This window comes from Coregonus lavaretus, assembly GCF_964263955.1.
Source record: "Coregonus lavaretus genome assembly, chromosome: 15".
Lineage (NCBI taxonomy): Eukaryota > Metazoa > Chordata > Actinopteri > Salmoniformes > Salmonidae > Coregonus > Coregonus lavaretus.
This window is the reverse complement of record NC_140002.1, coordinates 35,625,261-35,769,439: the sequence shown is the minus strand read 5'-3', so window position 1 is coordinate 35,769,439 and position 144,179 is coordinate 35,625,261. Positions and strand designations below refer to the sequence as shown.

Genomic DNA, 144,179 nt, shown 5'->3' with positions numbered 1-144,179 from the left:
CATTTTGACCCCACGGGGTGAGATCTTGCGTGGAGCCCCAGATCGAGGGAGATTATCAGTGGTCATGTATGTCTTCCATTTCCTAATAATTTCTCCCACAGTTGATTTCTTCAAACCAAGCTGCTTACCTATTGCAGATTCAGTCTTCCCAGCCTGGTGCAGGTCTACAATTTTGTTTCTGGTGTCCTTTGACAGCTCTTTGGTCTTGGTCATAGTGGAGTTTGGAGTGTGACTGTTTGAGGTTGTGGACAGGTGTCTTTTATACTGATAACAAGTTCAAACAGGTGCCATTAATACAGGTAACGAGTGGAGGACAGAGGAGCCTCTTAAAGAAGAAGTTACAGGTCTGTGAGAGCCAGAAATCTTGCTTGTTTGTAGGTGACCAAATACTTATTTTCCACCATAATTTGCAAATAAATTCATTAAAAATCCTACAATGTGATTTTCTGGAGAAAAAAAATCTCAATTTGTCTGTCATAGTTGACGTGTACCTATGATGAAAATTACAGGCCTCTCTCATCTTTTTAAGTGGGAGAACTTGCACAATTGGTGGCTGACTAAATACTTTTTCCCCCCACTGTATATACTGAGATCATGTGACAGATCATGTGACACTTAGATTGCACACAGGTGGACTTTATTTAACTAATTATGTGACTTCTGAAGGTAATTGGTTGCACCAGATCTTATTTAGGGGCTTCATAGCAAAGGAATGCATATGCATGCACCACTGTTCCGTAATTTATTTTTTTGAATTATTTTAAACAAGCTATTTTTTAAATTTCACTTCACCAATTTGAACTATTTTGTGTATGTCCATTACATGAAATCCAAATAAAAATCCATTTAAATTACAGGTTGTAATGCAACAAAATAGGAAAAATGCCAAGGGGATGAATACTTTTGCAAGGTACTGTACAGGCCAGTTGACTTCTCTCAGGGTGACTTAGTCAATAGAGGAAGGAAATGGTGTCCAGAAGGGTATCCTACGAATCACTTTTGAGGAGTTAGCGAGGTGACTTTGGGCAACTCTTAGTTCAACTTGGGATAACCAGTCATATGACTGTGGCTCAGCTTTTAGACAGGCAACGAATCCTTCAGAACTAACCTGCTCTGGGGCAGGCTTACTCAGAGCTAACTCCATTTATCCTGAATGAAGTGAGCCACGACTTGAGGACAAATGAAACCAGATTCCCTCCCTCTTGCAAAGATTGCATCACCATCCTTTTCATTTGAGGAAGAAGACTGATTAAATATTTTATGAATCAAATGTTTTGTTGTGTGTTAATTATTATTTATTTATTTTAAATACCTATCACATTATTTAGAAATGACAGAATGCATTTGAAACTTAATGGACAGTAAAACTTTTGTATGAAAAATAAAATGATTATTAATATACAATTATTTTATTGATAGGAGTGGGGAAAAAGGTGCTCATGCATTGATAAGGACACCAAAGACTCCATTAACGATAAGTAATACAAATAAAGACGGCACTTCTAAAAGCCTATTTCACACCATAGCCTGCTGAATTTGCAAGATAACTTTTCCTTCATTTTATATTTCGGCCCATGGATTGATGTTTCAGCATTGTCTCAATAAAGAGTTCAGCGGTCGACTAGCCACGTGCGACATGCACGCGCATTTACAAGCCTGCTAGAGGTAGTGGCAGGCGGATTAGCAATATCCACCGTCATAGTACAGATGAAGCCTGACCTGGAATGTGAAGCTAACTGAAGCTGGTTATCTTTAGAAAACCCTGAGTAGATCTAGCTTGCTTCGTAGGATACCCCTCTGGTATACACTGAGTGTACAGAACATTAGGAACGCCTTCCTAATATTGAGTTGCACCCCCTTTTGCCCTCAGAACAGCCTCAATTCATCGGGGCATGGACTCTACAAGGTGCCGAAAGCATTCCACAGGGATGCAGGCCCATGTTGACTCCAAAACTTCCCACAGTTGTGTCAAGTTGGCTGGATGTCCTTTGGGTGGTGGATCATTCTTGATACACACTGGAAACTGTTGAGCGTGAAAAACCCAGCAGTGATGCAGTTCTTGACAAAAACCGGTGCACCTGGCACCTACTACCATACCCCATTCAAAGGCACAAATCTATTGTCTTGCCCATTCACCTTCCGAATGGCACACATACACAATTCATGTCTCAATTATCTCAAGGCTTAAAAATAATTTTTTAACCTGTCTCCTCTTCATCTACACTGATTTTCACTGATCATGTTTCACCTTGATTCACCTAGTCAGTCTATGTCATGGAAAGAGCAGGTGTCAAATCAAATCAGATCAAATTGTATTTATCACGTGCCGAATACAACTGGTGTAGATTTTACAGTGAAATACTTGCTTACGAACATTTCCCAACAACGCAGAGTAAAAAAACACAAAAACAAAAAACAATTGTGTCACTAACACAAGAAGAATACATTAAAATACACAAGAATAAAGCTACAGTGAGGGAAAAAAGTATTTGATCCCCTGCTGATTTTGTACATTTGCCCACTGACAAAGAAATGATCAGTCTATAATTTTAATGGTAGGTTTATTTGAACAGTGAGAGACAGAATAACAACAACAAAATCCAGAAAAACGCATGTCAAAAATGTTATAAATTGATTTGCATTTTAATGAGGGAAATAAGTATTTGACCCCTCTGCAAAACATGACTTAGTACTTGGTGGCAAAACCCTTATTGGCAATCACAGAGGTCAGACCTTTCTTGTAGTTGGCCACCAGGTTTGCACACATCTCAGGAGGGATTTTGTCCCACTCCTCTTTGCAGATCTTCTCCAAGTCATTAAGGTTTCGAGGCTGACGTTTGGCAACTCGAACCTTCAGCTCCCTCCACAGATGTTCTATGGGATTAAGGTCTGGAGACTGGCTAGGCCACTCCAGGACCTTAATGTGCTTCTTCTTGAGCTACACCTTTGTTGCCTTGGCTGTGTGTTTTGGGTCATTGTCATGCTGGAATACCCATCCACAACCCATTTTCAATGCCCTGGCTGAGGGAAGGAGGTTCTCACCCAAGATTTGACGGTACATGGCCCCGTCCATTGTCCCTTTGATGTGGTGAAGTTGTCCTGTCCCCTTAGCAGAAAAACACCCCCAAAGCATAATGTTTCCACCTCCATGTTTGACGGTGGGGATGGTGTTCTTGGGGTCATAGGCAGCATTCCTCCTCCTCCAAACATGGCGAGTTGAGTTGATGCAGAAGAGCTTGATTTTGGTCTCATCTGACCACAACACTTTCACCCAGTTCTCCTCTGAATCATTCAGATGTTCATTGGCAAACTTCAGACGGGCCTGTATATGTGCTTTCTTGAGCAGGGGGACCTTGCGGGCGCTGCAGGATTTCAGTCCTTCACGGCTTAGTGTGTTAACAATTGTTTTCTTGGTGACTATGGTCCCAGCTGCCTTGAGATCATTGACAAGATCCTCCCGTGTAGTTCTGGGCTGATTCCTCACCGTTCTCATGATCATTGCAACTCCACGAGTTGAGATCTTGCATTGGAGCCCCAGGCCGAGGGAGATTGACAGTTTCTTCCATTTGCGAATAATCGCACCAACTGTTGTCATCTTCTCACCAAGCTGCTTGGCGATGGTCTTGTAGCCCATTCCAGCCTTGTGTAGGTCTGCAATCTTGTCCCTGACATCCTTGGAGAGCTCTTTGGTCTTGGCCATGGTGGAAAGTTTGGAATCTGATTGATTGATCGCTTCTGTGGACAGGTGTCTTTTATACAGGTAACAAGGTGAGATTAGGAGCACTCCCTTTTAGAGTGTGCTCCTAATCTCAGCTCATTACCTGTATAAAAGACACCTGGGAGCCAGAAATCTTTCTGATTGAGAGGGGGTCAAATACTTATTTCCCTCATTAAAATGAAAATCAATTTATAACATTTTTGACATGCGTTTTTCTGTTTTTTGTTGTTGTTATTCTGTCTCTCACTGTTCAAATAACCCTACCATTAAAATTATAGACTGATCATTTCTTTGTCAGTGGGCAAACGCACAAAATCAGCAGGGGATCAAATACTTTTTTCCCTCACTGTATATACTGGGAGTACCAGTACCAGATCAATGTGCAGAGGTATGAGGTACTTGAGGTAGATATGTACATGAAGGCAGTGTAAAGTGACTAGGCATCAGGATATATAATAATAGAGTCAAATAAAGAACAGAGTAGCAGCACCAAATGATGAGTGTAAAAGTGTTTGTGTTATGTGCGTGTGTGTGTATGTGTATGTTTGAATTTGTGAGGGATTTGTGTGGGAGTGACAGTGTAGTGTGTGTGAGTGAGTGTGTATATAAAGTCTAGTGAGTGTATGAGATAGGGTCAGTGCAGATAGTTTGGCTACCATTAATTGACTATTTAGCAGTCTGGCTAATTAGCAGGGGTAGAAGACTGTTGGTCCTAGAGCCAATGCTCCGGTACCGTTTGCCAGAAAGTAGTAGAGTGAACAGTCTATGACTTGGGTGGCTAGAGTCTTTGGCAACATTTCGGGCCTTCCCTGATGGCAGGGAGCTCGGCCCCAGTGATGTTCTGGGCTGTCCGCACCACCCTTAGTAGCGCTTTGCGTGTTCATAATGTTTTGTACATTCAGTGTACATCACAGCGGTACAGTATTAACATTCAGTCTGCCCATGGAAGAACATAAATAACTTACTTAAGCTCTTGATTGTTTCTCTGTATTGAACACTGTTTTTCAGAGATGAAGGTTCTTACCTCTCCAAACCTGTCCAGCGGTAACCCAGCATCGTCATCTAATTAAAGCTTCTGTACTACTTCAGTTTTTAGCTTGATTGGCAGAGGAGATCTTGGATTTAACATAATGGGCTTTGCCAGACTACAGAGAGCTTAGCTACAAACAAGGATGTCCGGAGCTCTTTGTCGTCTCTCTTTATCCAAATAATCATCTTGTGCAGCCCTGTTCCCTTGTAGGAGTATGTCATTCAGCAAGGCAATGCCTCTAATCCCTGCTAATCTGTATTTATCAAGTAAACACTTAATCTGTATTGACCATAGTCTGAGAGGGGAGCTGCAAGTGGCCAGATGAGTCCCTCTCTGGGGGATTTGACGACTTTTGTTATCTGCAGATTTACAGTCGCTTTTCGGTGGTAATCCTGAGATTCCCCCCACCCCCCTTCACTCTATATGTACACCTGCAAAGACATCATCCCACCAAGCTGTTTGCGTCACTTAAATGTACATTAATGTGGCTCACTGGCTGTCTTTCTGCCCAGGTTCCTGTGATGGGAAGAGTGGGATAAGTTGGCCACCTGATCACAGGACAGCCACTGAGATCCATTCTGATTTAACAAGATAAGAGGATAGAGAGAGTTTTGTTGATGCTGAGAACGTTATGTATATGTTTTTAAATAACATTCTTAGAGTGTTCTCTGAATGTTACCAAAGTTTTCTTGTGGTTTTTGTGGAAGGTTTTCTTCACATTCTGACAACGGAATGTATGTTTTTGCAACCTGGACTCAGGGGTAGACGTAACATAGGAAAAGTAAAACCGAGACACTCCAATTAGTATGATATGTCACGTTTGGTATGGTAAGTATTAATTTGTGGATGTCCATCATCCATTTCGTATGATATGTCACGAATTGCAATTTGTTGTGGCTAACGTTAGCTAGGTGGCTAGGTGGCTAATGCTAACGTTAGCTAGGCTAGGGGTTAGGGTTAGGGGTTAACGTTAGGGCTATGGTTAGGGTTAGGAGTTAGGTTAAAGGGTTAAGGTTAGGGTTAGGGGAAGGATTAGCTAACATGCTAAGTAGTTGTAAAGGAGCTAAAAAGTAGTAAGTAGTTGCAAAGTTGCTAATTAGCTATGGGTGGGCGCGTAATGTGCCCACCCATCCACCCCGACTAACCAACCTACTTTAGTTTTTGCCTTAAGTAACCTTCTGTCTTATGCAACCATACCAAACATAACAAATCATACTAATTTGAGTGTCCCAGATTCACATTTACTATGTTACGTCTAGTCTATGAGACTAGGTTGGTTTTTAAATAACATTCTTAGAACATTTTCTGAACTACTACTGGACACTTCCAGGCCTCAGCAGAGGAATGAGAGAAATACCCTGCAGGTCGGGTCATGCCGTAAAGGTGATGCCTACTCTCTCCACCTGCCAGGAGTTGAGCCGTCAGGCTTTTGTTCAAGAGTGTGTTTGTGAAATAAGCTCTGTGAGAGCACACAGCGGCATAAGAGGCCGTCTAGACATCTCACCTCGCCCTGTTCCATCACTCATCACTTCAAAGAACCAGCAGGAATGGGTTCAGCACGTAGCGTCCAGGGGCAATGTGTGTGTATGTGTATTTCTGTGTGTGTGTACGTCTGTTTGTGTGTGTGTGTTTGCATGTGTGCGTGCGTGTGACTGTGTAAGGAGTAGTGACGGATGGGGGTGAGGCCCGAGAAGGGTGGTCAGACACCCTCAGATACCCTTAGTGTAAGGACCCTGAGTGTGTTTTGACAAGAGTCCCCACCGTCCGGCCACTTAAAGGGATGAAAAGAGGGGCCCTTCAACACGGCCAGAGGGTTTGGCGTGTGTCTCCCTCGATTAGGCCCTTTGACGCCAGTGCTGAAGAGGGGAATCCAAACAAACACCATCAGATTGCCATCACACAGTCAGGAAGGGTGTAGCTGTATTACAGGGGGGTCTGCTAGGGCTGAATGCAGACAATGAGTGGCCAACACCTCCCCTTCCTTCCCCTAACTCTTCAACATAACCCTGTTCCAAATAGCCAATGCATCTGATAAAGCGGTTTAATTTGTGTTTAGGAGTATAGAATATGTTTGAGTGCATGTGTATGTCACTTCATATATGGGAGTGTGTGTGAATGTCTGTGAGTGTTTGGTGTATGAAGACGCCTCCTATCTGTCAGATGATGCTGACAGGGAGAGGGGCTCCATATCTCTTGCTCTTATCAGGCAGCAACACCAAACATGCTCGGGAATGTGGAGAAACAAGAGATGTCTCAGACAGTCTTCAGATATGGAGTAAAGTACCATGTCTGCAACAGTAACGCTTCTTTCGTACTTTGCGTGTGAGTGTGTCTGAGTGTGTGTGTTAAAGAGATGGAACACTGGCAGAATGCAGGGCGCCTGAGGTGCCAGACTCATACCCTCTCCTTGATAGAGCTGATAGCTGTCTGACAGAGCACATTGATGAGAGAGGGGATATCCATGGATGGAAGACAAACACATCCCTCTAGTTTTTATTTACATTTGGTTGAGTTGTCAACTAATGTGAATTCAACGTGAAATCAACAAAAAATGTCACCATGTCATTGGATTTAGGTTAAAAGTTAGGTGAAAAAAATACAAAATGCCCTTACGTTGATGATTTTTAGCAAATCAAATCAGTTTTCCATGTTGATTCAACATCATCACATTGATTGAAATGTGTGTAGAAATGAAGTGGTGACAACAATGTTGATTCAACCTGTTTTTGCCAAGTGGGATGTTATAGTTTCCACTCCCAGATCAACCCTTCATGCCAGCCTAACAGGAAATGGGGGCTCTCGGTTTGAGCCTGCCCCCGTCCTGGAGCATTTAGGTCTCACCCCCCTTCTCCCCATCTACATGTATCCATCAGTCCCAGTAATGTAACATGGCATCTACAAACACCACGCCTGCAGATTACCATGCCCCCCCCCCCCCCCCCCCCACATCCCCCGTCCCTGTCCTCCAACCTCCACTTCTCTCCACTGTCTGGTGTGTCTGGCCCCATCTTGTTAAGGAAGTAGCCTAACACTGATAATGAGGCTCTGTGACAGAGTTCTTCCATTGACAACCTCTGACATCTTGCTCTGGGCAGTGAGTAGAAAACTGCAGTGACGTCACATACCAGCAGCAGGTATTTTCCTGCCATCTTTGTGTCTGGGTGTAAATGAGCTGAAAGAGGTTGGTCAGCCTAATGATTAATTCCCCTGACTCTGTTTTTCTCTGTTTAACCACAAACAGAATAGTATGAAGTCAGTCCACTCCCCTGTTTTCTTTAACACACTCCAATTGTTTTTACCTCACACCAGCTTAATTGGGATTTAGGATATAATTCCTGAGCAAATATAGTAGCCCAAAACAGTTAGGTTTTATGTGTTATTACACCTATAGCACTTCACAGACACTCCTGATTAATAGGGTTTGCTTCACCTTCACCAATCATATTTAGATACTTAACAAACAAATGTAAAAGACACTGGATGTATTTAAGTATTTGTATTAAGGTCAGATCTGTTGAATGTATTGACAGAGCAGGTAAACCAACAGAAAGCTTTATAGGGAGGGAACAGGGCTTTATACACAATGGTATGCAACATGCTACAGTCTATGGTAATACGTCATGGTAAATGATACAACAGGTATTAGTTTGACCATTACGCATGCATGTTTTCTCAATTAATCTCCTATCCTTATTCGATTATGTTACTGAACCTCTTCTAAAAGTTTCAAAATAAAAACTGTGTCGCAGACAGTACTTTCTCTTTTCTGTCTGAAACCAGAGTGAGCCCACATCCCATTCACACAGCAATTACAGAATGTTTCTTTGTAGCTCAGCCAGAGCAGTCAGCCAGTAATCATTTTTGTCCTGTGATTAGCTACCTGTTGAAAGTAGCTTTCCCTTATCCCCTGTGCAGGCTCTGGTTGGGCTCTACTGTTCTACAGAGAGATACTAATGATCCATGGATCCCCTTGGGAGGGGCAGCAGCTCATGGACCCTCATAACAACTGTCTTTTGGTGAAGTTATGTGTTGAACAGGAGCAGGGTAAACATTGACATAGAGGAGAGGAGAATCAGGCGGCAGAGGAAGGAGAGAGTCTGTAGTCTCTAGTGATGAACGAGGCTCAGGACATTTCTCAAAGTGTACAGAGTCAGGGTGAGGTAAGAACATCCACACTGACATCTACTGGCTAGACACACACACACACACACACACTGTTATCGTTCGACTACAACCATCTCTCACCTACTAAAGGTGAGGCACTCAGATTCTCATGTCCTCTGGTTTTGACTAAGGGCCTTGTTTTGTGGTGGGAGAGAGCCTCCCTTGAATCAACAATCCAAACCCCAGAGTCATGATAGAACTCTAAAAGTATGCCCAACAGTTAGGGCATATTCAGGCAGAAGAGAGTTGAAGCAACAAAATTAACTTACTAGCTAAGTTAACTGAATGCTAACGTCAGCCAACGTTAGCTGAACCATTGCTAGATTGCTTTTTTCGGCCTACATAGCGTGTTGAAGTTACTTTAGAACAAACCGTGCTTAATTTCAGCAATATCATGCAAATCATTACATGAAATTGTGACTGAAAAGGTTTTTCATTCACTGAGTTGCTGCTAGCATTCCTGCTTGTTCTGACATTCCATTATGACATCAATTGGCTTTTACTGCAATTTCAGGTAAAAACTCAATAAAACAAGTCTCTAATATAAGGAAGATGCCTATACATTTCAGCTGTTTCAAAACAATTGCTCTGCTATTAAGAATTTTACTGTAGGAGCATTTGGCTCAACGAGACAATTCTGTTTACATCCGACGGCTCGTAGGGGGATGACCCTCGAAGAAGGCACGCCCACGACCTTCGGAGGTGGCGTAGGAGACATGACCAGTTCATAGTTTACATTACAGTAAAAGGTCTAGCCGGGGGTATGTTCTCAAAATCTCTAGGCAATCTCTCGTAGCAAGAACAGGCCCTTAGTTTTGTTCCATCCAAAGTGAGAAAACACATCAACAGAGCCAGGCAGAGAGCCCTGTCTGGACACACTGAACTAACTCTGTCCCTCCCAAACAAAGCTCTACAAAGCCTCCCACACAGGCCTCCCTGGTTCCCGCCAGCACAGTGACACTTAAAAGTGTTTCAGAGGCTGCTGAGGGAACATCAGTCTTTCCCTGACACAAAGGCTTCAGAAAAATGTAAATATGGTACAAATCATGGAGCACATTAGAGCCATTTAATCAGCGGGCTTACAGGGAGAGGCCCTCTCCGTGGTACTGACTTTGGAGCCGTGGCTAGTTGTCTGTGCATTGGCTCTGTCAAAGCATCAGCCCACGGCTGGGAGAGGAACCAGAGTGTCATGTTTGTTTTTGAGGTGTTCTCCTGTTTCCTGTGTGCCGCTCGTATTGTCCATGTGGGTTGTGGCTATTGTCTACTGGTGCTATAACCCACGGAGAAGCATGCATGTGTGAGTCAGCCTGGATCCCTGGGTCCATCCGGTAGTGCTGTTTCTTTCTAGGTCTCCACCTACACAGACTCTCCCCTGGCCCATTCACTCACAGGCCGTAATCCCTCGTCTGACAGGACACACAAAAACAGCCAAGCCAAGCTCTTTTCAGGATCTAAGTACCTTTTATCCCCATACCAACTAATTGAAGTTTTATGTTCTGTTTAAGTGTGCTTTTCAGGTTCAACAGCAAATAGATGTATTTTGACTTGTAGATTATTTTCATAAGAACTGGTAAACATCTGTCTATTCCATTTGTAGTGATATTATGGTATTGATGTGAAAAGGTGTAATGAAAACAAAAATCGATTGACGAATACAAAATATCAAATTCAACAGAGAAAGTGAAACAAAGGTAATTCATGACACAATCTGTAAAACAACTTTCACAAAAATATGTTGTCTGTGTGTGTGTGTGTGTGTGTGTGTGTGTGTGTGTGTGTGTGTGTGTGTGTGTGTGTGTGTGTGTGTGTGTGTGTGTGTGTGTGTGTGTGTTGTGTGTGTGTGTGTGTGTGTGCGTGTGTGTGTGTGTGTGCATTTGTGTGTGCACTTGCAGATTTTGTCTCAACATGCAGGCTTGCACATTAAAGTCCATGTCTGTCAGCAGGCTTCATTATTCCAAAGCCAACCTCAGTGGCTATTGGAGGCCCTTCTCATCTCCAGAATAGTTGCAGCTCTGCATGTTTTGACACATCACGTTTCAGCACTTCCAATATTTACACAGTCATGGACCACCCAGGGAATCTGCCTTTGTTGCTTTATCTGAAATATCATTGAGTGATTTGGACTTACACATTTTTTCTCACTGTTGGCCTTCATATGACACTCTTTCCTTGAGGAAAGGGAGGGTGTCATGATCCCTCTATTATGGACATGACAATCTCCCCTACTTTGTGTGTGCCACCATCAGTCCTCCCATGATCAGCATTCCACTCTCATCACACTGGATGTGAGGACAGATGTCCTTATGATTGGTCTGATCCACTCCTCCTTTGACCCAATTCACATTATCTCAGTAGCTAAAAGCAAACTGTGGAAGCAGTTGTTTCAGTCCTGTCCCTCCCCCAAGCTCACTCAGTGTTGGGAGTTTGAATCATCCATGGGTAGTTTATGGTTTATGGGTTTAGAAGAGTGGGAGGGGAATAGAAAGACAAATATTCAGCACATACTGTAATTACAAGTGGGAGGCACATATGTACTCAGCTGAACTATGTCATGTTGTTATCATTTAGACCAGGGGTGTCAAACTCATTTTGCCCGCAGGCTGCATTCAGTCTTCACTGAGGTCCAGAGGGCTGCGCTTAAAATGTATTATATTTCCTTGTGTCAAAATTTCCACACAAAAAAATCCTCTATCCATCACTTTTGGAAAGTTCAATGCTCCCTGACTGTCTAGCTTTCATTTCGATGACTGTTAGCAAGCTGGACACAGTGAAGAGACAGGTTCATTATAATTTCTACACAGTTTCGATTTGGCTTTAGTCATTTCAATGTCGATTGAGATCGTTATTTTTATTTTTTTTACCCAAACCACCCGCGGGCCAGATTGAATGGCTTCGATGGCCGGATCTGGCCCGCAGGCCGTATGTTTGACACCCCTGGTTTAGATCCTCATATTGGTCTTAGAGGTCACATAGCTCATTTGAGTACACACTCCAGTGCCTCCAGCAGGAGCAAAGCCAAGCCGAACAGCATCAGGCTCAGTGTTTTTGGGTTGGTGTCAAGTCTGTTTACACAACCAAGGAGTCTCCTTTCACAACCACCTCACACTGTACATACTTGCAAAGTGGCATCATTCACAGCTTTGGAGACCACAGCCACATCACCCACACCTTTTGTAATCAATATGGATCTATACTTTACACATTTAAAATTATGTAAGACGTGGGGTGAAAGAAATGCAAGAAACTACACCCAACCATTCATGATAAAATTAGATAAAGTCTATTAAAATCATAAATGCCCCAATGCATCAGAGATGGTGCTTGTTATTGATCCAACCCTACGCCTAGACATCTGTCCCTTAAGGACAGACTCCTACCCCCATTATTGTGTCATTAATGCTGAAAAAAGTCCCCAAATGTGACCCCATTCTAAAGCCTGCTACTGAACTGCCAATGTATTACTATTAAATGGAGATGGTAGATGTACCAGAGACCAGCAAACTGAGCACATACACAGTCAGGGAAAAATAGCACAAATAAGCTTGTCAGACAAATAAAACCGACTCAAGCATCCTGGGGGTCAAGCAGAAACACACACTGACTCTCCTGCTGGCTAATGCCTCTCAGAACCAAGATGATCTTATTAAGAGATTTGCACAAATAAGTTACAGACCAGAGGAAACTTTGAAGATCTTATGAAATGTCAGATGCTGATTATATGGATAATCACTGGCAAACCCTACTAAGAAGCTCCACATAGCTCCAATGTCTGGCACTAAGCCATTACCTGTCAACAACTTTACTGATCAACAACTTTAGCTCACTGTACTGTACTGTAAACTAGGGGGATTGAGGATGAACTGAGCCCATCTCTTAATGCCACTTCCATAAAAGTAGAGGAATCTTAAAAATGTGCACAAATATGTTTTTTGGTAAAACAACTCATAAAACGAATTGATCATTTATTCAGATTATGACATCTTATCATTGTCATCGACATCACCATCGACATCACCATCAAGTTGTTTTCAAGCAATTGGTGGCTTATTTGAGTATGAACAACTTATTCAAAAAATGTCAGTCGGGCTTCCGCTTACTTCACAGCACGGAAACTGCTTTATTGAAAGTCAGTAATGACCTTCTGTTGGCTACCGATGAATGCTCTATTCTAGTTATTTTGGATCTCAATGCCACGTTTGATACTGTTGATCATAACATCCTTGTTGACCGGCAGGGTGGAAATCTCTGGCATTGCCATCGACTGGTTGAGGTCATATCTACAGTGCATTCAGAAAGTATTCAGACCCCTCGACTTTTTCCACATTTTGTTACGTGACAGCCTTATTCTAAAGTGGATTCAGTATTTTTTCCCCTCATCAATCTACACACAATACCCATAATGACAACGTGAAAACAGTTTTTTTGAAATTATTGCAAATGTATAAAATAACTTAAACAGAAATACCTTATTTACATAAGTATTGCTATAAGACTCGAAATTGAGCTCAGGTACATCCTGTTTTCATTGATCATCCTTGAAATGTTTCTACAACTTCATTGGAGTCCACCTGTGGTAAATTTAATTGAGTGGACATGATTTGGAAAGGCACACACCTGTCTATATAAAGTCCCACAGCTGACAGTGCATGTCAAAGCAAAAACGAAGCCATGAGGTCAAAGGAATTGTCAGTAGAGCTCGGAGACAGGATTGTGTCGAGGCACAGATCTGGGGATGGGTACCAAAAAATGTCTGCAGCATTGATGGTCCCCAAGAACACAGTGGCCTCCATCATTCTTAAATGGAAGAAGTTTGGAATCACCAAGACTCTTCCTAGAGCTGGCCGTCTGGCCAAACTGAGCAATCGGGGGAGAAGGGCCTTGGTCAGGGAGGTGACCAAGAACCCGATGGTCACTCTGACAGCGCTCCAGAGTTCCACTGTGGAGATAGGAGAACCTTCCAGAAGGACAACCATCTCTGCAACACTCCACCAATCAGGCCTTTATGGTAGAGTGGCCAGACGGAAGCCACTCCTCAGTAAAAGGCACATGACAGACCACTTGAAGTTTGCCAAAAGGCACCTAAAGGACTCAGAACATGTGAAACAAGATTCACTGGTCTGATGTAACCAAGATTGAACTCTTCGGCCTGAATGCCAAGCATCACATCTGGAGGAAACCTGGCACCATCCTTACGGTGAAGCATGGTGGTGGCAGTATCACGCTGTGGGGATGTTTTTCAGCGGCAGGGACTGGGAGACTAGTCAGGATTGAGGGAAAGATGAACGGGGCAAAGTACAGAGAGATCCTTAATGAAAACCTGCTTCAGAGTGCTCAGGACCTCAGACTGGGGGCGAAGGTTCACCTTCCAACAGGACAACGACCCTAAGCACACAGCCAAGACAACGCAGGAGTGGCTTCGGGACAAGTATCTGAATGTCCTTGAGTGGCCCAACCAGAGCCCGGACTTGAACATCTCTGGAGAGACCTGAAAATAGCTGTGCAGTGATGCTCCCCATCCAACCTGACAGAGCTTGAGAGGATCTGCAGAGAAGAATGGGAGAAACTCCCCAAATACTGGTGTGCCAAGCTTGTAGCGTCATACCCAAGAAGACTTGAGGCTGTAATCGCTGCCAAAAGGTGCTTCAACAAAGTAAAAAAACATTTTTTTTTGTCATTATGTGGTATTGTGTGTAGATTGATGAGGGGAAAAAAACAATTTTATAAATGTTAGAATAAGGCTGTAACGTAACAAAATGTAGAAAAAGTAAAATGGTCTGAATACTTTCTGAATGCATTGTATGTGGCAGACATTCCTCAGTGAGCATGGATGGTTCAGTATCGTCCCCAGTAACTATTCACTATGGTATCCCTCAGGGGTCAATTCTGGGCCCCGTCCTTTTTTCCCTGTACATACTTCCCCTTGGTGACATCATCAGCAATCATAATATTCAGTTTCGCTGCTATATGGTTGACACACAGCTTTATTTACCAGTCAGCCCCAGTGACAAAGCTAGCGTAGCTACCCTTCACAAATGTCTTGCTGACATCAAATGTTGGATGTCTGACAATTTTTTCCAGCTTAATGATAAGAAATCAGAGGTTGTTTTGTTTGGCCACCACCTTGCTATTTTTTTCAGTCACTGATCTGGAGAAAGTTATACATACTTTTATTTCCTCACGCCTAGATTACTGTAACTCTTTGTATACATGTCTCAGTCAGAAATCACTTTATCGTCTACAGTTAGTTCAAAATGCTGCAGATCGGCTTTTAACGGGCACCAGAAAATGTAACCATATCACGCCTATTTTAGCTTCTCTACACTGGTTACCGGTCACTTTTAGACTAGATTTAAAAATTGTATTAATCATGTTTAAGGCTTTTTTAAGGCCCATCCTATATCTCTGATCTTTTATCTCCCTACGAGCCAGGACGCAGACTGAGATCCTCTGGCACGGCACTTCAGCAGAGGTAGGGGAGCCAGCAGGCCAGAGGTGGATGAACGCAATGCCCTCGTTTGGGTGTAGGGACTGATCAGAGCCTGAACATCTCATTACAAAATCATGGGCATTAATATGGAGTTGGTCCCCCCTTTAATGCTATAACAGCCTCCACTCTTCTGGGAAGGCTTTCCACTACATGTTGGAACATTGCTGCGGGGACTTGCTTCCATTCAGCCACAAGAGCATTAGTGAGGTCGAGGACTAATGTTGGGCGATTCGGCCTGGCTCGCAGTCGGCGTTCCAAATCATCCCAAAGGTATTTGATGGGGTTGAGGTCAGGACTCTGTGCTTCTTCCACACCGATTCTGACAAACCATTTCTGTATGGACCTCACTTTGTGCACGGGGGCATTGTCATGCTGAAACAGGAAAGAGCCTTCCACAAACTGTTGCCACAAAGTTGGAAGCACAGAATGTCATTGAATGCTGTAGCGTTAAGATTTCCCATCACTGGAACTAAGGGGCCTAGCTCGAACCCTGAAAATCAGCCCAGACCATTATTCCTCCTCCACCAAACTTTACAGTTGGCACTATGCATTGGGACAGGTAGCATTCTCCTGGCATCCGCCAATCCCAGATTAGTCCGTCGGACTGCCAGATGGTGAAGTGTGATTCATCACTTCAGAGAACGCGTTTCCACTGCTCCAGAGTCCAATGGCGGTGAGCTTAACATCACTCCAGCCGATGCTTGGCATTGCGCATGGTGATCTTAGGCTTGTGTGCGGCTGCTTGGCCATGGAAAACATTTCATGAAGCTCCTGACGAACAGTTCTTGTGCTGATGTTGCTTCCAGAGGCAGTTTGGAACTCGGTAGTGAGTGTTGCAACAGAGGACAGACGATTTTTACGCACTACGCTCTTCAGCCCTTGGCGGTCCCATTCTGTGAGCTTGTGTGGCCTACCACTTCGTGGCTGAGCCGTTGTTGCTCCTAGACATTTCCACTTCACAATAACAGCACTTACAGTTGACCGGGGCAGCTCTAGCAGGACAGAAATTTGGCGAACTGACCTGTTGGAAAGGTGGCATCCTATGATGGTGCCATGTTGAAAGTCACTGAGCTTTTCAGTACAAGCCATCCTACTGCCAATGTTTTTCTATGGAGATTGCATGGCTGTGTGCTCGATTTGATACATCTGTCATTAACGAGTGTGGCTGAAATAGCCAAATTCTCTAATTTGAAGGGGTGTCCACATACCTTTGGCCATGTAGTGTATTATCCCCTAATCTGGTCTCATCTTCTATGTGACAGAAAGAGATATCTCAGAAAAAAGCTACCAAAATGTGAACAAGACATTTATTACAAACAGATTCACAATTGACGCACAATACGTTCAACTTAGAACATAGTATTCCCTGATTGTTTTGAAGTTTTGGTATCCCATCTTTCTGTATCTGCTTGTAAATGTTTTAAAGAAATAGATTCCCACCTGGCAAAAACTGGTAACGTAGTTTCCATGTCATTTCAAACAAAACATCTGTGTGATGACGTTGAATCAACATGGAAAACTTTCGATTTGCAATAAGTCATCAATAAGTCATCAACGTAAGGGAATTTAGTATTTTTTTCACCCAACTTTTAACCTAAATCCAATGTCATGGTGAAAGGTTGTGTTGATATCACATTGAATTCACATTAGTTGACAACTCAACCAAATGTAAATCAAAAATAGACGTTGAACTGACATCTGTGCTCAGTAGGTAGCTAGCTAGATGCCAGGATGGACTACATCTAATTCTCAGGCTGTGAAACGTGTATCGTAGCTAAATCATCCAATACGATTAAAGTACATGTCGGATAAACAATGTCAACAGACCTGATGGAAATGGAAAATTAGTAGGTAAACTTTCCAAATGTCGACAAAACAAAATGCGCTAGACAAGGTGGGATCTTTTTCAGTCAGTAAAATTAATTATGCAAGAAATGTATATAATAAACATCATATTGAAGTAAACTTGGAGTCACGAGATGATATGTTGTGTATTTTTTGTACTGTCTGATTTTGCCATTTTGTAAGTGTAGAGGCTTATTTAAACTGGAATTGTGACAACGTTTAGATTTTCCTACCCAGTCAGTTGGGGAGAGCTAAGGGGACTAATTTATTAGGTGCTGGTTCACTCTGAAATCACAGAGTTGACTTGTAGTATTAATGATAATTAATTTCAGCACAGTTCAGAACACAGTTTAGATGTGACATGGGTTAGACACTTGATATGCATTTTATTTTATTGACAGGTTCTATGTAACCATGTGTTGACCACAGGGTGTACATGTGTGTCTGCTGTCCAGAGTCTCTCACTCATTGCCTCATCACCTGGGAGCTAACACCTCTTTAGTTACCAGCAACTAAGGAATTCCAGTCCCCTTGGATAACTCCAACAAAGGATAAATACCAGGCCTACATAGCAACAAAACCACATGCAACTGAAATGCAACTATTCCTTCCAATTGTTAATTGACTGTTCAGAATCTACAGAATATAAAGATCTATTGGGCTGAATTAAGAAGTGTCGTTAAATTATTTGCAATATATCAACATTGCTCCCTCATCACACAAGCACACAAAGGTATGCACACCAACAGAATAAAGAATGTTTCTTCAAACAGTCATGCATTGATAGAAAAAGTAAAAACAACTACATTAATGTGAGCCATATTCTGCTAGTGCAAAAAAATATAACCACTCAAATGTATAAACTGATTTATAGACAGTCTAAGATTAACTAATACAGCCTTAGATCTTGGGTTATGATAGGCAGGTTTGAAAGGATTATAAACATTGCTTTTCAATGGAATTTACCTCAACCCTGGTGGTGGTAGTAGTATTATTGATTTATCACCACAAGTATCCTGAATACACAATGTAGAGACCAGGTCAGTCTTGTCAATGAGAAATTACCAAATCAGACAGTACAAAACACAATGAATTCACAATAGCTGTCTTTATTGTAATTTGCATTGCATACAATTGACACATTGAAAACCTAGTCGCCCTCTTTATTCACTGTGTGGTCCTAGAGCCTCAAGCAGGGGAGACACAGAAAGAGAAAAGAGGGGGGTTAGTGAGAGCATGCCTAAGACCACAGTACACCAGTGCACTGGTCGAGAATAATAAATAGTGTTGCTGTGGACACTGGATAATCGGACTTTCCAATGGCACGCACGCACATACACACACACATGTTTGACCTGGCTGTGATGCTGTATTTGTTACTTTTCTTAGTCAATTATCAAATGAAATCCAATTTTATTTGTCACATACAACAGGTGTAGACCTTACAATGAAATGCTTACTTACAAGCCCTTAACCAAGAATGCAGTTTTAAGAAAAATAAGTGTTAAGTAAAAAATATATAAGTTAAAAATAACAAATAATTAAAGAGCAGCAGTAAAATAACAGTAGCGAGGCTATATACAGGGGGTACCGGTACAGAGTGAATGTGCGGGGGCACAGGTTAGTCAAGGTATTTTAGGTAATATGTACATGTAGGTAGAGTTAAAGTGACTATGCATTGATAATAAACAGAGAGTAGCAGCAGCGCAAAAGACGGGGGGGGGGGGGGGGGGCAATGCAAATAGTATGGGTAGCCATTTGATTATCTGTTCAGGAGTCTTATGGCTTGGTGGTAGAAGCTGTTAAGAAGCCTTTTGGACCTAGACTTAGCGCTCCGGTACCGCTTGACGTGTGGTAGCAGAGAGAACAGTCTATGACTAAGGTGGCTGGAGTCTCAGAAAATATATTTTGATTTGTTTAACACTTTTGGTTACTACTTGATTCCATCTGTGTTATTTCATAGTTCTGATGTCTTCACTATTATTCTACAATGTAGAAAATAGTAAAAATAAAGAAACCCTGGAATGAGTAGGTGTGTCCAAACTTTTGACTGGTACTTTATATATCTATATCTCACCATCCCCCATCACCCCTTCCCACTACTTTGGCCCTAACAGATCCTACACCAGGCAGTTGGCCTGTGGGGCTGGAACCTCTTCTCTCAAAACCCCCTGTAGTTCTTCTGTACTAAAATATCTGACACCCAAAAACTTTTCTGCTGCTGCTACTACCAATTTAATCTTCTGGGATTTCCTTTCCATCTGTGCAGTACAATTAATGACCATAGCAATACACGCCAAGTAGCCAACCTTACTAAAGCACAAACTGTTCGGGTGATTCTGTAATGGCCTACTACAGGGATCTTCTCAGGCTCCCTCACCCTTTGCCCACAATCCTCACTGCCTCAACATATGACACTTTCTGCAGTGCTCTCTCACCTTGGAAACTTCAACCTGTCTCACTATCACAGGACATTTCTGATCCCCAGCAACATGGCCACCTCCACAATTGAAACACCACTTTTTCCACCGAAACTACACACTCACATGCCCTCCTGCACACTTCTCACACCTCCTACACACTTTGCAACATGACCATAAACTTGGAACCTGAAACACCGTAGTGGGTTCAGAACAAAAGCTCTCATGGGATAACTTATAAACCCTAGCATGACTTTATCAGGCAAACACTCAGAAGGACAGACCGGGTCTCCTTAGTCTTGCGCTCACCACTGGGTCTGCGTCGCACCAAACTGAGTGCATCACAGACACCGGGGATGGTCAAACTTCACTCGATCCACCTCAACACTCAACGGTACCCCAGTTATCACTCCTTTCAGCGGCACTCTGCTCTGGAGAGCAAAGCAGGACACATCTCTTGTCCTGAGTCGCAAAACGTGTAAGGCCCTAACCCTCTGGGCAGCAGACACAAAAAAATTATCACAAGTCCATTTCTGGATACTTTGACCAAATTCATAAAACTAAATTCCTTCTTTACCCAGCCTGATACCACAAATTGATCGACCAAAAGGTATTGATCCACTTTCTCCACGAATCGTACTCCCACTGGGCCATGGTCATCTCTGGCATTTTTCTGATCTTTGGGTTGAGGCTCGGAAGCCTTCCCCTCACCTGTCGACGTAGGTTCTTCTTCTTCACTTTTGTCAGGTTCAATTTCTGAGAGTTCACTATCCGTCGACTGCTCAGGGTTTTCAGGAGCATAACATGTAATTATCTCTCCTGTAATTGACTCAAAGGAGAAAGTACTTGGCTTTGCAACTGCCTGCACAACACCCTGGCAAACTAGTGCTTTAAGCTTAGATGTCTATAACTTCATCAGTGATTATGGGTCATGCAGGTGTGTTCATTTACATTTCAGTCATTTAGCAGACGCTCTTATCCAGAGCGACTTACAGTTAGAGCATACATTATTTTATCGAACCCACAACCCTGGCGTTGCAAACGCCATGCTCTACCAACTGAGCTACATCCCCTGCCGGCCATTCCCTCCCCTACCCTGGACGACGCTGGGCCAATTGTGCGCGCCGCCCCATGGGTCTCCCGGTCGCGGCCGGCTACGACAGAGCCTGGATTCGAACCAGGATCTCTAGTGGCACAGCTAGCACTGCGATGCAGTGCCTTAGACCACTGCACCACTCAAAGTGTTAACACTTTGTTTGGTGCTATCATGATAGGAAAGTGACAGTCATGAACAGACAGACATGCGGTGAGGTAGAGAGAGAGAGAGAGTGAGAGAGGACACAAACCAACAGGTAAGATAGTCAGAAGTGCCTCCAAGCCCAGAGAGTTCATAGACTGATTATCTGTCATAGTGTGAATCAATCTGAATTATCATATATGATCTCTGATTAAATTATAACACATGCAAATAATTTAAGCTGCTAACTTTATTCTGCGGAGTGGAGATTGATTAATTTCATTTTGACCTTTCATGCCTCCCTTTTTTAAATTAAAATAGTTTTTAACTGTGTGTGTTGATGGTTATAGTATAACAACGGTATTATAAGTTGAAAGTATTATATTAAGCTTCAAACCATACAGTACATGGAGCAGCAGTAGTAACAACCTGACATAGGAGAAATGAGACAAATACTAGGAAATTAATAAAACTACTGGTTGTTTAATTGAATATATCCACGTTAACAGTCACACTGGTTTTCAGTACAGTATGACTGGCCATGGCCCTAAGACTGATTGGACTAAACAAGAGAAATGCAAGGCCCCCCTTAGCCTTGTGAATTTGCCCATTTCTAAGTTAAGATTTGTCTGCCATTTAAAAACTGTTCCTATGTCTGCCTCATTCTGCTTGCTTAAACCAGATCCTACAGAACCTGTCACTTTCCACCATGTGACATTTCCACTAAGGCCAGCAGGACAAGGGCAAGAAAGGGAAGTAGAAAAATTGTAAAAATTCCATTTGCTTGTTGTCCTCAGGGTCTTTATGCAAATATGTTGGGCTATCCCTGTCTTTCAGAACAGCATTGCCACTAGCACCCTGATGCCTGTAGGTTTCCATTCCTAAGGTTCTGACCTTTCAATGTATTGTTTTGTGGTTGAACAAAGCCTCCAGAGACCCAGAGATCCCCATCAGAGCTGTAACCAAGGTTTTCCTCTCTCACCTGAGTTTACTCCATGTCTCACCCAGCGCACTGACAGATAATCTATTTTATAAGATGGGGATAGGGCCCACATATAACATGTTTCACACAGCATTGCCTGACACAGAAAGGCCTGCGGTGGAAGTCCATTCTGATGGACAAAGAAGAGGAGTGACCAGGTAGATGGTTATAGGACTGAGCAGGACTTGTAGGCGTTCGGCACAAACAGTCCCTTGACAGAAAGAAACGTGAACATCTGCCAGTTTTCTGCCATTGCCCTTCATTTGAGTTTTGGCACACTGGTTTGTAAATTGACAGGTGATAAGTTCACAGATATCCCACCTGACAGGCTGTGAGGGACAAGGAAAGGAATGACCCTTTGAACAGGTACACAAGGACCCAATGAAGGCTGCTCCAGGCCATGGCAGGTACCTCATGGTGGCGGGTCACGTCGCTCTGGATGTAGAGACCCAACTCTAACACACACTCTGAGAGGCCAGTCAGCCTAACACACACTGACAGCTGTCATATGGTACATGGCATCATTAACACACAGACCACTAGATCTATGTCATCTTCCTTACAAGTCCCCCCAAAACCAACATGTGTACAGCAGGAGAGAGCCCCAAATTCATCATGACACACTTCCATCCTGAACAGGAGAGAATGAATCCTATTGAGGTTATTGCCAGGAGCAGAGGTGCCAGTCACTCAGTCCAAGAGAAAACATGTCATAAAAGGCCACTAGTTTCCTGATGAGATCTCATCTGTCTCTGTGACACCAGCAGGGACAGGGCGTTGAGAGGGGGGGATGGAGGGATAGAGTTGTCAAAGGAAAAGGCCAGTAGCTCAAGGGGTTGTTGTCATTTAGATCCAATCGCAATCCAGTGCCCAATCCAACCTGACAGGTTGCATATGTTAAAAAGTCAATATTCGCTACCAGCCAAAGATCCCCAAAAATAACAAAACCACAAGCTGGAAGGGAATAGCTTAAATGTCATTAGACGTGCTGTTTTTTTTCTCTCTGTCTTTTGTTAATCTTACCTGTTCATCCATGAAAACATACAATTAGCCATGAGGCATGTTTGGTGGCCGAGCGTTGGACTATGTGTGGGTCAGTCTGCCCTGGGCCATCGGCAGCCATCTTGTGTCTGTCTCAGAGATTTCAGCATGCTCTATCTGGGTGTCTGTTTGGGCTGAGCGGTTGCAACAGCTGAGGCTCTGATATACTAAGGCCCATCTGAGTCTGGTTCACCAACTCTGCATCTAAACATGTGTGTTGAAAGTAAAACCATCTCAAACTTATTAAAGAGACTATTACAAATAAGTAGCCTCTTTTTACATTATGTGCATTTAGCATTTGCTTTTATCAGATGTATGTTTCTTCTGAATGTGTAGCCTATATAGTGTATGTCCCCAGAGCTGTGACCTCTGTGTGTTTGTGCCTCAGCTGCAGTACCATGTCCCTGTGACACACAGCAGGCCAGGCCACTGTTAGTGTCACTGACCTGTCACTCACCCTGGAAGGACAACCAGGTCATCAAATGTGGGATACAACCCTCACTTTGCTTGTGATAAGAAAATGGTCATGTGCATGAGGAATATGGACTTACTGAGAATATAGATATTGGATGTAGTGAGGAAAAGCCTTTACTGGTGACATAATCCCTATTGAGCGCTTGTGTACTGTGGTATGTCTTGTCAAATCATAACAGAGGACCTTAACCCCCTGACCCTTGGCTGGGCTTGGCACCATTATTGTGACAGAGTAAGAATAATTTGTCTGGAGACTGTTAGCACAGGACACAGGGTACAGAAAACTGTCAATAACAGTTGTGACATTTGAGCCATGGGGAGGGAGTGACAACGGCCAGGGACACATGGCCCCTTTCAACCCCCTTCCCCCCCCACCCTCTCTTCCTCCATCCCACCCTCTCTTCCTTGGTGCTGGATACTCAGAGGGACCAGGAACAAGCTACAAAATTCAGATATAATGCAGCATGAGTCCCCTTCCCCATGTCCATCCGAGTGGAAGGGAGGAAGATCAAAGCCTGTCACTCTGTACAAGTCTGGTTGTCAAGGTGAATGTCTAGGAAGTGTCAATCATCTGGCCTTATCCCCACGGTGACAGAGGCAGTCAGGAGAGCCCTTGACATTCTCTGACAGGTAGGCTGAAAAAAACAACACCAAATTATGGCCAAAATCATTTAAAAGGTCAGTTTGCTCTTTGCAGAAGGATATGCAAAAATGTTTACTTTATTATGCTACACAAGAGATGCAGACATTTTTGTTCTTATGTAGTCAAAAGCCTGGTTGCATTTTACGTATCTGTAATAACAAAGTATATACTCTATTTGATATACTATTTGTGAAATACCAATCTGATATACTTTCAGGTATGGCTCCGCTAGCGCCTCCTTTAGTCTAGCAAACTGAAGTATATGTCACGATCGTCTAGGAGTGAAGGAGACCAAAGCGCAGCGCGTTGAACGAACATGACTTTAATTGAAAAAGCACCGAAATACAAAACAAAAGACGACTCGTGAAGTCCACAGTACAACGACTGAAACACGGAACAATAACCCACAATGCCCACAAGAAAACATACAGAATAAATATGGCTCCCAATCAGAGATAACGAGCCGACAGCTGACACTCGTTACCTCCGATTGGGAGTCAATGACCAAACCTAGAAACACACACAACAGAACTACCAACATAGAAAATACCCAAAACCCAACAAAACACAATACACCCTGGCTCAAATACAAAAGTCCCGGAGCCAGAGTGTTACAGTACCCCCCCCTAAAGGTGCGCACTCCGGGCGCACCAGCATACAGTCTCGGGGAGGGTCTGGGTGGGCGTCTGTCCACGGTGGCGGTTCTGGCCCTGGTCGTGGTCCCCACCCCACCTTAGTCACCACCCGCTTCCCTAGCCTCCTCCACATGACCACCCTCCAACTTACTCCACCTGGATTTAGGGGCAGCACCGGGCTAAGGGACAGCACCTGGCTAAGGGGCGGATCCTGGCTGGCTGGCTCTGGCGGATCCTGGCTGGACGGCTCATGGCAGGCTGAAGGATCTGGCTGCTCATGGCTGGCTGACGGATCTGGCTGCTCATGGCTGGCTGACGGATCTGGCTGCTCATGGCTGGCCGACGGATCTGGCTGCTCATGGCTGGCCGACGGATCTGGCTGCTCATGGCTGGCCGACGGATCTGGCTGCTCATGGCTGGCGGAAGGCTCTGGCTGATCCTGTCTGGCGGAAGGCTCTGGCTGATCCTGTCTGGCAGAAGGCTCTGGCTGATCCTGTCTGGCAGAAGGCTCTGGCTGATCCTGTCTGGCAGAAGGCTCTGGCTGATCCTGTCTGGCGGAAGGCTCTGGCTGATCCTGTCTGGCAGAAGGCTCTGGCTGATCCTGTCTGGCAGAAGGCTCTGGCTGATCCTGTCTGGCAGAAGGCTCTGGCTGATCCTGTCTGGCGGAAGGCTCTAGCGGCTCTGGTCTGGCGGACGGCTCTGATGGCTCATGGCAGACGGGCGGCTTTGCAGGCTTTAGGCAGACGGGCAGTTCAGGCGGCGTTGGGCAGACGGACAGTTCAGGCCCCGTTGGGCAGACGGCAGACTCTGGCCGTCTGAGGCGCACCGTAGGCCTGGTGCGTGGTGCCGGAACTGGAGGTACCGGGCTGAGGACACGCATCTCAGGGCTAGTGCGGGGAGAAGCAACAGGGCATGCTTGGCCCTGGGGACGCACCGTAGGCCTGATGCGTGGTGCCGGAACTGGAGGTACCGGGCTGAGGACACGCATCTCAGGGCTAGTGCGGGGAGAAGCAACAGGGCCTGCTGGACCCTGGGGACGCACATAAGGCCTAGTGCGGAGAGCAGGAACAGGCCGGGCTGGGCTGGCGACGCGCACCGTATCTCTGGTGCGAGAGGCCGGAACAGGCCGGGCCGGGCTGGCGAAGCGCACCGTATCCCCGGTGCGTGGAGTAGGAACAGGCCGGGCTGGGCTGGCGACGCGCACCGTACACTTAGTGCGAGGGGCCGGAACAGGCCGTACCGTACTGGGGACACACACTACTGGCTGTACCTCGGGATTAGGAACGGGCCGGACCGGACTGGTTACACACCCCAGTACCTCTCGCCGTGCCTCTACACCTTCCTTCCCTGCCTTTCCCAGTCGCCCCCTTAACCTGGTAGCCTCCTGAATCCGTCCCTTCTCTGCCTCCGTCAGCCCCCTTAACCTGGTAGCCTTCTGAATCTGCCTTGTGGCAGCCTCCTGCTGCTCAGTCGCCCAAGCCATGTGCCCCCCCCCAAAAACTTTTTGGGGTTGCCTCTCGTCCTTCCGACGATGGCCCTGCCGATGCCGTTGCTCCTCTCGCCGTCGCCTCTCCACCGTCTCGTTCCATGGTCGGCGATCCATACCATCCAGGATCTCCTCCCAAGTCCAGGACCCTTTACCGTCCAACAGTTCCATCCATGTCCAGACCCTTTGCTCCTGGACGCGCTGCTTGGTCCCTTTATGGTGGGTTATTCTGTCACGATCGTCTAGGAGTGAAGGAGACCAAAGCGCAGCGCGTTGAACGAACATGACTTTAATTGAAAAAGCACCGAAATACAAAACAAAAGACGACTCGTGAAGTCCACAGTACAACGACTGAAACACGGAACAATAACCCACAATGCCCACAAGAAAACATACAGAATAAATATGGCTCCCAATCAGAGATAACGAGCCGACAGCTGACACTCGTTACCTCCGATTGGGAGTCAATGACCAAACCTAGAAACACACACAACAGAACTACCAACATAGAAAATACCCAAAACCCAACAAAACACAATACACCCTGGCTCAAATACAAAAGTCCCGGAGCCAGAGTGTTACAGTATATTACTGCCTGATGCTGGAAGTACTGAGGCGGTGACAGTCTGATTATCTGCACCGGCAGGCAGGGAATTATGATTGAATGCAATGTTCTTGTTGGAGGTTACATTTTAATGCAAAAAAAAAATTTAAGGTAAAAAAGAGCTTATGATTACAATAACATTTATTCATAAATTAAATGGAAGAATTTGGAACTACATCCTTCCCAACATTATTTTTCAATCTGTTTTCTGACTTCTCTGTCACACCCTGGCTCTGGGGACTCTATATGTTGAGCCAGGGTGTGTAGATTCTATGTGTTCTTGTTCTATGTCGGTATTCTAGAGTTGTGTTTTCTATGTTGGCCAGTATGGTTCTCAATCAGAGGCAACGAGTATCAGCTGTTGCTTGTTGTCTCTGATTGGGAGCCATACTTAAGCAGCCAGTTTACCCACAGTAGTTGTGGGATCTTGTTCCTTTTGGTTTGTTCCGTGTTGGTTGTGTTTGACCTAGGATGTCACGTTATCGTTTGTTGTTTTGTTCGTGTTATCACTTTGGATAATAAAGTATGTTTGCCTTCAACGCTGCGCCTTGGTCTACTCCGTTCAACGATCGTGACAGAAGATCCCACCATACCAGGACCAAGCAGCATGTCCAGGAGCAGGCAGCCTGGACGTGGGAGCAGATCATGGATGGGCAGGGGTCCTGGACCTGGGAGGAAATCCAGGCCGGGATGGATCGGCGTCCATGGAAGGAGACGGTGGAGGCGCGGCGGAGAGAGGAGCAACGGCGTCAACAGTGTCGTCGTCGGACGGACGAGAGGCAACCCCAAAACATTTTTAGGGGGGGGCACACGGCATGGGCGACGGGGCAGCAGGAGGCAGCTACAGGGCGTATTGGGAGGTTAGGTGAGGAGGCCACCAGGTTAAGGGGGCTATTGGTCCAGAGGGAGCTGGAGTTAGTGGTTCAGAGCTGCTGGAGGCGATAAGGGAGAAGGTGAGAGTAGAGGCACGGCGAGAGGAACTGTGTAGGCAGCTGAGGGAGCGGAGGGTTATGAAGAAACCCAGTCCCGCTCCTCACACCAAGCAAGTGGTGTGCGTCACCAGTCCGGTCCGGCCCGTTCCTGCTCCCCGCACTAAGTTGATGGTGCGCGTCGCCAGCCCGGCCCGGCCTGTTACTGCTCCCCGCACCAAGCTAATGGTGCGCGTCGCCAGCCCGGCCCGGCCTGTTCCTGCCCCTCGCACCAAGCCTACGGTGCGCGTCGCCAGCCCGGCCCGGCCTGTTCCTGCTCCCCGCACCAAGCTAATGGTGCGCGTCGCCAGCCCAGCCCGGCCTGTTCCTGCTCCCCGCACCAAGCCTATGGTGCGCGTCGCCAGCCCGGCCCGGCCTGTTCCTGCTCCCCGCACCAAGCTAATGGTGCGCGTCGCCAGCCCGGCCCGGCCTGTTCCTGCCACTCGCACTAAGCCAGGGGTGCGAGTCGTCAGCCCGGTACGGCCCGTTCCTGCTCCACGCACCAAGCCAGGGGTGCGCATCGTCAGCCCGGTACGGCCCGTTCCTGCTCCACGCACCAAGCCAGGGGTGCGCATCGTCAGCCCGGTCCGGCCCGTTGCTGCTCCACGCACCAAGCCAGGGGTGCGCATCGTCAGCCCGGTCCGGCCCGTTCCTGCTCCACGCACCAAGCCAGGGGTGCGCATCGTCAGCCCGGTCCGGCCCGTTGCTGCTCCACGCACCAAGCCAGGGGTGCGCATCGTCAGCCCGGTCCAGCCCGTTCCTGCTCCACGCGCCAAGCCAGGGGTGCGCATCGTCAGCCCGGTCCGGCCCGTTGCTGCTCCACGCACCAAGCCAGGGGTGCGCATCGTCAGCCCGGTCCGGCCCGTTCCTGCTCCACGCACCAAGCCAGGGGTGCGCATCGTCAGCCCGGTCCGGCCCGTTCCTGCTCCACGCACCAAGCCAGGGGTGCGCGTCGTCAGTCCGGCACAACCCGTGCCTGGGTCACCGGTGCCTGGTCAGGTACCGGTCAGCTGCTCCACACCGGAGCCTAAGCAATCCGCTTCTACGATGTCCAGTCCAGCTCCAGCCAGCGGGGCCAGACCGGACCAGGGGCGCCACGGGGGGATGGTTGAAGGGTGGTGGTCAAGCCCGGAGCCGGAACCGCCTCCGAGGAGGAATGCCCACCCAGCCCTCCCCTGGTTTGTTTATGTTTAGGCGCGGTCGCAGTCCGCGCCTTTGGGGGGGGGTACTGTCACACCCTGGCTCTGGGGACTCTATATGTTGAGCCAGGGTGTGTAGATTCTATGTGTTCTTGTTCTATGTCGGTATTCTAGAGTTGTGTTTTCTATGTTGGCCAGTATGGTTCTCAATCAGAGGCAACGAGTATCAGCTGTTGCTTGTTGTCTCTGATTGGGAGCCATACTTAAGCAGCCAGTTTACCCACAGTAGTTGTGGGATCTTGTTCCTTTTGGTTTGTTCCGTGTTGGTTGTGTTTGACCTAGGACGTCACGTTATCGTTTGTTGTTTTGTTCGTGTTATCACTTTGGATAATAAAGTATGTTTGCCTTCAACGCTGCGCCTTGGTCTACTCCGTTCAACGATCGTGACATTCTCTTTCTGATTATCATAGTTATTTAAATTTTTTAATGTTCAGTATTGAGAACATGGCCATAAATCAAATGAAAGCTAAGGGAATCCCAAATTCTAGAATGCAAATACATTTACATTTACATTTACATCATTTAGCAGACGCTCTTATCCAGAGCAACTTACAAATTGGTGCATTCAACTTATGATAGCAAGTGGGACAACCACTTTGTTTCTTCTTTTTTTTTTACTATTCCAGGTATTCTTTAAAGAGGTAGGGTTTCAAGTGTCTCCGGAAGGTGGTCAGTGACTCCGCTGTCCTGGCGTCGTGGGGGAGCTTGTTCCACCATTGGGGTGCCAGAGCAGCAAATAGCTTTGACTGGGCTGAGCGGGAACTGTGCTTCTGTAGAGGTAGGGGAGCTAGCAGGCCAGAGGTGGATGAACGTAGTGCCCTCGTTTGGGTGTAGGGTCTGATCAGAGCCTGAAGGTAAGGAGGTGCCGTTCCCCTCACAGCTCCGTAGGCAAGCACCATGGTCTTGTAGTAGATGCGAGCCTCAACTGGAAGCCAGTGGAGTGTGCGGAGGAGCGGAGTGACATGAGAGAACTTGGGAAGGTCGAACACCAGACGGGCTGCGGCGTTCGGGATAAGTTGTAGGGGTTTAATGGCACAGGCAGGGAGCCCAGCCAACAGCGAGTTGCAGTAATCCAGACGGGAGATGACAAGTGCCTGGATTAGGACCTGTGCCGCTTTCTGTGTAAGGTAGGGTCGTACTCTGCATGAACCTGCAGGATCGGGTCACCGCTTTGATGTTAGCGGAGAACGACAGGGTGTTGTCCAGGGTCAAGCCAAGGCTCTTTGCACTCTGGGAGGAGGACACAATGGAGTTGTCAACCGTGATGGCGAGATCATGGAGCGGGCAGTCCTTCCCCGGGAGGAAGAGCAGCTCCGTCTTGCCGAGGTTCAGCTTGAGTTGGTGATCCGACATCCACACTGATATGTCTGCCAGACATGCAGAGATGCGATTCGCCACCTGGTTATCAGAAGGGGGAAAGGAGAAAATTAATTGTGTCGTCTGCGTAGCAATGATAGGAGAGACCATGTGAGGATATGACAGAGCCAAGTGACTTGGTGTATAGAGAGAATAGGAGAGGGCCTAGAACTGAGCCCTGGGGGACACCAGTGGTGAGAGCACGTGGTGCGGAGACAGATTCTCGCTACACCACCTGGTAGGAGCGACCTATCAGGTAGGACGCAATCCAAGAGTGAGCAGCGCCGGAGATGCCCAACTCGGAGAGGGTGGAGAGGAGGATCTGATGGTTCACAGTATCAAAGGCAGCGAATAGGTCTAGAAGGATAAGAGCAGAGGAGAGAGAGTTAGCTTTAGCAGTGCGGAGAGCCTCCGTGACACAGAGAAGAGCAGTCTCAGTTGAATGACCAGTCTTGAAACCTGACTGGTTTGGATCAAGAAGGTAATTCTGAGAGAGATAGCAGGAGAGTTGGCTAGAGACAGCACGCTGAAGAGTTTTGGAGAGAAAAGAAAGAAGGGATACTGGTCTGTAGATGTTGACATCGGAGGGATCGAGTGTAGGTTTTTTGAGAAGGGGTGCAACTGTCGCTCTCTTGAAGACGGAAGGGACATGGCCAGCGGTCAAGGATGAGTTGATGAGCGTGGTGAGGTAAGGGAGAAGGTCTCCGGAAATGGTCTGGAGAAGAGAGGAGGGGATAGGGTCAAGCGGGCAGGTTGTTGGGCCGCCGGCCGTCACAAGTCGCAAGATTTCATCTGGAGAGAGAGGGGAGAAAGAAGTCAAAGCATAGGGTAGGGCAGTGTGAGCAGGACCAGCGGTGTCATTTGACTTAATAAATGAGGATCGGATGTCGTCAACCTTCTTTTCAAAATGGTTGACGAAGTCATCCACAGAGAGGGAGGAGGGAGGGGGAGGAGGAGGAGGATTCAGCAGGGAGGAGAAGGTGGCAAAGAGCTTCCTAGGGTTAGAGGCAGAGGCTTGAAATTTAGAGTGGTAGAAAGTGGCTTTAGCAGCGGAAACAGAAGAAGAGAATGTAGAGAGGAGGGAGTGAAAATATGACAGGTCCGCAGGGAGTCTAGTTTTCCTCAATTTCCGCTCGGCTGCCCGGAGCCCTCTTCTGTGAGCTCGCAATGAGTCGTCAAGCGACGGAGCAGGAGGGGAGGACCAAGCCGGCCGGGAGGATAGGGGACATAGAGAGTCAAAAGATGCAGAAAGGGAGGAGAGGAGGGTTGAGGAGGCAGAATCAGGAGATCGGAGGGAGAAGGATTTAGCAAAGGGAAGAGATGATAGGATGGAAGAGGAGAGAGTAGCGGGAGAGAGCGAAGGTTGCGACGGCACATTACCATCTGAGTAGGGGCAGAGTGAGTAGTGTTGGAGGAGAGCGAGAGAGAAAAGGATACAAAGTAGTGGTCGGAGACTTGGAGGGGTTGCAGTGAGATTAGTAGAAGAACAGCATCTAGTAAAGATGAGGTCAAGCGTATTGCCTGCCTTGTGAGTAGGGGGAGACGGTGAGAGGGTGAGGTCAAAAGAGGAAAGGAGTGAAAAGAAGGAGAGAAATGAGTCAAAGGCAGACATAGGGAGGTTAAAGTCACCCAGAACTGTGAAGGGTGAGCCATCCTCAGGAAAGGAACTTATCAAGGCGTCAAGCTCATTGATGAACTCTCCAAGGGAACCTGGAGGGCGATAGATGACAAGGATGTTAAGCTTGAATGGGCTAGTGACTGTGACAGCATGTAATTCAAATGAGGAGATAGACAGATGGGTCAGGGGAAAAAGTGAGAATGTCCACTTGGGAGAGATGAGGATTCCTGTGCCACCGCCGCGCTGACCAGATGCTCTCGGGGTATGCGAGAACACATGGTTAGATGAGGAAAGAGCAGTAGGAGTAGCAGTGTTTTCTGTGGTAATCCATGTTTCCGTCAGCGCCAAGAAGTCGAGGGACTGGAGGGTAGCATAGGCTGTGATGAACTCTGCCTTGTTGGCCGCAGAACGGCAAATCCAGAGGCTGCCAGAGACCTGGAACTCCATGTGGGTCGTGCACGCAGGGACCACCAGATTAGAGTGGCAACAGCCACGTGGTGTGAAGCGTTTGTATGGCCTGTGCAGAGAGGAGAGAACAGGGATAGACAGACACATAGTTGACAGGCTACAGAGAAAGGCTACAATAATGCAAAGGAGATCGGAATGAAATGAACTAAACATCTGGGAAAGCGAGAGAGGGGGGCCTCCCTCACTTACGTTTCACTGAAACACTCAAATATAACTCTCCCAACTTCCACTTTAGAAATTATAATTGTTGTAAACTACAGCGGTTCAATGTTTCTAGGAATAGACTCTACCTTAGTTTATTCAGCTAGCTAACTTGGTACAGCGAATCCTATGACGCCAAAGCCAACTAGCATGCCAGCCTCCAATAACACGGTTTAGCACCAATACTCGGCTACAACAAACCACCAGTGTGTTAACATGCCAAGCAGATCATTTGTGTCCATGTCTAACGTTGTGTAAAGTTTTGGGTTAGTTTTGACAGTTTGAGTGAGTACATCATGAACTTATTCAGCCAGTTAGTTAGCTAGAATAGTTAGCATACTAGCTAGCCATTGCTCTCTGCCAACGAACTAACCCCTCCTCCCACGGCACAAACACACAGAGAGCCAAGCTAACGTTAGCTAGTCACCCATGTCCCGAATTCCCTTGAACGACTCTGGTTACCAGTATGTAAAAACAAAAATAAATGTAGGTTATAGCTTACCCTTAGTAGCTACTGTTAGCCAGTTAAGTGCAAATAAATCACATTCCAGTGGCCATTGTTTATCACAATGCCCTAGAACAGGGGTCTCAAACATACGGCCCACGGGAGCTCATTCAATCCGGCCCGTGGGTGGTTTTAGTTAAAAAATATATATATTTTGATTATTTTTCGGTGAAAAGCGAACTCAATCGACATTGAAATTACTAAAACCAAATCGAAGCTGTGCAGAAATTATAATGGACCGATATCTATAGTCTCTTCACTCTGTCCAGCTTGCTAACAGTCATCAAAACAAAAGATAGACAGTCAGGGAGCATAGAAAACTCAAAAAGCAATGGGATAGAGGATTTCTTTGTGCTAATTTTGGCAGCAAGGAAATGTAATCAATTGTGAGGCCCTCCGGACATCGATAAAGACCGAATGCGGCCCGCAGGGCAACATTTGTTTGACATCCCTGCCCTAGAATCATGGTTGCCGTGAAAATGCTCTTGACTGTTCCAAAGTTCTCCTTAACATTCAGACAAGCAAACTTGTGATATGTGAAGCACAGTGGAAGACCTTATAAGCTTGCTTTCAATTATTTTTTTTTACAGAAAATAAATAGAAAAGTCTCCTGACAACATTTGGCGATGGATAATTTGTTTTAAACATTTGTATATTACAACCTGATTTGAAATGACATATGAACAATTATATTACAGGAAGGCCAAAGTGGTTCTCACCCTACAGTTTGAAGTTTTGCATGTACCATGGTTTTGTTATGATATTTGACATTACATATAGGCCTATATTCATCATGAAAACTCCTTTTGGAATTCTGTTCAGAAACGACATATTGTTAACTGTTTTGAACATGAGTTTATCATCCATGAGACCCACGTCGTCTCCTCCAGCGATGGGCATGGATACGGAGTGACCTGGAGATAAAGCCAGAGTCCACAGGGCCCTTCCAGCCCATCCATGGCATCCAGAACCTCTCCTATGCCTTCGTGCCTGCGTATAGGTCATCAATCAAAAGACGCCCCGATCAGTCTGATGATGAAAAGGAAACATTCCAAAGAGAACAGCCACTCATTATGAACTCCCCACAGGTACTTAGTTCAGCCTAATAAACCTGTCAGACATCCCTGTAAATTATATATGCAGATATACCAAATAGGATATAGCAGATAAATGAACAATTTCGTTGTATCTCTTTTTCTTTCTTGTCCAGAGAAGTGAACCAAGCAGTCACCAAATCCTGAAAAGAGCCTGGCACCTTACCAAATCAGTGATGGCCGCAGAGAAAGACTGTGGTCATATTTATGACCGATCCGAGTGATGACAACAGCAGTCGTCCTGTCATGCTGACCCTGATTGTGAAGATGTCCATACCAGTGGTACCAGCCAATGTAGTTTCTGAGAAAGACCCCTGCACGCTGGTCCTGCCTCTCAAGAAACATTGGAAAGCGGCCCTGTCTGACTGATGCTGCACATTTACCTAGTTTAATATAGCTATCTAACAATCCGCTTGTGACCTGTCCTCATTATGAATCACCAAATAGGTCATAGAAAGAAAATCACACAATCAATATACAACAGAAATGGTCTGATATTAAAGTCCAAGTTCATGCCAAAAGGCTGAAGGGTTTTTAATTCAGTATTCCCTGTTTTTCTTCATTTCAATAGTGTCCTCTCCAAAAGAGCCACAGTGTTACCATTTCATGATACTCTGTAATTGCAACACAGAATTTAGTTGTCTTTTGGTCCTACAAGAATTCCTATTGTTTATCACAAGACTAATATAAAAAACTCTCCCTCATCCCTTCTTCTTTGGCTCTTTATTTCCCCCTATCTCTTGGCAGAGGAGCTTGTGTGTTTTAGTTCTCCCCCGTACAGTAATAGGTGCATCAAAGCTGGGACCGAGAGAATGAAAAACAGCTTCTATCTCAAGGCCATCAGACTGTTAAATAGCCATCACTAGCACATTAGAGGCTGCTGCTGCCTATTGAAATCACTGGCCACTTTAAGAAATGGAACACTAGTCACTTTAATAATGTTTACATATCTTGCACTGCTCATCTCATATGTATATACTGCATTCTATTCTATAATATTCTACTGTATCTTAGTCCATGCCGCTCTGTCATTGCTTGTCCATATATGTATATATACTTAAATCCCATTCCTTACTAGTTTTGTGTGTATTGGGTATATGTTGTGAAATTGTTAGATATTACTTGTTAGATATTACTGCACTGTCAGAGCTAGAAGCACAAGCATTTTGCTACACCCGCTATAACATCTGCTAAACACGTGTATGTGACAAATAAGATTTGATTTGAAATCAGTGTGGCTGCCTGCCTTCGCTATATGCGTAACTGGTGCAGGCGGTCAGGCGGTCTCCAGAGAGGAGCATTGATCTAAAAGCCCTCTCCTCCGCTCATGTCCCCGCTGGGTGGATTTTCTCCTCGGCTGAACGTGGCTTCACACTGAAAGAGCATCTCCACTGGCTTGGAAACGTGGCGGAGAGGTCAACTATAAGTTCTTGCAGTCAGCAAAAAACTTCTCACTGCAGGGCTCAGTGAGAGAGTGTTCGGAATGATGTTCGGAAGGGAAGAGGAGGCCTTGGCATCAAGATGGACAGCAGCAGCAGCCCTAGAAGAGCTCTTCTCCCTGTGCCAGCCCACACCCTCTCTCGCTCTCTCTCTCTCACTCTCTCACTCTCTCTTTTGCTCTCTCTCTTTTTCGCTCTCTCTCTCTCTAACCCCCACGTCCCCTTTACCGCTGTGGGCCCAGGCTGCTGGGGAATGGAGCAGGAGGAGTAGGGATGGGAGAGAGAATGGTATCAGCTCACACTCTGCTGTGTGTACAATACTCACTGAGGCGCATTAATCATTTCCTGCAGTCGAATGACCAAAGCGCCCTCCGGTGTTTTTATGTCAAACGGTTTTGTTATATTTCAGTCTTCTGTGATGTGTATATAAAGTGTCAAATTGGGATGCAAACTCAAAATTGAATACATTTAAACTATATCTGACATGGTACAGGTGTCTTATTTTTTTTAAGCCAATAACCATGTGTGTGAGGTGTATACTTTTGTTTCAAAGTAGATTTGTTTAAGACTATCAAGAAGCACTCTGTGTGACCCTGATTCAGCCCACTGCAGTAAAAGGTATTAAAGAGACATAAGAGAACTCTGCACCCCTGAGCAGAACACTGTACGCCTGAGCTTCATTGTGAAATCAAGCAAGGCCATACTTCCTCAGGTCTGTAAAGGTGGGGACAGGAAAACAAGGATATGACTTAATAATTAAACATTCTTTGCATGCAGTAATGTCGAAGCAACAAAAAACCCTGTTTGTCAACATTTGCCAGGGGTCCCCAGAAGAGCGTTTGCCCTACAAGTGCGCTCCAATTCCATAAAGCGCTGTGTTGAAATATTCATTATACAGAAATCATCATAATAACTGCAGTCACTTCAGCTCGTCTAAACTTTAGCACGTAATCCTACAACAACACAGATGGCAGAAAAATACACTTGGTGAAGGCCTGTGAATAATGCATATCTCAACAATATCATACAGTAGATAAATGGTCCAGTTACAGGGTGTTACACATTAAACTACCTAGTGTATTTCTATTACATTTACAGTATACAGACCAGAGAGAGACATACAGCTTACAGACAGGGCTTGGCAAATATGTACCAGGAAAACCATATCAAATACATGCATGACTACACTGCTGTCACAACACTACATAACATTAAGAAAGCCTACTGTAACTAGAGATTATTGTATTTTCAATGCATTTCAACGTGGTGCAATTCATCAAGCAAGGTGCAGCCTTTTCCAAACAAAACTGCTCAAATATTTGATTTGATCAAGTATCTTTCTTATGGATATACCTTGCAATGTGTTGTCTGGTTATGACGTTACCTTTCCTTTAGCTCTCTGACTGCTGTATGCACCAGTGGAGGCTGGTGGGAGGAGCTATAGGAGGACGGGCTCATTGTAATGGCTGGAATAGAGTCAATGAAACGGAGTCAAACGTGGTTTTCATATGCTTGATGTGTTTGTCGTTCCATTGATTCCATTCCAGCCATCACAATGAGCCCATCCTCCTATTGCTGCCCCCACCAGCCTCCTCTGGTATGCACCATAAGTTGCATTGCTGTTTTTTCCATCCCGTTAATAATGGAGAGTGTCAGCAGCACCATGGCAACATAAATCAAACATGGAGAAGAAGCTCTACAGAAGCACAATGCACAAGGATGCACATGGAGATGTGAATTATTCACACTCTGGACATCACAGCCATGATCCCACCAAGGATGGTAGACACCACGGTGGAGCCCAACTACATCTACCATGTTGGGACAATGGAGTTGTGTCATGATGTTACATTGGTCACAAACTATGGACAACAACATCATTTTACAAATAAACATCATTTTATTTGTCACATGTGCCAAATACAACAGGTGTAGACCTTACCGTGAAATGCTTACTTACAAGCCTTTAACCAACAATGCAGAATAAAATAAAAAAAGTAAGTAAGCAAATATTTGCAAAAGTAATTTAGACAACATAAAATAAATTAAGTAAGAAAAAAGTAATGTCGTGTATTGAGATTATGACGTTGTTAAATGTTTTTTAAGTGGAACTGAAAGAATGTTGATTTTAGTATCAAGAGGGAATGTTTTAGTGTAACGTCACATACAACAGACAGGAAGTGTGTTGTAGACAGGGGAGACTGGTGATTGGCCAGAAGAGGGAGCCCATCTTTTTGCATTGTTTATAAGTAGGGGGAAAAAACGAAGGAGAAGGCAGAACGGCCATTGCAATCTGGGACGCCGTTCTCCAGACACCGCGGGTCTGTAACTTATGCTGTAACCTTGTGATATTAATAAAAGCCTCTAATCATTGTGCAGCATAAGCGGACTCTTTGTTGACAGCAATAATTGCCACCATTCACCCGATACGACAGTAACACAATAAAATAACAATAACGAGGCTATATAAAGGGGGTACCGGTACAGAGTCAATGTGCGGTGTTACAGGTTAGTCGAGGTAATTGAGGTAATATGTACATGTAGGTAGGGGTAAAGTGACTATGCATAGATAATAAACAGTGAATAGCAGCAGCGTAAAAAAGGGGGTCAATGCAAATAGTCCGGGTAGCCATTTGATTAACTGTTTAGCAGTCTAATGGCTTGGGGGTAGAAGCTGTTAAGGAGCCTTTGGACCTAGACTTGGCGCTCCGGCGTGCTGTGTTGTAGCAGACAGAACAGTCTATGACTAGGGTGGCTGGAGTCCTTGACAATTTTTAGGGCCTTCGTCTGACACCGTCTGGTATAGAGGTCCTGGATGGCAGGAAACTTGGCCCCAGTGTGTACTGGGCGTACGCACTACCCTCTGTAGCGCCTTGCGGTCGGATGCTGAGCAGTTGCTACACAAAGCGGTGATGCAACCAGTCAGGATGCTCTCGATGGTGCAGCTGTATAACTTTTTGAGGATCTGAGGACCCATGCCAAATCAGGAAGTCCAGGATCCAGTTGCAGAGTGAGGTGTTTAGTCCCAGGGTCCTTAGCTTAGTGATGAGATTTGAGGGAACTATGGTGTTGAACGCTGAGCTGTAGTCAACGAACAGCATTCTCACGTGGGTGGGAAAGGGCAGTGTGGAGTGCAATGGAGATCTGCAATGTTGACTAAAAGATCTGCAATGTTGCCTGCTGAGTAAATATGTCCCCAGGTCAGTGTTGGAGGGGGACTGCTGTGTACAACCACACATCTATGAACAACAGACAAGAGTGAACTAAGATTCAGACATAAAAATGATTGGCCGTTATAACATATAGGGCGGCAGGTAGCTTAGTGGTTAAGAGCGTTGTGCCAGTAACCGAAAGGTTGCTGGTTCTAATCCCCGAGCCGACTAGGTGAAAAATGTGTCGATGTGCCCTTGAGCAAGGCACTTAACCCTAATTGCTCATGTAAATCGCTCTGGATAAGAGCGTCTGCTAAATGACGTAAATGTAAAATATAGCAATAAGGCCTGAATTGACCTGGAAATGTGTGAAGGCTTCAAAGGGATTACTGTAGTAGAATTAGTGCTGAGAGACAACATGAAAGACAATGAATTATTCATCTCAATAGCAAAACACAACAAAGTATTTATCAATGGGCTCCTATGGGTGAACACACAGCTTGTAAGCTGATACAAGGGAAAGTTCAATGTGAATTGTAAACTGAGGTTTAGGAGTGGGCATCATTTATTATACATGCTAGCTGCTTATTATCACTGCTCTGAAACATACACCCACCTGCACAATGAAGACTTATAGGATGCATAACATAACAGTAATATGACAACATTGTAAGGGCAACATGTTTGTACATGGTAGCTGAGTAGTGTCAAACAATGTCCTCTGTAGCCATCTAGTGGATTAGCAAGGCAACTGTAATTTTAGAAAGGAAAGATGCAAACCAAGAGGAATTCATTGAGAAATTGTATATTTGTGTTTTATTTTTTATCTTGGGAGCGAAGGTTATCCTGTGGCCACAGGTTGAGGAACAACTATCTGAGTGAGAGGTGGACGTGATTGCACCAGGTAGACTTAGCCCTTGATCTCTGTGTAAAGTGTAGGGCAATTTCAAAATTGGTTCTCAGAAGCTGTCCTCCTCCTCTGCTGCAGTTCCACATCCCATAATTCATTGCTGTGGAAACACCTAACACATACTGGGCACAGGCACTCAATATCACTCACTATACACATTCAATTCATCAGTGTATCAAAGACCCCCAGCTCTATGGATCAGGAGTCTCCTTCAGAGAGGTGTTCTGGTACTGAAAGCAATTCACAGCACTACACTCAACAGCTTAGAAGGTGGTGTAATTTAGCCAGAGAGTACATCTATCAGAGATCTGAGCTTATTCTTTTATATTGCTCCCTGACTGTCTATCTTTCAATTTGCCCTCTTTTTACATAAAAGTGATTAACTCCTCATTTCCGACACAAAAGCAACACAACTACTGAACTACATCAAGGAGCAGCCACTATCAGCAACATCCTCAAATAACAAATCCTCAACTCTATTCGGCCCTCTCCTTTTTCAACCTTTCTCTTTTCAAACTGTGATCAGTAAGGCTATATCCCTTATAAACAAATAGTAAGCCAACGGCGTGTGTTGCACCACAATACCAGGGATCAAGCTGCCTCCTTAGCCCCCCGTTGTGGTGGAAAGCACTGGCTCTGGTTACCTGCTGTCCTTCTCAAGCTTGTTTGCCATTAAATATTACAATGTGCGATAGAGTGGAGGTGAATGTGACCCCTTTTCTAGCTGTCATTCAAGGAGAGAAAGGTTCCGCTGATGTGCCAAATAAACAGAGCACTCGGTGGCAGGTAGGGTTACAGCCCTGCTGGAATTGGTACACACTCGGCTCCAGTTGCCCATGACAGGGGATCACTTTACCTACGGCTGCCACATGAAATAGTCTGTTCCAAGTGCCCGTCCTCCGTGATGGAATAATTACTTATTCATCACAGTGGCGAAGAAGGGGATAGTTGTGAATGGGGGTCCTTGTCAGCTGCAGTGCAGGAAACAGCTGACACAAGAGTATCTGTTACACGTCCCCCCCACTCCACCCCACCCCAACCCTTCACCTTGGAGATGCCTGCCACAGTCTTAGCTTCACTCACACAGTCGCAGCAGCAGGCCAGGATTTACCTCTGGAATGCAGATAACAACCCCTGATCAGAGTGACCCCTTCCATCCCTAAAACTACTGCACCCACACTCTTCTCCTGCATCCACACTGAGCTGATCACCACAGATCAAAATACCAGACAAAGGGACAACATCATCATAGCACCAACTGTTGTTCATCTCATAAACTAATTAGGTTAAAAGGGCAAGATGGGGAGAACTGTGCACTGTGGTAATATCAGAGGTGATGAATGAATGAACGAATGAACGAATGTGTCAAATAGCCAGTTGGCAACCCATCCCTTATGGGATTAATTGACACATAAACAAACATTACAATAATTCACTGTGGTCATTCAGTGACAATTCATCTTCCAGTGTTCTCTGAAGTGCACATCGCATAAAAAGTGAAAAAATTAAAGGTAAAAATAAATACATAATAATAAATAAGGTTATCCAAACAATAATTATATCCCTAGAGCAGTAAAATAATATACATACATACATACATACATACACACTGTATATTTACACATACATACAGAACATATACAGATAAATAAATACAGAAAAATTAAACAGAAGGAATTTGAACCCAATCTGGCACAAAGACAAGATTCATGTGGGAGACAAGCCTATACACAATCTATATACACACGTATCATTTACCACATAGAAGCTAAATATCTTTATAATTTAATTATAGGTAGCCCTTTTTATTTTATTTCAGGCTTTATCTAAATATTCCGTAAACGGAAATACACAATGGGCAAAAAAACATTTCAGTTTCTCCTCATCGCTCAGCCACATAATGCCAGGGTATATCTGGTGTGCTTTCTGGAATAAGAGCAAGCGTATATTGTGGTAGAAAGGGCAGTAGAGGATCAAATGAGTTTCATTCTCTATTTCTTTGAGGTCACAATAGTTACATAGTCATTCCTCTTCTAATTCACCACAATACCAACCTGTTTCAATACGCAGAGGTGTCACGATCGTCTGAAGGAGGAGACCAATGCGCAGCGTTGCGAGTGAACATGATGACTTTATTAACTTAAAGCAACCACGAAGAAAACAACAAATGACGATCCGTGAAGTTCTAATACTGAATACTACTAACAGCAACAAAGAAACAATAACCCACAACACAAAGGAGAAAACACACAGAATATATATGGCTCCCAATCAGAGATAACGAGCCGACAGCTGACACTCGTTACCTCTGATTGGGAGTCATCGACCAATCACCACATGACACAAACAAAATGAAACTCACCCATCCCCAACACCACCAAATGAAATACACCCAAACACAAGAAAATGAACAACCCTGGCTCAATATAAACGTCCATAGAGCCAGAGTGTTACAGTACCCCCCCCTAAAGGTGCGAACTCCGGGCGCACCAACATCAGGACTAGGGGAGGGTCTGGGTGGGCGTCTGTCCATGGTGGCGGCTCTGGCCCCGGTCGTGATCCCCACCCCACCACAGTCACAACCTGCTTCGGTAGCCTCCTCCCAATGACCACCCTCCACCTAACCCCACCTGGACTAAGGGGCAACCCCGGACTAAGGGGCAGCATCGGCCTAAGGGGCAGCACCGGGATAAGGGGCAGCACCGGGATAAGGGGCAGCACCGGGACAAGGGGCAGCACCGGACTACGGGGCAGCACCGGACTAAAGGGCAGTACAGGACTAAGGGGCAGCACCGGGCTAAGGGGCAGTACCGGACTAAGGGGCAGCACCGGACTAAGGGGCAGTACCGGACTAAGGGGCGGCACCGGACTCAGGGGCAGCACCGGACTAAGGGGCAGCACCGGGCTAAAGGGCAGCACCGGGCTAAGGGGCAGCACCTGACTAGATGGCGGATCCTGGCTGGCTGGCTCTGGCGGATCCTGGCGGGACGGCTCTGGCGGATCCTGGCGGGACGTCTCTGGCGGATCCTGGCGGGACGGCTCTGGCGGATCCAGGCTGGACGGCTCTGGCGGATCCTGGCTGGACGGCTCTGGCGGATCCTGGCTGGACGGCTCTGGCGGATCCTGGCTGGACGGCTCTGGCGGATCCTGGCTGGACGGCTCTGGCGGATCCTGGCTGGACGGCTCTGGCGGATCCTGGCTGGACGGCTCTGGCGGATCCTGGCTGGACGGCTCTGGCGGATCCTGGCGGGACGGCTCTGGCGGATCCAGGCTGGACGGCTCTGGCGGATCCTGGCTGGACGGCTCTGGCGGATCCTGGCTGGACGGCTCTGGCGGATCCTGGCTGGACGGCTCTGGCGGATCCTGGCTGGACGGCTCTGGCGGATCCTGGCTGGACGGTTCTGGCGGATCCTGGCTGGACGGCTCTGGCGGATCCTGGCGGGACGGCTCTGGCGGATCCTGGCGGGACGGCTCTGGCGGATCCTGGCTGGACGGCTCTGGCGGATCCTGGCTGGACGGCTCTGGCGGATCCTGGCTGGACGGCTCTGGCGGATCCTGGCTGGACGGCTCTGGCGGATCCTGGCTGGACGGCTCTGGCGGATCCTGGCTGGACGGCTCTGGCGGATCCTGGCTGGACGGCTCTGGCGGATCCTGGCTGGCTGACGGGTCTGGCTGCTCATGGCTGGCTGACGGATCTGGCTGCTCATGGCTGGCTGACGGATCTGGCTGCTCATGGCTGGCTGACGGATCTGGCTGCTCATGGCTGGCTGACGGATCTGGCTGCTCATGGCTGGCTGACGGATCTGGCTGCTCATGGCTGACTGACGGATCTGGCTGCTCATGGCTGGCTGACGGGTCTGGCTGCTCATGGCTGGCTGACGGATCTGGCTGCTCATGGCTGGCTGACGGATCTGGCTGCTCATGGCTGGCTGACGGGTCTGGCTGCTCATGGCTGGCTGACGGATCTGGCTGCTCATGGCTGACTGACGGATCTGGCTGCTCATGGCTGGCTGACGGACCTGGCTGCTCATGGCTGGCTGACGGGTCTGGCTGCTCATGGCTGGCTGACGGATCTGGCTGCTCATGGCTGGCTGACGGGTCTGGCTGCTCATGGCTGGCTGACGGGTCTGGCTGCTCATGGCTGGCTGACGGATCTGGCTGCTCATGGCTGGCTGACGGGTCTAGCTGCTCATGGCTGGCTGACGGATCTGGCTGCTCATGGCTGGCTGATGGTGCTGGCTGGGAGGCTGGCGGTGGAGGCGGACCCCAGCCTCGGATTGCAGTCATCACCTCCAGCAGGGCGGCTCCCATCTGCAGGAGTTGCTCTTTCTGGTCCCGAACCCGAGCTTCCAGTCTAGTATGGGCTGCGTCGGCTCCTGCTGATTCCATAGCAGGTGTATGATTCTGTCTGGCGGACGGCTCTGAAGGCTCATGGCAGACGGACGGCTTTGCAGGCTCAGTACAGACGGGCGGCTTATGCAGCGCTTGGCAGACGGGCAGTTCAGACGCCCTAGGGCAGACGGCAGACTCTGGCCGGCTGGCGACGCACATCGTGGACCTGGTGCGTGGAGTAGGAACAGACCGGTCCGTACCGGGAACACCCACCACTGGCCTTAACTGGGGATCAAGAACGGACCGGACCAGACTGGGAACACACTTCAGTCTCTCATGCCGTGCCACAACAACTTCCCTCCCTCTACTCGCCAATGGCTCCCGTAATCCGATAGCCTTCTCTCCAGCTCTACCTGTGGCAGCCTCCTGCTGCCCAGGCGCCCAAGCCATGTGCCCCCCCCCAAAAAATTTTTGGGGAGTAACCACGGGCTTCCAGCCTCGACTCCGCGCTTCCTCTTCATACCACCTCCTCTCGGCTGCAGCTGCCTCCAGCTCTTCACGAGGGCGGTGATATTCCTCCTCATACCACCTCCTCTCGGCTGCAGCTGCCTCCAGCTCTTCACGAGGGCGGTGATATTCCTCCGGTTGTGCCCAAGGACCCTTTCCAGCCCGAATCTCCTCCCAAGTCCAAAGATCCTTAGGAGGCGTCCATAAATCCTGCGTAGGTAGGTCCTGTTGCCGCTTGTTACGCCGCTTGGTCCTCTTGTGGTGGGTTATTCTGTCACGATCGTCTGAAGGAGGAGACCAATGCGCAGCGTTGCGAGTGAACATGATGACTTTATTAACTTAAAGCAACCACGAAGAAAACAACAAATGACGATCCGTGAAGTTCTAATACTGAATACTACTAACAGCAACAAAGAAACAATAACCCACAACACAAAGGAGAAAACACACAGAATATATATGGCTCCCAATCAGAGATAACGAGCCGACAGCTGACACTCGTTACCTCTGATTGGGAGTCATCGACCAATCACCACATGACACAAACAAAATGAAACTCACCCATCCCCAACACCACCAAATGAAATACACCCAAACACAAGAAAATGAACAACCCTGGCTCAATATAAACGTCCATAGAGCCAGAGTGTTACAAGAGGCAATATCCCTGATCTTACCTGTGTACATAGCGATCTCTTGCTTTTAGGTAGGTTATAAATAATATATCTCACACACGAATTCACCCTTAATCAAACAAAAGGTTCTCAATTTGGGTTTATGATTAATCTCCTCCACCCATTTCTTTTCATATTGAATCAACTGTTGTTTTTTAATAATATCTATGTCTCCCTTACTTTGGTTTTCATACAGATGTTCACAGTCAGACTGTTGAAAAAGGTCAGACATTTCAGTTGCCCAGGCTCCCCCTATGGATAGATCCCATTGAAAAACCTTACTAGCTATTCTGGCAGTTGGCATATCCAACAGTCTATTCCAAAGTCTCACCATACACGCTTTCCATCTCACCTCACAGGGTTCCCAGCCCATGTCCCCAGTTAATGCAAGTATAGGTGCAAACTTGTGGACACCGAAAAAGTAACGTACTGCTCTGTTATGGACATCTTCGTTTTTGAGATACCTCTTAGCACCCCACACTCCTGCTGATCAGCCCAGAACAGGACACACGCATGTCTGATACAGTTTGGATAGTGAGCTGTTCAGGACATACAGGATTACACGAACCACAGAAGTGTATCTGAGGGAGGCTAAGGTGGCTAAGATAAGGTATTTGCCAGTGTCCTTTACACACAGGGCTTGGTTGACAGGTTATCAGTCTGTCTTTTCACTCGGCGGAGGTAGCCTGATACCCAGCTGCTTCTGGGCTGTGGGGAGAGAAAGGAGAGACAGTGGCCTGGCCTGTGTGAGACTGAGACCTCTCTCTCCCTCTCTCCAGCACGGCTGTTCAGACACCTGAGAGCGGCTACGCTGTTTGGGCAATGTGAATTCTCACACGGCCGGCCACTCCAGGGGACCTCTGGCTCAACTGAGCTGGCACAGCCTCACAGAGGCCCTGCAGCTCTCCTCTGGTTCCCCTGGTCTCCTCTCCACCAGACCCAACTGAAGGGCTCTCCGGAGAGCCCCTTTCACAAAGCATCTGCCTGTATCCCGGGCGTCAAACACTCACCAGCAGGTGAACTCCATTCAATATTTATCACGAGTGCTCTCAGGATCACTGTGAAGCCGGGCACTTCAATATACTGAGCAAAAACATAAACGCAACATGTAAAGTGTTGGTCCCATGTTTCATGAGCTGAAATTTCCCATACGTACAAAAAGCTTTGTTCTCTAAAATGTGGTTCACAAATTTGTTTACATCCCTGTTTGTGAGCATTTCACCTTTGCCAAGATAATCCATCCACCTGACAGGTATGGCACATCAATAAACTGATTTAACAGCATGATCATTACACAGGTGCACCTTCAGCTAGGGACAATAAAAGGCCACTCTAAAATGTGTAGTTTTGTCACACAACACAATGCCACAGATATCATGTCAGCATGTAATTGGCATGCTGACTGTAGGAATGTCCACCAGAGCTGTTGCAAGATAATTGAATGTTAATTTCTCTACAATAAGCTGCCTCCAATGTCGTTTTAGAGAATTTGGCAGTACGTCCAACTAGCCTCACAACCTCAGACCACGTGTAACCACGCCAGCCCAGGACCTCCACATCCGGCTTCTTCACCTAAGGCATCGTCTGAGACCAGCCTTCCTGGCAGCTGATGAAACTGAGGAGTATTTCTAGAAATTGTTGCATGTTGTGCTTATATTTTGTTCAGCGCCTTCGGAAAGTATTCAAACCCCTTCCCTTTATCCACATTTTGTTACATTACAGCCTTATTCTAAAATGGATTAAATATTTTTCTTTCTCTCACCAATCTACACACAATACCCCATAATGACAAAGCCAAAATAGTTTTTTCGAAATTTTAGCAAATGTATTAAAAATAAAAAACATAAATACTTTATTTACATAAGTATTCAGACCCTTCGCTCTGAGACTCGAAATTGAGCTCAGGTGCATCCTGTTTCCATTGACCATCCTTGAGATGTTTCTACAACTTGATTGGAGTCCACCTGTGGTAAATTCAATTGATTGGACCTGATTTGGAAAGGCACACACCTGTCTATATAAGGTCCCACAGTTGACATACATGTCAGAGCAAAAACCAAGCCGTGAGGTCGAAGGAATTGTCCGTAGCGCTCCGAGACAGTATTGGGTCGAGGCACAGATCTGGGAAAGGGTACCAAAAACATTTTGGAGCATTGAAGGTCCCCAAGAACACAGTGGCCTCCATCATTCTTAAATGGAAGAAGTTTGGAACCACCTAGACTCTTCCTAGAGTTGGCCGCCCAGCCAAACTAAGCAATCGGGGGAGAAGGACCTTGGTCAGGGGGGTGACCAAGAACACAATGGTCACTCTGACAGAGCTCCAGAGTTCCTCTGTGGAAATAGGAGAACCTTCCAGAAGGACACCATCACTCCACCAATCAGGCCTTTCTGGTAGAGTGACCAGACGGAAGCCACCCCTCAGTAAGAGACACATGACAGCCCGCTTGGAGTTTGCCAAAAGGCACCTAAAGACTCTCAGACCATGAGAAACAAGATTCTCTGGTCTGATGTAACCAAGATTGAACTATTTGGCCTGAATGCATGTTTTCCAGCGGCAGGGACTGTGAGACTAGTCAGGATCAATGCAAAGATGAACGGAGCAAAGTACAGAGATCCTTGATGAAAACCTGCTCCAGAGCGCTCAGGACCTCAGACTTTGGCGAAGGTTCACCTTCCAACAGGACAACGTCCCTAAGCACACAGCCAAGACAACGCAGGAGTGGCTTTGGGACAAGTCTCTGAATGTCCTTGAGTGGCCCAGCCAGAGCCCGGACTTGAACCCGATCGAACATCTCTGGAGAGACCTGAAAATAGCTGTACAGCAACGCTCCCCATCCAACCTGACAGAGCTTGAGAGGATCTGCAGATGAGAATGGGACGGAGAGAGATGATAGGCCTCCACTGGTCTTTTGGGTATTTTTATTACAGCATTTTCCACAAGCTTTTATACTCTTTACTGTGAAAATAAATGTGAACTATGGATTTCAATCAAAATAAAACCTTGATAGCTGGGGAAAATAATTACTTTGGTAATTTGTTGACATCTTGTTGAGTGTTGTAGAAAATGGCTGTTTGATACCTTACTTCACTGCCAGAAAAAAAAACATATTGTCATTATCAATTGCAACAAAGCTTTTTTATTTTCAAAGCATTTTACTCACAAGGTAAAGCACACTCTCCCCAGGTAATTTTACATTTGGATTAGACTATTTCCAAGCCATTTCCCTGGTTCTGTGCATGTGGTTCTGTACATAACCAGAAGAAAGACTGGACATTGCTGCTGGGCAGTCCTGGCTAGATTCTGCTGCACTCTGTTGGACATTGGACAACAGAGCATGCAAACACAGGTAAAGCCAAATATGGAGACCCTTACAGTGTTAGTAAATATCCACTGGGTGGCAGGGTTTAATTGCCTCAAAGCAAGATGTTAGTTTGTTGCTTGCTTTGTCTTGAATGCAAGTCCCATTGCTATTTCTATGTTTTCCAATTAATTATGAGAGCAAAAGAGAGAGAGAGAAAGATGTGGTCCATAGCTTATTACAGAGTTATTACATCACATAGATCATCCCCGTAGCAAGGCATCTATCTGATACCAAGTGTGACGAATACATCTAGCAGTTAGCCTATACATCATCAGAGACCATTCTCATTTCTCTTTGACAGAGATTGAACTCACTGACTTCTGGCTAAAGTAAGCAGCTTAAAAAAAACGAAGGTCGATGTTCGCGACCCTGCGGAAATCCAATTAGCATTTATTTTTTTAAATCCCCATATAAATCTATCAGTTTAAGCTAGAGATATCCGTTTTTTTGCATTGGATGCATCTCAATCCACCGCATCTGCCTATCTAACACTTCCACATTTGTAGTGAAAGGTGACAGAGGTAGAGCGGTGTTAGTCCGACCCTGAGACATCCTGAAAATCGGTCTTCTCACAAAATCGTCTGTAGCGTCCGAACGGTTTGGCCTATAAACTATTACGATGGTGTTCTCCGTTTTGTTCTACGACCCCCACAAGCATATTGGGACTCGTCTGAAGTCGGTACAGCCGATCTGCCAACTTCTGTCTGTAGCATCCGAACAGTTTGGGCTAAGGTGAGACTCTCACGAACATGTACACTACTGTTCAAAAGTTTGGGGTCACTTAGAAATGTCCTTGTTTTCCAACATACATGAAATGAGTTTGAATAGGAAATATAGCAAAATGAATAGGAAATGTAGTCACTGACAAGGTTAGAAATAATGATTTTTAATTGAAATAATAATTGTGTCCTTCAAACTTTGTTTTCGTCAAAGAATCCTCCATTTGCAGCAATTACAGCCTTGCAGACCTTTGCCATTCTAGTTGTAAATTTGTTGAGGTAATCTGAAGAGATTTCACCCCATGCTTCCTGAAGCACCTCCCACAAGTTGGATTGGCTTGATGGGCACTTCTTACATACCATACGGTCAAGCTGCTCCCACAACAACTCAATAGGGTTGAGATCCGGTGACTGTGCTGGCCAATCCATTATAGACAGAATACCAGCTGACTGCTTCTTCCCTAAATAGTTCTTGCATAGTTTGGAGCTGTGCTTTGCGTCATTGTCCAGTTACAGGAGGAAATTGGCTCCAATCAAGCGCCGTCCACGGGGTATGGCATGGCGTTGCAAAATGGAGTGATAGCCTTCCTTCTTCAAGATCCCTTTTACCCTTTACAAATCTCCCACTTTACCACCACCAAAGCACCCCCAGACCATCACATTGCCTCCACCATGCTTGACAGATGGCATCAAGCACTCCTCCAGCATAATTTTAATGGACAAAAAAATTGCTTTTCTTTCGAAAACAAGGACATTTCTAAGTGACCCCAAACTTTTGAACAGTAGTGTACATATCGATTGTTTTGCTCTAGGCCACCCACAGGCCTCACAAGACTTGTCTGAAGGTCCCCCGGTACCATTTGAAAAAAGAATGGAAGTATATATGGACACTGTTTAGTGCCAAAAATAAGGGGTTCAATAGAGATATAGGACACACACTTCAGCACAAACTTCCTTTTGATTTCTTTGGGAGACTATCTGTTGTTCCATGTAGTGAATCTGTTATTCAATGCGTTTCTATGGGCTAATAGCAGTAAGGCCAAAGGGGGTTGAGTGAGGAACAACAGAGTCGGAGAAAGTGTCAGTCCCCCGCCAAGCCAAAACCAGTCAGGTTATACTTGACGGACCTGTTTTAAACAAGGACTCATTTCAACCTCTTCCGTCTCCATTGTGAGTCTGCATTGGGATAAATAGCCTATAAATAACAATAAGGAGGCCTATTTATAATCAAAATTCTAACAATCCTGTTAGGCAGATTACAGATTGCTTTAACAGTTTCACTCAGTAACATGATGGGGAACAGGAAAAGGTTACTGATCAAGCAGACAGACAAGGTATTGCAGAGTGTCTGTATGTCACCCAATTGGCGTTATATCTGATCTTACCACATCTCTGGCAGCTCTGGGTAAGTCATTAGGGTCAAGGTTACATGTTTACTGGGGACACAGGGGCCTTTGGCCAGCCAAACTGTGGTGCATCAGCCAGGTGATGGTCCAATGTACAGTTCAGGTTCTGTATAATGAGTAGGACAGTCAGGATTGGGTGTGGGTGGGGATCCAGTTGCAAAAAATGAGTATCCTGTACAGTGTCCTAACTCCCTCATTGTATTTCAATGAGAATCTATAGCTGCTCATTAGGTGCAACAACAACTGTTTTTAATCATTGGGGGACAACTATTGAGATAATGAGAGTCTATTTAACAAAAAGAATCCACCCTACATTAGAGCTTGATTTGTTCTTTAAAAAGAAAAAGAAACACATAACGCCTGTTGTTCTGAAGTAAAAGTAAAAGTTGTCAAAAATATAAATAGTAAAGTAAAGTACGGATACCACAAAAAACGACTTAAGTAGTACTTTAAAGTATTTTTACTTAAGTACTTTACACCACTGCTAAATGGTGTGTATGTTGTTGTGCAATGTCTTGCGCTTGGTATGGTTCCTGGTACATTACACATCATACCCTGTGTTTTTTCTTTTCTTTTTGTTAAATCAGAATAGTCTGGAAACTACTGTATGATCAGAAATGACTGCCAGCCTGCCAGGGAGGATATGCGGTCCAGATCAGGCCATACTGGACCAAACACGTGGGACAGTAGAAAGGTTTTCTTATTGGGCACACCTCCTCCCAGTCAGTTCCAGTTTTGGCTCTTTCTGCCCACCTCGGATATTTTTGCGCAATCCGATTGGCCCTCTGCTGCAACACAGCCAAGGTCAGAGGTGAATGGCCAAAAGTAACCCATCTTCGCATCATACCATTCGCTACTGTCAAATGCGCCTCTCGTAGTCCAAATAGCTCATCATAATGTGTTTTTTGTCATCACCGGTTGGAAAGACATGTCTGAAACCAGAGTGAATTAAATAAATCATCACCGATCTTTTGGGATCAACGATTCAGGATTGCTTGTCGGTTTATTTCACACGGTGAGTACTGAGTACTAACCGTTAGCTTGCTAGCATAGCTAGGTGATAAGCTCATTAGCTAGCTAACTACACTGTTACAGTAACGTTAGCTAGCTAGACAGACCGGTATCTTGCTAGCTAGCTAGCTAGCTGTCTGTACACCTCGCATGCCGTTGTACTAGCTAGCAAGATACCGGTCTGTCTTTCTAGCTAACTAACTGGATAGCCAGTAACTAACTATTTGTGAGACACTGCTCATTGACATCAACCAGGGTTGTATTCAGACTAACGAGTGCTTTTGGATTTATCGGATTATGGTTGGCCATAACGCGACACAACATTGCTAGCATGATTTGATGTAACTTGCTTGTTCGACATATTCGACATAGGATTCCCATCCGATACACAATTTTTGGGCCAGGGTGCGGGGCGATATTTGTTTCCCATCATTATCATTAGAGCCCTGTCGTAAAACATAATTTATTATCATTTTGGGTATGTCTATGTTCAGTGCTGTTCGCTTACGTTTGTCTGCATGGTTGGGCTTGTTTTTCAGGTCCAGCAAGCAGCTAAAACTAATACTGGCAAGGTGTGTCTGTCTTGTTCTGGTTTCTCTGCTCGTGCACAGTTGCAGTTTCAACAAATTATACCCTCTCAAAGACTAATATCAATGCAGACCATGCCTTTCAAACCAGTGGTTTTGGATTGGAGTTTGTTGTATATGTGTGTATATAAATATATTGTAAATATATTACAGTTACAGTAAGCATTTTATATAAGGAGGATGGGGAGGTAATGCCCTCTACCATTCTTTTGCAATGTATTGCAATATGAATGCAGGATCAGCATCATTTTTGTGCAACTCCACTCACTGACGCAATCTGACAAACAGCAGCCAATGCCAGGACAGCCTGGTGTCATCACGCTGTGGCCCTGACTAACTTGAGGACTCAGCCCTATCTCCAGCTTTATAAATACCTGTGGTTTTGACTTCCCTCATCCACTCCTCTCCCTCCAGTGTTCGCAGCCTGCCAACGTGGTGACGGTCCAGCCATGGCACAGCAGGATGCGCCTGCCAATAAGGCTGCTGCCCCGAACCTTGCTGCGCTGCACTCCAACTTCATCATCGGCTCTGTGTCGGAGGAGAACTCTGAGGATGAGATCCTGGGAAAGCCAGACCTGACGCTGGGACTGGAGGAGAAGGAGCGCTCCATATCCCCCACCTCTAGCCTCAGCTCAGAGAACAGCACCTATGAGATGGGCTTTGACCACATCGACGGGCCCCACATGAGGTCAGAACCCAGGCTTTTCTCTCTGGTTTATGTTCCCTGAGCCTCTCTGTTTGTGTTGTGTATCCAGGCTTTGCTTTATCTTGGCCAGGTCGCAGTTGTAAATGAGAACTTGTTCTCAACTGGCTTACCTGGTTAAATAAAGGTGAAATAAAATAAAAAATAACAACCACACAGAGGTGTTTAATCATAGCGTCTATACTGAGGTTACCAGTATCTCAATGCATTATACAAAATGGTACTGCATAGTTTTGATTGCCGCAACAACCTGGCCTCAGTCGTATGGGATGGAGAAACCTCCAATACAGATATGTCTCCATCAGACGAGTCTGGAGGGAATATTCTGAAATGGCAGCAGCAGGAGAACACTTGGTTCAGTTCAGTGCTCTCTCCCTGGCTGGCCCCCCTCGCTTCTCTGCTGTGGGTGGGTGGTGTGTGTGAAAAACATGGCCAGGCCAGCTTCACACCCTGCCTGCTTGCTATAGAGGAGCTGTGTGTTCTAGGAGGACTGCCCTCCCTACTGCTGTCCCATTGCCAACAACCTCAGCTCTGAGCCCTCCCTGGAGCCTGGCCTCACCAGCTCTCCTTTGTATTCAGTGGCTCTTTTTACAGCCACAGGGACTAGGCTGTAGAGAATGGACATTGTGAATGCAGATGTGAATAACTGGCAGATATGGTGCTGGCCAGTAGAATATGGCAACATTCGTACACATACAGTAGGCTTTTCATTTAGAATGGTGTTCAGATTTGTTTCTCAGTCTTTCTTGTTGCAAATTCTGTTTTTTTGTGTGTAGTCGATTCTAGTGAGTTTTGGTTCAACTATATGCCTGCCACAGGTCTGGGCTGTTGTTGTAATTGAATAGTTGTAATAGACTCATGTGAGAGTCAGGCCTACAGTCACTCTAGCAGTAGGGTTTTAGTGTTGTGGTGGGACAGAACACTGACAAAGAAGTAAATATCTGTCTCCAATTCCACCCACAATACTGTTCACCTGTCAGCTAACTCTTTCCACACACCTGGGGCTACTTTCCAAAGCCATGATTGGAAAATAGCAGTGTACAGTACACACTCTTATATTAGGCTGTGGGGCAATCATTTTGTGGCATGATAGAAAGCAAACGATTGAAATGTGCATCAGATATCAAGTTAAATTTAAAGAACTATGCTAAAGGATTTACCTACAGTCTGTATGGGATTAACTGAGTTTGCAGGCTGTTATGATGTGCCATTCTGACAGAGGGGAATGTTTTTGTTGTTTATCCTTTTTTAGCACCTCACATTTCAGTGATTAGTTTCACAGCTCTCTACAGCTGACCTGTTCTGTGTGGTTGGGCTTGAGTATGTGATTGGGAGTGTGAGGATTGATGATGAAACTGGAATTACTGGCAGAGGCAGAGCCCACAGCTCTCTCCCGTAGGACAAGGGGGAGCTCAGCTGAGCTCAGATGACGGGAAGTGCCGTTCTCTGGGAGCTTCCTTCTCTGGGGCTTCATTCAGAGGCCTCTGTCTGTGTCTCTGTAGCATGCCATCATCATGCAACAGTGCAGTGTCAGGCCACAGCAGCCAACCAAACACAGACTGGGGGCTCTGCCTCTGACATGCCCTCCTGGGTGACTGGATCCCTCCTCCCCATCCTCCCACTGGCTCTCTCTGAGGGTGGAACCTAGTTTAGGGGCCCTGTTTTTCCCTCAGAGGAAACGCTTGCAGCTTGTCCTAGCCTATTAACAACATTTCAGGAATGAGCTCCTCCTGTGACTGGTTGGTGATGGTGTGTTGTACCGTTTTAGTTGTGAAAGGTCTAATTGTGTACAGTTCACAGTTCAGAAAAACGAGAGAACATTTTGTCTTCTCCTCAGTGGCAGATATGCCTACTCTCACTTGGAGACAAGGACATTGATTTCAAGTATTTTTTACTGTAGGTAGAGTAGACTGTTTACATTGATCAATTATGGTCCTCTCCCTTTATGTAACCATTAGAGCACCAGTTTTAGCAGTGTCATGATATTAGTAAGCAGTTATGCTTGAGGAGGAAAACATTTCTGCCCTACCCTGGCCAGTGGCCACCACACCAAACACTAATCTAATCACAGTAGCTCTCTTATCATCCCGGCTTTGTATTTTTTTGTGTTAGGTTACACCTACCCAACATTTTCCGGGAATAGGCTAGGCTTATGTTACTGAATGTATCCAGAGTATTTTCTGATTTCCTTATCAACAAATGCAGCAAAAAGTACAGTAAATGTCAAATGCACATAAAATCAACAGTGTAATATTTGGATTCAGTCTTGTCAGGAGAACTGTTGTGTACTCAACTTTGATCTAATCATTTTGCCATTATCTCCAAACTGTTCCCTTTCAATTGCTACCATGGTTATGCTTTTCATATTTCTTCTGTTAGAAACATTTAAATGTAGCCCAGTCAGCCTACAAGGTCGACAAAGATCTCGTTTGGTGTTTTTCCTGGCTGGGGAAGGCTTACGCTTAAATTAGACTTTAAGTGTAAAAAGACACTGCAACAGCGCTCCACACACGTGCTGATTGCATGGCTGGTGTAACATCTCTCATGGATCACAGTTACTGTTTCACCAGCGCTTGTCTTGAGCAACGTGTGCGGTATGCTTAGGCTACGTGTCTAGTGTAGTTTGGCCGTTAGCCTTATGCTTGTTGTGTATGTTGGCTGTAGCATGAACTTTAATTTCTTCTTATTATAGAAGTTATTATGGATGAATGAAAACAATGATATGTTGAAGACAAATGCTGGGTGATTGTGAACCCCCACCAACCTTACACTACGGTGTTCTCTTCATGCTGAAGTAATTTCAGTTCTTCACACAGACCGAGCATGTCTGGGCTGCACCTGGTCAAGCAGGGCCGAGACCGGCGTCGCATGGACCTGCAGAGAGATTTCACCGTGGCCTCCCCCGCCGAGTTTGTTACCCGCTTTGGTGGGAATAAGGTCATCGAGAAGGTAAGGCCTTCTTTAGCTTCTGGGGCCTGGTTTTACCACATTTTTGACATACAGTATTTCAGAGGCTGGTCCCCCACTCACATCTCTTCCCATCTCAGGTCCTCATTGCCAACAACGGCATCGCAGCAGTCAAATGCATGCGCTCCATCCGCCGCTGGGCTTACGAGATGTTCCGCAACGAGCGCGCCATCCGCTTTGTCGTCATGGTAACCCCTGAGGACCTGAAGGCCAACGCAGGTGAGCTTTACATTACGGTATCATCACAACTAGTAACAACAGAGTAACTGTGTGTCTATTCTCTACCCAGCCTCTCTAACTCTGCTTAATGACCCAGAGAGTCAGGACAAAGCTCCAGCCAGCCAATGTGTTTAAACAAGCAGACCCACTAGGCTTCCAGGAATGGACCAGATCAGGCTCTCTGTTGGTTTAGACCTGCACTGCACTGAACAGGCAACCCTGACCTAGTTCAGCAGAAAGGGCTTTGTAGAAAAGAGTGGCTTTCTCAAAATGCTATCATGTGTAAATGGTTTGGCACTGGGGGTGATGTTTAGATGTGATGATAGCAAGCTAATATTGAGAGACGAAAGATGAGATTAAATGTTGGACTGTTATACATGCTATTTTATGGGCAGAGCAGACCTAAATGGTTTTCACCCCACTATCTTCTACAGAGTATATAAAGATGGCCGACCACTATGTGCCTGTGCCAGGAGGGACCAATAACAACAACTACGCCAACGTGGAGCTCATTCTGGACATTGCCAAGCGTATACCTGTGCAGGTACTGCTAGACATCCATTTATTTAGGCCTAGAGTAGACTTTCATATAAATAGTGATTGAACTCTCTTGTAACCTGTATTTGAACTGTTTTTAATGCTTTCTCCAGGCTGTATGGGCTGGGTGGGGCCACGCCTCAGAGAATCCCAAACTGCCAGAGCTGCTCATGAAGAATGGCATTGCCTTCATGGGTAAGACTGTGTTTCCTACTATCTCCTCTCTACTCTGAGTCTCCCAGCCACACACAGAGCCATGGATGCTGCTTTTTGCCCCTCTGTCCTGTGTCTGAGTTGGCCTGTAAGATGTTGTGTTCTGTGCCTACTTCCAGGTCCTCCTAGCCAGGCCATGTGGGCACTAGGGGACAAGATCGCCTCATCCATCGTGGCTCAGACAGCTGGCATCCCAACCCTGCCCTGGAGTGGATCAGGTATGTCTGTGTACCTGTGAATACTCTTGATGGCTTTGAAGTAAGTGTGTTGTCAGAGACTGATCCCATGGTGTGTGTGTGTCTCAGGGCTAACAGTAGAGTGGACAGAGAGTGACCAGAAGAAGAGGATCATCAACGTTCCCCCGGATCTGTATGAGCTGGGTTGCATCTATGATGTGGAGGCAGGACTGAAGGCTGCAGAGGTGGTGGGCTACCCTGTGATGGTGAAGGCCTCGGAGGGAGGTGGAGGAAAGGGCATCCGCAAAGTCAACTGTGCTGATGACTTCCCCAACCTCTTCAGACAGGTGAGGTCCAGTCTAATTCCAGTATCAATATATGGTTATGATGGGCTGAAAGACATGATCAGTATGATTTTGATTCTGACTAACCCCTCATGCTACCCTCTCCTTGGCTACCCAGGTCCAGACAGAAGTTCCGGGCTCACCCATCTTCGTGATGCAGCTGGCCAAACACGCTCGTCACCTGGAGGTTCAGCTCCTGGCCGACCAGTACGGCAATGCCATCTCCCTGTTCGGCAGGGACTGCTCCGTACAGCGGCGACACCAGAAGATCATTGAGGAAGCGCCTGCCACCATCTCCACCTCAGACGTGTTTGAGGACATGGAGAGGGTATGTGTTGAAATTTGAGAGGGACTATGGCCAGATGGACTTGTTAATCTATGGTTAAGTTGCCAGGTTGTGACTATGTGTCTGTTCCTCACTCCTCAGTGTGCAGTGAAGCTTGCTAAGATGGTGGGCTATGTCAGTGCTGGCACAGTGGAGTATCTCTACAGCCAAGATGGCAGCTTCTACTTCCTAGAACTCAACCCTCGTCTGCAGGTAGAACACCCCTGCACTGAGATGGTGGCCGACGTCAACCTGCCTGCTGCACAGCTGCAGGTCAGTTTCAGCAGCAGTGTGTGTGTGTCCAGATCCCATTCAGTCTGTGTCGTACATCTCTGTTGAGTATGCACACCTCTCTGCTCTCGAAGGTGAGTTTCATTCCGGGCCTCTGTCTCCATGGTAACTGGTTAGGTTGGAGTGAGCTAATGTTCAGAAACATGAACAATCCCTCCACCATTGGGGGAGGGATATACTCTCTGTCCACCTCTCTGCAGCATAGACACTATCTAATCTCACTGAACAGGAAGGGACAGACAGACAACAATAGGATACAACAAGCTGTGACTCCTCTGTGACATACACAAAGGTCCAGGGCCCGGTTTCCCAAACTGTGCAGTCAAAAACGTGATTGTCCTGTGTTTTATATATATTTCCACACTGTGGTTGGAATAATACTGTAAAATTGTGAAAATTATCATAATGCCCTTTTAGTGTACGGGCTGTTTTGAAAAGACCGCCTGAAATTTCAGCCTGTTTTAGTGAGATGGAGTTGTGGTCTGCCTGGTGATATCACCCAGGCGGTTGGTTAGTTAATAGACCAATAAGAAAGAGTTCCAAACCTCTCTGCCAATAACAGCTAGTTTTCAGTTTTCCCCTCCCCACTCAGACATCTCCCAGAAGTCCTAGCTAAATTCTTTCTTGAGAAATTGCACTTTGCTAAGAAGCTGGTTTTGTTTGTTTATCTTTGAAAATGTTTATTACAATCACAGTAAGGTACTTAATTGTTACCCAGAAATGATTTGATAATGAGACAAAAACGTCTGCATTGGACCTTTCAGGCTAAATTAATCGTTAGAACCTTCGTAGGAGCATCGCTAAATCTCAGCGCTCTTTCCCAAAATCATCGTCACTAAAGTTGCACTTCATAACGCTTGTTGTTTGCCGACTGTCTCAGACCACTCGTAGAACAGCTAAGTGCGTCATTAGATGTTTTTTTGCCCTTCCGCGTCACTTTATATAAAGATCTCTGCTAAACATAGTTGTTTATCTGTCTATCTGTAACCGCTGATAACTTCAGAACAAAGTTGACAACAAATGCAAAATTCCACCACGATAAACGCCACTGTCTTTACAATTGTTACAAACAAGCGAAGGATAAAAATGCTTCAAATGAAAACCGAGATGACTGCATTAAAAGATAAATACAGTATAGGCTACATGGGCCTATATACACTGAGTGTACAAAACATTAGGAACATCTGCTCTTTCCATGACTGACCAGGTGAAGTCTATGATCCCTTATTGATGTCACCTGTTAAATCCACTTCAATCAGTGTAGATGAAGGGGAGGAGACAGGCTAAAGACAGATTTTTAAGCCTTGAGACATGGATTGTGTATGTGTGCCATTCAGAGGGTGAATGGGCAAGACAACATATTTAAGTGCCTTAGAAAGGGGTTTGGTAGTACATTTACATTTTACATTTACTTCATTTAGCAGACGCTCTTATCCAGAGTGAGTGCATACATTATTATTATTAGTATTTTTTTTTTCATACTGGCCCCCCGTGGGAATCGAACCCGCAACTCAATATTAGGAAGGTGTTCTTAATGTTTTGTACACTCAATGTATTTAAATCATATTGAAATAAATATAATGTCTAATCAATTGAGTTATATTTCGCTACATTCTGTTATTTTTGCCTCAATATATTTCATGATGTGTAACAACGTCTGTGCAATGAATTGTGGAATAATTCTAATGTAAATGAATGGCGAAAGCTGATCTGAAAGCAGTGCTGCTTTTCGTTCGATCCTATCAGTATCGACACATGGTGTAGCACTTAGCAAACTTTCTCTCTGCGTGGTGTTTTGGGAAAAGCATGTTACAACTTCTTCCTTTTTAGGAACGATGCATCGTTAAAACACTAAGTTCCATCGCTATCGCGCCCTGGCCAGGAAGAGTACATAGGATAATTTTTAGTTATTATTATATATATATATTTTTTATATATTTTTTTATTTGTTGGTAGTTTTTACCCCTTTTTCTCTCCAATTTCGTGATATCCAATTGGTAGTTAGTCTTGTCCCATCGCTGCAACTCCCCTATAGACTCAGGAGAAGTGAAGGTTGAGAGCCATGCATCCTTGGAAACACGACCCGGCCAAGCCGCACTGCTTCTTGACACACTGCTCGCTGAACCCGGAAGCCAGCCGCACCAATGTGTCGGAGGAAACACCGTCCCGCTGGTGACCGAAGTCACCTTGCAGGCGCCCGGCCCGCCACAAGGAGTCGCTAGAGTGCGATGGGACAAGGAAATCACAGCCACCCAAACCCTCCCCTGACCCGGACGACGCTGGGCTAACTGTGCGCAGCCTCATGGGTCTTCCGGTCACGGCCAGCTGTGACACAGCTTCGATGCAGTGCCTTAGACCGCTGCACCACTCTGGAGGCCCAGGAGAAAGTTCTAAGTGAAAAATATATTGTTTAATTCAAGACCCAATGTTCCTCTATAGTCAGCCAATTAAAACCCTAGCTACCGGTTGTTTGTGTTTTGGGGGGTGTATATAGCTAAAATATATTTTCCTTTATTATTTTCCCCTAACCTTACCATCCCTCCCCTAATTGGAGTAAACTAATGGACAACAGCACTTAGTCTTCCTTTTCCAGTTTATACATACTATATACATTTTACTGACACAATGTATTTTACAATAGTTATCTTTGTTTGTTTTTAATCCCATCCTTAAAAACAAACAAAATATATTATTATTCAGTATTGCCAGGAAATGAAAGGAAAAATCCCCTTTTGATTAAACTGTTAATAATTATCATGATGTTAGTGAAGATTCAAGCTTTGAATGGTAAATGGAGCCGATTTAGCACATACTTGACTTCAATTATAATTTTCACTTCTTTAACTTTGGACCAGAAGTGTATTAGTGAATTGTATGATTCCTTTAAAGACTTATTAGTTTAACATGAACTACAGACAGTAACTGTTTCTTCTTCCTCAGATTTCCATGGGGATCCCCCTGCACCGTATCAAGGACATCAGATTGATGTATGGGGTCCAGCCCTGGGGAGACTCTATGATTGACTTTGAGGGTCTGTCCACGGCCCCCTCCCCACGGGGACACGTCATCGCTGCCCGCATCACCAGTGAGAACCCTGATGAGGGTTTCAAGCCGAGCTCAGGCACGGTGCAGGAGCTGAACTTCCGCAGTAACAAGAACGTGTGGGGATACTTCAGTGTGGCAGCGGCCGGGGGCCTGCATGAGTTTGCCGACTCCCAGTTTGGCCACTGCTTCTCCTGGGGAGAGAACCGAGAGGAGGCCATCTCGTGAGCACACACACTAGAAAAAAATAATGTAAAGTTAATTGTGTTTGTTGTCAGTAACACCCAATGATGTATGGTAACACCTCTCCTGTGTGTGTGTTCAGTAATATGGTGGTGGCCCTGAAGGAGCTGTCGATCAGAGGAGACTTCAGGACCACAGTGGAGTACCTCATCAAGCTGCTGGAGACGGAGAGCTTCCAGCACAACACCATCGACACAGGCTGGCTGGACAGACTCATCTCAGAGAAGATGCAGGCGGAGCGTCCTGACACCATGCTGGGCATAGTGAGCGGGGCTCTCCACGTGGCTGACGTCAACCTGAGGAACAGTGTCTCCAACTTCCTGCACTCTCTAGAAAGGTCAACACTATTTTAAGCATTAAAGAACACACACACACACACACACACACACAGAGAGAAACACCATCTCCCCCTCCTCTCTCCCCCTCTACAGAGGCCAGGTGCTGCCCGCGCACACTCTTCTCAACACAGTGGATGTGGAGTTGATCTATGAGGGTACTAAGTATTGTCTGAAGGTGACACGTCAGTCCCCCAACTCCTATGTGGTCATCATGAACAACACCTCAGCAGAGGTGGACGTCCATCGCCTCAGCGACGGGGGCCTGTTGCTCTCCTACGACGGCAGCAGCTACACCACCTACATGAAGGAGGAGGTGGACAGGTAGGATGGATGGATAGAAAGAATACATTCTTTATTAAAAGGAATATTGAGGGGTTTGCTTGGAGTTGATTTGGAATTGGGCAATCGACTGAAAGAGATTCTTCCCCCCCCAGGTACCGTATCACCATTGGGAACAAGACGTGTGTGTTTGAAAAGGAGAATGACCCGTCGCTGCTTCGCTCACTCTCAGCAGGGAAACTCATCCAGTACACCGTGGAGGACGGGGGGCACGTGTTCTCTGGCCAGTGTTACGCTGAGATAGAGGTGTGTGTGAGATATAGTTGTATAGTTAAGATGAGGTTTACATTAATAGAGTGAACATGCATGTAAATCGTGTGTGTAACTCTGTGTCAGGTGATGAAGATGGTGATGACTCTGACTGCGGTGGAGTCGGGCTGTATCCACTATGTGAAGAGGGCTGGTGCCGTGCTGGAGCCTGGCTGTGTCATCGCCAAGCTGCAGCTAGATGACCCTAGCAGAGTCCAACAGGTCAGTAAAGGAGGGTGTGTCTGACACTGGGGAATTTAGCAATATTAGACTAAATATGCTCCTTGTATTTTGTACTGGAAACATGGAAAGCTATACAGTACGTTTGATGTGAGACTAAAAGTATGTTGTAATGTGTGTGTCTCAGGCGGAGCTGTACTACGGGGCCCTGCCCATCATCCAGGCGGTGGCGTTGAGAGGAGAGAAGCTCCACAGGGTCTTCCACAGCACACTGGACCACCTGGTGCACATCATGAATGGCTTCTGCCTGCCTGAACTCTTTTTCGGTGGAAAGGTAAGAGTGGTCCACTACTACACACAAAAATGTCAAAACAAAAGATGGCAGTATTCTGGGTCTAAGGCACTGCATCGCGGTGCTAGCTGTGCCACTAGAGATCCTGGTTCGAATCCAGGCTCTGTCGTAGCCGGCCGCGACCGGGAGACCCATGGGGCGGCGCACAATTGGCCCAGTGTCATCCAGGGTAGGGGAGGGAATGGCCGGCAGGGATGTAGCTCAGTTGGTAGAGTATGGCGTTTGCAACGCCAGGGTTGTGGGTTCGATTCCCACGCGGGGCCAGTATGAAAAATAAAAATAATGTATGCACTCACTAACTGTAAGTCGCTCTGGATAAGAGCGTCTGCTAAATGACTAAAATGTAATGTAAAAATGTAATGTGTTGTGCTTCCCCAGCTAAAGGAGTGGGTGGAGAGGCTGATGAAGACTCTTCGGGACCCCTCCCTGCCTCTGTTGGAGCTGCAGGACATCATGACCAGTGTGTCAGGCCGGATCCCCCTCGCTGTAGAGAAGTGCATCAAGAAGGAGATGGCGCAGTATGCCAGCAACATTACCTCTGTGCTCTGCCAGTTCCCCAGCCAGCAGGTACACACACTCACACACGCTGTATTATTCAGGTTATTGTATTATTTATGGTTATATGGAGTTGTTGATTTGCAGAGTTCATTAGGAATACACATGACTGATTTTTCCTGTTCTTTCTTCCAGATTGCCAACATCCTGGACAGTCATGCTGCCACTCTGAACAGGAAGTCAGAAAGAGAGGTGTTCTTCATGAACACTCAGAGCATCGTACAGCTGGTGCAAAGGTGTGTCCTGCTCTCAGCTTCAGGGCTTTGAATGACCTGATGATACCTAGCTACCCATATGCACACAAACATGCTCTCTGTCACTGACCATGCCATTTTGTCTCTGTTCCCAGGTACCGCAGTGGCATCCGCGGTCACATGAAGGCCGTGGTGATGGACCTGCTTAGACAGTACCTCAAAGTAGAGGTCCAGTTCCAGAATGGTGAGGAACATTAGACTCTACTGCTAACATTAACAGGCTATGTTAAGCAATGGGTTTTCCTGGGTTGGTATAGCAAGCAAGCAAGTTTATTTATTTAGCACAATTCATACATCGAAGCAATTCAATGTGCTTTACAAAGATGTTTATCAAAAATAATGAAAACATAATAATAATAAAAATACAAAAAATAAAATAACATATAGATTTAAAATTTAAAAAATAGGAAGCTATGAGGCTAAACAGTGTGGTTAAGTTTCGACACAGTCGTAGGCACGTGAAAAGAGAAGTGTTTTTAACCTGGATTTTAAAATGGATAAGTTTGGGGCACATCTAAGATCTTCTGGTAGTTTATTCCAGTTGTGTACAGCATAAGTGCTAAACGCAGCTTCTCCATGTTTAGTCTGGGCTCTACTAGCTGACCTGTGTTCATGGATCTAAGAGCCCTGCTCGGTTTATATTCTTCAAACATATCAGACATGGTCCTAAACCATTCATAGATTTATAAACTAAAAGCACCACTTTGAAATCAATTCTGTAACTGACTGGAAGCCAATGTAAAGATTTAAGAACCGGAGTGATGTGCTCCGTTCTCTTGGTCCTGGTTAACATTCTAGCAGCTGCATTCTGAATGTGCTGCAGCTGTTTTACAGTCTTTTTCGGGAGTCCTGTTAAGAGGCCATTACAGTAGTCAACCCTACTAGAGATAAAAGCATGGATGAGCTTCTCTTGATCTTTTTGGGACACCAAGCCTTTGATTCTGGCTATATTTTTTAGATGATAGAATGCTGTTTTGGTGACCGCTTTGATATGGCTGTTAAATGTGAGGTCTGAGTCTATCAGAACACCAAGATTACGCACTTGATCACTGGTTTTAAGGACCCGAGAATCCAGCTCTTTACTAATACTTGTTCTTTTATTTTTGTTGCCAAACACAATAATCTCATTTTAATCTTGGTTTAATTGTAGACAATTTTGGTTCATCCAGGTATTTATGTGCTCTATACAGTGACACAGAGAGTCTATTGAGCTGTTGTCATACGGTTCGAGAGCCATATATATTTGAGTATCATCAGCATAGCTGTGGTAGTTAATAATGTTGTTCTGTAAAATTCAAAAGGGGAAATGGCCTTTGCTTTTTAGCCCTGCAGGTATTTTATTTAAGAATAGGATTCAAAGGTCTTCTCTCAGGACTGCAGTTGCTCTATTTGTCCACATGAGGGTATTGTTACACAACAAACATTTCATTTGCACCTTCCTTTGAGCGCCGGTTGATTTGATTTCTCCCCTGAATCCTGTATACTGTGTGTGTGTGTGTGTGTGTGTGTGTGTGTGTGTGTGTGTGTGTGTGTGTGTGTGATTCCAGGACACTACGACAAGTGTGTGTTCACACTGCGTGAGGAGAACAAGGGAGACATGGCCAACGTGTTAAACTACATCTTCTCGCACGCCCAGGTCACTAAGAAGAACCTCCTGGTCACCATGCTCATTGTAAGTCCTTCCCTCTTTATAAATACATTTGTTATGTGTGTTTGACAGAGTAGACTGTGTGTGTTTTCTTGCCTGTGTTTAAGACCAGAGTTGACTGTGTTCTCCCTGTGTGTAGGACCAGCTGTGTGGTCGTGACCCCACCCTGACTGACGAGCTGATGGCCATTCTGACGGAGTTCACCCAGCTCAGCAAGACCACCAACGCCAAGGTGGCACTGCGCGCCCGCCAGGTCCGCACGCATCACTTCCTGTCTCTCTAAATGGTCTCTCCCTGTTTTTGTGATTGGTCAGGGTTAGAGTTGTCATCTTCTCACTCCCCTCTGTCTTCTCCTCAGGTGCTGATTGCATCTCACCTCCCCTCCTACGAGCTCCGCCACAACCAGGTGGAGTCCATCTTCCTCTCTGCCATCGACATGTATGGACACCAGTTCTGCATCGAGAACCTGCAGGTAGGGACCATGGCCGTTGTTGACTTTTTACTGCCATTGCTGAAGGCCATTCAGACACTCAAAGTGTTTCAAATCAAATTCTATTAGTCACATACACATATTTAGCAGATGTTATTGCGGGTGTAGCGAAATGCTTGTGTTCTTAGCTCCAACAGTGCAGTAGTATCTAACAATTCACAACAATACACACAAATCTAAAAGTAAAAGAATGGAATTAAGAAATATATAAATATTAGGGCAAGCAATGTCGGAGTGGCATTGACTAAAATACAGTAGAATAGAATACAGTATATACATATGAGATGAGTAAAGCAGTATGTAAACATTATTAAATTGGCCAGTGTTTCCATGTCTATGTATATAGGGCAGCAGCCTCTAAGGTGCAGGGTTGAGTAACCTGGGTGGTAGCCGGCTAGTGATGGCTATTTGACAGTGGAATGAGGTCTACGGCATTTTAATGATTCTGAATTCTCTCTCCTTTGTAGAAACTGATCCTGTCCGAGACGTCCATCTTTGATGTGCTGCCTAACTTCTTCTACCACAGTAACCAGGTGGTCAGGATGGCTGCTCTGGAGGTGAGAGGAAGGAGACAGTGTTTTTTTGCATTCAAAGTCACAATAGCTGGTTGCCCAGGGAATTGAACAGTATTTGCCACTGAACTAAGAGTGACATTTCATGGGATTAAAGGTAACGATACTCTGCTGTATCCAGATCTCTACCCTGTTTTAACTCCCTTGTGTTCCCCATCCCAGGTGTACGTACGTAGAGCCTACATCGCCTACGAGCTCAACAGCGTGCAACACAGACAGCTGAAGGACAACACCTGCATCGTAGAGTTCCAGTTCATGCTGCCTACCTCCCACCCCAACAGGTACACACACACACACACTCTGCAGCCCAGTCCCCTGCCCTGCATGGTACCGTGGAGGAGATGTGGTGTTGCTCCTATATATACTGATCTAGGGCCAGTTGTTATTCTAAGCTGAGGATGGTTAATAGTAGGACTAGAGTAGGGAGACTTGATCTACAGTCAGATGTCTTATTAGGGGAAGGGGATGGTTCTATAAGAGAGATGAGAGCTAACAGAGACAAGAGTCTGTAAGGTCCTGAATAAGGAGAGGACTGTCTTTCACCATCTCCGAAACGGTCCAGTTCTCATCCCTGGTGATATGGTTATTTTATCCCCACTCCACTGTTAACCCCCTGAAAAATGCTCCTCATGTGCAAAAGCAGGTATTCTGTGAGAGTATAAATACTTTCCCTAGTTTACCAAGAATGTGTGAGTGGAAACTAACTAGTCTCCTGTCAGCAAAAGTCCCACTTTTGTTGCTCTCTCTGGTCTGTCCTCTGGATGACTGCAAGATTCAACAGTAACCCAGTGATGCTGAGACTTTGATTTTTCACTTTAAAATGCATGTCTAACAAACACCATTGATTGCAAAGTTAAAGAAACCATTGACTGCTGTGCTCAGATTGTTGCATGCACCTGGTTTATCCCACTTTAAAATGTTTAACCCATTTGCATTAACCAGGCATGATTGGCTTCCTCATTGGAACAATGCATGCATGTCCCCCACCTCAGGAATGAACCAATAGTCTCTGACCAAAGAATAGGCCTCTAGGAAGGCATAGGACTATTGTTGCATTGTTGGAGGCACAGTCATAGAGTACACTGTGCGTTTTTGAGACAATACATGTGACGTATGACAGTGCCCTAAGGTGTCACATTGATGTCTTGTTATAAAAGGGACATGCTCTTTTGACACTTTTGTAATACATTGTTAGTTCATGAAGCCCTTGAGAAGTCAACAATAGGGCCTACCTCATGAGAAATGTTGATTTATTAGGTTGTCAAGAGTAACAAAATGTACCATATGAGACGCCAAAAAATCAAATTCATAATATGTAGTCTCAAACTTCTATTATTCACAAACACTTCTCTGACTGCTTCCTCCTACTGATGTCTGCCTAACTAACCAGTCAGTAATCAATGTTGTTTGATTGCAGAGGGAACATCCCAACTCTAAACAGGTATAGTACACCTTCTTATTGCAACCAATATGTAGACCTGTAGAAGCTGTAGACTAGAAAGCAGCATAGTCAAACAATCATCTGCAGGGAAATGTAACTGAAAGCCGTAATGCCTGCAACCTTTAGAATTGATTTCAATTGTAAATCATCAACCATCCTAAAGTGTATGTTGTGGCAAGACATGATAACATTGGGCATTGGAAATGTTTGGCTATGCTGCTTGTTCCGTTAAGTATTACAAGTTATCCCATAAATGAATCGGATTTTTTAAAATTGGAGCTGTATCTGGTCATGGGTGATCCATTAAATGAATGGCAACAGCATGCCATAATGCAGCATACTGGGAAGACGTGTCTGTCTGTCTGACTATCTGTATATTTCTGTCGGTGTATTGTAGGTGTGTACAGTGCATTCAGAAAGTATTCAGACCCCTTGACCTTTTCTACATTTTGTTACGTTACAGCTTTATTCTAAAATGGATTAAATTGTTTTTTTTCCTCTCATCAATCTACACACAAAACCCCATAATGACAAAGCAAAAACTGGTTTTTAGAAAATTTTGCACACGTATAAAAAACAAAAAACGGAAATATCACATTTACATAAGTATTCAGACCCTTTACTCAGTACTTTGTTGAAGCACCTTTGGCAGCAGTTAGTGCCTCTAGTCTTCTTGGGTAGGAATCTACAACCTTGGCACACCTGTATTTGGGGAGTTTCTCCCATTCTTCTCTGCAGATCCTCTCAAGATCTGTCAGGTTGAATGGGGAGCGTTGCTGCACAGCTATTTTCAGGTCTCTCCAGAGATGTTGGATCGGGTTCCAGTCCGGGCTCTGGCTGGGCCACTCAAGGACATTCAGAGACTTGTCCCGAAGCCACTCCTGTGTTGTCTTGGCTGTGTGCTTAGGGTCGCTGTCCTGTTGGAAGGTGAACCTTCGCCCCAGTCTGAGGTCCTGAGCGCTCTGGAGCAGGTTTTCATCAAGGATCTCTCTGTACTTTGCTCTGTTCATCTTTCCCTCGATCCTTGCTAGTCTCCCAGTCCCTGCCGCTGAAAAACACCCCCACAGAATGATGCTGCCACCACCATGCTTCACCATAGGGATGGTGACAGGTTTCCTGCAGATGTGACGCTTGGCATTCAGGCCGAAGAGTTCAATATTGGTTTCATCAGACCAGAGAATCTTGTTTCTCATGGTCTGAGAGTCCTTTAGGTGCCTTTTGGCAAACTCCAAGTGGGCTGTCATGTGCCTTTTACTGAGGAGTGGCTTCCATCTGGCCACTTTACCATAAAGGCCTGATTGGTGGAGTGCTGCAGAGATGGTTGTCCTTCTGGAAGGTTTTCTTATCTCCACAGAGGAACTCTGGAGCTCTGTCAGAGTGACCATCGGGTTCTTGGTCACCTCCCTGACCAAGGCCCTTCTCCCCAGATTGCTCAGTTTAGCCGGGCGGCCAGCTCTAGGAAGAGTCTTGGTGGTTCCAAACTTCTTCCATTTAAGAATGATGGAGGCCACTGTGTTCTTGGGGACCTTCAAAGGCTGCAGGCATTTTTTGGTATCCTTCCCCAGATCTGTGCCTCGACACAATCCTGTCTCGGAGCTCGATGGACAATTCCTTCGACCTCATGGCTTGGTTTTTAGCTCTGACATGCACTGTCAACTGTGGGACCTTATATAGACAGGTGTATGCCTTTCCAAATCATGTCTAATCAATTGAATTTACCAGAGGTGGACTCCAATCAAGTTGTAGAAACATCTCAAGGATGATCAATGGAAACAGGATGCACCTGAGCTCAATTTCTAGTCTCATAGCGAGGGTCTGAATACTCATGTAAATAAGGTATTTATGTTTTTTTATTTTCAATAGATGCGCAAAAATTTCTAAAAACCTGTTTTCAGTTTGTCATTATGGGATATTGTGTGTAGATTGATGAGGAAAGCATTTCATTTTATCCATTTTAGAATAAGGCTGTAACGTAACAATATGTGGAAAAAGGGAAGGGAGGGGTCTGAATACTTTCCGAATGCACCGTATACATACTGTATGTCTATATTGTGCTTCTCTGGAAATGGGGAGTCAAAGTGGCGCAGTGGTCTAAGGCACTGCATCGCAGTGCTAGCTGTGCCGCTAGAGATCCTGGTTCGAATCCAGGCTCTGTCGTAGCCGGCCGCGACCGGGAGACCCATGGGGCGGCGCACAATTGGCCCAGCGTCGTCCAGGGTAGGGGAGGGAATGGCTGGCAGGGATGTAGCTCAGTTGGTAGAGCATGGCGTTTGCAACGCCAGGGTTGTGGGTTCGATTCCCACGGGGGGCCAGTATGAAAAAATTATAATGTATGCACTCACTAACTGTAAGTCGCTCTGAATAAGAGCGTCTGCTAAATGACTAAAATGTAATGTAAAATGTAAAAGATGTAGGTTACTATATAATATTCTGTAACAATATTCTCAAATATTTCTGTGTGAAATGTCCTGTTTTGCATTGTGCTAGTTGTGTTCTGAATGTGCTGCTTGCTGCTGTCCTGTCCTCTCAGGAGACTGTCTTCCCAGCCCCTGCCCCGTCTTCGGACTCGGGACATTAAGCCTGTGTCTGTGGACAGTAACAAACAGGATCCTAAAGCACAGGATGATAAAACAAAGGATGATGCTAAAACAGAGGAGAATAAACCTCCAGATACAGATTACTCTGTGGACAGGTTGGGGCCCATAGAGACTCTAGGCTATATAACATTCTGTGAGCTAACTCAATGGGCTATCTTCTGGGCCTCTCTAAAAGAGGACTTGGCCTCTGTGTGGACGGGAGAGGAGGACCTCTGAATACTAAAAATACCTGGGGAAACTGGGTCTTTCTACTATTTTTGGCCGAGGGAAAATGTACAATGCTTCCATGTTCACTAACATTATACAGATATGTGCTCTTCTTTCACATAATCTACCTCTTAGCATTTCCAGTTGAAGTCGGAAGTTTACATACACTTAGGTTGGAGTCATTAAAACTAATTTTTCAACCACTCCACAAATGTATTGTTAACAAACTATAGTTTTCGCTAGTCGGTTAGGACATCTACTTTGTGCATGACACAAGTAATCTTTCCAACAATTGTTTACAGACAGATTATTTCACTTATAATTCACTGTATCACAATTCCAGTGGGTCAGAAGTTTACATACACTTAGTTGACTGTGCATTTAAACAGCTTGGAAAATTCCAGAAAATGATGTCATGGCTTTAGAAGCTTCTGGTAGACTAATTGATATCATTTGAGTCAATTGGAGGTGTACCTGTGGATGTATTTCAAGGCCTTCCTTCAAACTCAGTGCCTCTTTGCTTGACATCATGGGAAAATCAAAATAAATCAAGCCAAGACCTCAGAAAAAAAATTGTAGATCTCCACAAGTCTGGTTCATCCTTGGGAGCAATTTCCAAACGCCTGAAGGTACCACGTTCATCTGTACAAACAATAGTACGCAAGTCTAAACACCATGGGACAACGCAGCCGTCATACCGCTCAGGAAGGAAACGCGTTCTGTCTCCTAGAGATGAACAAAAAGTGCAAATCAATCCCAGAACAACAGCAAAGGACCTTTTGAAGATGCTGGAGGAAACAGGTACAAAAGTATCTATATCCACAGTAAAACAAGTCCTATATCGACGTCACCTGAAAGGCCGCTCAGCAAGGAAGAAGCCACTGCTCCAAAACCGCCATAAAAAAGCCAGACTACGGTTTGCAACTGCACATGGGGACAAATATTGTACTTTTTGGGGAAATGTCCTCTGGTCTGATGAAACAAAAATAGAACTGTTTGGCCATAATGACCATCGTTATGTTTGGAGGAAAAAGGGAGTAGCTTGCAAGCCGAAGAACACCATCCCAACCGTGAAGCACGGGGGTGGCAGCATCATGCTGTGGGGGTGCTTTGCTGCATGAGGGACTGGTGCACTTCACAAAATAGATGGCATCATGAGGAAGGAAAATTATGTGGATATATTGAAGCAACATCTCAAGACATCAGCCAGGAAGTTAAAGTTTGGTTGTAAATGGGTCTTTCAAATGGACAATGACCCTAAGCATACTTCCAAAGTTGTGGCAAAATGGCTTAAGGACAACAAAGTCAAGGTAATGGAGTGGCCATCACAAAGCCCTGACCTCAATCCTATAGAAAATGTGTGAGCAGAACTGAAAAAGCGTGTGTGAGCAAGGATGTCTACAAACCTGACTCAGTTACACCAGCTCTGTCAGGAGGAATGGGCCAAAATTCACCCAACTTATTGTGGGAAGCTTGTGGAAGGCTCCCCGAAACGTTTGACCCAAGTTAAACAATTTACAGGCAATGCTACCAAATACTAATTGAGTGTATGTAAACTTCTGACCCACTGGGAATGTGGTTAAATAAATAAAAGCTGAAATAAATAATTCTCCCTACTATTATACTGACATTTCACATTCTTAAAATAAAGTGGTGATCCTAACTGACCTAATACAGGGAATTTTTACTAGGATTAAATGTCAGGAATTGTGGAAAACTAGGTTTAAATATATTTGGGTAAGGTGTATGTAAACTTCCGACTTCAACTGTAAATACTGCTGCTGGGCTACTCCGTGAGCAGTACATCCAGATCTATAAGATGCATATTCAGTTTTTATATTCGGATCCTCATTCACTGTTCTCTGTGAGAACACTATGCTGTATTAGTGTTAGTATGGAAGTGAATGAGGAGTCAGAATGTTCCTTCTGTCCCAGCAACTTATCACAGATATATTAAATACTGCTGGTTGGTGGGGGGCTCTTAAAGGTGACTCTCCTATGGGCCAGAAATGGATTCTGCCCTCCTCCCTGCTCTGGCCCAGCTCTGGGCTACTGAGTGAGTGAATGAGTGAGTGAAAGGGTGGGTGGGTGAGTGAGTGAATGTGTGTGTGCTGCAGGACCCCGGTCTAATGGCTGTCTGTTGTGATCCCAGGATGTCGTTCTCGTCTAACCTGAACCACTACGGCATGGTCCACGTGGGCAGTGTGAGCGACGTCCTCCTGGACACCTCCTTTACCCCACCCTGCCAGCGCATGGGAGCCATGGTCTCCTTCCGCTCCTTCCAGGAGTTCACCAGGTGAAGGCTGGGCAATTTTGACCTTTTCAAAATCATTACATTATGACTTTTATTATTGTCCCACGTTGGGAAATGGTGTTATTGAATTGGAGATGTAATACTGAGAAATTACCTCAAGTGTGTGTGTCTGTGTGTGGTGTCTAACCAGGATCCTTTCCTCTCCATCAGGAACATTAAAGACGTGATGAGCTGTTTCTCTGACTCTCCTCCTCCCAGCCCCACCTTCCCAGAGGGAGGGAACCCTGTGCTCTATGGAGAGGAGGACACCAAGGTCAGAACTGTCCGCTAGTACTGATTCTGATGTGTATTGTAACACTACAGAGTATTGTGACTAAGAAAGCCCTTTGTTCAATGCATGGCATCAAAGTAGAATTACCTTCCTGTTCTTCATATAGTCGCAATAGATAATTTCTCTCTGAATTGTATGACTGATGTTTTGCCTGCATGTGTTTGTGTGACCCAGAGTATCCAAGACGAGCCCGTTCACATTCTCAACGTGGCCATCAAGACTGACAGTGACATCGATGACGACGGCCTGGCTGCCATGTTCCGGGAGTTCACCCAGACAAAGGTAAGATGTTTAGGATGAGCCTTTCAGGAAGTACAACTGGACACCTCAGTCGCTCACACTTCCTCTTCCTGTGTCTTATTCCCCCAGAAATCCCTGCTGTTTGAACATGGCATCCGCAGGCTGACCTTCCTGGTAGCTCAGAAGGTGAGCGCTAGGACTCCCAATCCCCTACTCTAACCTCAGATCTCTAACCAACTCTCTTCCAATCACCATCAACTATCTTATCTTAATCACAATGATGCACGTTGGCTCTACAGACATCCAGACGGCACGAGAGAGTCACACGTTTAATTTGGAATGGCCTGTAATTTGACCATCGTTTGTATCTCAAATTTGGCTGTTTTGCTTGCTCTCTGTCTCTCTCTTTTCTCTCTCTGTCTCCTGTCCCTCTCTGTATCCATGTCTTGCCTTTGCTGTGGGGTTTGTGCTGACAGGATTTCAGGAAGGCAGTCAACTGTGAGGTGGACCAGAGGTTTCATGTGAGTAGTGGGAAGATGTGGATGATAACTGTGGAACAGTAGAGTTTGTCTTCCTGTATTGTCAACTCTTTCCCTGGACCACTCGAAGTAGCTTTTGGTTGGCTTCAGGGAGATAATGAGGGCATTTGAGACTAAAGACATTTGGGTAAATGCCAGGTTCCCTTCTCTCTCCCTGCGTCAGCCCTCTGAATGATGCCCTTTCTTTTGACAAGAGAAGAACAGGCTCTGATGAGAGCTAATCACTGCCATTGGTGTGGCCCTCCTACATTAGAGACTCACTCAGTTCCTCTGAGTACACTGACCAGTGTATTCACACATAATAAATCCTGTATTCTCTGTTATGCTAACACCATTGTGTTGTCATCAAATCAGTCCTATATACAGGCTTGTAGTGGGCATTAGTGCCTCAGACTAATACACAACTGTCCTGTCATTATATACAGATTGAGTTGATGAGTGTTTGCAATTAGTCCGGTATTGTTTGGCCAAGTGGGGTGCGAGCCTCAAAGCCAAACCTGACAATCAGGCTTCAAGCTAGAGCGTTCAGAAATACAAATCACTCCCTGTGAAAAGAGAATGTTTTATTCATTAGATTAGCTGTCGCTGCTCCCCTGCTGCCTGTCACTGTCTGTCATTATGTGAATAGGCAGTTTGGGAGAATACAACCTCAGACATCAGCACAAATGGGAAGAGATCAGGGCTGTTGAATGTTAAACAGGCTCTTCCTGATCACAGACCGATGCCATAGTGTTCCTCCTCACTGTCACAGCAATTCACATAGCGCTCATCACAGCTCATTGAGGGAGAAATGTAGAACCGTAGAAGGAAATGTAACCACTTAGTGTTGTTAGAATGTCACTCATTTTCACCTGCAGTCATTCTATTCTCTAGAGGTCATGTCTACCTTTAGTCTAGCTGATTCTGGAACTTAGTTGCAGCATAGCAGGGATTCTTGAAATCCTGGACTCAAAGCCCTAACTCTCTCTTACTCTGTATTAACCAGTAGAACTGGTAGGTTGACAATGTGTGTTCTTCGCAACATGTGAATCTGTTTGTGTAACTGTACTCTCTCCTCACCTGTCTGTCTCTCACACAGAGGGAGTTCCCCAAGTTCTTCACCTTCCGGTCCAGAGACAAGGTGCGTGTCTTCACACTGTCTGTGTGTCAATATGAACACTGACTTTATGAGCTACCATCAAATAACCAGTAATAGTCTGCTCAGGGATAGTAGTCACTGAACAGGTTCAATCCATCCCAAAAAGATAAGGGAATTCATATTTGAAGTGCTAACACTCAGACTGAATGTATAACTTAGATGAAAGATGAGCCCAAATGACCACGCTTCTCAATGTGTAGACTAGAGTTACAGCGGAACAGCTAAGCAAGTGTCAACTAACCAAGTGTCAATTTCACATGATGGCAACAATAGAGGTGAGGAAATTTGACTAAGATGGTTGCAGAAAAGTACATTCCCTCCTTCCTTGCTCACCCCTTAGTTGGCACTGAAAGTCACTCCATTATGATCAATGGTGGCTCTTCCCCTGCCTAGGCCCCTGATAGTCTCACTACAATGGCACCACCAAAACTCATTACCGTAATTAACTATTTAATTATGTCCCCCATTTAAGAGAAATGACACCCATTAGCAGGCTGAGATTGCTTTTGATTTCATTTACTTAATGCAGTGTATGGCTGGCGGGCACCCTCTAGTCTTATACAAACCCAATGCTCCTGAAACAGCCAATTGGATGATGGTAGGGCAGCCTAACTGGTAAAGGCCTTGAGGAAAATTCATTCCCATTCCTTGAACCTTCAATTGGTTTGTATGACAGTATCTTGCTGTGCGTGACTGTCCTGCTGTGTGTGACGGTGTCTTGCGTCTTCCTGTGTAACTGATTGTCCCCCTGTGTGTCTAGTTTGAGGAGGACAGGATCTACCGTCACTTGGAGCCAGCGCTGGCCTTCCAGCTGGAGCTCAACCGCATGCGTAACTTTGCTCTGACCGCCATCCCCTGTGCCAACCACAAGATGCACCTGTACCTGGGCGCTGCCCGCGTGGAGGTGGGAACAGAGGTCACCGACTACCGCTTCTTTGTCCGGGCCATCATCCGTCACTCAGACCTGGTCACCAAGGTGAGAGCGATAGTGACACACTACTTACATGCCTGTGTGTGTGTGTGTGAGTGATTTAATACACCTGTTCAGTTTGTGTGTATGTGAAAACGTGCCCCTCTGACCTCTGCTCCTGTCCTTTGTCTACAGGAGGCGTCTTTTGAGTACCTCCACAACGAGGCAGAGCGTCTGCTGTTGGAGGCCATGGACGAGCTGGAGGTGGCCTTCAACAACACCACCGTACGAACTGACTGCAACCACATCTTCCTCAACTTTGTTCCCACCGTCATCATGGACCCCTCCAAGGTCAGTGGCAGCACACCCAAGATCTGTACGTACCCTGTGTTCATTGTTCACGTGTACGTTGTGTTTGTGCACTGTACATGGAGTGATGTGTTTTGGTGTTGTGTGTATTGTATATGCTTTATTAGTAACCTCTATGTGCCCATGTTCAGATTGAGGAGTCAGTGCGCTCCATGGTGATGCGTTACGGCAGTAGGCTGTGGAAGCTCCGGGTCCTCCAGGCGGAGCTGAAGATCAACATCCGGCTGACGCCCACGGGCAAACAGATCCCCATCCGCCTGTTCCTCACCAACGAGTCAGGCTACTACCTGGACATCAGCCTGTACAAGGAGGTCACCGACTCCCGTACGGGACAGGTGGGGCCCAAAGACCGACAGGTGGGGCACTCGCACGTCTTTCATCCCTCACGGCCCACACTCCCAAGCAATCACAGGCAGGGGAAGCAGCCTCACACAGAACCCTCAGCTCCCAGAATGCATCTTAATGGGCAACTCTTGGTTCATGCTCAAGTATTTTGAAGTTTAATTAAGAAATATATGACATGCGAACTGTGGATCAGTCAGTCTACTGTGTGAAGTGGAGCTGAGGGTTCTTTAAGTGGTCTGGCCAGCCTCTAGCCTGTTGGACAAGACTAGCAGTGATCATGATATTTTCCTTTATATAGGAGAACAGGTAAGTTGCATCCATCTATATATCATCCCATTCCATTGCAATACGAGGGTAAATGTTCCATAAGTCAAACAGTCATTGGCAGAGAGCATATGCAGGTAGCTAAGAGTGTTAAAAAATAATGCCCCTACTACTACGATGCGAGAAATAATGAACTGTAACACTTCCCATTTGTTTTTCTGGGCAGGTGCCTTATTAGTATGAAATTCAATTTGGGTTCTATTTTGGAGCTGGTAGATGACGCTGAGTTGAGTGATGATCCGGTGCATTGTGCTCAGCCTTATTCATTAACACTTAACACAGGCGTGGCCAGGCCCATTCTTACCTTGTTCTCATGGACCCCTAACATGTCTCAATAGCCAGATGTGGTAGATTAACTCCTTTTATCTTCCAAAATGACTTTATTGTGTGAAGCACAAGAGAAACAGTGTTCTCATTCTGAGGAGTCGATATGTCTCTAATGTGATGTGACACAGCTCAGGTTAACAGGTCTGGTCAAAGGACCTAATCAGACGGAACAGCTGATAGGGATGGTAAAGAACATGACTTCATGTTCTCCTATTGCAGATATAACTGAATCCACAGCTCTGGTCAGCATTGTCACCGTTTCATGTTTCTTGGAATACGCTCCATGTCGGATATCTGTCTTCATTACATTACATATTGTGTACTGTGTTCTCTGTAGATATGTGTGTTGCAAAGGGCAGCTAGTATCCGTGTGTGGTGAGTGACTCTGTGTCCTCTCTCCTTCAGATCATGTTCCAGGCTTATGGGGACAAGCAGGGTCCTCTGCATGGCATGCTCATCAACACCCCCTATGTGACCAAGGACCTGCTGCAGTCCAAACGCTTCCAGGCCCAGTCCCTGGGAACCACCTACGTCTACGACTTCCCTGAGATGGTCAGACAGGTATGGACCTCGACACAACGGCTCACAGTGGTCTCCGTTGATGGTGTACATAAAAACATACTATCATGTTTGAGGTCAATTGCATTTCAACTCGGTCAATCCAGGAAGTTAATTGAAATCCAATGCATTAAATGAAGATCTCACATAGTAAAATAAGGGGACATTTCCAATTTATTAAATACAAATGTCTCCCCTGAATTGACTGAATTTAAATGGAATTGACCTCAACCCTGCGTGTTATCTCTCCACAGTAGAGGTCTGTACGGGACTGATTTATTCTTCCCACTCCCGCCCGCACCTGCTGGCTTTCTGTCTGACCCCCACCCTCTACTGCAAGAACTGGTCCCGAACCCAACTCCAGTCCCGCAATATTATTTTAGGCGTATGTGACGCAGCTCCCTGGCCAGCCATGGTCGCAGCAATTTTGCGCCCTAAAGGCAATATCAAAATGCGCAAAAATAACCTAAGAAATAGGTTAAATTACCAGAGATTCTTCTGTGGCCCGTTATATTAGGCTATCGGTATTACTGGGCTATATCAGCCAATAGGCTAGATGTAGTTTGAAGAGAGCAGAGTTGGAGAGACTTGCACTTTCTCTTGAGCTATTTTTATAACCTACCTTTTAGGAGTGGGGTGATTTTCAGACGGAGACAAATATGGGTGATCAATATTTATGTCTAGGCAATTTAGTAAACTGTAGCCTAATCATATTTAGGAAGTACATTTCCTTGGAAAGATAACTGCCCCCGTGCTTCTCCGCCCATGTATAGGCTATAGCCTACTCTATTTCATTGAGACCACACGCGTTCCTGATCTTGCGTTTATGGCTACTGAACTAGAAGCAGCAAGAATGATGAGAGCGCACACTTGCACTTTGTCTTGAGCTATGTTTTGCATATAGGATATAGCCTACCTTTTAGGAGGACGAATTGCAGGCAGAGACAAATATGGGTAATCAATACTTATTGATAATGAAAAGGTGCAGCGCTCGCTCACCATGGTAACCTTTGCGCGCATTGTGCTTTTTCCTTTTCAATGATGATCATATTTTTCGATTGCACCTCGACTCACCTCGGTTGAGCGCCCTCCACTTCTTTCCATTATCAATATTTATTGACAGACACTAGTTAACTACAGTCTAATCATATTGAATGTCATTTCCTTGGAAAGATAACTGCCACGTGCTTCTCCGCCCATGTAGGCAACCTAATGTATTTCATTGAGACGACACATACTAGGCGCACTTGATCTCGCACGCCCAACTAGGAGAGGAGAGGTAGGCTAATTAACTTCAAGCAGCAAATTCTGAGAGTGTTTGAATAATGCGAAAAAGACGTGCTTTTAATACAATAGGTAGGCTAACGCATACAAAGCAGAAAGACGACCGTTTCCAAATAATCTGCGGGACAACAAAAATATTTTCATCCCAAAGTTATCTCTCTGACCGGCCGCTCCCAACCGCAGCATGAAAAATGACGACCTTGCCGTAATGATCTCTGTCGGGCCCTGCAGTACTCTACTCTACAGTAAGCATGTTATACTAAGAGTGAGCAGCAGTCCCTTGACTCCTCCTCTCTCTGGCTCCTCTTTCCTCCAGGCTCTAAAGAAGCTGTGGCAGTCCACCCAAGCCTTCGCCCACCTGCCCAAATGCCCTCTGCCCTCTGAGCTGCTCACCTTCACAGAGCTGGTCCTGGACCCACAGGGACAGCTGGTGCAGATGAACCGTCTACCAGGAGGGAACGAGGTGAGGAGTAACTCCTTTTAAACTTGCAGTTCCATTTCTATTCTGTAGGTGTCCCTGTGTTTCTTTGGCAGGATTGTTCAGTAGCTGTTTGCCAGGCATTGTCTTTATGCATATGTCAATTAATAGAAGAGTAATGCCCCTGTTTTGTTTGCTGTGAAATATGTATTGTCTCCACTACATAATACATTAATATGTGTACCTGTGTGTGTCCCTCTAGATTGGCATGGTGGCCTGGCGGATGACCCTCAGGACCCCAGAGTACCCGGCAGGGCGTGAGATTATTGTGATCAGTAATGACATCACACACAAGATTGGTTCGTTTGGCCCGCAGGAGGACCTGCTGTTCCTACAGGCCTCAGAGATGTCCAGGGAGAGTGGCATCCCTCGCATCTACATCTCTGCCAACAGTGGTGCCCGCATCGGCCTGGCAGAAGAGATCAGACACATGTTCCATGTGGCCTGGCAGGACACGGCAGACCCCTACAAGGTCAGCTGGCAGAAGGGGGGCATTGGGGTATAGATGTTCTGTTGAAGAATTTAAACTCTACTTGGATTAGGAGATTATTAGTGTTGTAGGACTCTGTTAGCAGATGTCTCTGCCCATGTACACTACATAACCAAAAGTATGTGGACACCTGCTTGTCGAACATCTCATTCCAAAATCATGGGCATTAATATGGAGTTGGTCAGCCTCCAGTCTTCTGGGAAGGCTTTTCACTAGATGTTGGAACATTGCTGCGGGGACTTGCTTCCATTCAGCCACAAGAGCATTAGTGAGGTCGGGCACTGATGTTGGGCGATTAGGCCTGGCTCGCAGTCGGTGTTCCAATTCATCCCAAAGGTGTTAGATGGGATTGAGGTCAGGGCTCTGTGCAGGCCAGTCAGGTTCCTCCACACCGATCTTGACAAACCATTTCTGTATGGACCTCGCTTTGTGCATGGGGGCATTGTCATGCTGAAACAGAAAAGGGCCTTCCCCAAACTGTTGCTACAAAGTTGGAAGCACAGAATCGTCTAGAATGTCATTGTATGCTGTAGCATTAAGATTTCCCTTTAAGGGGCCTAGCCCGAACCATGAAAAACAGCCCCAGACCACTTTACAGTTGGCACTATGCATTGGGGCAGGTTGCGTTCTCCTGGCATCTGCCAAACCCAGATTAGTCCGTCGGACTGCCAGATGGTGAAGCGTGATTCATCACTCCAGAGAACGCGTTTCCACTGCTCCAGATTCCAATGGCGGTGAGCTTTACACCACTCCAGCCGATGCTTGGCATTGCGCATGGTGATCTTAGGCTTGTGTGCGGCTGCTCGGCCATGGAAACCCATTTCATGAAGCTCCCGACGAACAGTTCTTGTGCTGACGTTGCTTCCAGAGGCAGTTTGGAACTCGGTAGTGAGTGTTGCAACCGAGGACAGACAATTTTTACGTGCTACGCACTTTAGCACTCGGCGGTCTCGTTCTCTGAGCTTGTGTGTCCGACCACTTCGCTGCTGAGCTGTTGTTACTCCTAGACGTTTCCACTTCACATGGACAGCACTTACAGTTGACCGGGGCAGCTCTAGCAGGGCAGAAATTTGACGAACTGACTTGTTGGAAAGGTGGCATCCTATGACGGTGCCACGTTGAAAATCACTGAGCTCTTCAGTAAGGCCATTCTACTGCCAATGTTTGTCTATGGATATTGCATGGCTGTGTGCTCAATTTTATACACTAATTTGAAGGGGTGTCCACATACTATTGGTTGCAGTCTGCAACTTCAAAGTCTTTGTTTCTCTCCACAGGGCTTCAAGTACCTGTACCTGACCCCTCAGGACTACAAGAAGGTGTCAGCCCTGAATTCGGTTTACTGTGAACACATAGAGGACGAGGGAGAGTCCAGGTGAGTCCAGACATTACCCCTCAGCCATATTATTATTCACTGTCACCCTGTTCAATACAGATAATACATCCAGCTCACTGGCCAGCGGAGAAACTGAATCTACAACCTGTAAGAGAATCAATGGACTGTGCATGAATACACATGAAGAGCCCCGGACAATGGGAGACATAGAATAAAGAAAAGGAGGAAGTGATGAGGTCCAGTGAGAGAGGTGGGATGTGTCTGACAGAGCCTTTCCTTGTTCAGGTACAAGATCACTGACATCATTGGGAAGGATGATGGTCTGGGGGTGGAGAACCTGAAGGGCTCCGGGATGATCGCTGGAGAGTCCTCTCTGGCCTACGACCAGGTCATCACCATGAACCTGGTACGCACCGACACACTGGATGTACTGACATGCACACCTACACACACAACTGCCTACGCACTTAAAGTCTTTCATGTCTAAGTTACTACTTAAGTGCTGCTCTTAAGAGGCGGAGGATGGCAGATGTAAGAATGGGTTTACCCTGATCACTGACATGCACTTGACCAGTGGTTTCCTAAGCAGGCTGTGTGTGCTTCTCTCTCCAGGTAACGTGTCGAGCTATAGGGATCGGAGCCTACCTGGTCAGGCTGGGTCAGAGGACCATCCAGGTGGAAAACTCCCACATCATTCTTACTGGGGCTGGAGCTCTCAACAAGGTAAGGGCCAGCATCATTCCCCCTGTCCTGGCTGTACCTCATGGCACATGAAACTCTCACTGAAATACTGAGAGCTATTCTGGATGCAGCGTTGCAGTGCAGCTTCTACATAGGGACATTAGCTCTTTGTCTGTAGCATAGGAGGTCAGCTGTAGCACCCCCATGCATCACTAACAACAAGACTACACGTTATTAAGTTAACCATTTATAAAACAGATACAGTAAAGGTCTTTTAATACTCTTAATTGTCCTGTTGTTTTTTTAAAGAGAATAGGCGAGATGTTAATGTGTGTTTTTGCACTGTGCTCCGTCGTCTGTGACCCAAATAGATTGTTCCTGAGTTCATGCAATTAACGCATCTGCATTTTAATATGGAATTTCACTATTAATATGGAATTAGTTGAGCATGCCATTTATTTTGCAGTTAATTTGAGGAAGAGGACAAAGTGATGTGTGTGTGTGTGTGTATTTGTGTTATACTGTAGAGATGGAATGCTATTGAATAGATACAGTTGAAGTCGGAAGTTTACATACACCTTAGCCAAATACATTTAAACTCAGTTTTTCACAATTCCTGACATTTAATCCTGGTAAAAATTCCCTGTATTAGGTCAGTTAGGATCACCACTTTATTTTAAGAATGTGAAATGTCAGAATAATAGTAGAGAGTGATTTATTTCAGCTTTTGTTTCTTTCATCACATTCCCAGTGGGTCAGAAGTTTACATACACTCAATTAGTATTTGGTAGCATTGCCTGTAAATTGTTTAACTTGGGTCAAACATTTCGGGGAGCCTTCCACAAGCTTCCCACAATAAGTTGGGTGAATTTAGGCCCATTCCTCCTGACAGAGCTGGTGTAACTGAGTCAGGTTTGTAGGCCTCCTTGCTCGCACACGCTTTTTCAGTTCTGCCCACACATTTTCTATAGGATTAAGGTCAGGGCTTTGTGATGGCCATTCCAATACCTTGACTTTGTTGTCCTTAAGCCATTTTGCCACAACTTTGGAAGTATGCTTGGGGTCATTGTCCATTTGGAAGATGCATTTGCGACCAAGCTTTAACTTCCTGACTGATGTCTTGACATATTGCTTCAATATTTCCACATAATTTTCCTTCCTCATGATGCCATCTATATTGTGAAGTGCACCAGTCCCTCCTGCAGCAAAGCATGATGCTGCCACCTCCGTGCTTCACGGTTGGGATGGTGTTCTTCAGCTTGCAAGCATTTTCCTCCAAACATAACGATGGTCATTATGGCCAAACAGTTCTATTTTTGTTTCATCAGACCAGAGGACATTTCTCCAAAAGGTACGATCTTTGTCCCCATGTGCAGTTGCAAACCGTAGTCTGGCTTTTTTGTGGCGGTTTTGGAGCAGTGGCTTCTCCTTGCTGAGCGGCCTTTCAGGTTATGTCGATATAGGACTCGTTTTACTGTGGATATAGATACTTTTGTACCTGTTTCCTCCAGCATCTTCACAAGGTCCTTTGCTGTTGTTCTGGAATTTATTTGCACTTTTCGCACCAAAGTACGTTCATCTCTAGGAGACAGAACGCGTCTCCTTCCTGAGAGGTATGACAGCTGCGTGGTCCCATGGTGTTTATACTTGCATAATATTGTTTGTACAGATGAACGTGGTACCTTCAGGCGTTTGGAAATTGCTCCCAAGGATGAACCAGACTTGTAAAGGTCTACACAGGTCTTGGCTTGATTTCTTTTGATTTTCCCATGATGTCAAGCAAAGAGGCACTGAGTTTGAAGGTAGGCCTTGAAATACATCCACAGGTACACCTCCAATTGACTCAAATGATGTCAATTAGCCTATCAGAAGCTTCTAAAGCCATGACATCATTTTCTGGAATTTTCCAAGCTGTTTAAAGGCACAGTCAACTTATTGTATGTAAACTTCTTACCCACTGGAATTGTGATACAGTGAATTATAAGTGAAATAATCTGTCTGTAAACAATTGTTGGAAAAATTACTTGTGTCATGCACAAAGTAGATGTCCGAACCGACTTGCCAAAACTATAGCTTGTTAACAAGAAATGTGTGGAGTGGTTGAAAAATGAGTTTTAATGACTCCAACCTAGTGTATGTAAACTTCCGACTTCAACTGTAGGAAATATCCCTTAAGAGTGAACAATAAAACGGACAGCTCCCTCTTAACTAGGAGGCAGAAAGATGGTGTCACATCTGAATCTAAGAAAACAAATGATAATGGTGTTTTCTGATCCTCTATTTCTCTCATGCTGTGTACATTTTTCCAGCTCAGTGATCAGGCCCTTTTCTCCCTTGTTCTGTGGTTGAAACTCCCTCCACTCCCCTCGCCTCCCCCCTCCTCTCATCTCCCCAGTCATACTGCTGCAGCTCCTGGTGGAATAATAGAAAGAGAAGCGTGAAGTTGTTATTTGCATAGAAATGGCAACGTGACGCCTGAGGCTGCTGCTGGGGAGAAGGACACCCATATCATTTGTCTCCAATCAGAATGAAAAGTTTTGCTAAGGCAGATTGTTTTCTCTCTCTGTGCTCCATGACCACTGACTACCCACCGCTTCCTCCATCCCTCTCTCCCTCCGTCTCCACTCCCTCCATCTCTCCTCCCTGTCTCTGCATTAACATGACTCCATTCCAAATTACATTCCAAATTTGCGCATGACAAAACACAACTACATGCACGTTTCCATTTGCAGGTTTTGCTGCAAGCACGCCCGTGTGTGCGCGGGCGTTTTTGGATGCTGGTTGCTAGAGAAATGTCAGGAGATTGTGTCGGTTACAGTGTGTGTGACAGTAAATGTGGAAAATGTATCATATACATTTTTTATTGAAAACTAACAGATGTATCCATTTCGCAGTAAATTTGTAGTTTTCCTTCATTCTTTTTTTTTACTATAACATATCAAGTCGATGGTTCCCAATTTTCCACATTGGCAGTAAATCTATAGTTTCCTTTTTTTTTTACTTACTGTAACATTATCAAATGGATGTGTCACAATTGAATGTGTCCATTCACAATGATGGTCCATCCATTCAGCAGTAGCCATGGCAAAAAAAAAAAAAGACATTCACTATAACCCACATATTATATCCCCATAGACTCCCTGGTTCACCAAAGCCGTATGAAGAGGACGTACACACATCTTGATACAGTCATTTAATTCACTGATGGACATCTTTCTCCTATTTGTATGGTGGCTGGATAGTAACTACTGGCACAAATATCCCAGTGGGCCTATGTCCCTCCCTCTCTCCTCTCCCTCTGCTGTGGAATCTTAATGAACCCAGGCCCAGCCCGGTGGCACACAGGCCCTGCGTCTGCCTGTCAAGGTGACTGCAATGCTGGCCGGGGCCGCGGGCTGTCCTGACAGCTTTAGGAGAGCGCCCAGGATTTGTAGCCAGGGACATAACCATTAATGGTAATAAAGAAAGTAAATGATGGCCGAAGAGGTGAGAGCTGAGAGTGAGCAACGAGCACCTCTCTGTGTTTTACCGAGCAGTGTCCTTTGAGCGGCCGCCCGCCCCTGTGTGTGTGGCGGGGGCGGGGAGGTTAATGGGTCCGGCGGGTCACAGGAGCAGTTTGGACGCCAAAATGAGTTCAGTGGCCTCCATGCCATCCTTCATTAGCCTCTCACACCGGGAGACACGCACAATAAACCAATATACACACACTCATACAGGCAGTCTCATACACGTGCTATTGTGTGTGTGTGTGTGAGCGTGTGTGTGCGCGTGCTTGTCTTTCTATGCGTGTGGGTGCTCATAAACTGGCAGTGTGCAGTGCAGGCGGGCAGCTCTTTGTCATGGCTCCTGTCAATAGTGTGAGTGGATAGAGTGTCAGGAAGGACAAATCTCAGGTATTAATTCACTCTGGAGGTTACAAATAACGCGGCCGCCTGGGAGAGCGCCAGGTGCCCGTGGCGCCCAGTGAATGCTTTGATAGTGATCCCTGGCCACCGATCGACAGTATTGACGAGGCCAAGGTACGGTGGTGAGCAGCAGGGTCCCTGTCACCTGAGAGATAGGTCTGTGTGTGGGATCCTATTGATCCACAGCCCCAGGGACCAGGGCCCTGGTGACACCACCTTCCATCCCCAGCCTCAGAGGGTTGAGCTATTCCCTGTAGTGAGAAGAATGGGTAGCCATTACCTACCCATACCTAATGTCTAAATATTGTTGGTGGTCTCTCAGCTAGTAGTTTGTAGGGAAATCGGCTAACATGGTTTGGTTTCGTTTGGTTTGACACATGACTATGGAAGAAATCACGAATGGTAAACAGAATATGACATCACATCACCCCCATCTTGTTCTTTCCCCAGGTGCTGGGTAGAGAGGTGTACACCTCCAACAACCAGCTGGGTGGGATTCAGATCATGCACAACAACGGTGTGACCCACAGCACTGTGTGTGATGACTTTGAGGGAGTCCACATGCTACTGCACTGGCTCTCCTACATGCCCAAGGTTAGCACCAGCTCTTATCAGCATTTAATCCATTGTCCATCCATTTAGGCTTATCTAATGCAAATGTACCTTTACACTGTTAGCTTCTCAGTGAAGCTGTGTTAAATGCAGAGTCAATGTTTACATGTCCCCCCCTCTCAGGACCGATCTAGTTCTGTGCCCATCATCAATGCCAAGGACCCCATAGACCGGCTGGTGGAGTTTATTCCCACCAAGGCCCCCTATGACCCCCGCTGGATGCTGGCAGGACGCCCCAGCCAGAGTGAGTACCCTCCTTCCTTCCTCTCAGAGATGAACATTTACAGTACTCCACAAACAAGAAGCAACTACTTTTCACTTACCACATTGTGCACTTGCAACATAATGCAGACTCAGTGCCACAGTCATCGCTCATCACCTACCTATCTAATATTTCCATTGCTGTGCAATAAAGGATCTTCATAATTCTCTCCTATCATAATAATCACTCACTTGTAGTCATTCATCCTCTCCTCCAGTCACAGTAATGCTGCATCAGCAGGTGTTGAAACAGCAGCTCTTCATACTTCAATTTAGTCTGAGTGTCATTTAAAGGTTGGCCTGCGATTTGCGCTATGATCATTTCAGGCAGATCTCCCTGAGGTCAGGGGTTAAACTAATTCCTGTTTGTTAGAGAGGGTTATAGGCTCTCCACACACTGAGAGACACGGTGAACCCTGAGCATCATTCTAGCTGGGTGGATGAAGAGAGAGAGATAGCAGGGGAATGGATGGCTGGTGTTATACATGCAGGGTCAGGCCCGAGCAGATTCCATATCAGTGTAATTACAACTTTGGGCAGAAGGAGAGATTGGGGCCGGTAGGGCGGTGCGGTGTGAGGAGAGACCAGTTCATGTCTTTAGTTGTGATGAGTGGGGAGGCTTAATTGAATGGTAACCTCTTAGACTAGCCCTGTCTTGCTCACTCTGCCAGGAGCAGGAGAGCTGAGCTAGGCTCTTTACAGCCTCATCCGTCATGGGACCTGACAAGATTAGAGATTTCTGTTTAAAAAGAAAAAACACTGTTTTTGCCCTCATGGATATGACAGGAGTGTAGAATCTGAAGGGAAAAAAGCATTTTTCTGCCAAGTAACGGAATGTTTTATTTCTTATTTACAAATGTTTACTTTGTAATAATAAATTATTTAAACTCTCCCTCTCCTCCTCTCTCGCTCTCTCTCTCTGCAGCTCCAAAGGGGCCGTGGCAGAGTGGGTTCTTCGATCATGGCTCGTTCTCAGAGATCATGCAGCCGTGGGCTCAGAGTGTGGTGGTGGGCAGAGCCAGGTAAGGAACCACATCACTCCACTGTTTTTAAGCAATATAGACACGCTATAGTCCTTTGATAAACATACCAGGGGCCTCATTTATAACTGGTGCATAATTTTCACACTACATTTCTGCATGCACCATTTTTTTAGAAGAATACGTACATATAAAAATATTGAGATTTATAAACTTGCCGCACGCTTTGTATACGCGTGTTTTCCATTATAAATCAGACATGTCATGAAACTGTGTGCGTGAACGAGCATTATAACTCCGCCATGAACCTTTTATGGTGACAAAACGCCCTGTATTTGCTGTATAATTTGGAACTATTGGCATTAGACCATGGCAGTTTCTAAAAGAAAGAGCAATGGCAATTTTTATCACATTTCTGTAGAGGTGTGGGCAGAATGTTTTCATATTTTACAGTGACTTTTTCGAACTAAACATGCATGCTGCCTATAGCGAGTGCCAAACACTTGATTGATTGTATGTTCGAAACTATTTAAAAGTAAATGCTACAGCCCACACTTCTATGCAAAAGACAAATTGTTGTTCAAAATTTTTGCTTATCAATAGATGATTGGGTTTCTATCTCCTGCCTTGGTATAGGATTAAATAGGCTATGATGTCACGCGCCTATCACACAGCAATACTGTAGCCTATACCCAGACTGTCACATCTTTTACATAAGCTACCAGTTTATTTACTGTGTTGGCAGAATGTATTTTTTCCTCCCAATTTCAATTATGATCTTGTCTCATCGCTGCAACTCTCCAACGGGCTCGGGAGAGGTGAAGGTCGAGTCATGGTCCACTGAAACATGACCCGACAAACCGCGCTCCTTAACACCTGTCCGCTTAACCCGGAAGCCAGCTGCACCAATGTGTCGAAGGAAACACTGTTCAACTGACGACCAAAGTCAGTCTGCAGGCACCCGGCCTGCCACAAGGAGTCGCTATGGCATGATGAGCCAAGTAAAGCCCCCCCCCGGCCAAACCCTCCCCTAACCCGGATGATGCTGGGCCAATTGTGTGCCGCGGCCGGTTGTGTGACAGCCTGGGATCGAACCCGGGTCTGTAGTGACGCCTCAAGCACTGCGATGCAGTGCCTTAGACCGCTGCACCACTCGGGAGGCCCCTTTGGCAGAATGTTTTAATCTTTTGCAGTAATTTATGCTGTATTTGGTGAAGGACTGTGACAGTTTCTGAAAGAAAAAACAATGGCAAATTGTTGTGGCTCTGTCTGCAGAATGTTTGAATTCAACAATGTTTCCCTCCCTCCCCCAACCTAATATGCTGGACCGCCCATGAATTCTGAAACATTGTCTAGGCTGCTCATAAAATAAAATGTACAGTAGGTTACCAACAATAGTAGCATACATGCATCAGATCAAAAGATCAACTGTCCTATGGGATGGCATACAGCAAAACCTGAAATACATAGCCTATCTGTTAACTTGGCTACTAGGCCCAATTAGATGAGAGCTGTGCATGGTAATTTGTTGTATGACTACTTCAAGATGCTAACCCATCACGGCCAGAAAAGGTGAGGAATTTATTCTGCAATGGTTATGAAAATAAATAGGAAAAGATTCCTATGTCTAATTATTTTCGCTCTTCTCACTAAAAGCAAATGGCTGCATCTTGTTCTTATGAATAAGCTTATCATATCCATTTGCACAAAATACTTACTTGCCTGCTTGCAAAAAAATACTTGTACGTACGCATGGTCTAAAGTTTGCGTGGAGAAAAGGACATTCTCACGCCAAGTTCAGTTTTTATAAATGACAACTTTTGCGGGAAAGCTGGCACATGCATGTTTTGGGGTATATTTGTACGTATGCAATGTTTAGAAATGAGGCCCCAGACCATTACCAAGTCTATCTCTCAAGGGTAATCTTGGTCACAACATCATTTGTTTAGAATGTATGTAGTTCTAGAACAGGATGTATGTGAGCCGTGCAGGAAATGTGTTAAATGGTCTATCTGATCATTCCGCTGTTTATAAAATAATGTGGTCATGCAAGTCCATCTACATTTTCCAGTACTGAAACCCCCTCCTGCCTGATCTCTGATTCAGAGGGGTTGGGTTAAATGCGGAAGACACATTTGAGTTGAATGCATTCAGTTGTACAACTGACTAGGTATCCCCCTTTCCCTTTCACATAGCTAGCTCACCCATCTTAACCTCACACGTTGACCTGTCTGACCTCTAACGCCTGCCCAATCAGCCCCCAGGGGTGCATAGTTGTGTATCCTGATGTGACCCTCTGCTCTCTCACAGGCTGGGTGGCATCCCTACTGGAGTGGTTGCTGTGGAAACCAGATCAGTGGAGCTGTCAATCCCAGCCGATCCAGCAAACCTGGACTCTGAAGCCAAAGTAAGTTCCTCCTAATATACACTAGCCTGTGTCCCAATACATGTATACCCACATGAACACTCACAGAAACACATGATCACTAGTAACCCTTTATGTCCTGCTCTCAGATCATCCAGCAGGCAGGCCAGGTATGGTTCCCTGACTCAGCGTTTAAGACAGCGCAGGCCATCAAGGATCTGAATCGCGAGGGCCTCCCTCTCATGGTGTTCGCCAACTGGAGGGGCTTCTCTGGAGGCATGAAAGGTACCAGAGAACGGATGTTTATATATCTGTCAGTTATACCGGTGTCTGTGGGTTTCACATTTACATTTTAGTCATTTAGCAGACGCTCTTATCCAGAGCGACTTACAGTTAGTGAGGGCATACATTTTTCATACTGTTTTCAGTCTCATATCAAATTCCTCTCCTGTGCCTCCGTCAGATATGTATGACCAGGTGCTGAAGTTTGGGGCCTACATCGTGGATGGGCTGAGGGAGTACCGCCAGCCTGTTCTGGTGTACATCCCTCCCCAGGCTGAGCTGAGAGGGGGGTCCTGGGTGGTCATAGACCCCACCATCAACCCCCGCCACATGGAGATGTATGCTGACAAAGACAGTCGGTGAGTTTGACTTCCATCCACTAAGTCACTGTTTAGACGTTCAACGAATTTTGATGTGGTTTGATGTATGCTCAGATCAGTGACGTTAGGATACTATGTAGAGACTGACTTCTTTATAAATCCCTCTCTTCTCTGCTCCACAGTGGTGGAGTGTTGGAGCCAGAGGGGACGGTAGAGATCAAGTTTAGGAAGAAGGACCTGGTGAAGACCATGAGGAGGGTGGACCCTGTCTACTTGGGCCTGGCAGAGAGACTGGGTGAGTCCTCGAGCTTTATTAATACTTTCTCTCCCTCTGTATCGCTCTGTGAGGGAGGAATGATAATATCTAGCGGGGCACGTGTGTGTGCGTGCGTGCATCTGCTGTAATTCCCTGTCACTCTTGTTCTTTATCTGAGGATGATTGTATCGTCCCTGCTCTGTTCCCTGGGGAGATGTGTCAATCACGGCAGGGCCAGATCAATCAGCAGGGCCTGCTGTCTCCCTCTCCTCCCCACCTCGCCCCGTCCTCCCACCCAACCCGGCCTATTGATTTTCCTCTGGGCTCACAGGAGCACCATGAAGCCATAGAGCTATGGGCCAGCGCCGGGCCTCTAGGGGCTGTGGTGGGGAGGCTGACCGATTGGCTCTGACAGAAATCAATCTCTGCTGACAGGCAGCACAGCAGCCAGGGATTCTGGATAACACTGAACCACAACAGACAGTGATACTGAGAGCTGAGCTGAGCTGTACGGTCATAAATAACCCATGCTGAGCAAATGGGAGGGAATGTATCTTACCTCTAAACCATTTCTCATAGAACCAAGACAATGCTAATGGGACAGTAGCTGCTTACCCCAAACAATCACACTGTCATACAGAACAGATACAGTGATAAAGGAAGTGTATCCCATCCCAAATGCTCACGCTGTCACATTGACATAATGTCCTTGGAATGTTCTCAGTATGCAGCTGGCTTGCATCAGACCTCACTGAATAATATTGGGTTTGTGTTGTAACCCTCCTGGTCATGTCTCCCTCCCCAGGTACCCCAGAGCTGGGCCTGCCAGAGAGGAAGGAGCTGGAGACCAAACTGAAGGAGCGGGAGGAGTTCCTGTTACCCATCTACCACCAGGTGGCCGTGCAGTTCGCAGACCTCCACGACACCCCGGGACGCATGCAGGAGAAGGGCGTCATCACGGTGAGACGACACGGTCACAACATCACGCTGATTCAAACGTGATCAGAACACGGATTGTCAAATCAAATCAAATGTTATTGCTCTCATACACATATTTAGCAGATGTTATTGCAGGTATAGCGAAATGCTTGTGTTCCTCGCTCCAACAGTACTGTAATATCTAACAATACACATAAATCTAAAAGTAATAGAATGGAATTAAGAAATATAAGGCCTCTTTGACGTGTATAGGGGCGTACTCCCTCTGCTGTCTCCTGAAGTCCACGGTCAGCTCCTTCATTTTATTGACATTGAGGGAGAGGTTATTTTCCTGGCACCACTCCGCCAGGGCCCTCACCTCCTCCCTGTAGGCTGTCTCGTCATTGTTGGTAATCAGGCCTACCACTGTTGTGTCGTCAGCAAACTTGATGATTGAGCTGGAGGCGTGCGTGGCCATGCAGTCATGAGTGAACAGGGAGTACAGGGGGGGGTTGAGCACGCACCCTTGTGTGGCCCCTGTGTTGAGGATCAGTGTAGTGGAGGTGTTGTTTCCTACCTTCACCACCTGGGGGCAGCCCATCAGGAAGTCCAGGACCCAGTTGCACAGGGCGGGGTTCAGACCCAGGTCCCCGAGCTTAATGATGAGCTTGGAGGGTACTATGGTGTTGAAGGCTGAGCTGTAGTAAATGAACAGCATTCTTACATAGGTATTCCTCTTGTCCAGATGGGATAGGACAGTGCAATGGCGATTGTAACAGAACAGTATGGAAATGAAGGTCACAAAAGGCTCCCCCATAGCTATATGTGAAGACATTTTACATTAAAAAGTGTTGTTTTATGGTGTCTCATTCCAATACACACACAACTGTATCTATGCGGTATGTGAGTAACCAAGCCTGTATTACCCACAATGCAGTAGACTGGTGCAGTCGATGACATGCCTAGGGAATATAGTGTTCAGTAGATGCCTAGGGAAAAGAGTGTTCCAATCTCTCTCAGGCTGTGAGACGTGTCTTTATAATTACCTGCTGATGACCCGGCCCATCACCTCAGCAAGCACAGAACAGCCCCAGGCAGGATTCCAAGCTCTCTCCATCACACACACACTCTTGCAACACACGTACGCACAATGGGTTCATGAGAGGAAGGCTGCTAGGGCATTTCTGTAACTGAAGTATTTCTATAATAGATGACAATCTCAGTTGCTCTCAAGATGCCTGTAAATGCAACAGCACAATTATCTGTGATAGATTCCTGCAAATGCAACCGCACAAGAATCTGATTGACAGACACACAGGTGCTCAGTAGAATACCAAGGACAGATGACTTCTAGTGTCTGGAGAGCCTCCTGCACTCATAAGTCATCATATCATGATATACAAAGATATTTTCTTCCGTTCTTATGTAAATTGAGTAATGTCAGAAATGAAAAAGATATTTGGGGGCAATAATTACACAATATTAGATTATATTTAAATTTTCTAATATCAGTCAGCCAGTATGGCTTGTCAGTGAGATATCTAATCTCTGAAGCTCTGCTGTGTGTGTGGTTTCCCAGGACATCCTGGAGTGGCGGACATCACGTCACTTCTTCTACTGGCGTCTGAGGCGTCTGCTGCTGGAGGACACAGTCAAGATGAAGATCCAGGTGGCCAACAGCGAGCTGACCGATGGACAGATCCAGGCCATGCTGAGACGCTGGTTCGTAGAGGCTGAGGGGACCGTCAAGGTGACTGTCCATTACCTGCTCCTCTACTTTCCTCAAACCAGCCCACCACAGCACAAAGACACTGACGGTCACTGTCAGCTAGAGGCTGCAGATTATACATCTATACCTTCCTTCAGTCTGGTTTTAGTAATTTAAAAATATATATACATTCTGATCAGTTCAATTTCAAAACAGGAGTTGTGGTGTCTCGGTTATGGCTAGGTAGAATGAACTAGAGGTGATGCTGATAGAATAGATGTCCCTCAGCCCAGACTGCTGCCTTTCAGGGGTGACTAGAAAAAGCCCAGCTCCTGAGGTAGACTGAGAGTATCTCTTTAGAAGCGGTCGTCTTGTTAGCTAATACATTACCCCAATCAGGGCCGGCTATCTTAAGCTACAATTAATCTGAGCCCTGGCACGTGCAGATAGGAGAGGGACTCGCTGTTTCTTAATTAAAAGCAAACGGATTAAAAATGATTAATAAGGGCATTAAATGTTCTTGCGGACTACAAGCAGGAGGGCTCTTAAAACAGCGTGAGGCCATTACCGCCCTCCCAATCTGCCTAAGCCCCCGTCTGCCTTTGTTTGGGATCAGAGACTGGCTGCACTCATGAATATGGATTTCTCAATCAGGTCCAGTCAAAAAGGCATCAGGGGCCTACTTTGTAGCTCTCGCACTTTCACTTCTGATAGGAAAATGTGGGTTTTTGTGTGGGTTTTTTCCCCCACTTTCTTGACTTGCTCGTTCAAACAAGCAAGGTTATGAGAAAATGATTGTAGTACTCTCCTGCTCGAAACAAACATGGGGTCAGACGTGGGTGAAATTTGAAATACAGGTGTTTTCCCACTGATATGGATAAACGTTAGGCCCAAAAAAAGAATCTGTCACTGAGAAGTTGGAGTAAATCTTCCTCTATTCTCTCTCTGTGTGTGTGTAGGCGTATCTGTGGGACAGCAATGAGGAGGTAGTGGAGTGGCTGGAGAAGCAGCTGAAGGAGGAGGAGGGGGCCAGGTCTGTCATCGACGAGAACATCAAGTACATCCGCAGGGACCACATCCTCAAGCAGATCCGCAGGTGAGACAGACAGCCTTTTTAATAGGCATATCCAACCTGATCTCAAAGTTTCACTTCGGGATTTGACGTAATTGAATGAAAGTTGATTTTTGACCCATTCATTCTGTTAAGTTTAGGTATTATTCAGAGTGGTTAGGCCTACGCTTTAGGGAAAGCATAAAACAAAATGATTTTTTTTTTTAAATGCGCTGTTTCCATTTAGTATCATCAAGTACTCTCCCTGCTTGCTAGAAAATTGTGAACTGCCTTGGCACAGTGGTCTAAGCAGCACACTCTAGCTCTGAGCATCGTGAGTATGAGCCCAATGCTGTGCCATTGTTTTGTTTTTGGTGAGCACCGAGGACGGCATATCAACGTTCTCAGGACCTTTTCAAACGGGTGAAATCGACGTGTGTTTCTAGTGAACAGCCTGCCATGTCACTGGGAACCTACCAGCCTTGAGATGGCCGGTAGAAGTCAGCTCAAAGCCTTGTATAGTACCATCTGTTTATGCAGTGGGATATTTCCTGGGGTCAGGAAAGTGCAATGTCACTGATTTGCACAGAATCTATTTTATTCCATGTAACCCTTTGTTTACCTGGCTGTGCATCTCCTTAGTCTCACTCAGGTTCTCTTCTCTCCTTAGCCTGGTCCAAGCAAACCCTGAGGTTGCCATGGATTCCATTGTGCACATGACGCAGCACATCTCCCCTACACAGCGTGCTGAGGTGGTCCGCATCCTGTCCACCATGGATGCTGCCCCGGCCACCACCTAGAGGGCCTCTCCTCTCCTCTCCCCAGACTGGCCCCACTCTCTTAGGTGCACTGCACCTGTGGAGGAACTGTGCCGGAAACTGGGGCAGGAGGAGCCAGCATGGCAGCCCAAGGAGGCTGTGCTGTTACTGATGAAACTGTTGGCAATGATTCTGGAGGGAGGGGGGAGAGCTGAAACACAGGGTAATGCATTTATTTACATGTCTGATGTCCAGGGTAATGCATTCACATGTCTTACAGAATGTGTTAGTTGTGATATATCTATGTGCAAAAATGATAGACAAAGCCAAGACCAGAAACTATATACTGTATAACTAACATGAATGAGGGCAAGCTTGGGGACCGCACAATTGGCCAAGGTGGAAGCAGCTCTTCATTTGCGATCATAACGAGCCTCTGTCCTATTGGACAGGAAAACATGCATTGGGTGTTCGGAGTGTTTTGATGGCGATCTTGACAAAATTGCAGCAGATTGCTGGGAGGGTTCACGAGGGTGGGGGGTTAGCACACCTTTGCACAGAGCACTTAATTACTGATAAAACCCAGGGTAGGGAGTGGAGCGTGGCATTGTGATGGGGATAGCGGGTCGCTCTGCCCTGGGCCTGGAGAGAAGAGCCCAGCAGGAGGCAGGAAGAGGGATCTATTCAGACCCAACCACCCCACACTGGCCCTGGGGTGAGCTATGGGCAGGCAGGCAGGCACACCCGCTGATGCAGATAGAATAGCAGCTGTCACCTCTCTCACACTGCTCTGAATGCACCTTACTGTTCTATTACTTACATAAGGCTTCAGTTCAGCACAGCTTGCTCTATATTATACTAAAAGACTGACACAAGCAAACACTATTAATGGTAATTGGTGCCATAACGGTTGAGAATTATGTTTTTTCCTCCCATGGGGTATATTTTTGCCAATTATTGTGTAAGAAAATATATTAAACATTTAGGTGACTAATTTATTAAATGGCAATCATGTTAAAGAGAACTAGGTGGTGTACACTGGAATTATAAATTCAGTATTACAAAAGGTGTGCTTCTAAAATGTTCTGTTAATTTTAGTTAATTATGTTGAAGTTACTTTTAAATTGTGACGTTCTTTACATGAAACGTCTTCATTCCTTTCAATATTGACTTTCCAAAGAGTAAATGGGTCGTCACTAGTTAGCACAGCCAAAAAGTCATTATGGCTAAACCCTGCCTATTTTTAAAAGTTTTAACCACATGCCTAACCTTAAACGAAGACCAAAAAGATAACGTGTGTCATACATTTTTACAATATAGCCCATTTTGACTTTGTGGCTGTGGTAACTAGTGACAGAGAAAATGATAGTATTGTGTAAACTTGGTTACGCTCATTGAGGAACAGGGATGGATCCAGGATACTGTAGTCTCTTTATGGCAAAGTGATGGCGGCCTAGCTGCTGGAGAGCCTCAGAAATGTAACATAATACTTGATTCAATGTAAGGGGAAAAAATGTATTTTGCCTAGCTGAAAGAGGCAAGAATTGGCAATGTAGGATGACTTCATGCACAGTGCTAATCTTAAATTCTATTTGTCTAATATTGCTGGTAGTCCTGTTACTAACGAGGTGATTGGCTGTTTGTCTGAATGAGGAAGGTGAATGTGTTTACTGTAGTGAACTCGATTTACCTCAGTTCAAATGTAATAAAGTAAACTTAACTTACCTGGTTTGACAGATTTGTTTAGCTTTTTCAAGCGGATTGAGTTGGCCTATCTTTTCAAACTCAACTGGAGTCAAACATTGCATTAATATCGACATTATTACAAAATTATTTACCATTAAATGGATCATCCTGATTATCACACCATCATTTTTCAGTAATTCTGCCAAATGCAGTGTAAGAAAAGTATCATACTTGGGGAGAGGCATTTTCTGAAATGATATTCTCTTCTCATGCATCAACCCACAGATGATCAAAGTGGCATTCTTTTTTTTTCAAACTTCAACAGTCTTAAAAGGGATGAGACAGATCAAACAAATAGTGAGGGATCCATCTCATCCCTTTTGTTTTTTTTCCTGTCTCACTTTCATATCGTCCCCTTGGCTCCGTCAACTCTATTACCATCCTACCAACAAATATGTAAGACAAATTGAGTTGCATACACCCAATACCCATCACAATTATGGGAGGCCCAATAAGAAAATGAGTCATTTGGTGGTATAATTGGAAATGCGCCTTGCCTGGTTTCTCCAGTCTCCCAGAGGGCTTTGCTCATTTGTGGAGGCACGCTAGGCTGGCTAATTCCAGCGCTAATCACTGACAAACTGCAGCATCAGGCCCTTCCTACTCCTTCTGGAGCGGAGAGAACAAGATTGTTCCGAGAAAGTTACGAGGAATTGCTTTATGCTAGGTTTGGCATGGCTGCTTGTTAGGTAGTTTTTTCCCCCATAAGTAAAAAAAACAAACCCCACTACAATAAAATACATTTAATCACCAACAAACTCTGCTTTTGTTAATTTCCCTCCATCGGTCAGCAGGCATAAATCACCCTGGTATTTATTCACAGAAAGAGACATTAAAAGGAGATAATAAAAACAAGTTGGCAAAAATGTAGTTTTTCCTGACAGTATCAACATTAGTAGAAACAGTCTCTTCAAGCAAAGTCCAAACCAGTCAGGTCCAGTCTGAACTAACTTCTAGACTGATACTGTTCATAAGCCTTTAGAGAGGAGCAGGGCTGGATCAGAGGAAGAGGTATATGGTGTTTATCTCCTGGGTGGTTCTGCCTTCTGTGCTGTCCATCTTTCCTGCTAGCTAAGAGCATGTCACTCCCGCACCACACTTTCAGCAAACGAGTTCTTCCCGAATAGTGAGCGATACAACTCAGTCCTACACCAACAGGAAAAATATAAAAGTTAACACTTTTTTTTTTTCAAGAACAAAAATCATTAGTATTAGCAAAAGTATTATCAAAACTGGCAGTCGCCAACACTGAACATTTGAATGTGACAGAAGAAGAAATCAGTAGGTGAGAGAAGGATGAAGAGGTCTCAATGATGCATCGGGAGCAGGAATAATTCCACATTCATGCGTCTCGACGACACTTGAGAGACAATGCCAGTGACCCAGTTGCAGGATTCCAATTAGGGGGGTATATGCAACAGTCCAGATGAGAGGAACGACAAAGAGGGGTCTTTATGAAGCCCAGGGCCTTCTGATTACTGCCTGAACACAAGTGCCTGTCACTCTGTGGCTGGCCTGCCGATGACAAAGAGCAGACAAACACAGCCAGGCAGAGATGGAATCAGAGGCCCCAGCTGCTCTCCAGCTCCATCTCTCTGGGCTGGACTGCCTTTCTGGAGACTCATCTCCCCTAACCAGCTCAGTCATTTCAATCAGTCAAATGTTCCAGTCAAAGTGGCTCTACTCAGACAGACAGACAGATAAATACGGCCTAATTTTGAGACGGGCTGGTTTAGTTTGTGTCCGACTATCTGCACATACATTTATTTTCTACATCCATAAAACATGTTCAGCGTATACATGCAAATGTGAAGCCTGTGTGTCTGTGCATTATGAAACAGACACTAGATGGCAGTATGTGATGTCACCAGAAGTGACATGTCTTAGTTAATTGTGTTGAGTTTATTCGAGTCAAGGGAGTCAGTTGGTCTAGTCAGAGTGCAGCCAGTCATGTTAAGACTGCTTGTGGGTCCACTTCAATGGGACAGGGCAAAGGGCTAACTATAGGTAGCCTAGAGTCCCTGAGACATCACTGCAGAACATGAACAGGACAACCATCGCTCCCACACTGCACTGCTCTGTTTACTGCGGTGGACAACCATACAGATTAAAATCTGTTACAAAACTGTGTCCACTACAGCATAACCAGTCAGTGCAGGCTCCTGTGTAATGTGTTGAGTTAAAGAGGGGCCTTGTGTTGCTCTCAGGGGGCAGGCAGCCTGTAGCCAGCCACAGGAGGGACTTAATCCCCAATCCCCATTTGAAATGCACCACCAGGGTCAAGGATTACAATACACTCTGATCATCACCACGTAATGTATACATTCTCATTCTGCCTGAGCTCGGTAAACATCAGCTGGGGAATACTGAGGAGCAGTGGGATGATGGGGGGAGGAGAGGCACAGAACCCAGGCTGATGTAGGACTGACTGTGTGCGCAATGGAGAGAAGACAAGAGACAAGGAACAGGGGAGCTGAAGTGTGTTGAAGGTGCAGCCTGCCTCAAATTGCATATCCTATATGTCACATGCCGATGCAGAAATGTGCCATGATGAGTGTCTAAATACCTTCTAGAGGACTTAAATGTGCACAATGTGCATGTAATGTATGTGTGTTGGCCCTCTCTGTGCCAGCCCTTCCCCCCCGACATTAACATTCATGGAGCCAGTGGAGTATGGCGGGCTGCATCCGTAAAGCCAGCGCATCGGTGAGATATGGCGGTGGAGGAGAGCCAGGAGAGAGGGAGGAGGGGACGGGAGGTATAGAGGGTGAGGGGGACTGTGCCAGGGCATTCATTCCCAAAGGTCAGCCAGTGTGGCTCTCTGGGAAAGGTCAACGGCCAGCCTGATGCAACGGCCATACATCACCATTATTACTGTAGGCCATTGATTGCTATGGAAATGAGGTGGGACGTACACACGGCAGGGCTGGGGAAGGTCAGCCCATTGTGCAGTCATTACCGTGTTTAGAATGCCTGTCATCTCAGTGAACACAACACACAGCCTCAGCTACTCTACCTGCAGTATGTACTGGAGGACAGATAAGGAGGAGAGGCAGAGGACGTGCCTAGCCATTTACTGTCCCCTCTGTCTCAGGTGTGTGCTGAGAATCAATATGGGCCCACTGTGGACACTGCAACACTCATTCTATGGCCTTTGTAAACTCACATATAATAGGACAATCAGCAAACTATACATTACAACTAAAGAACCTGTTCATCTAATTTAGAAATCAAACCAACCAACTACAGAAGGTGGCAGAAAATACTACAAAGGGAACAATGCGGGTGTGAGCGCAGACAAGCAACGCAGGACACAGGGATTTATGAGAGGGTAGCCGTCCTGAGGACAGTCATTTCAGGTATGTGAGATTACAGTGAGTGAGTCAGATGTATGGCTGTGACAGGAGAACACTGAGATCTGTGACTAACAGCCCCAAGATAAAGGAGGTGGTGATAGGTTGAAGAACAGGTCAATATTGGCATGCCAGTGGTGAAGTGCGCTGCCTTTACTCCTGTAACGCGTCAACAATAAGGTGCTCACCGTGCGTCGTCATTCATGGAGCTGTGGTCGATGGGGGCCATGAAGTTCACCAACTTACTGTGGATGTGGAACCTAGACAGACACACACACGCGCATACACGCACACCATCAGAAATAGGGAACACACACACATTCAATTATGTAGTGTGCGTAACTGTGGTTTGTCCATTAATAAATGTGAGTGTGTGGGAGTGTTTGAGTCCATTTGTTTGTGCTGTGTGTAGAAGATAAACCGGGAGAAAAACAATGGGTACAAAAGGCCCCAAATAAAAGGCTGACCTTTCCACTTGGAATAAATGGAGAAAACAAATGCTGTAATTGCAATTTTTCCACTGGCAAATAGTTTTATATGTATAAATACAAATTATCAATTTGAGTCCTCAAATATTTAATCAGGCCACATAGAAATGTAATTTACATTAACAGAGGGGGATGTTTTCTATCAAAAGATAATTGAAATAACTGAAAGGACTATAGATAAACTGGCATTTAAACCAGCATCGGAGGAACTGAAATGTATTAAGTATTTTCATAAATTCTGTCATTAGAGCCTCCCTGGACAGAGAAATAAAGAGCTTGTTCTGCAGTGGATGTTAAAAACAGACCTAATACTCCTAACTGACATAAATGGAACAAGACGTACAGGGAAACAATGGTACTACATTATTCTGAGAGTTTGAATGTGGAGAAAAGGAAATATTCTAGTGAACCTGTATTTCTTCACTATTTCTCTGTTCCCTCCACTCACCTGACTTTGCGGCCCTTGCTGGCCTTGGTGTCCACTTTCTTCTTGATCTTACTGCGGAGCTTCTGAATGGCTAGCCATTGTCTGGAAGAGTAGGAGAGGAGAGGATGTGAGGGCCCCTACCAGAAAAAGCCTAGAGGGGTAACAACACATCCTAGCACCACAGACACACACACACATGCACACACACACACACACACACACACACACACACACATCACTCACCTGCCCATAGCCACCTGGTCGTTGGGGTCTGCAGCACTTGTCTTGCGTTCAATAAGCTCTCGCAGAAGCTGAGATGAACAGAGTAAGAGGAGAGGAGGGAAAGAGCGCAAAAGGGGAGACTTAGTTTGGTGTTTCGAAACAGTATTTAGTTTCATATGAGTGTGTAGACATCTTTATAACCCCCCGTTCATTCATCAGAGAACAGAGCTCTCCCTCTCTGTCCCTCCAGCAAATCCATTCACTTAATCTGAACCTCTTCATCAGTGTCAGCCCATCAGCCAATCCCAGGACCCGGGCCCAGACCACCCTGGCTCTGCCAGAATGAACCACTGCTGAGCATCAGCCTCGGTTAACAGAGCAACACCATGCCAGGACCCCAGAGCATCATCATCACTGGACCTCACAGTACAACATCCTAATGAGCTGTACTGGAGAGGACAGCTCTCATTCATCATACAGTCACACAATCCACAGTCCCTTAGTACAGGCAGAGGTTCCAATACTCATCCATGTTCCTTTGAGTTTCCCCCAGAGATAGTAACGCCTTGTCTTGACCATTTTGTTTAAAATCAGCCACCATGCAGCCCTCTCCCTGACCCCAATCAGGAGAGAGAGAATCTTCATTAATGTCCCTAATTAACCCCCCTGGCTCTCCTCTCCCTATATGGGGCTCTGTATTTCTGTATGTGCTCGCTTTCTGTATGGCAAGCTTCAAGGCCCTGAGACAGGGGAAGATACAGAGAGAATGGGTCCTACCGAGAGGTCACAAACACAGTCATTAGCCACACATATAATACATTCTGAGTGTACAAAATAACACCTGCCTTTTCCATGACAGACTGACCAGCTGAAAGCTATGATCCCTTATTGATGTCACTTGTTAAATCCACCACAATCAGTGTAGATGGGGAGGAGACAGGTAAAAATATATATTTTTAAGCTTTGAGACAATTGAGACATGGATTGTGTATGTGTGCCATTCAGAGGGTGAATGGCAAGACAAAAGATTGAAGTACCTTTGAACGGGGCATGTTAGTATGCGCCACGCACAGCAGTTTGTGTCAAGAACTGCATCACTGCTGGGTTTTTCACGCTCAACAGTTTCCTGTGTGTATCAAGAATGGTCCACCACCCAAAGGACATCCAGCCAACTTGACACAACTGTGGGAAGTTTTGGAGTCAACATGGGCCTGCATCCCTGTGGAACGCTTTCGACACCTTGTAGAGTCCATGCCCCGATGAACTGAGGCTGTTCTGAGGGCAAAAGCGGGTGCAACTCAATATGTTCCTAATGTTTTGTAAAATCACCCCCTCCCTCATTCAAGGGTTTGTCTTTATTTTATTTTTGAAGACCTCAAAATTATGAAATAGCACATATGGAACCAGAAAAGTGTTAAACAAATCAAAATACATTTTATATTTGAGATTCTTCAAATAGCCACCCTTTGCCTTGATGACAGCTTTGCACACTCTTGGCATTCTCTCAACCAGCTTCATGAGGTAGTCACCTGGAATGCATTTAAATTAACAGGTGTGCCTCCTTAACAGTTAATTTGTGGAATTTCTTTCCTTCTTAATGCGTTTGAGCCAATCAGTTGTGTTGTGAGAAGGTAGGGGGGTATACAGAAGATAGCCCTATTTGGTAAAAGAACAAGTCCATATTATGGCAAGAACAGCTCAAATAAGCAAAGAGAAATGACAGTCCATCATTACTTTAAGACATGAAGGTCAGTCAATATGGAACATTTCAAGAACTTTGAAAGTTTCTTCAAGTGCAGTCGCAAAAACCATCAAGCGCTATGATGAAACTGGCTCTCATGAGGACCGCCACAGGAACGGAAGACCCAGAGTTACCTCTGCTGCAGAGGATAAGTTCATTTGAGTTACCAGCCTCAGAAATTGCAGTCCAAATAAATGCTTCACAGAGTTCAAGTAACAGACACATCTCAACATCAACTGTTCAGAGGGGACTGTGTGATTCAGGCCTTCTTGGTTGAATTGCTGCAAAGAAATCACTACTAAAGGACACCAATAAGAAGAAGAGACCTGCTTGGGCCAAGAAACACGAGCAATGGACATTAGACTGGTGGAAATGTGTCCTTTGGTCTGGAGTCCAAATTGGAGCTGTGTCTTTGTGAGACGCAGTGTGGGTGAACGGATGATCTCCGCATGTGTATTTCCAACCGTAAAGCATAGAGGAGGAGGTGTCATAATGTGGGGGTGCTTTGCTGGTGACACTGTCTGTGATTTATTTAGAATTGAAGGCACACTTAACCAGCATGGCTACCACAGGATTCTGCAGCGATACGCCATCCCATCTGGTTTGCGCTTAGTGGGACTATCATTTGTTTTTCAAAAGGACAATGACCCAACACACCTCCAGGCTGTGTAAGGGCTATTTTACCAAGAAAGAAGGAGAGTGATGGAGTGCTAAATCAGATGACCTGGCCTCTGCAATCCCCCGACCTCAACCCAATTGAGATGGTTTGGGATGAGTCGGACGGCAGAGTGAAGGAAAAGCAGCCAACAAGTGCTCAGCATATATGGGAACTCCTTCAAGACTGTTGGAAAAGCAGTGTTTAACACTTTTTTGGTTACTACATGATTTCATGCGTGTTAATTCATAGTTTTGATGTCTTCACTATTATTCTACAATGTAAAACATAGTAAAAATTAAGAAACACCCTTGAGTAGGTGTGTCCAAACTTTTGACTGGTAATGTATATACATACACACAGTTGAAGTCAGAAGTTTACATACACCTTAGCCAAATACATTTAAACTCAGTTTTTCACAATGCCTGACATTTAATCCTAGTATACATTCCCTGTCTTAGGTCAGTTAGGATCACCACTTTATTTTAAGAATGTGAAATGTCAGAATAATAGTAGGGAGAATGATTTATTTCAGCTTTTATTTCTTTCATCACATTCCCAGTGGGTCAGAAGTTTACATACACTCAATTAGTATTTGGCAGCATTTCCTTTAAATTGTTTAACTTGGGTCAAACGTGTCGGGTAGCCTTCCACAAGCTTCCCACAATAAGTTGGGTGAATTTTGGCCCATTCCTCCTGACACAGCTGGTGTAACTGAGTCAGGTTTGTAGGCCTCCTTGCTCGCACACGCCTTTTCAGTTCTGCCCACACATTTTCTATAGGATTGAGGTCAGGGCTTTGTGATGGCCACTCCAATACCTTGACTTTGTTGTCCTTAAGCCATTTTGCCACAACTTTGGAAGTATTCTTGGGGTCATTGTCCATTTGGAAGACCTATTTGCGACCAAGCTTTAACTTCCTGACTGATGTCTTGAGATGTTGCTTCAATATATCCACAATTTTCCTTCCTCATGATGCCATCTATTTTGTGAAGTGCACCAGTCCCTCCCTGCAGCAAAGCACTCCTACGGCAGGTTGCTGCTACCCCCGTTGTTCACGGTTGGGATGGTGTTCTTCAGCTTGCAAGCGTCCCCCTTTTTTTCCTCCAAACATAATGATGGTCATTATGGCCAAACAGTTCTATTTTTGTTTCATCAGACCAGATTATATTTCTCCAAAAAGTACGATCTTTGTCCCCATGTGCAGCTGCAAACCGTAGTCTGGCTTTTTTGTGGCGGTTTTGGAGCAGTGGCTTCTCCTTGCTGAGCGGCCTTTCAGGTTATGTCGATATAGGACTCGTTTTACTGTGGATATAGATACTTTTGTACCTGTTTCCTTCAGCATCTTCACAACGTCATTTGCTGTTGTTCTGGGATTGATTTACACTTTTCGCACCAATGAGTGGAGTGGTTGAAATACAAGTTTTAATGACTCCAACCTAAGTGTATGTAAACTTCCGACTTCAACTGTATATATACAGTGGGGAGAACAAGTATTTGATACACTGCCGATTTTCCTACTTACAAAGCATGTAGAGGTCTGTAATTTTTATCATAGGTACACTTCAACTGTGAGAGACGGAATCTAAAACAAAAATCCAGAAAATCACATTGTATGATTTTTAAGTAATTAATTTGCATTTGATTGCATGACATAAGTATTTGATACATCAGAAAAGCAGTACTTCATATTTGGTACAGAAACCTTTGTTTGCAATTACAGAGATCATACGTTTCCTGTAGGTCTTGACCAGGTTTGCACACACTGCAGCAGGGATTTTGGACCACTCCTCCATACAGACCTTCTCCAGATCCTTCAGGTTTCGGGGCTGTCGCTGGGCAATACGGACTTTCAGCTCCCTCCAAATATTTTCTATTGGGTTCAGGTCTGGAGACTGGCTAGGCCACTCCAGGACCTTGAGATGCTTCTTACGGAGCCACTCCTTAGTTGCCCTGGCTGTGTGTTTCGGGTCGTTGTCATGCTGGAAGACCCTGCCACGACCCATCTTCAATGCTCTTACTGAGGGAAGGAGGTTGTTGGCCAAGATCTCGCGATACATGGCCCCATCCATCCTCCCCTCAATACGGTGCAGTCGTCCTGTCCCCTTTTCAGGAAAGCATCCCCAAAGAATGATGTTTCCACCTCCATGCTTCACGGTTGGGATGGTGTTCTTGGGGTTGTACTCATCCTTCTTCTTCCTCCAAACACGGTGAGTGTTTAGACCAAAAAGCTCCATTTTGGTCTCATCTGACCACAACACTTTCACCCAGTTCTCCCCTGAATCATTCAGATGTTCATTGGCAAACTTCAGACGGCCCTGTATATGTGCTTTCTTGAGCAGGGAGACTTTGCGGGCGCTGCAGGATTTCAGTCCTTCACGGCGTAGTGTGTTACCAATTGTTTTCTTGGTGACTATGGTCCCAGCTGCCTTGAGATCATTGACAAGACCCTCCCGTGTAGTTCTGGGCTGATTCCTCACCGTTCTCATGATCATTGCAACTCCACGAGGTGAGATCTTGCATGGAGCCCCAGGCCGAGGGAGATTGACAGTTATTTAGTGTTTCGCACCAACTGTTGTCACCTTCTCACCAAGCTGCTTGGCGATGGTCTTGTATCCCATTCCAGCCTTGTGTAGGTCTACAATCTAGTCCCTGACATCCTTGGAGAGCTCTTTGGTCTTGGCCATAGTGGAGAGTTTAGAATCTGATTGATTGATTGCTTCTGTGGACAGGTGTCTTTTATACAGTTAACAAGCTGAGATTAGGAGCACTCCCTTTAAGAGTGTGCTCCTAATCTCAGCTCGTTACCTGTATAAAAGACACCTGGGAGCCAGAAATCTGTCTGAGAGGGGTTCAAATACTTATTTCCCTAATTAAAATGCAAATCAATTTATAACATTTTTGACATGCGTTTTTCTGGATTGTTTTGTTGTTATTCTGTCTCTCACTGTTCAAATAAACCTACCATTAAAATTATAGACTGATCATTTCTTTGTCAGTGGGCAAACTTACAAAATCAGCAAATACGTGTTCTCCCCACTGTATATGTATATATATATATATATATATATTTTTTTTTTTTTGGTTTGTTTGTTTGTTTCCTCATCCTTGGTTAGAACGTAGGTTAGGAATCTGCATATCTTGCAGTTCCTTAGTGAATGTAACTGTTAAAGCTCCATTGGCGCTACATAATGTTTCTAATCCAGTGTGAGTGATTGCTATGTTCACAGACATGGTTAATGACCACGCCTCAGTTGTACTGAGCAGTGTGGAGAGTCCTTATACAGGAGTCAGCGTCACACAGACAGACACACACAATGGTGATTTATGGCATGCACAGAGTTGCTGACAAAAAATGTTTAGGTGAATGCAAACATGAGTCCAGCTCCAGCCTGCTGTGAGAGGTTAACCACATTAGAATGCATGTATTACAGGAGCATTACTGGAGCATGGAGGGCTAAGTCCCACAGGGAACGGCTCTGAGCTGCACTTCCGGAGCCTTCAGACTGGGGGAGACTGAGCGGACGGGACGGTGTCCTCTGAAGGACAAACTACAATAACAAGGGCAGTCCTGGTGCTTCACCCCACACAACGTAGTGCCATCCAATAGCTTGGAGTATCGTGGCAAGCCAGACTCACAACACCATGTGTAGAGAGGGGTACTTTACCAAGATCAAAGCAGGTCTAATTTCTGACGCTGCCTGTCTCTTGTGCAATATTCTCTGTCCACTTTAATAAGAAAATAAAACATTTTAGGAATGGTTCAGTCCTTGTGAGTGTTGGAGAATGTTTCATGCTATAGGGCTGACATTTACCTGGTGATAGAAATCATCATCATCAAAGATCTCCTCGTCCAGGTCTTTCAGATGTGTATTGGCTTTCAGCACCTGCTCTGTCCCCTAAGAGAGAAACAGAGGAGATAGGAGAGAGAGAAGGGATGAGAGCGAGAGGGAGGAAGGGTGAGAGCCAGGGAGAGAGAAAGCTCTCTGTCATGTAGCGGTGTGCAGGAGGTAAAGCCATAAACTCCAGATGTAAAACCCCAGATAAACAGGCTGCTCTCCAGATAAAGTGACACCTATGGAGGAGGGAGAGGGATGTCCCTAATCTAAAACTGCTGAAACAACCACTCTCTCTCCCGTAATGTATTAACCAACCTGCAAATGCTCCTTGCTTTGAATCATTTTGGGCCGCGACACTGCTTATATTTCAGGTTAGTATAGTTCAGTTGCTGGCTAGATTCAATTAAGATACAGAGATAAATGTATCTCACTCAGTTAACGCTGTAACAGCTTAATACAATTAGCTGGAAGAAATCTGACTGAGGAGGGGGGTATCATGGTGACAGCCTCCACCAACCAGAGCAGCAACCTTAACTATAGAGCTTCTTGTACAGTTAACTTAAGGGGGATGTGAGTTCTCGCTAGTATGGATACTAGCAGTCAAAAGGAGGACACTTGGCTACATACACTATCTGTCTGCCTTCGCAACATGTTACCTATACTACATAACCCTCTCTCCTCCCCTCCAGTCTCACCTCTCCCTCTGCAGTGGTGGTCTCATGTACAGGGGCTGTGGCCTCTAGCTTGCCCAGGACTCTGTACTCGGAGCGTCTGGTCTGGGTGCGTCTCAGCAGCCTCTCCTTGTCCATTAGCACCTGTTCCACCTGGGTCAGGATGTTTCTGTCAAACGCCCCAAAACCCTGAGAGAAGAGATAAAGAACAGTCAGAAACAAGACCTTAACTTAGTTACAGCATCACTACTCTGTATATAACATTTAAGAGCATTAGATTATTCCAATTGCAGTATGTCTAGTGAAAACACCGAAACAATTAAGAAAAAACGTACAATATGAAGTCCGGTTTTGAATTGGCATGTTAGCCCTTGGTTTATGAGAGCTATGAAATTTGAGTGCTGAAGTGTGCTTAAGGGATGGATGGTGCCATTATGCACAGTGCATGCAGATGGAGAACGCACACACTGCAGTGCAGACTGGTTAGGTGCTAAGAGCGAAGCTCTGTGCAGCTGGGGCATGTGGACGTGTGTCCTTGCTTGGTGCAGATGAGTGTGGGGTGGGGGTGGGGGGGGGGGGGGGGGGGGGACCTTGCTGCTCTTTCCCATGGTCAGCCGGGTCTTGTCGTGCCATTTCTGCAGCGTGGCATCGCGGTACGGCTGGAAGGCAGCGAAGCGCTTGGCCATGAAGTCTGGGTACTCTGCCATCTCCAGCTTCCGTTTGGGAGGACCTGTCTCCACAGCCGGTTCCACTGCTTCCTTCATTTCCTCTTCCTCATCACTGTGAATCTCCTCATCACTATATTATGGATACAGAACAACAAAATAATACTCAACCCTCAATTCTAAAGCCATAAGTAGGTTGAATTCCAGGGCATTTCAGAGAAATATTGCATCCTATTCATGTTAATCAGGAGTGTGTTTCATATAGCAGAGCACTACATGTGCTGTCTGTGGGTGTGGGGTGTGGAGGAGAGGCAGTGCTGACCTGTGTGCTCCCCAGGTGTTGCCCAGGGAGATGGGCCTGGTGTCTGGGTTCTGATGGAGCAGCTGGTCCTGTAGCTCCAGTAGTGACCTCTGGAGAGCCTTCAGGGCTTTGTGACCTTACAGAACACCATAGAGAGAACATCATGTCAGGACCTAATATACTAACAGAGAGATATGGGAACCAAGAGGGTAGAGAGAGGCAAACATGTTATGAACATAGGGTTGTCTGAAGTAAAGTTTACATTGGTCTTTGTCAAACTCTGAAATGACGATTAGTTAATATAATTTAAAATATATATATGAATTAGGGGGAGTATGAGTTTAACTGTTTAAGTAAATTCCTCAATATTAGCCAAAAATAATAATACACTGAAGTTATGCCACATAACAATAGAAAATATGCCTCATAACTTCACTTGTCCAACAAATCTACAGCAAGTATTGCCCCCAAGCATGACTGATTAAAATCTTTTGGAGCAGATCCGCCTTGGCTTTTGTTAGTCCACATCTTGTCAACATCCACTAAAACAAATTCTCGAGACTTTGCCCTCCAAATCACATGGCGTAGGAAAAGAAAGGAGGTGGGGAACACTTATGATTCTGTCCTCTTCAACTTTAATCAAAAGTGCACTGGCACGCTGGAGCCCCCTCCCTCCCTTTCATAATAATGGGCCGCTAAAAATTCAGGAGGCAGGATCCACATCAATCACTCGCCAGATTTGAGTCCAATGCAATAAATATGTAAATGAGGAGAAGCCAGTGTCTCGTAGCTTTGAGATCAGCACGAGGAGAAAAAAAATGGAAAAACTGTATTAATTGCCCATGGCCAGAGGAATCCTATTACTGTGGGCATTGATTATAAAATTGTATGAGTGATTTTCATGAGGGAGGTAGACTACCACCACGCCTTGAACAAGAAATAGTATTAGAAGAATCAAGCCAAATCGGTCAGGTTTAAACAATAATGAGAGAAAGGCAAACTAGCGTTTCACATATGATTCCACTGTGGAAACGAGAAGGATTAATATATTTCTTATAACAAAAGCGTGGAACTGTTATTTTGTTATAACAATCTTCTTGTAGAAATGTTCTTACGGACAGCCTAGCCTACTTCTAGACAAATAGTTAGAATTATTTTCTACCCACTAAATACTAAAACCATAACACTAGCACCAACCCTGTCCATTATGATTAAAAATTCATGTTTCAAATGCCATTGCATTTAAAGTAACTTATTTTACGCACTCATGATCATTGCATATGCAGGGAAGCAATACACATCTTCTAAATTGTGTCTGGGAGAGAAGATGTCTAGACAAAACATTCAGTATTATGACCACATCATTTACTGGATTGTAAACTTTGTTTGTAATGCTTGTTATTGTCCTTTGCTATTTCCTTTTTATTCAATTTCCCTCTGGGGAACAATAAAGTTAAATTCATTTCATATTCTTGATAGCTGTAAAATAAAATGTAATGTTTAAAATACAAGCAGAAACAAAGCACTCACTATTCTTCAATGCTCCAGCAAACTCTGCTCCGCCCCTCTTCTTGAACTCTGGGAAGGTATGTGGTTGTGGCAGCTTATTGGCTGTCAGAAGAGCTTTCTGCATTTTAATTCGCCCCTCAAGTAGCTGGTCCCAAAGAGCTGTGGAGATTCAATCAAACAAATGACATGGTTGTCTACTGAGAAAAATAGGTGATACAATGTGCTTAAAGGTATAGTTTGGGATTTTGCCAATTGTATCTACTTCCCCAGAGACAGATGAACTTGTGGATACAATTTTCATGTCTCTGCGCCCAGTATGAAGGAATTTAGGAGGTAGTTTCGCGGGCCAATGCTAACTCACGTCAACTAAATGACTGGAAGTCTACAGGAACAGCTAGCTGTGCTAACGCTAGTTAGCAACTTCCTTCAAACTGCACGCAGAGACATAAAAATGGTATCCACAAGTTAATCTGACTCTTCATTGCCAAAATCCAGAACTATTCCTTTAAGTTGGTTCATGCTTGGCAGAGCTACACATAGGCCATTATCAGTGGCAGTCGGTGCCATTCAAGATGAGGGAGGACGATTTACTTTTTCTCATGAGCATGGCCTTATTTCTATTACAACATATTGGATGACTGTCATTCATATTCCATTCACCCAGTTCAATGTAACAGCGATAGGTTTAGGCTACTACATGATACTCAAATTTTCCCTATAACCATCAAGGAGGTTGCTACAACCTTTGAATGAAAGTTTACAACATACAGTGGGGAGAACAAGTATTTGATACACTGCCGATTTTGCAGGTTTTCCTACTTACAACGCATTTAGAGGTCTGTAATTTTTATCATAGGTACACTTCAACGGTGAGAGACGGAATCTAAAACAAAAATCCAGAAAATCACATTGTATGATTTTTAAGTAATTAATTTGCATTTTATTGCATGACATAAGTATTTGATCACCTACCAACCAGTAAGAATTCCGGCTCTCACAGACCTGTTAGTTTTTCTTTAAGAAGCCCTCCTGTTCTCCACTCATTACCTGTATTAACTGCACCTGTTTGAACTCGTTACCTGTATAAAAGACACCTGTCCACACACTCAATCAGACTCCAACCTCTCCACAATGGCCAAGACCAGAGAGCTGTGTAAGGGCATCAGGGATAAAATTGTAGACCTGCACAAGGCTGGGATGGGCAACAGGACAATAGGCAAGCAGCTTGGTGAGAAGGCAACAACTGTTGGCGCAATTATTAGAAAATGGAAGAAGTTCAAGATGACGGTCAATCAACCTCGGTCTGGGGCTCCATGCAAGATCTCACCTCGTGTGGCATCAATGATCATGAGGAAGGTGAGGGATCAGCCCAGAACTACACGGCAGGACCTGGTCAATGACCTGAAGAGAGCTGGGACCACAGTCTCAAAGAAAACCATTAGTAACACACTACACCGTCATGGATTAAAATCCTGCAGCGCACACAAGGTCCCCCTGCTAAAGCCAGCGCATGTCCAGGCCCGTCTGAAGTTTGCCAATGACCATCTGGATGATCCAGAGGAGGAATGGGAGAAGGTCATGTGGTCTGATGAGACAAAAATAAAGCTTTTTGGTCTAAACTCCACTCGCCGTGTTTGGAGGAAGAAGAAGGATGAGTACAACCCCAAGAACACCATCCCAACCATGAAGCATGGAGGTGGAAACATCATTCTTTGGGGATGCTTTTCTGAAAAGGGGACAGGACGACTGCACCGTATTGAGGGGAGGATGAATGGGGCCATGTATCGCGAGATCTTGGCCAACAACCTCCTTCCCTCAGTAAGAGCATTGAAGATGGGTCGTGGCTGGGTCTTCCAGCATGACAACGACCCGAAACACACAGCCAGGGCAACTAAGGAGTGGTTCCGTAAGAAGCATCTCAAGGTCCTGGAGTGGCCTAGCCAGTCTCCAGACCTGAACCCAATAGAAAATCTTTGGAGGGAGCTGAAAGTCCGTATTGCCCAGCGACAGCCCCGAAACCTGAAGGATCTGGAGATGGTCTGTATGGAGGAGTGGGCCAAAATCCCTGCTGCAGTGTGTGTAAACCTGGTCAAGACCTACAGGAAACGTATGATCTCTGTAATTGCAAACAAAGATTTCTGTACCAAATATGAAGTACTGCTTTTCTGATGTATCAAATACTTATGTCATGCAATAAAATGCAAATTAATTACTTAAAAATCATACAATGTGATTTTCTGGATTTTTGTTTTAGATTCCGTCTCTCACAGTTGAAGTGTACCTATGATAAAAATTACAGACCTCTACATGCTTTGTAAGTAGGAAAATCGGCAGTGTATCAAATACTTGTTCTCCCCACTGTATATATACAGTTGAAGTCGGAAGTTTACATACACCATGGTGCTACCCTACAGAGTGCTATTGAGGCTACTGTAGAGCTTAATTGCCAAACAGTGTGTTTTAATGAATTATTTGGTGACGTGTGAATATATTTAGTATAGTTTTATCTAAAAAGGATAACTTTCTAAATGTTTTACTTTTGTTTTTTAATGAAATTCACTGAGGAGGATGGTCCTCCCCTTCCTCCTCTGAGGACCCTCCACTGGCCTATATTACAAATACATACCAAGTTGATCTTTCACAGCTTTCCCTTTCTCCACCTCTTCCTCCACTTTCTCTTTAGAGAACGTCATCACAGCTCCCACATCGTCAGCTTCATTCTCCATCTCCTCCTCTTCACTCTCTCCATCCTCATCACCACTTTCTTCATCATCATCACTTTCTTCATCATCATCTTCTTCGCTCTCTCCAAGGTCATCCATTCCCTCTATTAGCTCATGGGAGTCTGTCTCTGAGGGAAGTGTGATGTCAGTCTCCTTCAGCTTAGACACCAAGCTTTTCATTTTAGCGATGTCACTCTCAATCTCTTCAGCATCATCATCATCATCATCATCTCCATCTTCAGCCTCTCCATCCTCCAGATCAGAATCATCATCTCCATCTTCAGCCTCTCCATCCTCCAGATCAGCATCATCATCTTCTTCTTCCTCTTCGTTTTCATCATCATCGTCATCATCCTCTCCTAAAAAGTCACATTAAAATGGAATGATAAAACCAGGATGTTCATTAATAACCATACAGCGAAATAAAATTGCAATTCTAACTAATGTAGGCAGATAAGGCTGTAGATGGCCTTCCACTCAGCACCTGAACAACAGTAGTGATGCCGTGTACACAACAGCTTAATGCTGTAATCAGTTGTCTTCTAGGTATAAATTGATTGCTGCCTTAATCAAAGCATTTGTTTGGATAAACAGGGATTCACTTGATTAAAAACAAAGCAATTTCTCAATTGAATAACCAAAAAACCAGACCGCTAGTAGATGTAGGCCTAAGCTATTTTATGGTACACATGCTTATTGTAATAAAACGTCTACACATGATATGACGATGCACAGCTGAGCATAGGATATAACTTTACTTGATTCAATTGTAAATAAGGAACCTACATCAATCCATTAAAGCTATGGTATCCTGTTCCCCAGCAATTTGCCTTGTGGTACTAATCTAGGAGACATTACAACATTATAAGAGATTACAGTGTGGCATGAGGCACATTTATTTATATACTGAACAAAAATATAAACGCAACATGTAAAGTGTTGGTCCCATGTTTCATGAGCTGAAATAAAATATCCCAGAAATGTTCAATGTGCACAAAAAGCTTATTTCTCTCAAATGTTGTGCACAAATTTGTTCACATCCCTGTTAGTGAGGATTTCTCCTTTGACAAGATAATCCATCCACCTAACAGGTGTGGCATATCAATAAGATGATTAAACAGCATGATCATTACACAGGTGCACATTGTGCTGGGGACAATAAAAGGCCAGTCTAAAATGTGCCGTTTTTTCACACAACACAATGCCACAGATGTCTCAAGTTTTGAGGGAGCGTGCAATTGGCATGCTGACTGCAGGAATGTCCACCAGAACTGTTGCCAGAGAATTTAATGTTAATTTCTCTACCATAAGCTGCAACCAATGTCGTTTTAGAGAATTTGGCAGTATGTCTAACCGGCCTCACAACCGCAGACCACATGTAACCACGTCAGCCCAGGACCTCCACATCCGGCTTCTTCATCTGCGGGATCGTCTGAGACCAGCCACCCGGACAGCTGATAAAACTGGGGGGTATATCTGTCTGTAATAAAGCCCTTTTGTGGGCAAAAATGCATTCTGATTGGCTGGGCCTGGCTCCCCAGTGGGTGGACTATACCCTCCCAGGCCCACCCATGACTTCACCCCTGCCCAGTCATGTGAAATCCATAGATTACAGCCTATTTAATTTATTTCAATTGACTGATTTCCTTATATGAACTGTAAAATCGTTAATTGTTGCATGTTGAGTTTATATTTTTGTTCAGTATAGTTCATATTGAACTGAATGATGGTCAGTTACATATTGTAAAAGTGCCCCTTGCAGAACCACAAGAGGGCAGAATTCTACAAATGAGAATTTTCAAATGCAGTGCCTTGAAATAAATACACCCTACCTTCCTCCCATCCTAAAATGTAGTCATGTATCTGATTGAATACGTAAAATGAATGTTACTACCCTATTGCTTTTACCAATCCAACTTTGTCAGATTGACAATTGGGCTAATTCCATGGATAGAAGGAAAAAGGGTGCATTTACATTTTACATTTTAGTCATTTAGCAGACACTCTTATCCAGAGTGACTTACAGTTAGTGAATACATATATTTGTTTTTTCATACTGGGCATTTCAAGTAGTTGAAAGCAAACTACAGCTCTCATCCAACTTTCTTGACAGGTTACTTATTTATTTTCCCCCATGGTCAGTTGCATTGATTATCCTACATATATGTTTAACATTATTATAAATTACACATTCATGTTCCAACTCACCAGACCCTTCGATCTCCTTCAGCAGGTCTTTACGGGAGGTTGCCTTGCCCAGGTACCGTTTGTCAGTCTCTTCTAGCAGAGTGATAGCTTTCTTCCGGAGCCCACTCAAGGCAACCACAGCTTCATCATCACCCTCATCAAACGCCTCTACCACCTTGGCTTTCGTCTCTGGAAGCAATCAAAACAGTCAGATTGAATGACCAAGAGACAACGAGTGTTCATAGTCATTCTGATCAATAAACGAAGTGGCTGGCAACTTATCAGGGCCAGAATGTTATAGATCGGTTAAATCAGATGACTTGTCTTTAAGAGAAAGTCAAGTTGAATAACTATGACAGGATAAAGCACTTCTCCGTAAGGTCATGTTAATGTTGATTTGTATATTGAACAGCAGCCAGAGTGAGAATACTAACCACAGCATCAAGCATAATTACTAGCAACGAATATGAGGTTTAGATAGAGCGACAAGAATATTTGCTAGCAAGTAACAGCCAACGTCTCGTGAAAAGGGTCAACATAATTAGCTAGCAGCACCAGTAGTTGCTAGCAGGATCAGCTGTTAGAATGGTGCGGTGCAGTGCCAGTGGCTCCCGTCCTACATTCATTGGGCTGTTTGAAACATCAACAAACACATGGCTACGTGGACGGTTGCCAGTACTGTTGCTTACACGGTGGTCATGTTGGGCATCAGAACAGGTTATGGAGATGTCTTTGGTGAATTGGTGCTTTCAGTGTGCTACCTTGCTTGCTAACGTTAACTGTCTAGCTTTGCATGCAGTTGCCACGCGCCTACCTGGCGTGTGTGTAAAGACTTGATACATAAAAACGGAAACATTGTCTTCAAATGGAAAGCAAAATGTACCTGTTAAACATGACAAACAGTGTAATATACCTTCATCATGATCATCCTCTGGATCTGTGAACTTGGGCAAAGGATTTAATAAATCCTCGAGCTGTTGTGATATGTGGCCAGCCATCGTACCATGTACTCGCTCACAACTCACACATGTTACGCTTACGTCATCAAGACGCGACTCACAGATAGACATATAATAATAGAACTGCTACAGCGCAACTTCAAGCAAGTAGAGGTTGTTTTTTAGCCTATGTAATTTGGATTACTGAAATTGTTAAGATAATGCTATGTGGATGACTACTATTCCACTTAATTGTAGTTAAGCATGCTACACCGTAAACCCTGTAGGTAAAGTATATAATCTACTAAATGGCTCAGTTGGTAGAGCATGGCGCTTGCAACGGCAGGGTTGTGGGTTCGTTTCCCACGGGGGGCTAGTATGAAAAATGTATGCACTGGATAAGAGCGTCTGCTAAAATGTAAATAAAGAATCGACTTTTCTATATGTTGTAGTAGGCCTACTTCTACGATTACAGTGTGACTGCCAATATTTGCTGCCAAATCATACAACCTAATCATGTTTAAATAATGTAAATATTGCATTTGGTGCATTTGAGAAACAAACAAAAAATATATCAAATTTTCTTAATTTATAGTAGCCTACAACTTCCCTAATGCAAGGCATCTCTCCAAACCCAGATGCCGCTTATTGAGGCCTGTATCTTCTCAGACAACCTGATGTCAACTTACCAGGTGATGGAGAGCTGAGCAGCAGTGGTGATGTCGATGTGGCCCTCTGTGTACTGTAGTCTAATCAGTGAGTGGATTCTGTCCCACTGGGCAATCACTGGTTGATCAATGTTGTTTCCAATATATAAATTGGATTGACGTCTGTGCCCAGTGGGCTAGGCGACTGGGCTTTTTATTTATGAAAAAGTAGTGTTTTTCATTTCAAGAAAGAAAATATATTGTTGCAGCCACATTTTTGCCTTTGTTGGACTATGGTGATATTCTGTACATGAAAGCCCCGGGGTCTTACCTGCACACACTAGACACACTTTGCCATGTGTAACCAACACATTGGGCATGTTCGACATTGCAGCCGACAGTGCAGGCGGCTGCCGACTGACTGATCTACAAATCACCTTGCATCATAAATAACTACTCATTATTATTTGTAGATCAGTCAGTCAATCACAATTTACCCATGATACGTTACGGTTTTGATGCTCTCGAACACGGCCAATACCTCTTACACATCACTGTACCTTATATCAGTTAGCAGGATGGCCATCCTTAAAGGGGAAGTGCAGTCTAAAACGTGATTTTCCTGTTTTTTAAATGATATTTCCACACTATGAGGTCGAAATAACCCTCTGAAATTGTGAAAATTATGATAATGCCGTTTTTTGGTCCACATCATGACGTCACAGTGTTTTCTGTTTATAATGCAGCAATGACTGTTCATCTGGGTAAGAGGGTGGGCTCTAGACCATCCTATCAGCCAATCAGGGCTGTGTATGTAAATATCTTTACATTTGTTTCCAAATGCCCACACAATCAGACTGAGCATTTCAAGGGCCAAAGGTGGCTCAGGGAAATAAATGATAAAACAATATATTTTGGAGTTATTTTCATTACATAAACCCACACAGTGATTTATTAGACATACAGTGATGATTAAAAAAACTAAATGACAGCACTTTAAGCCTTTTACCCACCCTACCAAATCATTTACATTACCGTCTGAGATCACAGAACTGTATTTTATATAATGTTCACAACACAAGAACTGAGTTTGGTAAAAGTGCCTTTAGCTTTGCTGCCCCATCATCCTGGAAGCCTTTGCAAAAAGACTTACAACTAGATCATTTTATTCTGATTGATGATTGGAGGGCTGCTGACCACAGATTGCACGTTTTTAAACATGCTCTTTTAAGTTATTTTATGCACTTCACACTGTTTTAACGTACAGTCATTGTAATGTTTTATGTTGTGTCTCATGTGTAACTATATGCTGCTTTCTTGGCCAGGGCTCACTTGAAAAAGAGATGTAAATCTTAATGTGACTTTTCTGGTTAAATAAAGGATAAATAAAAAATAAAAAGCTTGCACTTTTTTCAACATGTTTTATTATACAGTGAATGGTCTAATATGCACTGTAGGTCACAGAAGCTTAGGTTTATCAGAACAATAAAATACATCATATGAGAGTTGATATTTCAAGAATATAGCAGCTGCTGGTGGCATATTTGACCATCAATGTTTAATCATTGGGACTTTTATGACACAAAATAAAGCATTTTGTACAATGGTTGTTCAATTCAGTGATCAGCATGAAGTCGTTCAACATTAGACATCCTCATGAAAGAATGAACTACAATGTAACACATTCGGTAAAAAAAATGCTACTACATTTCTTGTAGTATGATCAGCAATTGATGATGCAAAGCACTAACAGTATTGTGCTTTTATCCTTATTTGGCAACTGTCTATTTGTGTTTTTACATTTTCTTCAAAGTAAACACAATAATACAAACTAGCACAGTGAGGAACCACGACCATAATATAAATAGAATAAATACAAAAGTTTGGTTTGTTGCTTGAAAGATGTTCTCCATCTGAATTGAGAGGTTTCAAACAATGCTGATATTCAAACCCCTGAAGTACTGTAAATATATACGTAAACAGTTGACTGTTCTATGTCCACCTCAAACCATTGTCCATCGATTTTGTGAAGGTTGACTTCATCTTAAAATACAAGTTATTTTCTATTAAATAAAGGGTTATACAACTTTTTTAAGTTTTCCTTTTGAAGGCAAACTGTCTAGGATTTGGCAAAACACAGAAATATACAGAGAAACAAAAAATGTATTGATAAATAAGCACAATTACCAAAGCCATCATAAAAGCTTTCGGTCAAAAATAATTTTGATCTGATATGGAGACCCTCTAAAAAAAAAAGGTCTGCTGAACGCTCATACAGTATTGACCATTATATGACTGCATTGGAGTCTAGACTGTTACTGTGTGTATCTTTTTTTAAATAAAACTGCAACATCAACACAGCAGTACAGTAAGTTGGAGACAGGTAATAAATGAAATGCATATCAATTAAATGAATTAATGAATAAATAAATAAATAAATACATTAAATTAAACAAGGATACTCGCTCAGGACTTCATTTGCCTCCTAAGTCAATAGTTAGCCTTGGCTTCATAATGTCCTGTGGGCTACCAGACAGTGCCTTCGCTCATCTCTGAGGAGGGGTGTGACAGTTGGTTGCTGTATCCGCTGCCGTTGAGGGACAGTGATGTGAAGGGTGTGCTGGGGCCACACATCTCACTGGAGATGCTGTGCATTGACCCAGGTCCGTTGGGCTCTGGGCTAGGCGAGTCCGCTGGATGGTGAGATATGATGTCAGTGAAGCACTGCACCTCACTGGATGGGTGATGCCCAGCTAGGTGATGGTCCATGCCCCCTAAAGGGGTACCAGCGGGGCCAGAGGAGAAGCCTAGGTCCCCTGGGGTCTGGGCCTGTGATGATGGGGGGCCTTGGGTGTAGTACTCAAAATTTCCTCCAGGCCCATAGTATTCACTCTGATAATCTGCAAACATATACACCAGAATTATTATGGGAAATGCTTATGTGGTGAAAATAAAACTATAACAAAATGTATTATACCGACACAATGCCACGATAATGTCATTTGAATGACAAAAAAAGTAAAACTAATACATTTCCAGTAGTATAGAGTTAATTTGCCATAATAGTGATTTGGAGGATGACAGTATTATAACTTAAAACAATGAGAACTATTGCCTATTATCGAAAAAAAACGTATCTTATTTTTAAATGTAGCCTAATTCACACAGTATGCCTAAACCTATTGTCAAAAAATCGATTTAAAATGCATCAAAACACCTCTGAATAATGAATCCTATTAGGAATAAAAAACAATGTAAAGGATTAACATACAGGCCTATGAGTGGCTCTCATAGTCAAAATGCATTTCTGATAATCTTTAAACACAAAGTTATTATTTGGGTGGACCATGGTCAATATACAAGACCTTACCACCATAGTATGAGAAATGACCGTTGGGGATCAGCTCCCCGGGTTCGAGTCGGTCCACCAGAGTTCTCATTCTCCTTGGACCGCGGAAAAACGCGTGCCTTCTTGCACCCAGTACGCTTAGCTGCTTCATGCGCCGCTCTTTAGACCGACGGTTTTGGAACCATACCTGCACACCACAAATAACATGGAAAGAGCTGATTAAAATTAAGTTTGCAATGCCAGCCAAATATTTATTTTGTGCATCAAAAATGTGTGCAGCTTGTCTGATGACATGTTGTGAGATGGCCATCCTTAAAGGGGAAGTGCAGTCTAAAATCCTCAGTTTATCTATCGTCTGTTTATTGAATACCAGGGACTTAACAACTCAAATTACAGGCTACAGGTGAATTGATAGGATATACTTACAGATGTGTTGTCAACCAATGGCCTACATGTTTTTCAGTCACAATTGCCACAACATATAATAGTCTAACAATGATAGCATAATGATACCTAATGAATAGGCTAATTTAAAAATCAGAAAACAGAGGCCTTTGCATTGATATGCATATAGATAGAGGTCATACAGCATTAAGGATGTCAGGAGAATTTGTGCATCTGCACCACTTTCGTGGTAACCAGTCTGCATATCTTGCCATCTGCCATTATTGACCAAGGTGCCATTGTTGAAAATACTTTCTCACAGAAGCATATATGAATAATATGAATACAGAAAATAGACATATTTATGATTTTACATGTGATATAAGCTAAAGGGAAATAGACTCTTACCTGGATTACTCTCATGTTGAGCCCTGTCTCCTGCGCCAGCTGTTCTCGGATGTGTCGAGTGGGTTTTGGCGTAGCCGCGAAAGCAGCTTTGAGGACCTCCAGTTGCTTGGCTTTGATGGTGGTTCGCGGCCCACGTCGTTTCCCCCCTACGTTCTGCTCGTCGTTTTCATTGCTGCCCACCTCTTTATCGGATAAATGTCCGATTTCCGAATCTTTACCATCATCCTGTGGGTCTTGGGAATCTGGAGATAGACTTGGGTCACTGCAAGTCGTGACTGTGAGATGAAAGAAATACGAAATGAAATGATTTGAAATGTATTCGTATGTCTTTATACTCTTTAACAAATAGGCAAAAATAAACGACAAGAATAGAATATAATTATTAGGATATTATTATTAATATTGTTATTGTTAGTATGAGGCATTAGACATATTAGCCAACTACTTTTAGCCCTATTATTATTGGTGGTGATGATAACATTAATGAAGAAAACATGATCATCCCTATAGGTCTAAAAATATTTTATATTTTTAATTGTCATCAACATCATTGTTTCGATTGTTACTGTTATTAGGCCTATCAGGATGCTGTTATCATAATTATTTTCGCAATAAAAAAATGGTTTTATAAATGGAATATAAAGCAATAAGAAAAATGAGAAAATAATGATTACAAGAGGCTATACAAATATATAGAAATATAAACACGGGTTCGCGGTTCCAAACTGTGATTTGGTTCAAGTCATGTTATGTTCCATACCTGAGAGGAGGGTTGTGTCCTTTCCGTTGCTGTTGCTTAGGTAGTCCTCTTTACAAACAAACTTAAATTCATCTAGAATGTACATTTCCTCTCCGGTGGATAGCTGTTTGTTACACATCATACACGTGAAACAGTTCAGGTGAAAAACTTTGCTCTTTGCCCTTCGAACCAAATCGTTGGGCGAGATCCCTTGGGCGCAACCTCCACACTTTGTGCCAAATCTCCTATAAGAAAGAAAGCAAAAAAGAAATACCATCAGCGACTAAACATTGCAGGGCAGACAGTGTAGCAGTAAATAGCCACAGAAAATATTCACATCAGATTACCAATAAAATGGCAACATTATTGGCAACATTATAGATGTTTACACAAAGGGCATACGTTTTTCATGACGCAAAATACCTGTATTTTCAGTATTTTGATGCTACATATCTTCTTGTTGAGATTCCAAATCAATATAATGACAAATCAATTTCTTATGCTTTTATTTTAAACGTTGATCTGGAAATTACAGGCTACACTGATGTTGGGCCTGCATGCAAGGTAACGAAAGCCAGCCAATATATTCATTTTGCGTGGGCCTATTTCACACAGATAACCAGTTATTCAACCACCGTAAATATAAGATAATAATTTAGTTTTTAGGCTAAATAAATTGTTATAAATAAATATATGTATCTTATATTTAGGCCTACGTGTTGTAGAACTATGATTTCCTAAAACTATTATTCAAGAAAGGCTACACCGTTTATTATTAGGCTATTGAATGGAGATAATTCAAACATTCATAAAATAAACTGCCCATTATTGAAATACATCCTATTTAATGCTTGAAAAGAACAAAGCCACAGTTAACTGTTCAATTTGGCAATGTAGCCTATTTATGTAAATAAATGTGTATTCAAATAGTTAACAAACGCGTGTGGACTGGAGGTCTGTGATTGCAGTGTTTTTTTCCCAAGCTGATTTATTATTCAAATCCACTTATCACATTTTCACTTGAGTCTCAGCAAACAAACGGGTGTGCGCCGACTGATTGAACTGAGGCGGGATACACTTCCGTCAAGAATCCTGGCATAATTCTCATCCCCGTTTGTCTGGCAGCCTTTCCTTGTAAACAAAGGACGATTTCCTTGAATCCGTCACAGAACATGGTGATATATGCTTATAATGTATCAGCTTTTGGTGGATCACCACTCATAATCTGGGCATCCTGTCTCTGGTTTGTTTAATTTATGTCGCTCATGAGGATAGATTAAACTATCTCTAAATTGACACTAGGCATATACCCATGTAGCAAAAAACATAATCTTGCAATATAATTTTGTAATTATAAAACGTGTATTTTACATCATCTGTTGTTCATTTGCATAGTTCTGCTTAATTGGTACTCATTCGAAGCAAAAGGTCTTCTGCACAATATTGAAAGCCATGTGCCCAGGTGTGCTTACCTAAAAAAGTCGTTTTTGCAGTACAGTCTCCCTTCCCGTGAAAAACATTTTTCTGTCAAATTGCATTTACAGTCACAGCACTGTACGCACTTGATGTGCCATGGTCTGTCCAGAACATTGAGTAGAAACCTGTCCAGAATAGGTCTTTCGCAGCCGGCACAGTGAACCATGTTTGGATAATTCCAGCTATTCCCAGGTTGAACGTCTTCCCTGTTTGTCCCAAATCAAAGCGATGTGACTCCTTGGTTGCTTTGTTGATTTGGAGAATGACCTACTCTAATCCACTCCTTCAACAATCCAGAGGATGCAGCTCATCCAGACGAATTTCTTAACAATGAGTTAGCATCATCATATCCCTTGAGCTAAAATATTATTGCATTCCTCTCGCATGCACAGAACAACCATAGGCTATACAAAATAGTATCAATAAAAACAAAAACGAACAAAAAACTTAACAAAGTGAATACATTTCACAAGCAAGAATGCAAACTTGAGAGCAGCAAGGCCTCCCCTTGTCCATCAAGATGAGCCGAGAGGAGCGACAGTAGGCTAATATGATTCAGTGAATCTGAACAGGCATCATGCCACTACAATTACGCGCGAATACATAACTGCTACACAGCCGAATGATTACTGCCAAAGCAGAAAGTTACAACAAATATGATCAAATCTGTTCAATTTCTTGTAAATTCTGTCATATTCCTTCGATTCTTCGAGTATGATGCACTCTTTAGTCCAAGCTTCAGTAATATGCGTGCCGCTGAAAGCGCAAGAACTAGCCTTTATCTGAGCCTCCTGACGTCATGTTGAATCAACACCTATCAGCAGCTTGCATTTGGAGTGGCAATTACTATGCCCTCTATACTCTGCCGTACGGACCCACTTAATAGGGAACAAGGAAGGACTATTGCCCCATATCTTTGAAACGGTCGTATTATTTTAGAAAAGCGTCAATTCCCCCTCGATAAAGCAGGCATATAGCATATACCAGGTCGAAGCGCAGATTGGGTCTCCTGATAGGATACATTTAATAAGGTACAGTAGTATTTAATGAAAACAACAGCTTTTCTTGTAGCTTAAAGTCATTTTGGCAGAGGAAATTAAGTTCGTTTTCGTCTAACATTATTTCTCTGAAATTGTAAATATCACTTATTATGGATTGGCCATCATTTTATCATTTGTTTTTAGGTCTTTGGAGAGGAGATAAAGTGAACGCGGACGCACTAAAGTTCACAGATCGATTAATCAAACGGATATGTATCTCTGACACAGAGATATTTAGATTGTTTAGTTAGAAACATAAAAATAAACACCCAAAATATGTGACAGACTTCTCACTTGTCTTTGAAAGGAAACCAACCCACCTCAAATGTGGCAAAGGGACAAGGCAAAACGACAGAGGTAGACTCTTTTCAATTATAGTGTGTTATGAACTTTGTGTTGTCAGACTTGGATGATAATTACATTTTATCATTACTAAAGTGGGCTATTAAACCCCACATCAAGAATTAGTTTGGATGTCTTTGACAGACACTAAAAACTCACAAAAAGTTACTTTTAATGAATTGTCTTCATTTATGTTTCACTTTATGGCTCTTAAATTCAAACAAGACAATATGTCTGTCTATCTGGATGTTTTTCACAGAATAAATCAATTTCAACCTCCAGAAATGTTCATGGTCGTTGATGACTGTGTTTTGATGTCTTCAAAATGTAGAGTAGCCTACATTTTGGCTAACTAAAGAGTTGAAGTAACATAATTGTTATAACCTTGCTATCAACGACTATAACAATTTGTTAATTATTTGCCATTATTTATTCACTATTTAGGTCTATTCTGTATACATTTTATTAGCCTGCATTGTTTTCCAAAATGTCTCTTTATAATAATGCATTAAAGCAACATAGCGAAAGAGTAGCCTATAGGCCTTGCCGCCTGAGAATAAAACTGTGGCGCCGTGACAGAAATGACAAATCATCATGACTTCATCCTCTGCAGATGAGGGGAGGGAAGGGCTCTGGGAAGTCTGAACACGAGCTTTATAGATTAATGTTTCCATGCGCTTATTCTACATTTCTGGTGAAAGGGAAGGATCAATAATGATTATAATATAATGTCTAGCGATAGGCGCTCCCTGAAAGATATTATCGCGCAGTGGGCAATGCACTTGGGACAGTCTGCGGGGCTGGGAACCGGGAGATAGCGGATTTTCATGCCCAGACTCCCACCGGCCACAGCCCTGCGCGCTCCTGATATCTGTTGCCCAGGGAAATGTATAAACAATCAACCATGTGGACGACTGAAATTGTTGTGATATCGTCCCATTCAGACTGAAATATAAATCCAGGTCTATTCTTGTAGGCCTAGCTACTCATATTTGTTAAAACATTTTTGTATAGGCTACTGTACGTGAGCAGCCTTTATACCTTTGTAGGCTATGGTAGGCTATAATAATGGATTCACTTGATCAAATAGCCTACAACATTTAGTGTAGTCTGCGCTAAATGGTATGCAGTTTATCATAAGATTGAAAAAGCAGGTATTAAAACAAGCTGTAAGTAATAATCTGTTGCTTGAAAATATTAATTAAATCCGTTAGGAAAATATATATATTTGTATTTGCATTGCTGCTACTGAGTCTTCAGAAAAAAATAGTGGCACAAGAGAACTTGATTGAGTGGAGTAGATTATGGGGGGCTCGCGCATGAGAATCACCACCTATTCCATTCGTCTTCATAGCCTTTTGTGTGCGCAAGTACAGACCTTGTTGAAGATAGAGCCACCACCAGTGGACGGGCTTAATTTTATAGCCCATAGATCAGGAGAGAGGCGACGCTTTATTTTCGCCAGGAGAGAGATAGTTCACCACCGCCTTGCGGTTTTATGTTGGGGATATGTCAAGCAGATGAAAATAATGGCTAATGCATAAGCAAAGCTCGGTGGTCCCTGCACTGCGCGCATTGAGATAGGGTCTGGTGAGGATTTAGGGTCGGTGCGAGGCCCATGCATTTTGAACTCAAGGATGTAAATTGATAGTGTAATTCACACACACGCATTCACGCACACACGCACGCGCTCGTGCACACGCCATAAGTAAAAAAAAAAAACGAAGATGTAAATAGAATAGGGCTAATTCTGAATACACAACAGAGCTTAGACATTCAGCAGTCAATATTCAATAGTCTAACATTTTTTAATAGGCATTTCCAATATTATTTTCATGAAATGATTTCTGGGACTCTGGAAAACAATTATTCTTGCAGTCTCAGGTTAACTCAGCACTAATAATCAAATGTATTTGTTCTTATTTTTGGACCAATCAATTCCACACACACAGGGTCTATTCAAATGACTGTAGCTGTAGCTGATGGATGGCTGAGTGCTGAAGTCTACCTTCTGTATCCTATACCCAGAGGCTGTGAGAACCTGCAAATCACCCAAACCAAAGTACACTGGGGCCCCATCATTTCAAACACATTGCTGTTCCCCTGGTTACGTTATATTTTAATAGATGCATGTGAGATGCAGGCAGAGAATAGGCCTGTGCACTTGAGAGAAATGAGCAGAGGGTGATGGGAAAGACCTGGCTGTCAGACCAGCTTCAAGTACCAAAACACAATATGTAACGCATGCAGTTCTTCTATCAAATGCGATATTATTCATAAACATATGAAGATCTTGTTCCCACAAATGATCTGTTGATGAACACCTACCATCAAAAATAACGGGCTGAATTTCAACTTTATACTAAGATTACAATTTAGGCTACTAAGATGTTCAATTCCAGAATTCACCCCTCTCCACCGAACTGAAAGACGCCCAATAATCCTACCCTACCCCCACCCCCTCTCTTACAACGCCCTTCATCCCCCCTAGAATCCTAATGTTACCCTCCTTTGACCCTGTATAATCTCTCTGCATCACAGTGGGTTACTGTTACTAGTAATACTCAGACGCTTCCCCACACTGAGCGAAGCCTTCTATCCTGACTTATACCACTCTGATCATTCTATTTCACTAGGGGATTTCTCTACTATATCCAGTGGAGTTACTGAGAATTCCTCCTCACCTCTGTTCTCACCTTTCACCTCTGTTCTCTGTCACACTACTGTCTATCCCTGAGAATGTTACTGTAATGACCAATGCTGGTGGGAGGGAGTTTTTGATACAGTATGAGCTGGTCTTGTAAAGGACATATTTGCTAGCCACCATGTGGTTCTGTGTACTAAATATTTTCAATACTACCTACCTAATTACAATAAATATGCAATTTTCAAATGGCCTTCCCATTAATAATCCAAAAATCCATTATCCATTCTGCTGAGGTTCCTGTAGCATCGTCTAACTCCATACAAAGAACCCACAAGGCAGGATACACTGTAAACCTATCAGCAATCCTGATTGACTCTAACATTTCAAATGCAACGTGTACCAATATGAGTGCCCTCTTGATGAAAGAAATCTGTTGCAACAAGTCAATGGAAAGTTTGCGGAGTGAAAATTATTTGCTTGGTGGTATTGAATGCTGCTGTGCTGTGGGGCTGGGAGTCTCCCGCTGGGTTTGTGTTCATCCCTCTGTGGGAGAGAGTGAGGTGTTGATTGGGAGCCTGGCCCAGTGTACTGGCCCCCAGCACCACTCCAACACACAAGAGGTCTGAACAGCTCTGGAATCAGGCAGGGTGCACACTGTTTGTTTTGGAGTCAGAAAGCATCTCATTAGCGCGTGTTAATTGCAGCTAATTGGCTCTAATGAGATGAACAGACAACCCGGTGGGATCATTCATACAAAATAATTTGTAGAAAACAAAATTAATTACTAGATGCTAATTAAAGCCAATTAACACTGATTAAGCAATGCTGGAATGGGGAAGTGATAGATACAAATTTTAAATAGAAAAAAGCTGAAAATAAACAGCATAAAATAACTGCAACATATTGACAAGTCTAGGGCTCCCTAACCCTCTGAAATAAGTTGATTTTCACCTGCATGAACAGCACTTCACCAGCTGTTGTTGATCTAACAAGCAATGTGATAACTAATGTTGCTCTCTCTCTCAGCTGATTAATCAGAGACTCTCCTATATTGTCAATCACACTTCCCCAGAGCTGGATCCACTAATCAACCACTACTCTGTTCTGAAATACAAAACGGCTTCACTGTAACACTGCAAAATTAAGGGCCTCACCTCAAACGATGGGGAGTGATGTGGAGAGAAAGAGAGAGAAGTGGAGAGAGAGAGTGAGATTGTATATTCACACTTGTTGCAGAAACAGGGCTGGGTGAAAGAGCAGATGGTTTGGTCTTTGTTGTGGCCGTTTGTTAATGGTGATTGTCGAGGTAGCAGGAATCCCATAGCAACTGGCTCTCAGATATGGGCTTGTGGCTCAGCTGCCCTGCGAGTCCCAAAGAGGTGACAAATAAAGGTTTGGAACACTTAATAAAACAAAGACAATCCAATCGTATTGAGTGTATAATGTGTATTCATAGAAGCAGTTAGTTCTGTGAACATGAGATAGCTTACAGGCTCTATTGAGACAGGATTTGAAATCCTCACCACCTCTTTCTGGACAGCTCATTAGTGTATCCTATATATACAAAAGTAAGGGGAAACCCCTTCAAATGAGTGGATTTGGCTATTTCAGCCACACCGTTGCTGACTGGTTTATAAAATCGAGCAAACAGCCATGCAATCGCCATAGACAAACATTGGCAGTAGAATGGTCTTACTGAAGAGCTCAGTGACTTTCAACGTGGCACCATCATTGGATGCCATCTTTCCAACAAGTCAGTTCGTCAAATTTCTGCCCTGCTAGAACTGCCCTGGTCAACTGTAAGTGCTGTTATTGTGAAGTGGAAACGTCTAGGAGCAACAACGGCTCAGCCGTGGTAGGCCACACAAGCTCACAGAACGGGACCGCCGAGTGCTGAAGCATGTAGCGCGTAAACATTTACTACCGAGTTCTAAACTGCCTCTGGAAGCAACGTCAGAACAAAAACTGTTCGTCGGGAGCTTCATGAAATGGGTTTCCATGGCCGAGCAGCAGCACACAAGCCTAAGATCACCATGCGCAATGCCAAGCATCGGCTGGAGTGGTGTAAAGCTCACCGCCATTGGACTCTGGAGCAGTGGAAACGCATTCTCTGGAGTGATGAATCACACTTCACCATCTGGCAGTCCGACGGACAAATCTGGGTTTGGCGGATGCCAGGAGAACATTACTTGCCCGAATGCATAGTGCCAACTGTAAAGTTGGGTGGAGGAGGTATAATGGTCTGGGGCTGTTTTTCATGGTTCAGGCTAGGCCTCTTAGTTCCAGTAAAGGGAAATCTTAATGCTACAGCATACAATGACATTCTAGACGATTCTGTGCTTCCAACTTTGTGGCAACAGTTTGGGGAAGGCCCTTTCCTGTTTCAGCATGACAATGCCCCCGTGGACAAAGCGAGGTCCATACAGAAATGGTTTGTCGAGATCAGTGTGGAAGAACTTTACTGGCCTGCACAGAGCCCTGACCTCAACCCCATCGAACAACTTTGGGATTAATTGGAATGCAGACTGCGAGCCAGGCCTAATCGCCCAACATCAGTGCCCAACCTCACTAATGTTCTTGTGGCTGAATGGAAGCAAGTCCCGCAGCAATGTTCCAACATCTAGTGGAAAGCCTTCCCAGAAGAGTGGAGGCTGTTATAGCAGCAAAGGGGGGACCAACTCCGTATTAATGCCCATGATTTTGGAATGAGATGTTTGACGAGCAGGTGTCCACATACTTTTGGTCATGTAGTGTATGTTGTGAGAGGGCTCGGTTCTGACTAATTTAGACTAAAAGTGGTTCAAAACACAAATAGTATGAAAACTATTAATGAAATCATTGAAATCATTGAACCGCAGAAAAGTAAGATAAACTGATATTTCTTTAATGGAATTATCTCAACATTCTTGTTACTGTAATGCACATTTTGCATTGATAGTTTCACCTTTTGACACCTTTGCGTGATGTTTAGTTGGAGAGGAAGCAGGGTAAATAACACAAGAGGTACCAGAAGGCTACCTTCAGAGTGTTAAGCAAGGTTTAAGCATCCTGACAAGCACAACACCTGCACCTCCTGTCCTCTCAGCAAGCAGCCCCGAAGGCCATTGAGAAATGACACACTTCAGCAATTTTTCAGGGCAGCAAGAAGTGGGGCAGCACACAGCACATAGAGTGCTCAGCAAAACCAAAGCACACCACAACAGTCCTTGAACACTCCAATGTACTGTAAATGCACAACACCTATATGTAACTGGACAGCTAGAGGTGAATATATATGCATGTGATTTTGTTGTGTTTTCCTGTTATCTACCAAATATGTTCCTCTCATCCAGTTGACTAGTGATTGTGTACCTGCCTAGTGCCTGCCCTGTTGGCAGTGGTTGGTCTGTGTGTGCCAGTACAGTGTGACTGAGGAGGGTAGGGATTGGAGAGGTGGAGCTCTCAGGTATAACAGTCTTCTCCAGCCTGCCAGCTATGAACCACCTCCAACCCCACAGAGCAGCGGCTTCTGGGAGAGCCCATCAACGCCAGGGCCAACAGCCACAAAGAGAAGAGGCTTAGTTGTAATCCGTATCGACCGCCTCTCCCTCGTCTGCCAATTCATATCATGGATTTGTCTCGCTCAATGATGTGCATTCATCAAGACACACCCTGTTAGTCCATACCATTGATAGTCCTCAATGCCACCATCATCATTCAGGGCTCTACCAAAACTACCAAAAAGGGAGAGGGAATGGTGCTGACAAAGAAACATTTACATACCAAAGCCACCGAGGGAGAGTACAGTACATTAGGTTAATGAAGCAGTCTTCAGTGTCTCTAATCAAACAGCTCAGCTCAGTATGGTGGTGAATCAATAACACAGATCATGGTACAGTTTTGTCATGGAATAGACATTAAAAATCATGAGGGATTTCTCAGCTGACCCTCAAGATTACTTGAGCAACTGTTGGCTTGATGAAGCTGGAGGGCATATGGTGCCTGGCCAACAAGACCTGAGGGTATGAGCTATGAGACATTGTCAGTTCATACAATACTATCTAATATTAGGCTACATTAAGTCATGAGGCTACATTTATATATATAATTTCTTCAAGACAGGCAAAGTAATTTGACATTTCAACTAAAACATATTTTATCTTATTAGATGGTAAATGCATGCATTTAAAAAAATGGTAAAACATAAAACAATTTGATAAATACATGAATATTAGGGAAAAGAGAGAATAGATGAGAATGATAACATGAGGGAGGACCCAGGCAGTGTAACAGCGGTTGTGTGAGTGATGATGAGAGAGAGAGGAGGAGAGAGGGTTAGGTAGAGGACAGGGGACAGGGCAGAGGAGGAGAGAGGCTCCCCTAGGAGGAGAGGATGCCTGGGGGCCTTGCAGTGAGAGGGCCCTGGGGACAGTGTGCCTGGAGCCCAGTAAGGATGGTGATTGATGCAGGCACAACTCAGACACCCCAGACGGTCAGGAAAATTAAAAGGCTATTTTGTAAAGTTGTAAAGAGCAGAATGTCAGAGGGGCTGATGCGCCCCCTTCCCCCTCCTTTCCTCCCCATTCTGTCACGCTCACGCTGCAGCTTCTGTTTGGTCTCTTTAGTGTCATCAACCCCTCAGGGAGAGGAGCTGTTACACGCCTTTCACTCACACTGACCACGTCTGTGATGCCATGCTGTCTCGCTCTGTGTGTGTGTACTGTATGTATGTATGTATGTATGTATGTGTGTGTGTGTGTGTGTGTGTGTGTGTGTGTGAGAGAGAGAGAGAGAGAGAGAGAGAGAGAGAAAGAGAGAGAGAGAGAGAGATAAAGAGAAAGAGAAAGAGAGAGCAAGCGAGAGAGAGAGGTAGATGAAGTATTCCAAATCTGTACAACATCATAGCAGGATGACACTCAGCAAAACAGCAATACATTTTGCTAATTGGAATTCCACCATGTTTTGTGTTATAATCCTTTCTCATCCATAAACACAGCCAATATGCCAATATCAGTCAGGCATATGCATTTCCTTTCAGTTCCATATACAATAACCCAGACAACATGAGTAAAGGCTCAGCGTCTGTAAATCATAAAAGAGGAACTTCCCTCACATTACTCTCTTATTTGTAGATCATTTATCTTCAATTTGAATATAATTGACCCGTGTGACCTGAGGATGCACCCGGGCCCTGGATGGCAGCCCTGGCTGAGAGCAGCGTGTGTGAGGAGAGGAGATAGAGAGACAGCCTGTGTCGGTGTGGAGGTGCAGCCTACAGGGAGGACACTCACACAGCAGAGGTCAAACCTGTGTCAAGTGGGGCGTGGAGGCCAGCTGAGCTGCCCTGCCCCATGCTTTGTGCTCATTTAAGCAGCCATGGCCAGATACCGGGGGTGTAGTGGAGGGGTTTATGGGGGAAGAGGAGGGGTGTATGGGGGCTTGATGAAGCTGGAGGGCATATGGTGCCTGGCCAACAAGACTTGAGGGTAAGAGAGACCTGTGGTGTGTCCCTGTCCAAAACACATGCCAACTCTCACACAAGCCAATCACCTGCCCCATATCCCCAACCTGTCCGGTCTTAATGCTCCTTTCAGATCAGTTACACAGATTTCATGGAAAATATCACTCAAAAGTATCACCTTCATTAGGTCATTTAAAATGTTGCTAATATTTAGGCTTTCATTGCTAATTGCACCAATTCCATGTCCAATCATTTTTTTCTTTATTTTATATCGTTGTATTTTTATTAATGATTTAGATAGGGTTCTGTTATGGAAAAAACTATTCCGCTGTAAGTTCTGGCTATAGCCTCACTACCAACTATGGTTTCTCTCCAAAACCATAACGTCAAGCAAACCCCATAGCTATTTTAACAGATGACATAAAATTATACTTGACATTTAATGATCTGATGGGTGATGAGTATGACATACTAAATAGGTCTTGACATGAAAAATCACAAACACTTAGCAGCTTTCCTTACTCTAACGTAATGTATGACCTTATTGGTTTATATCATGTTATCAGGTTCCTCTAGGTTGTTGTTGTGAGGATATGTTGCAAAGGATTATATGACGTCACAGAGAGGTTATTGAAGGAGCATGGGTGATCCATCTTGGAGCTGTAATCAGGCCTGTGACCACGGCTCCTAGCTGGGTGATATGACTGGCCTGCTTCAGCTTATCATCTGCACCCACACTACCCCAACCTTTCACTATAGACAACAGGGAGGGAGGCCACTGTATCAATCGATCTGTGCTCACACAGAAATGTGCTTCTCAGGGGTCACCGAGTCTGGGTAATATGTACATTGTCAAGTCAATAAGAAAATATTAGCCAAACTGCTGTGCCTGGAGAGGGAAAAGAAGTGGGGAAAAATACAGACATAATCTTGGCGCGCACATATGCATGCACACATCTAGGCTTGTACACATCTAGGCTTGTACTACACACATACACACACTCACACACAGCTTCTGTGTGATTCCCTGTGTGTGTCTAGCAGCAGTGTCTGATCTCTGAGTTGTATGCATGAGGGGTAGACCAGGATGCTCCATTAAAATAAGAGCGTACCGTGACACACAGGGAGGAAGGAGCTCCACAGACTGGCGTCCTGAGGCAGCCGCCCACCCTTGTGTTTTCAGCTGGCCCCTCTTACACTCGCCCTTTCATCCAGTCCTCTCAGTGGAACACAGCCCGATCCCGTGCACCAAACAGATGGGCGCCTCACAAAGGCCCCCGCGCTTCAGCAAGCTGGTGTCCTACATGCCCGATTACACCCCAATACCAAAGTTAGAATTGATACAGTGGCTCGTGGGGACTTTGTTTATGCAAGTGGGCGTAGGGCACAGAGAACAAAAAAGCAAGAGGTAGTTAGAAAGCCATTTTCCTTTCCGCCATTATAGCACTGCACGCGTGGAGGAAGAAAATGATGCTCTGGTGAACCTGTGTCTCGTTTTCTAGGGCTGCGTTTGGAGGTAGTGTTCAGGTTAGGTGTGACAGCAGACATATTCATATGCACTCCATGGATTTATGTGCTGCCAGGTGACCATGGAGAATTCAGAGGAGGGAGACTTTTCTTTTATGAGAGGGAGAATATGACTGAGGAGAAAATAAAATGCTGATTTACTGTGAGACATCCAGTTCAATAAAAAATGAATGAGAATGAATCATATTAAATCAATGAAGATACAATAAATGTATCCTTATCCAACTGTATCCAACAATATCTTTGTTTCCTCTCAACACAACAGTTCAACATTTTAGGTGGGACCAGATAGTTGTCACGACTTCCTCCGAGGCTGCCTCCTCTCCTTGTTCAGGCAGGCTTCGGCGTTTGTAGTCACCGGCCTTCTAGCCACTGCCGCTCCTCATCTCATCATTCCATTTGTTTTGTCTTGTTTATTACACACACCTGGTTCATATCCTCTCGTCAGTACCTGTATAAGTGTTCCCTCTGCCCCCTTTGTCTTTGTGTGTGATTGTTAATTGTAGAGGATGTATAGCTCGGTGGAGCTAGATTTGTATTGTGTATCGCCGGGATATTCACCCGTGTGCCTTGTCTTCCCCAGTGCGCCGTTTACCGCACTGGTGTATATTACGCATTGCTGCGTACCTCTGTTTATTTGAATAAACCATTTATTCCATGATTTCCTCTCCTGCGCCTGACTCTGTCCAACATCACCCGCTACAATAGTGGTATAGGGCAGCGGATGAGGTTACATAAATACACTGTTGTACCTTAGGTATTAGGAAATGAATTAACTTTAAATCCATTGCTATAAAGCAGTGTTCTCCAACTGGCGGCACGCAGGCCGAAATTGGCCCGTGGGTGGTTTTATTTGGCCCCCCAAAGTTTTCAGAGCAAAAAAATATAATACATTTACTGTAAAAACACCAGGAAATCTACAAGTGATTTACATTTTGGAAATCTGTTCCCAAGTATTACCCACACATTATAGAGAGACACATGTGATCGTATACAAATGTAAGCAAGGTTTTAAATGATTATGATCAAATATTATATCTGTTTGGGCTTCTTACGGTCAATTTGTAGTTTCCAAATTATTTGTAATTATGTTCCGGCCCCCCGACCATCCACTCAAGAAAGAATCGGGCCGCGGCTGAATCTAGTTGATGAACCCCGGTATAAAGTAATGGCATAGAATTCAGTTTCATATGAAGGGCCACCCCACCTCCACCCTTCAGTGTTGCTTCTGAACCTCCAACATACGGTAGTACTCAGTCAATATAGTGATTGTATCTACACCGCTGTAAACACCAGCCAAGCGTGCATTAGGTGATAGTGGATATTGACAGGGAGGAGGCAGATACAGACAAAATAAACCACGAAGTATGTGTAGATGTAGGAGAGAGAGAGAGAGAGAGAAACACAGAGAGAGAGAGAGAGACAGAGAAACACAGAGAGAGAGAGAGAAAGAGAGAGAGCGAGAGATAGAGATAGAGAGAGATAGAGAGGGGAGTGAGAGAGAGAGGAGGGAGTGAGAGAGAGCGAGACAGAGCGAAAGAGCGAGAGAGAGAGAGAGAGAGAGAGATAGAGAGAGAGAGAGAGAGAGAGAGAGAGAGAGAGAGAGAGAGAGAGAGAGAGAGAGAGAGAGAGACAGAGAGAGGGGAGTGAGAGAGAGAGAGGGGAGTGAGAAAGAGAGAGAGAGAGAGAGAGAGAGAGAGAGAGAGAGAGAGAGAGAGAGAGAGAGAGAGAGAGAGAGAGAGAGAGAGAGAGAGAGAGGGAGTGAGAGAGAGAGGGTGGGGGGGAGTGAGAGAGAGAGAGCGAGAGAGAGAGAGAGAGAGAGAGAGAGAGAGAGAGAGAGAGAGAGAGAGAGAGAGAGAGAGAGAGAGAGAGAGAGAGAGAGAGAGAGAGAGAGAAAGAAAGAGAAAGAAAGAGAGAGAGAGACGGGGGGGGGGAGTGAGAGAATATACTAAAAGGCAGTAACACTGTATTGGCCACAATTTATCACAGCACTTTGCAAGTACATTATAATAGAATAGAAATGGAAATACATCATATTTAGCCATGGTCCATTGATATGCACTGCACATGCATCTGCATGACTAGAAACATATGTCTACCTACAGAATTCTTATCCACAATGAATGTTTGTGCTTTCTGCTGAGTTCAGGTTTTCACGTGTCTCTCTTTCCCCATCTTTCTCCATGATCCCTGATGGGGCGTCTTCTCTGTGCGCGTGCATGTGTGCGTGTGTATCTGTAAGCGTGCACATGCTCATGCCTGTGTACGTGTCAAAACAGAGCCTTTAGCCATCCTATCCACATTTTTCATCTACATAAAAAACAAGCCGGGCTCTTATCAGTAGCCACTGTCCTTTCATTCCTCCCTCACTGCCCTCCCGTCCCTGTCTGGGCTTCAAGATATGCTAATCGTTGTGTAAGAATATCCTGTCGGATAATTACCATACATTACCCTGTGCTCATCTCCGGATTAATTCTTCATGTGCATAATCGCATTGGGGCTTTTTTCCTCTACCAATGTGAAAGGTGAGCCACGGGTAAATATAAGCTATCATTGATTTAATATCAGTCACATACTGTGTTGACAAATCTTGGCTTCAGGACGCTAGCTGTCTGTAGACAGAGCTCTAAAAAATACAGTATTGAGGGTTATTTCTACAACCTATGCAGCCCAGAGTATATATGTATGTTACCAAGTGGAACATTTCTAAATCATCACCAAAGTAAAGTATTAGATAGAGAGGGAGGGAAAATATAATATATGATTATAAAGTATATTCTGATGATGTTAGATATGGTTTTACCCTCTGGATTGTAGATGTCAGAGCAATAAACCTTAGTTAACTACCAACGATCAGTGAGAAATGGCTTTGAATGTCTTCATTATAGGTAAGACTGTTTTTAATTCACTTACCTGGTGAAACCAAATAAAGTAAAGTACGATTGAGTTAAGCTTGGAGTAAATTGTGGAGAAACACCATCTATCCCTTGTACCAGATGTGTGTGAGTTGTTTACCAAGCAGCCATTGTTCCTTGTAGTTCAAATCAAAATCTATTTTTATTTGTCACATGCTTCGTAAACAACAGGTGTAGACTAACAGTGAAATGCTTACTTATGGGCCCTTCCCCACAATGCAGAGAGAAAAAAAGAGAAATAATTGAAATATTGAAAAATAATAACACAAGGAATAAATACACAATGAGTAACGATAACTTGGTCCCCTGTAGCTCAGTTGGTAGAGCATGGTGCTTGCAACGCCAGGGTTGTGGGTTCGTTTCCCACGGGGGGGCCAGTATGACAATGTATGCACTCACTAACTGTAAGTCGCTCTGGATAAGAGCATCTGCTAAATGACTAAAATGTAAAATGTAATACACAGGGTACCAGTACCGAGTCGATGTGCAGGGGTACAAGGTAAATTAGGTCGATATGTACATATTGGTAGGGATAAAGTGACTAGGCAACAGGATAGATAATAAACAGTAATAGCAGCGTATGTGATGAGTCAAAAGAGGGGTCAATGCAGATAGTCTGGGAAGCTGGAGAGCCAGGTGGAGGGAAGGCCAGGACAGGCAGGGTGGGGGAGAGGAGTATCCCAGCCAGGATTGACAATGGACATTTACCCTATCCCTGTGACATCAACTGGAGTACCCACCTCCACTCCCCATTCACTCCTTTCCTCCCTAAACAACTGACTGCCCACTTACAAGCTGCACTCTCCCTGACTTTTGACCCACACCCTGACTCCTAGACTCACCGTTGGTCACAGGATCACCTACACCATATACATCATTTAGCAGACGCTCTTATCCAGAGCGACTTACAAAAAATATAATAATATGCCATTTAGCAGACGCTTTTATCCAAAGCGACTTACAGTCATGCATGCATATTTTTTTTTGTGTATGGGTGGTCCCGGGGTTCGAACCCACTACCTTGGCGTTACAAGCGCCGTGCTCTACCAGCTGAGCTACAGAGGACCACACAAATTGGTACACCACCACATAACTGTGAGCAAGTCCTGCTATTCCATTAACACACACTCCAAACTCCTATATCCATGGTTTCCAATAACAATGTGTAGTTATCTTTAAAGGCCCAGTGCAGTCAAAAACGTGAGTTTCCTGTTTTTTACATACAGTTGAAGTCGGAAGTTTACATACACCTTAGCCAAATACATTTAAACTCAGTTTTTCACAATTCCTGACATTTAATCCTAGTAAATATTCCCTGTCTTAGGTCAGTTAGGATCACCACTTTATTTTAAGAATGTGAAATGTCAGAATAATAGTAGAGAGAATGATTTATTTCAGCTTTTATTTCTTTCATCACATTCCCAGTGGGTCAGAAGTTTACATACACTCAATTAGTATTTGGTAGCATTGCCTTTAAAATTGTTTAACTTGGGTCAAACGTTTCGGGTAGCCTTCCACAAGCTTCCCACAATAAATTGGGTGAATTTTGTCCCATTCCTCCTGACAGAGCTGGTGTAACTGAGTCAGGTTTGTAGGCCTCCTTGCTCGCACACGCCTTTTCAGTTCTGCCCACACATTTTCTATAGGATTGAGGTCAGGGCTTTGTGATGGCCACTCCAATACCTTGACTTTGTTGTCCTTAAGCCATTTTGCCACAACTTTGGAAGAATGCTTGGGGTCATTGTCCATTTGGAAGACCCATTTGCGACCAAGGTTTAACTTCCTGACTGATGTCTTGAGATGTTGCTTCAATATATCCACATAATTGTCCTTCCTCGTGATGCCATCTATTTTGTGAAGTGCACCAGTCCCTCCTGCAGCAAAGCACACCCACAGCATGATGCTGCCACCCCCGTGCTTCACGGTTGGGATGGTGTTCTTCGGCTTGCAAGCCTTCCCCTTTTTCCTCCAAACATAACGATGGTCATTATGGCCAAACAGTTCTATTTTTGTTTCATCAGACAGAGGACATTTCTCCAAAAAGTAAGATCTTTGTCCCAATGTGCAGTTGCAAACCGTAGTCTGTTTTTTTATGGCGGTTTTGGAGCAATGGCTTCTTCCTTGCTGAGCGGCCTTTCAGGTTATGTCGATATAGGACTTGTTTTACTGTGGATATAGATACTTTTGTACCTGTTTCCTCCAGCATCTTCACAAGGTCCTTTGCTATTGTTCTGGGATTGATTTGCACTTTTCGCACCAAAGTACGTTCATCTCTAGGAGACAGATCGCGTCTCCTTCCTGAGCGGTATGACGGCTGCGTGGTCCCATAGTGTTTATACTTGCGTACTATTGTTTGTACAGATGAACGTGGTACCTTCAGGCGTTTGGAAATTGCTCCCAAGGATGAACCAGACTTGTGGAGGTCTACAATTTCTTTCTGAGGTCTTGGCTGATTTCATTTGATTTTCCCATGATGTCAAGCAAAGAGGCACTGAGTTTGAAGGTAGGCCTTGAAATACATCCACAGGTACACCTCCAATTGACTCAAATGATGTCAATTAGCCTATCAGAAGCTTCTAAAGCCATGACATCATTTTCTGGAATTTTCCAAGCTGTTTAAAGGCACAGTCAACTTAGTGTATATAAACTTCTGACCCACTGGAATTGTGATACAGTGAATTATAAGTGAAATAATCTGTCTGTAAACAATTGTTGGAAAAATTACTTGTGCCATGCACAAAGTAGATGTCCTAACTGACTTGCCAAACCATAGTTTGTTAACAAGACATTTGTGGAGTGGTTGAAAAACAAGTTTTAATGACTCCAACCTAAGTGTATGTAAACTTCCGACTTCAACTGTACATATACACTACCGGTTAAACGTTCTAGAGCACCCCCATTTTTCCAGTTTTTATTGAAATTTAAGCAGTTCAAGTCCAGTGAATAACCTGAAATGGTACAAAGGTAAGCCGTAAACTGCCAGATGTAAAGAAAATAAAAGTTTAGGTTACCAAAAACTGAAAGATAATGTACATTTAAGAGTTATAAAAAAATTCATTTTTCAGGGAACAAGTAATGGGTTAACAACTTACAGCTGTTCTGCAGCAATGGAAGTAAATTAAGCCTTGAAAGTTGATGCTAACAATTCCTACAGGTGTCCCAACTTTTGTTGATTATCCTAATGGCGAGAAAAAGGCAATTAACAAAGGAAGACAGACAGACCATTATAACCCTTAAAAGTGTAGGTCTTTCCTTTAGAGAAATTGCAAAGAATGCCAAGGTGTCAGTAAGTACAGTTTCCTATACCATCAAAAGGCACTTGGGAACTGGAGGAAACTCTGACAAGAAGAGGTCTGGCAGACCCAAAGCCACAAAAGAATCAGAAGACAAGTTTCTGAGAGTCAACAGCTTGCGTGATAGGCGGCTCACAGGACAACAGCTTAAAGCACAGCTTAACACTGGTCGAAGTAAGCAAGTCTCAGTTTCAACTGTGAAGAGAAGACTTCGAGCTGCAGGTTTGACAGGTGGAGTGGCAGTAAGAAAGCCATTGCTAAGATGGCAAAATAAGAAGAAGAGTCTTGCTTGGGCCATGAAGCACCGCCAGTGGACTACTGAAGACTGGAAAAAGGTCTTATGGACCGATGAATCTTCGGTTCATCACGCAGGGTTTTAGTACACCGTCGAGTAGGCGAAAGGATGGTTCCTCAGTGTGTGACACCAACTGTCACACATGGAGGAGGAAGCGTGATGGTCTGGGGCTCTTTTGCTGGATCCAGTCGGTGACTTGCACAGAGTGAGTGGCACCCTGAACCAAAACGGCTACCACAGCATTTTGCAGCACCATGCAATACCCTCTGGTGTACGCCTAGTTGGTCAGGGCTTCATCCTACAGCAAGATAATGACCCAAAACACACCTCCAGGCTATGTCAGAACTACCTTAGAAGAAAATTACAAGACGGTAGGCTTCAGATCATGGAATGGCCAGAACAGAATGGCCAGAACAGTCTCCAAGCTTAAACCCCATCCAGCTTGTTTGGGATGAACCGGGCAGAAGGGTGAAAGCAAAGCAACCTACAAGCGCAACACATTTGTAGGAACTTCTGCAACAGTGTTGGGAAGAACTTTCCGAATAATATTTGATTTCCATTGTAGAAAGAATGCCACGAGTGTGTTTGGCTGTTATGTCTGCAAAAGGTGGCTACTTTGATGAGTCAAAAATATTGATTACATTTTGTTAAACAAAACGATTCCATGATTTAAAAAAATTATCCAATTGTTTACTTGTTCTATGCTTTAATTTCAAAGTACATTAAGACATTAATCTGTGTGAATTTCAATAAAAACTGGAAAAATTGAGATGTTCTAAAACTTTTGACCAGTAGTGTATATTTCCACACTATGAGGTTGGAATAATACTGTGAAATTGTGAAAATTATGATATTGCCCTTTTAGTGTAAGAGCTGTTTGAAAATATGTTTTGGTGGGATGGAGTTTTGGCCTGCTTGGTGACCAATAAGAAATAGAGTTCCAAACCTCTCTGCCAATAACAGCTAGTTTTCAGTTTTCCTTCCCCACTCCCAGACAGTCCTAGCAAAATTCTTGCGTGAGAAATTGCTCTTTGCTATGAAGCTATTTCTATTTCTTTTTGACCATTTTAAATGAAAACAATCACAGTAAGGTACTTAATTGTTACCCAGAAATTATTTGATAGTGGGAGAAAAAAAATGTCTGCATTGGACCTTTAATAAAGAAACACCCCGCTCCTCCGCACACTCCACTGGCTTCCAGTTGAAGCTCGCATCTGCTACAAGACCATGGTGCTTGCCTACGGAGCTGTGAGGGGAACGGCACCTCCGTACCTTCAGGCTCTGATCAGTCCCTACACCCAAACGAGGGCATTGCGTTCATCCACCTCTGGCCTGCTGGCTCCCCTACCTCTGCGGAAGCATAGTTCCCGCTCAGCCCAGTCAAAACTGTTCGCTGCTCTGGCACCCCAATGGTGGAACAAGCTCCCTCACGACGCCAGGACAGCGGAGTCACTCACCACCTTCCGGAGACATTTGAAACCCCACCTCTTTAAGGAATACCTGGGATAGGATAAAGTAATCCTTCTACCCCCCCCCCCCCCCAAAAAAAAATAAAAACATAAAAAAATAAATAAACATTGTAAAGTGGTGATCCCACTGGCTATAAGGTGAATGCACCTATTTGTAAGTCGCTCTGGATAAGAGCGTCTGCTAAATGACGTAAATGTACATGATGTAAATGTAAAAAACAAGTTGTCAAACCTAGATGCCATGAACATCTCTTGAGGAGAGATTGTATGAGTGCTATTCTTTAAACGTACTTGTTTACTGTAATCGTTTGTCTCAGTGGTGGGCCATATTGGTGTGTAGTGCCACGAGGCTTGTAGGGAGTGAGAAGAGTCTGTGATCACAGAGAGACATGGCTACAGCTGACACGGTCCAAGCCTTGGCTTGCCCTGCCCCTGTTTTGCATGTCTCATTTGAATATATTGAGTGAGCCATCTGTAAGCCATTTATCTCATTCAAAAAGCCGTTAGGACTGCTCTCTCCTCCCCCGATCCTCCCTCCAGCCCTGTCAACACATACAAATCAACACATACATGCACTCATATGTATGCGAACACACTCAGGCACATAAACATAAATAGATGCACGCAGACATACTTGAACAAACAACATACGCACAGAATCAGATGCTCCAACAACAAACACAAGCACACACAGGTCTGAGAACACTTTATATGTGTCTTATCCCTTTCCGCTATCCATCCTTCCTACACTCAGAAAGAAGGGGTCCAAACAGGTTCTTCAGCTGTCCCCATAGGAGAACGCTTTTTGGTTCCAGTTAGAGCCCTTTTTGGTTCCAGGTAGAACTCTTTTGGGTTCCATGTAGAACCCTCTGGGGAAAGGGTTCTACATGGAACCTTTATAGGGTTCTACCTGGAACCAAAAGGGTTCTACCTGGAACCAAAAGGGTTCTACCTGGAACCAAAAAGGGTTCTTCAAAGTAGGGCTGGGCAATGTATCGAATTAATTCAATTTCAAATGTCTGTTTTAGTGGGATGTTCCAAATGCCTGTATCACAAGAATCAAGTTTTTATGAGCGTTTATGTATTTTTGGTCTCATCTCGTTCCCTACTTCTATGCTGTTTCAACTCGCTATTTGCTTTTAAGGTTTGGTCCAACTGAATCGGCCGA

General features: G+C 44.6%; 3 protein-coding genes across 8 annotated transcripts; 1 reads left to right on the top strand and 2 right to left on the bottom strand.

Moving 5' to 3' along the window:
- Positions 1 to 51,547: 51,547 nt before the first annotated feature.
- LOC311142925 (acetyl-CoA carboxylase 1-like) lies at positions 51,548 to 97,300 on the top strand. 6 transcript variants are annotated; one of them, XM_084178676.1, is made up of 52 exons: positions 51,548 to 51,691; positions 52,689 to 52,962; positions 55,773 to 55,926; positions 56,025 to 56,163; positions 56,598 to 56,707; positions 56,814 to 56,895; positions 57,033 to 57,131; positions 57,219 to 57,436; positions 57,552 to 57,761; positions 57,861 to 58,031; positions 60,990 to 61,315; positions 61,417 to 61,671; positions 61,766 to 61,993; positions 62,107 to 62,257; positions 62,348 to 62,482; positions 62,628 to 62,774; positions 63,171 to 63,359; positions 63,483 to 63,583; positions 63,697 to 63,785; positions 65,149 to 65,273; positions 65,389 to 65,502; positions 65,608 to 65,721; positions 66,207 to 66,296; positions 66,474 to 66,592; positions 67,729 to 67,752; positions 70,283 to 70,444; positions 72,709 to 72,852; positions 73,021 to 73,123; positions 73,316 to 73,423; positions 73,511 to 73,567; positions 73,858 to 73,902; positions 74,999 to 75,040; positions 75,819 to 76,034; positions 76,164 to 76,319; positions 76,469 to 76,693; positions 77,739 to 77,894; positions 79,492 to 79,638; positions 79,856 to 80,125; positions 81,421 to 81,518; positions 81,765 to 81,885; positions 82,092 to 82,202; positions 86,516 to 86,659; positions 86,801 to 86,921; positions 87,864 to 87,960; positions 90,229 to 90,325; positions 90,433 to 90,568; positions 90,747 to 90,924; positions 91,068 to 91,180; positions 91,947 to 92,101; positions 93,639 to 93,809; positions 94,727 to 94,863; positions 95,489 to 97,300. In XM_084178676.1, the coding sequence occupies exons 2-52, from the start codon at positions 52,724 to 52,726 to the stop codon at positions 95,616 to 95,618; spliced, it is 7,269 nt and encodes a 2,422-aa protein (XP_084034802.1). In that variant the 5' UTR covers positions 51,548 to 51,691; positions 52,689 to 52,723; the 3' UTR covers positions 95,619 to 97,300. The 6 variants fall into 6 exon arrangements, with proteins under 6 accessions (XP_084034802.1, XP_084034798.1, XP_084034797.1 ...); XM_084178672.1 differs by lacking the exon at positions 70,283 to 70,444 and having other exon boundaries at positions 55,782 to 55,926; XM_084178671.1 differs by lacking the exon at positions 70,283 to 70,444.
- Positions 97,301 to 98,050: 750 nt separating this feature from the next.
- Positions 98,051 to 117,130, bottom strand: LOC311142926 (protein AATF-like). Its single transcript, XM_084178677.1, has 12 exons — positions 117,016 to 117,130; positions 116,124 to 116,291; positions 113,819 to 114,274; positions 111,214 to 111,351; positions 109,705 to 109,819; positions 109,308 to 109,515; positions 108,742 to 108,906; positions 108,023 to 108,106; positions 101,834 to 101,901; positions 101,612 to 101,692; positions 100,864 to 100,935; positions 98,051 to 98,468 (listed from the first exon to the last, which is right to left on the bottom strand). Exons 1-12 carry the CDS (start codon positions 117,098 to 117,100, stop codon positions 98,405 to 98,407), a joined length of 1,704 nt encoding a protein of 567 aa, XP_084034803.1. The 5' UTR covers positions 117,101 to 117,130; the 3' UTR covers positions 98,051 to 98,404.
- A 3,083-nt stretch (positions 117,131 to 120,213) lies between these two features.
- On the bottom strand, positions 120,214 to 124,209 carry LOC311142567 (LIM/homeobox protein Lhx1-like; the record flags this gene model as incomplete). The annotated part of the gene is made up of 5 exons (XM_084178244.1): positions 120,214 to 120,587; positions 121,058 to 121,223; positions 121,829 to 122,103; positions 122,589 to 122,812; positions 124,040 to 124,209. 5 exons carry the CDS (start codon positions 124,207 to 124,209, stop codon positions 120,214 to 120,216), a joined length of 1,209 nt encoding a protein of 402 aa, XP_084034370.1.
- Between the last annotated feature and the right edge of the window lie 19,970 nt (positions 124,210 to 144,179).

Coding starts and splice junctions, on each gene's coding strand:
- LOC311142925 (XM_084178676.1), top strand. CDS start 52,724: ATGGCACAGCAGGATGCGCCTGCCAATAAGGCTGCTGCCCCGAACCTT. Junction 63,786..65,148: donor AGAGGTCCAGTTCCAGAATG/GTGAGGAACATT, acceptor GTGTGATTCCAG/GACACTACGACAAGTGTGTG. Junction 73,124..73,315: donor ATGGAGAGGAGGACACCAAG/GTCAGAACTGTC, acceptor TGTGTGACCCAG/AGTATCCAAGACGAGCCCGT.
- LOC311142926 (XM_084178677.1), bottom strand. CDS start 117,100: ATGGCTGGCCACATATCACAACAGCTCGAGGATTTATTAAATCCTTTG. Junction 111,352..113,818: donor AGCTGTGAAAGATCAACTTG/GTATGTATTTGT, acceptor GAATCTCCACAG/CTCTTTGGGACCAGCTACTT. Junction 108,107..108,741: donor CCACCACTGCAGAGGGAGAG/GTGAGACTGGAG, acceptor TTTCTCTCTTAG/GGGACAGAGCAGGTGCTGAA.